General features: G+C 41.5%; 2 protein-coding genes across 2 annotated transcripts; one reads left to right on the top strand and one right to left on the bottom strand.

The window, feature by feature from the left end:
* Positions 1-67,615: 67,615 nt before the first annotated feature.
* Positions 67,616-107,033, top strand: EFR3A (EFR3 homolog A; the record flags this gene model as incomplete). Its single annotated transcript, NM_001076047.1, is given in 16 exon segments — positions 67,616-67,694; positions 69,966-70,101; positions 71,740-71,907; positions 73,876-73,990; positions 74,731-74,782; positions 76,113-76,285; positions 76,814-76,889; positions 78,110-78,271; positions 78,920-79,051; positions 80,171-80,238; positions 81,192-81,319; positions 88,208-88,299; positions 94,477-94,525; positions 100,137-100,240; positions 100,757-100,806; positions 105,102-107,033. Coding segments are annotated over 16 exon segments (1,690 nt in total), but the record flags the coding sequence as incomplete, so codon positions are not given.
* A 2,686-nt stretch (positions 107,034-109,719) lies between these two features.
* Positions 109,720-134,427, bottom strand: OC90 (otoconin 90). Its single transcript, XM_002692609.7, has 14 exons — positions 134,382-134,427; positions 132,345-132,410; positions 130,791-130,847; positions 128,226-128,400; positions 125,805-125,917; positions 123,539-123,667; positions 123,346-123,387; positions 121,948-121,998; positions 119,768-119,815; positions 118,970-119,023; positions 116,132-116,248; positions 115,117-115,288; positions 113,403-113,509; positions 109,720-110,473 (listed from the first exon to the last, which is right to left on the bottom strand). The coding sequence occupies exons 1-14, from the start codon at positions 134,425-134,427 to the stop codon at positions 110,181-110,183; spliced, it is 1,470 nt and encodes a 489-aa protein (XP_002692655.3). The 3' UTR covers positions 109,720-110,180.
* Positions 134,428-138,543: the final 4,116 nt, after the last annotated feature.

The raw sequence follows: 138,543 nt of genomic DNA, 5'->3' as shown, positions 1-138,543 counted from the left end.
CTCAGCGATCAATGCAAAGAAATAGAAGAAAACAATAGAATGGGAAAGACTAGAGATCTCTTCAAGAAAATTAGAGATACCAAGGGAACATTTCATGCAAAGATGGGCTCAATAAAGGACAGAAATGGTAGGGATCTAACAGAAGTAGAAGATATTAAGAAGAGGTGGCAAGAATACACATAAGAACTATACAAAAAAGATCTTCATGACCCAGATAATCATGATGGTGTGATCACTCACCTAGAGCCAGACATCCTAAAACGTGAAGTCAAGTGGGCCTTAGAAAGAAAACATCACCACGAACAAAGCTAGTGGAGGTGATGGAATTCCAGTTGAGCTATTTCAAATCCTAAAAGATCATGCTGCACTCAATATGCCAGCAAATTTGGAAAACTCAGCAGTGGCCACAGGACTGGAAAAGGTCAGTTTTCATTCCAGTCCCAAAGAAAGGTAATGCCAAAGAATGCTCAAACTACCACACAATTGCACTCATGTCACACGCTAACAAAATAATGCTCAAAATTCTCCAAGCCAGGCTTCAACAGTACATGAACCATGAACTTCCAGATGTTCAAACTGGATTTAGAAAAGGCAGAAAAACCAGAGATCAAATTGCCAACATCTACTGGATTATCAAAAAACCAAGAGAGTTCCAGAAAAACATCTATTTCTGCTTTATTGACTATGCCAAAGCCTTTGACTGTGTGGATCACAACAAACTGTGGAAAGTTCTTCAAGAGATGGGAATACCAGACCACCTGACCTGCCTCCTGAGAAATTTGTATGCAGGTCAAGAAGCAACAGTTAGAATTGGACATGGAAAAACAGACTGCTTCCAAATCGGGAAAGGAGTACGTCAAGGCTGTATATTGTCACGCTGCTTATTTAATTTATATGCAGAGTACATCATGTGAAATGCCAGGCTGGATGAAGCACAAGCTTGAATCAAGATTGCCAGGAGAAATATCAATAACCTCAGATATGCAGATGACACCACCCTTATGGCAGAAAGTGAAGAAGAACTAAAGAGCCTCTTGATGAAAGTGAAAGAGGAAAGTGAAAAAGTTGGCTTAAAGCTCAATATTCAGAAAACTAAGATAATGGCAACTGGTCCCATCTCTTAATGGGAAATAGATGGGGAAAGAGTGGAAACAATGTCAGACTTTATTTTTCTGGGCTCCAAAATCACTGCAGATGGTGACTGCAGCCATGAAATTAAAAGACACTTGCTCCTTGGAAGAAAAGCTATGACCAACCTAGACAGCATATTAAAAAGCAGAGACATTACCAACAAAGGTCCATCTAGTCAAAGCTATTGTTTTTCCAGTAGTCATGTATGGATGTGAGAGTTGGACTATAAAGAAAGCTGAGAACCAAAGAATTGATGCTTTTGAACTGTGGTGTTGGAGAAGACTCTTGAGAGTCCCTTGGACTGCAAGGAGATCCAACCAGGCCATTCTGAAGGAGATCAGCCCTGGGATTTCTTTGGAAGGACTGATGCTAAAGCTGAAACTCCAGTACTTTGGCCACCTCATGCGAAGAGTTGACTCATTGGAAAAGACTCTGATGCTGGGAGGGATTGGGGGCAGGAGGAGAAGGGGACAACAGAGGATGAGATGGCTGGATGGCATCACTGACTCGATGGACGTGAGTCTGAGTGAACTCCAGGAGTTGGTGATGGACAGGGAGGCCTGGCGTGCTGCGATTCATGGGATCACAAAGAGTCGGACACGACTGAGCGACTGAACTAAACTGAAGGGTTGGGGAAAAGGAGGGAACAAGACAGGGCTCCAAAGCCTAAAATGCTGTGCATGCTCAGTCCCTTCAGTCACATCCTACCTTTTGACACCCCATGGACCATAGCCCACCAAACTCCTCTGTCCATGGGATTATCCCGGCAAGAATACTGTAGTGGGTTGTCATTTCCTCCTCCAGGGGATCTTCCCAACCCAGTGATCGAACCCACGTCTCCTGAAGCTCCTCTATTGGCAGGCGGATTCTTTAGTAGTTAGCCACCTGTGAAGCCCTCTAAAATGCTGGGTTAGGTCTAATTCTTCTTTTAGACTTAATGTTGAAGAAGAAAATTCAAGACACAAAGAAATCTAACAGACCATGAAAAGTGATATCCACAATACTGCTCCTTTGCTGCTGCTACTGCTGCTAAGTCGCTTCAGTTGTGTCCGACTCTGTGCGACCTCATAGACGGCAGCCCACCAGGCTCCCCCGTCCCTGGGATTCTCCAGGCAAGAACATTGGAGTGGGTTGCCATTTCCTTCTCCAATGCATGAAAGTGAAAAGTGAAAGTGAAGTCGCTCAGTTGTGTCCGACTCTTAGCGACCCCATGGACTGCAGTCCACGAGGCTCCTCCATCCATGGGATTTTCCAGGCAAGAGTACCGGAGTGGGGTGCCATTGCCTTCTCCAAAAACAATGTCACACACATGACATTCAGAACTTCTGATGTTGAAGAGGATAAGTTAAAATTTTACGTAACTTTCTTATCTTTCTGCCTCTGTAACTCAGCTTGCTCCTTGCAAAGTCTGGATCACATAGGTCTCAGAAAGTGGGGACTCACAATACTAGGAACGTGAGCTTATCTCACTCACCCTTGTCCTGCTGTTTACAATTGCCCAACCCCTGCAAACCTGCTTAATCATGTCTGTTGGTGTATAAAAACTCTGCAACCCCTTTGTTCAGGGCTCACAGCTTGGAGTGTTAACTCCTCCGGGCCCGCCGGGATAATAAACCTGAGTTCTCCAACTCTCCGAGTGTGGTGCTTGGTTTCTCCAGTACTGGTTTCTGCAACAATCTCACTGACACTGGTTTCAGCCCCCTGCTTGTGAGATTTTTTTGTTTTTTTTTTTGTCAAGCAGATCTGCCGCTCTCTTCCCTCATTTTGGTGGATATAGTACGTTTGTTTGTAATGGGGTTTCTTCTTTAAAGGCATAAAATGTTCTGCCTTCATTTCTAATGACTAACTAACCACACCACACCCCCTCCCACATTCATGATTTAAGGTAATATTAGCAGTAATATTATTTACTTTATAGTTTTCCCAGTAGTCATGTGTGGATGTGAGAGTTGGACCATAAAGAAGGCTGAACGCCAAAGAATTGATGCTTTCGAACTGTAGTGTTGGAGAAGACTCTAGAGGGTTCCTTGGACTGCAAGGAGACCCAACCAATCCATCCTAAAGGAAATCAGCGCTGAATAATCATTGGTAGGACTGATGCTGAAACTGAAACTCCAATACTTTTGTCACCTGATGTGAAGAGTCAATTCATTAGAAAAGACCGTGATGCAGGGAAAGACTGAAGGCAGGAGGAGAAGGGGACAACAGAGGACGAGGTGGTTGGAATGCATCACCAACTCAATGAACATAAGTTTGAGCAAGCTCCCGGAGATGCTGAAGGACAGGGAAGCCTGGCATGCTGCAGTCTATGGGGTCTCAGAGGTCAGACATGACTGAGCAAGTGAATAACAACAATATTATTTAACCAATGCTATTAGCTTATTTGAAGCAAATTTAAATATTTTATGTATTTATTTGACAGTGCTGGGTCTTAGTTATGGCACGTGAACTCTTAGGTGCAGAATGTAGGATCTATCTAGTTCCCTGATCTGGGCTGAACCCTGGCTCCCTGCACTGGGAGCATGGAGTCTTAGCCACTGGACCACCAGGGACATCCTTGAGGCAAATTTAATAGGCAGCTCTCTCTCTTGCCTGCACAATCTCCCCACAGCCCCACTTAGTCACTCCCTTAAAAGACCATAATGGCACAGTCTATGGATGAAGATTTCTCATAGGAACTTTATATGCATTGCATATCCCATCAAATGCAACATTTTAAAACATTTTTCTGAGAAAGATGAACACTGATATCAGTTCAGTTCAGTCACTCAGTCGTGTCCAACTCTTTAAGACCCCATGGACTGCAGCATGCCAGGCTTCCCTGTCCATCACCAACTTCTGGAGCTTACTCAAACTCATGTCCATCGAGTCGATGGTGCCATCCAACCATCTCATCCTTTGTCGTCCCCTTCTCCTCTTGCATTCAGTCTTTCCAAGCATCAGGGTCTTTTCAAATGAGTCGGCTCTTTACATCAGGTGGCCAAAGTATTGGAGTTTCAGCTTTAGCATCATTCCTTCCAAAGAAATCCCAGGGCTGATCTCCTTCAGAATGGACTGGTTGGATCTCCTTACAGTCCAAGGGACTCTCAGGAGTCTTCTCCAACACCACAGTTCAAAAGCATCAATTCTTCAGCGCTCAGCTTTCTTTATGGTCCAACTCTCACATCCATTCACGACTCTTGGAAAAACCATAGCTCTGACTAGACAAACTTTTGTTGGCAAAGTAATGCCTCTGCTTTTTATATGCTGTCTAGGTTGTTCATAGCTTTTCTTCCAGAGAGCAAGCATCTTTTAATATCATGGCTGAAGTCACCATCTGCAGTCATTTTGGAGCCCCCCAAAATAAAGTTTCTCACTGTTTCCATTGTTTCTCCATCTATTTTCCATGAACTGATGGGACCAGATGCCATGATCTTAATTTTCTGAATGTTGACTTTTAAGCCAAATTTTTCACTCTCTTTTTTCACTTTCATCAAGAGGCTCTTTAGTCTTTCCTCGCTTTCTGCCATAAAGGTGGTGTCATCTACTTATCTGAGGTTATTGATATTTCTCCTGGCAATCTTGACTCAAGCTTGTGCTTCATCCAGCCTGGCATTTCTCATGATGTACTCTGCATATAAGTTAAATAAGCAGCATGACAATATACAGCCTTGACGTACTCCTTTCCCGATTTGGAACCAGTCTGTTGTTCCATGTCCAGTTCTAACTGTTGCTTCTTGACCTGCATACAGATTTCTCAGGAGGCAGGTCAAGTGGTCTGGTATTCCCATCTCTTGAAGAATTTTCCACAGTTTGTTGTGACCCACACAGTCAAAGGCTTTGGTATAGTCAATAAAACAAAAGTAGATGTTTTTCTGGAACACTCTTGCTTTTTCAATGATCCAGCAGATGTTGGCAATTTGATCTCTGGTTCCTCTGCCTTTTCTAAATCCAGCTTGAACACCGATATAGGTAGAACTTATTTGAAAACATCAATCATATCAGAATTGTTCATTTCTTTCTTAAGAGGAGGGCTTCCCTGGTGGCTCAGATGGTAAACAATCTAAGTAAGAGTAAACTAAACTATGACTGTAATTCATCTTCCACCCCATGGGAAAAGAATCAATACAAGATCTCTTGGCTTCCCTTAAAGTTGTTGAAATAGTTGGAAAACATGACTCCTCCCCTGGAGGGCTTGACAATTTTTTCCATAAAACAAACTCTAACTGCACAGAGTCTCCCCTTACATCTCCTATTGAGTCTCTGATCTGTTCTTCAGCTGACTCTGTACTGCCTGTAGTTAAGAGCTTGGGTTTGGTATAGACAGACCTGAGTTCAAATTCCAGTGCCATTTAAGTGCCCATATGACTTTTGAGACCCATTTAATCTCCCCAAGCTTCAGTCTTCTATTAAAATCAATGTGGGATACTCATGCTTTTCTACTCAGGGGTTTTGTGAGCATTTTGTCAGAAAATACATGTAAGGCACATGGTACAATACTGGGTACATACTAAGATCATGAAAAGTTATACCTCCTGTGATTAATTTTATGGTTTTTTCAGTAGTCATGTACAGATGTAAGAGTTGGACCATAAAGAAGGCTGAGTGCCAAAGAATTGATGCTTTTGAACTGTAGTGCTGGAGAAGACTCTTGAGAGTCCCTTGGACTGCAAAGAGATCAAACCAGTCAATCCTAAATGAAATCAACCCTAAATATTCACTGGAAGGACTGATGCTAAAGCTGAAGCTCCAATACTTTGGCCACCTGATAAGAGCCAACCCATAGGAAAAGACCCTGATGCTGGGAAAGACTGAAGGCAGGAGAAGGGGGTGAGAAAGGATGAGATGGTTGGATGGCATCACTGACACAGTAGACATGAGTCTGAGTAAACTCCAGGAGGTAATGAAGGACAGGGAAGCCTGGTGTGCTGCCGTCCACAGGGTCTCAAAGAGTCAGACATGACTTAGTGACTTTACAACAGCAAAGGATGTTAGCTATGTGCTAACTCAGTTTAGTTCAGTTCAGTTTAGTCGCTCAGTCGTGTCCGACCCTTTGCAACACCATGGACCACAGCACACCAGGCCTCCCTGTCCATCACCAACTCCTGGAGTGTCAGGAAGCATTTAACAGGAGGCTTCCTGTGTGCGATTTTGGATCTGTCAGGAATCCTCCATTCCTTATCAATTCCTGAATATTCAGGAATTAAGAGGAGAGGAAGCCTCTCCCCAGGCTGAGGGATCCAGATAATTTCCTTCTTTAGTTTTTCTATATGGTGATAAGTACCCTCTTCCTGTTTATGAACCATATGGTAATATCTCTGCTGAAAATAGCTATCTTGTAAGACAGTATAAATACCTACACAATGTTGAATAAAACAACTTTGCTCCATCAGAGCTTCGGTCCCTGTGTCCCCGTGTCCGAGAGAGCTTTCTCTCTCTCTCTTTTTCAGGCTGATTTCCTGGAGCACAGAGGCTCTCTGAGTTCACTTTCCTGCCCAGGCTTCTAAGACCTTCTCGAGAAACCTCTCTGTGCCTTCGCCCCATCAAGAGGGCTCCTGAGGCCTCCGTGAACAGAGCAAGCCCCGTGCAGGGGCTTTATTGGCTTTCTGCGTAAACCAAGGAATATCAGCCTCTTTCTCTCTCCTTTACTTTCTTATTGGTCGACTCTGGACCACCAGGTTCCAGTCCATTAAAGGACCTCAACAAGTGGCACCTGAACAGGGACTTGGTACACGTATGCAGATTCGGACGGAGTGACCCCTGGGCCTACTGAGGCCGGTAAGTATTAAGACAAGGGTAAAACAGCTGGAAAGCCCCATCACTTTTCTACTTTACTTCATGACTTATTTAAAGTTCAGGGACCTAATGAAATGTATGCTGATTTTTTAGCTAGATTACAAACTGCTGTTTCCCGTACTGTAATTGGAGAAAAAGCCAAAAGGCAACTAGAGAAATTACTTGCTTATGAAAATGCAAATCAGGAATGTCAAAAAGCTATAGCTCCAATTCGTGAGACAGGGACTATTATTGATTATTTGAAGGCTTGTCACAATCTAGGATTAGAAACTCAAAAGATGCAAATGCTAGCTGAAACAATGGTTACCTACTTAAGAAAGGGAAGTGAAGGATGCTTTACATGTGGAAATACAACCATTTAAAAAGGGACTGCCCTAAGAAAGCTAAAAAAAAAAAAAAGGAAAAAATAAAAAACCTCCAAAAATCTTCCCTCGTTACTGTAGAGGAATGCATTGGGCCAAAGATTGTAAGTCTAAATTTGACATTGAAAGAAAACCTATTCCAGGAAACTCCAAGCAGGAGACCCCCCCCCCAGGTCCCTTTCACCAGAAACCAGGGGCAAATTCCATCTTTTCCCTCAAACCCTCTACATCCGGCATAACTGCTGTCAATATACCAGCTTTGTTTTTAGATAATATGAAGTTAATGAGCTCTATCTACATTTAAATTCACATAACTAAAAAATATTTAATATTCAATATAAGGTTTATTTAAATATAAATATAATTTAAATATAATTTTTTGCTAATCTAATTAAGACATGTCTTAAGTCATGAACATTATATAATACTTTTATTATGCCTAGGTTTAAGGTAAACTGGACTTCCATGGTGGCTCAGACAGTAAAGTGTCTGCCTACAACACGGGAGACCTGGGTTCAATCCCTGGGTCGGGAAGATCTCCTGGAGAAGGGAATAGCAACCCACTCCAGTATTCTTGCTTCCCCCTCCCCCCCTCAAAACATGGGCTCAAAGAAGTATTTCGGAGAAGGCAATGGCAACCCAGTACTCTTGCCTGGAAAATCCCATGGACGGAGGAGGCTGGTAGGCTGCAGTCCATGGGGTCGCTAAGAGTCAGACACTTATTGAGCGACTTCACTTTCACTTTTCACTTTCATGCATTGGAGAAGGAAATGGCAGCCCACTCCAGTACTCTTGCCTGGAAAATCCCATGGACAGAGGAGGCTGGTAGGCTGCAGTCCATGGGGTCGCTAAGAGTCAGACACTTATTGAGCGACTTCACTTTCACTTTTCACTTTCATGCATTGGAGAAGGAAATGGCAACCCACTCCAGTGTTCTTGCCTGGAGAATCCCAGGGATGGTAGAGCCTGGTGGGCTGCCGTCTATGGGGTCGCACAGAGTTGGACATGACTGAAGTAACTTAGCAGCAGCAGCAGAAGCAAGGTAAACTAAATTTGTCAACAAAAAGATAACTCTTTACATATATATATATGTATATATATATAAATATATAAATGAGATGAAAACTTTTAGATAAACTCTATTATAAATAATTATATTTTAATAGAATAATCTATTATTATAATCTAAAATAATCTCTTAAGATTGAGATAACTTAAATTTCTAGAGTTGTACTAAACTAAATAATAAAAGTTTATTAAATAGCTAGGTCATTTCCAAATAAAATAAGATTTTAAAACATTAGTTACTAAATATTAACTTCCTCTTACAAAAAGTTTTTCTTACAGAAAACTAAAGAGATTTTTAACTATTAATAAATATATTATATAATGTATAATATATTTATATATATAATAAATATATATTATAATATGATATAATAAATATATTCACCAATCTATAAAATGCTAATATACAAGACACTTCATAGTTGCTAAAAAAGGTAAGATATATGCTTTTAATAAAAAGATATAAGATATGACAAACTTAGATATACATTCCACATTTTTCCTAGGGGCCACTGCACATTTAAAAAACAATACACTTATTAAAATAACTTGGAAGAATGACGAACCTTTTGGACAGAGCCGTGGCCCATCACATGAGAAAGAGTAATTACAGGTGGCTCAGAAATTTATTCACTGGAAAAAACTCTGATGCTGGGAGGGATTGGGGGCAGGAGGAGAAGGGGACGACAGAGGATGAGATGGCTGGATGGCATCACTGACGCGATGGACGTGAGTCTTAGTGAACTCCAGGAATTGGTGATGGACAGAGAGGCCTGGCATCCTGCGATTCATGGAGTCGCAAAGAGTCGGACACAACTGAGCGACTGAACTGAACTGAACTGAACTGAAGAAACTTATGCCAGAGAAGGCAATGGCACCCCACTCCAGTACTCTTGCCTGGAAAATCCCATGGATGGAGGAGCCTGGTAGGCTGCAGTCCATGGGGTCACTAGGAGTCAGACACGACTGAGTGACTTCACTTTCACTTTTCACTTTCATGCATTGGAGAAGGAAATGGCAACCCACTCCAGTGTTCTTGCCTGGAGAATCCCAGGGACGGGGGAGCCTGGTGGGCTGCCATCTATGGGGTCGCACAGAGTCAGACACGACTGAAGCAACTTAGCAGCAGCAGCAGCAGCAAGAAACTTATGCAGAGTACATCATGAGAAACGCTGGGCTTGAAGAAGCACAATCTGGAATCAAGATTGCCGGGAGAAATATCAATAACCTCAGATATGCAGATGACACCACCCTTATGGCAGAAAGTGAAGAGGAACTAAAAGGCCTCTTGATGAAAGTGAAAGAGGAGAGTGAAAAAGTTGGCTTGAAGCTCAACATTCAGAAAACGAAGATCATAGCATCTGGTCCCACCACTTCATGGGAAATAGATGGGGAAACAGTGGAAACAGTGTCAGACTTGATTTTTTGGGGCTCCAAAATCACTGCAGATGGTGACTGCAGCCATGAAATTAAAAGACGCTTACTCCTTGGAAGGAAAGTTATGACCAACCTAGATAGCATATTCAAAAGCAGAGACATTACTTTGCCAACAAAGGTCCATCTAGTCAAGGCTATGGTTTTTCCAGTGGTCATGTATAGATTCGAGAGTTGGACTGTGAAGAAAGCTGAGTGCCAAAGAATTGATGCGTTTGAACTGTGGTGTTGGAGAAGACTCTTGAGAGTCCCTTGGACTGCAAGGAGATCCAACCAGTCCATTCTGAAGGAGATCAGCCCTGGGTGTTCTTTGGAAGGAATGATGCTAAAGTTGAAACTCCAGTACTTTGGCCACCTCACGCAAAGAGTTGACTCATTGGAAAAGACTCTGATCCTGAGAGGGATTGGGGGCAGGAGGAGAAGGGGACGACAGAGCATGAGATGGCTTGATGGCATCACCGACTTGATGGACGTGAGTTTGAGTGAACTCCTGGAGAAGATGATGAACAGGGAGGCCTGGTGTGCTGTGATTCATGGGGTCACAAAGAGTCGGACACGACTGAGCAACTGAACTGAAGAAACTTATAGATACACAACTAGAATTAAAGCATATTGAAGAATCTTGTTCTCCTTGGAACTCTCCTATCTTTGTTATAAAAAAAGAAATCTAAAAATGGTGTCTCCTAACAGACCTTAGAAAAGTTAATTCATCTATGAAACCTATGGGTGCATTACAACCAGGAATCCCATCACCTACCACTATTACACAAAATTGGCATATCTGAAATATTTTGGAGAAATTTCATTTCATTATCCTTCTGGTATGCTGTGGAATTTCTTCAAAAATACTGAATTTATTATTTCTTGCATTATCAGCTCACAGCCTATACCACAGGCTGAGGTTTTTTATATAGATGGGACTAAAAATGCCAAAGCTTCATTCTGGTCTCTTAAGGAATATAAAGTCTTTTATACTAAATTTCATTCTGCTCAACAAAATGAATTATATGCATTTATTCAAGTTATTTGCCTACATCCTTACCCCATTAATATAGTCTCTGACTCTATATTTTCTGTTTTTGTATTTAAAAATATAGAAACCTCCACCATAAACTCTAATCAACCTATTATTCAACAACTCTTTTTTGAACTACAATCTGTTGTTAGAAACTGCTATTCTCCCATTTATATTACATATATTTGAACACATTCTTGTCTTTCGGGCCCCATGATTTATGATAGTGAACAAGCTGATAAACTGGTTTCCTTTGCTACTCCAGAGGAACAGCATGCTCTGTTGCATAACAATGCTGGCTCCCTACTCCAGCTATGGAAAACCCCATACCACCAGGCTAAAGAAATTATTAGTAATTGCTCTACTTGTAGACCCCTACATCTTCGACCCATTGCACAAGGTATTAATCCTCGTGGCTTGCAACCTAATGAACTATGGCAAATGGATGTAACTCATTGCCCTAGACTTCCTCCATTTTCTTTCCTACACGTCTGTATAGACACAAATTCCTCTTTTATCTGGGCCACATCTCTTCGTGATGAGGCTACACAACATGTTATACCCTGCCTATATTTCTAGACATTTTAAACAATTTTTACAATATTTTTCTATTAAACATATTACAAGTATTCCTTATAACCCACAGACAGAAGACATAGTCAAACAAACACATCACACACTAAAGTTACAAATAAAAAAATTTAAAAAGGGAGAATACACAAGGTTCACTACTGTCTTCCTTATCTAAAGTAGACTTTACTAGATTCCAACATAAGATATTTTCTAGACTTATAACTATTGTTAATACAGTTCTATTTGTTTAAAAAAATTTTTTTAACCTCTTTGGAAGATTCGACCCAAGGTGGCCCCTGGCATTCAAAATGGAGATGAAACAACAAAAACCCCAGGAAGAAGAAATTCCAATATAGGCTATGTCAGCTCTAAAGATCTCCAGAAAGCACCGCCCTCGGCAGCATCACCCTATGATCTCCCCACTTGGGGACAAATAAAAACCCTTACTAATCGAGCTGAAAATTTGGTCTCTCAACAGGGATTGCCTCCAAGTCCTGAATCCTGGCAATGCTCAGTCTTTTGGCCTGTACCTCCCCCTGCTGGACCTCGACTAATATCCAACCCCCATCTATTCAGATCAGATCAGTCACTCAGTCGTGTCCGACTTTTTGCAACCCCAGGAATAGCAGCACGCCAGGCCTCCCTGTCCATCACCAACTCCTGGAGTTCACTCAGACTCACGTCCATCGAGTCAGTGATGCCATCCAGCCATCTCATCCTCTGTCGTCCCTTTCTCCTCCTGTCCCCAATCCCTCCCAGCACAGAGTCTTCTCCAATGAGTCAACTCTTCACGTGAGGTGGCCAAAGTACTGGAGTTTCAGCTTTAGCATCATTCCTTCCAGAGAAATCCCAGGGCTGATCTCCTTCAGAATGGACTGGTTGGATCTCCTTGCAGTCCAAGGGACTCTCAAGAGTCTTCTCCAACACCACAGTTCAAAAGCATCAATTCTTCGGCGCTCAGCCTTCTTCACAGCCCAACTCTCACATCCATATTACAGGTGGTCGAATGGACAGAGAAAGGACCAATAGTTTCAACTAAAGACTATACATATGCCCCCTCCCTAGAACCTGAAGGAGCCATCACACCCTGGGGAGGAAGGAAAACTAATTAACATTTATTTAGGCTATGAAGTCCTTCCATTGTGCCTGGGCCCAGAGAAATTATCCATAAACATCAGCCAACAAACTTGGCTTTCATCCTGCCTCCAAAAGAAGACTTTCGGACATTGCTTGGATTATTTACTGCCCTTTTTTTGTCCGTAAACCATGTTTATACTACTGAAACTTTAGGGAAAGAGTTGGGGAAAGAACAAAAAACATTATGTAAAAGGTTACTAATGAAACATTACTATAACAAAGGACTTCTTGGCTGTCTTGACAGTGGAATGGCACCCCCTTCTCCTCCTCGAATCATCCTCGATAAACAGAGTGGGCCTAAACAATGGGACATTTGGGCGGCGAGCACTGAAAAGCTTGGAACTTGGACCGGACATTTTACAGGGAGCGGTTGTGGTCAAAGTAACTATTTCTAAAATCAGTCATATTTTATACAGGCCTATGTCCCACTTCCTTTTGTTATAGCCATAGGAAATTTACAATAAGACTTTACATTCTGTAACTTGTATTAATTGTAAACTATATACTTGTCTTAATTCCTCTATCTCTTTAAGAAATGATTCCCTTTTGAGTCTTTGATCTTGACGTAATTTGCAATTACCAACGACCCCGGGAAGAACGTCCCATGGTTGGACTTGTTTCCGGATTACCTCAATTTTGTGTTACTCTTGATTCATTTTAACAATAGTGCCTACAACTGAATACAAATCAAATTTCATTTTACAAATATAATAAAATAGGGGAATTGTCGGGAAGCATTTAAAACAGGAGGCTTCCTGTGTGCTATTTTGGATCTGTCAGGAATCCTCTGTTCCTTATTAATTCCTGAATATTCAGGAATTAAGAGGAGAGGCAAGCCTCTCCCGGGGCTGAGGGATCCAGGCATTTCCCTCGTTAGTTATTCTATATGGTGATAAGTACCCTCTTCCTTTTTATGAACCACGTGGTAATATCTCTGCTGAAAATAGCTATCTTGTAAGACAATATAAATACTATACAATATTGAATAAAACACCTTTGCTCCATCAGAGCTTTGGTCCCCGGGTCTTGCTTTCTCTCTCTCTCTTTCAGGCTGATTTCCTGGAGCACAGAAGTTCTCTGAGTTCACTTTCCAGCCCGGGCTTCTAAGACCCTCTCAAGAAGGCTCTCTGTGCCGTCACCCCATCGAGAGGGTGCCTGAGGCCTCCATGAACAGAGAAAGCCCTGTGCAGGGGCTTTATTGGCTTTCTGTGTAAACCAAGGAATATCAGCCTCTTTCTTTCTACTTTCTTATTGGTCGACTCCGGACTACCAGGTTCCGGTCCATTAAAGGACCTCAACACTGGAGTCTACTCAAAGTCATGTCCATTGAGTCGGTGATGCCATCCAACCGTCTCATCCTCTGTGGTCCTCTTCTCCTCCCGCCTTCAATCTTTCTCAGCATCAGGGTCTTCAAATGAGTCAGCTCTTCGCATCAGGTAGCCCAAAGGATTGGAGTTTCAACTTCAGCATCAGTCCTTCCAATGAATATTCGGGGCTGATTTTCTTTAGGATGGACTGGTTGGATCTCCTTGCAGTCCAAGGGACTCTCAAGAGTCTTCAACACCACAGTTCAAAAGCATCAATTCTTTGGCGCTCAGTTTTCTTTCTTTCATATGCTAACTAATGCTAGCTAAATGCTAACTAGTAATAGGGGTTATGGGGCACATAACTAACCACCCTCAAATTTGGTGGCTTAAAATAAGGAGTTATTTAGCTCATGCCTCTGTGTGCTGACAATTTGGGATGGTCTCAGCTAGGCAGTTCTTATGCTAGTCTTGGCAAGAGTCACTCTTGACTCTTTGTGGAGTTGGAGGGTCAGTTGGGGCTCGCCGATTTACAGTGGGCTCATCTGGAATGGGTGGGATCACTGGGCCCTCTCTCCTCCAATGGAGCCCAGGCTTCACCACATTTTCTAAGTCTCTGCTTGCATGGTGTTTATCTCTGTCCCATTGGCCAAAGCAAGCTGCAAAGCCAGTCCAGCGTCTCCAGGGTCAGGACTGGGGAAACAGAATACCAAAGCCAACTGCAAGAGTGTGCACAGTCAGGGGAAGGAAGAATCTGAGGACTTTTCTCCAAGACACCACAAAGAACCTCTTCTAATACTTTTATTTATCTATGTTTGCTTCTTGTCTTTATGTCCTTTGTGTTTATTATCATCCCCGCTTCTTCCTCTCTCTCTCTCTGTCTTCCTCTTTCTCCTTCTCTTCTTCAAATATTTATTAAGCATCTAGTGTGTTTCACGAAGAAGGCAATGGCACCCTACTCCAGTACTCTTGCCTGGAAAATCCCATGGATGGAGGAGCCTGGTTGGCTGCAGTCCATGGGGTCGCTGAGGGTCAGACACGACTGAGCAACTTCACTTTCACTTTTCACTTTCATGCATTGGAGAGGGAAATGGCAACCCACTCCAGTGTTCTTGCCTGGAGAATCCGAGGGAGGGGGGAGCCTGGTGGGCTGCCATCTATGGGGTCGCACAGAGTCGGACATGACTGAAGCGACTTAGCAGCAGCAGCAGCAGTGTGTTTCATGTAGAGAGAATACACCAATATATACTATCTAATTCGAGTTGTCTTGTAAAGGATCTCATTGCCTACAGTGCCTCTACGTTTAAAAGAAGTTTTTTTCTCTGTCTCCTTATAGCAGTTCCACTCTAACACCCTGTGTTAAACACTAAAGCTAGCTAGTATTTTAGTAAATAACAATGGGAGATAATGCTCTTCTCTAATTGTTTAAAATGATAGTGTTTCTAAGGAAGGGTTACCAGCTGTTTTGTCTGCTCTAATCAAGAACTCAACCTTATTATCTCAGGATTTTGCTCCCTATCCATTTGCAATTCTCTTTATAAAGCAGAGATGACGGTGACATTTGGCTCGTGGAGTGTGTGCCTGCACGCCGTCCTAGTTGGCACAGAGAGGGGTTGGGAATGACCTTCTGGATTAGAGGCTCATCCTTTTTATTTGTTCTCATGTGTTTCCAACCTCTTTGACAACGACGGAAGTGAGAAAATTACTCTGGCATTCAGTGTGCTGTGTTCTCAAATGCATGAGCTTAAATGGCAACAGAAATAGCCTGATGACATGGGTGGCATGCCTGGGTAGAGCTTCACTGTACTTCAAGTCTTTGCTTTCTCTCTCTCTCTCTTTTTTTTGATGTGGACCATTTTAAAGTCTTTATTGAATTTGTCATAATACTGCTTCTATTTTATGTTTTGGTCTTTGACCTCAAGGCATGTGGGGTCTAAGCTCCCTGACTAGGGACCGAGCCTGCACTCCCTGCACTGCAAGGTAAGGTCTTAACCGCTGGACCATCAGGGAAGTCCTTCACCTCTTTCCTAAGAGGATGGATCTCCACCTTGGTTGCGCATAAAACATCTGGGGAGCTTTTAAATTAGGTCCACACCCAGGCTACGCTGCAGACCAAACTACATCAGAATCTGGGAAGTAGGATCTGGGCATGGCTATTTTTTAAAAGCTCTCCTGGTGATTCCAAAGTTGAGTCAAGGTTGAGAACTACTGCCTTGAGGGGACTCATAAAATGTTACAACACAGAAGTCTCTCTTGATCTTGAAATTGAGGAAAATTACATCCAGAGATGTCAAAAATTCTCAAAAGGCTAGGTAAGAGGGAAGGAAAGATTCAAACCCAGGTTTTCTAAGTCCAAAGTCTGTGTTTTGATGCCTCATAAAACATAAATGACCTCGGAAAACCCTGAGTCACTATTAGGCGATGGTGGAAATAGAATGGAGTGAAACAAAACAAGAAGGGTATACTCCTGATATAAATATTTAGTGAGAAAGAAAACTAAGCAATGAGAGCATCAAATTGCATCATTATGACCTTTTGGGAATAAGCTTTTGGGAGAAGTAAATAACAGCTATTTCCTATAAACTGTAAATTTGCTGGCAAATACCTTTGAATACGCAAATGCATGCTAATTAAAAGTGAATCATCTCAGTGCCTGATTTAGAAATTGGAACAAATACTGGACTAAACCTAAAGCAGAGCTATTTTGAGCAATTCGGGCTATAAGCAAATATTCTGATAGGATGTCGACAATGGTATTTCTAATACCATTTGGACGGAAACTATTCTTTCTGGAAGAGCGATCTATGCAGAGGCTCATCTTTGTGTTGGCCCCACGCAGTGTGTAAGAATCAGAGCTGGGAGGTGCGGGGACACAGAGATCGATAAATTCCAGTTCCTACCAGTCCAAATTTGGCTTTAAGAGAGGAGCACTGGCACAGAGTGGATAGGAAGGGTATTCACGAGAGGTTCAGGACAGGCAAACACCCTTAGCTCAAGTACTAAAGAAGGTGGTGGAAGAATCAGTCCTCTAGAAATTGAGGTGAGGAAAGGGGTAATACACAGGCAGAACCTGACCCAGAAGATTTGATAGGGAAAGGAGGTCTGTTCAGTAACACTGTACTGAAAGCCCACCTGTACTAACTTGGAAAACACTTCGGCATAACACTTAGGTTATGTGATCTGTTATCTGTGCTATCATTATTCCTGACTTTCAGCTGTCCCTTCCTTAGGATCTTTGGCTGCTGACTTTATTTCTGGTAATGATACAAAACCAAAAGACCAAGAGGGAGTTTTTAAAAAAACCAAAAAACCCAAACCCATTATGGGTCAAATGATCCAGGGCCTCTGAGACTTGTATCTTTTTTGAACAATGTAAGCAGAGATGTCTGTCATTCAGCAGCGTGTCCTCCTTTGCCTTCTGGGGCACTGTGCCCTCTGGCTCTCCTCCATCTCTGTCATTCTGGCTCCACACCCTCCCTCAGCAGGCTTTCTCTGACTCCTGCCCTCAGCTTCTGTCCCTGGGCCAAAGATTTCCAAATTTCTCTGAGATCCCTCTGCCTGCCTTCCACCTGGTATGCCAGCTGCCTTCAGATCTATTTGCTCAGATGTTTCTCTTGGACGTCATCTCAGGCTTAATACGTAAAAGAGAAACTCACATCCTCTCTTCACACCCCCTCCCTAAAGCAGCTTTCCTTCCCAAGTTGTCTCCTGCTCTTCCAGCCCCATCCGTTTCCTTACTCCAAACTTTGAGTTACGTAACTAACATATGCCTCACTTTTGCTCCCAAGTCAGCAGACAGCAAATGCCAGGGAGTCTGCTTATGCAGTAAGATTCAGCCCTTTCCTTTTCCACAACCACCAATACTTCCTTCTGTATAAAAATCGAGGTCTCCCCTCCATGGTTCCTCTGCCATGCTGTCTGGTCCATAGAAAGCTGTTCCTGATCTTGTAATGATATTGTCCTTATAAAGAACCTAGATTCTTAAAGGACAAGTTCCACATTTGCATGTAAAGTTGTTCTTTAACTAGTTCTATTGTACTTGCTTTATTTTTATATCCATTGAATAAATATGTATTTTATTTACATAGTTGTTAAATTAATATGCTTTAGATACTTTCGAACTGTGGTGTTGAAGAAGACTCTTGAAAGTCCCTTGGACTGCAAGGAGATAAACCAGTCAATCCTAAAGGAAATCAATCCTGAATATTCATTGGAAGATTGATACTGAAGCTGAAGCTCCAATACTTTAGCCACCTGACGTGACAAGTGAACTTACTGGAAAAGACCCTGATGCTGGGAAAGACTGAAGGCAGGAGGAGAAGGGGATGACAGTGGATTAGATGGTTGGATGGCATCACTGACTCAATGGACATGAGTTTGAGCAAGCTCCAGGAGATAGTGAAGGACAGAGAAGCCTGGGTGCTGCAGTCCATGGGGTTGCAAAGAGTTGAACAGGACTGAACAACAACAAGCCCCCCTACTGTGCGCCAGGCTGGAATACACACATAGGAACCAAATATGGTTTTTGCCATTTTCTGAAATGTGTACAGTCCGCTGGTGGAATATAAGCACGTATAAAATTTTAATTAGGATTCAGTGAATAAACTGCTACAGTAAAGGTGTCCAGAAAGTCTGGGCAAGGTATCTGGGAGCAGGAAAGATGTTACAGATGATAAAAATATGCAGCAAGGCATTGAAAGAAAACCAAGTACTTGGTAATCTGGCCTTTACCATTAGCAAGAAACAGTCTCCTACATATGGATTGTACACTCTCCTCTCATCCACTTCCCTGACTCACTTTAAATTGCCCTCTACCCTCCCCTAGTCTCTTTAAGAGCTGTCCAGGTCTTTGCTAGTTCAATTTTTTTTTTGCTAATTCTGCTTTTTCACAAGTCCACCTCAAGACAAACTTCCTCAAGCCCTGCCCTCTCTTATCTTCACCTTCTTTCTCCTCTCCATACTGCACATCATTTCTTAACTAGAATGTTGGCACTACCCTCAAAGACAAAGAATTTCAAAGCTAAATATATACTTGAATCACTCTCATGTGTGATTCATCGGGTTTAGGTAGGAAGGCAGGAATTCGATTTTTAGTAGATTCCCAGGTGATTCAGGCACAAGAAACAATCCTGAGTCACTTTGAGAAACACCGTTTGAGACCCCTGTGGGCTTCCTATTTCTTTCTCCACATAGGCTGTCCGCATCCTATAAGGACTAGCAAAGCATATGTGGGTTGCTGAAGGCTCCGGGCTCCAAGTACCAGCTTAGGCCGTTGACTAATAGACACATCAACTACCAGTGACATTCAGAGAGTCAGGAAAAATGACTCAGTCAAGTGGACAGAACCTCTGTCTCTGGAGGAAAGTAACTCCGGAGGCATGAAATCTCTCTGAAAGTCATCCAAGGAGCAAGAGGAAATTACATTTTCTGTCCTCTCAAAACAGACGCAGCCACCGCCCCGGAGGACCTCCGGACGTCTCAAATAAATCACGCTTCCAGAGAATAAAAGACGCACTGCAAGTTCAAGGGCTTAGAAGAGAAAAACCCTACGGGTACTAGACGCATTCATTCAACGCCATCCTGCTTAGCTTACAACCTCATAAACAGGTGCAACTGCTAAGAAAATAATTGTTGCTAATGCACCTCGAATAAGGGTTCGTGAAAACGAATGTGACTCAAACCACTCCTTTTTGACAATAAAGCGAAGTCCGAGGATGCCCAAAGCGCTGCGCAGCCCTTCCGCACTTCCCCAAGTCCCCCCATGCCGCCCCTCCCACCTTCGAGTGCCACCGCCCTGCGGGGGGGCGGGGCCTGGACGTCGGCGACGTGCTGACGTCAGGGCGTGGGGACGCCCCGGCGTCGTCCAGCGCGGGGCTGCGCCGGCGGGGGCCCGCTGCTGGCCGCTCCGCCTGCGTGGTCTCGGAGGTCCGCGTCGTCTCTTTCGGCCTTTCGCCCTTAGCCTCGTCCCGGCCTCCGCGGCCCGGGCGGCTGGCCCGTCGTGATGCGGTCAGCGCGCCCGGCGCGGCCCCGCTGAGCCTCGGCGCAGCGACGAGCGCGGCTCGGGGTCATCATGCCTACCCGTGAGTGGCCGCCCTAGGGCCGGGCCGGGCGGGGAGCGTTGGGCGCGCACTCCGGGTGTCGCCGGGCCGGGGAGTGCCCGCGACCAGCCGAGTTCGTTTCGTTTGGGCTTAGGCTTTCCCGGGAGTGGGCGGGCAGAGGTGGTTGCTGCGCGGGAGCCCGTTGCACGGAGCAGGAGACCGAGGCCCGAGCGCGGAGGGCGCCCGGCTTCGGAAGCGGCAGAGCTGCCAGAAGTCAGCCCCGCAGGACTTCAGAGTCCAGCTGTTCCTCCAGCAAAGCGCAGGGACTTCCTGCAAAGGCGGGGAACTCACCACCCCCCCCCCCCCGCCCGCCCCGCCATCGCCATAGCCTCTTCACTTCCTCGAGGACGGGCGTCGCCGGTGGGGACGCCCCGGCCTCTCCCGGAGCGCTTCCCCACGACGCCCGAGCCCCGGCAAGCCTGGATTTTTCCTCTGAGACACGTCCTGCTGGTTGAAGTAGGCGCGCTCCTTGGGGAACTTTGTCAGGCTCGGGTGCCCCGTGGTGGTGGACCACAGGGCTTCCGATCCACCGGGCAGTCGGTTGGAAAAGGAGGGTTTAAGGTCTCCCTCCCTAGACACGTTGAATAAGACTCCCGGAGCTTGGGCCCCGGAATCTGTGTCCTCCGTGTTAAACGGAAGGACCCTGAAGTTTGAAAATCGCTGGACAGTTGGAGGCATTTTGGGCAAACAGGGTGTATGTAGTACAGCATTGCCAACGACCAATTTTTCAACGAGCCCAGAGCATCACCAAGTAGTGATTCTTTAAACCCACTGGCTTAGGTATGTGCCCACTAGGGTAGTTCTAGATTTTGGACGCAGAGGAAAAGCATTGATGATGATTGATTTGAGAATTTTTTTCAGGTAGGGCTCTTGTGAGCACGGTGTTTCATAATGTGGAATCCTGAAACACTTGGCAGCATGTTTCCAGTTAGCTCCTATTTCTTAGAATTCATAACGTTTCCTAATTGTCCTTATTTTTGTAGACATATGGGACAGTGGATTTCCAGGTCAGCCTCAAATGCTTCTTTTGTCCAGTGGTGGGTAAAGAGGCATTATCTCCTGATACTAGAAAGGTTTATATAATGCTGTTGCATATGTTTAAACAGTCTTGATTGTAAAGATGACTAACAACTTCTCCTGTATGTCTGGGTAAGGTGGGTTTTGTTCTCTTAACACAGATTTCCTAACCTTGATCTTCTTGGGTTTTGTATCCAGTATGCATGTCAGCAGGCTTTCCTGGTGGCTCAGTGATAAAGAATTTGCCTGCCAATGCAGGAGAGGTGGATGCCATCTCTGGACGGGGAAGATCCCCTGGAGGAGGAAATGGCAACCCACTCCGGTATTCTTGCTAGGATAATCCTGTCGACAGAGGAGCCTGGTGGGCTGCTGTCCATAGGGTCACACAGAGTCGGACACAGCTGAAGCGACTTAGCATGCATGCATGCATTGGGGAAGGAAATGGCAACCCACTCCAGTATTCTTGCTAGGATAATCCAGTGGACAGAGGAGCCTGGCAGGCTGCACTCTATGGGGGCTCGAAAAGAGTTGGACGCGGCTAAGCACACACACGTTCATATGTCAGCAGTTTATATTTTAATTTTATTCATCTGGACTGGAGGAATATCCTCATCACTGTTACTGTCAGTTTATTGTTCCTAAATTCATGTTCGTGTTATTCAGTGAATTAGCACTGTGCTAATCTACACTCCAGTATTCTTGCCTGGAAAATCCCATGGACAGAGGAGCCTGGTGGGCTATAAGTCCATGGGGTGGAAAGAGTGGGTCATGACTTAACAACTAAACCACCACCATGAATCTACTTTCTTAGAAAGCAAAGTGTGGGGAGGGGACACCTTTCTTGAAAGTTAGGACTTCAAGTGGAATTTATTGGTAAAGTGGCAATTATTATTTTTTTTTTATTATGTTTTAGGGTTATCTGGCTTCATAGACGGAGAAGGCAATGGCACCCCACTCCAGTACTCTTGCCTGGAAAATCCCATGGATGGAGGAGCCTGGTGGGCTGCAGTCCATGGGGTCGCTAAGAGTCGGACATGACTGAGCGACTTCACTTTCACTTTTCACTTTCATGCATTGGAGAAGGAAATGGCAACCCACTCCAGTGTTCTTGCCTGGAGAATCCCAGGGATGGGGGAGCCTGGTGGGTTGCCGTCTCTGGGGTCCCACAGAGTCAGACAGGACTGAATCGACTTAGCAGCAGCAGCAGCTTCATAAAATGGACATAGGAAACATTTGTTTGTTTTCTTCAGTTCAGTTCAGTCGTGTTCAACTCTTTGCGACCCCATGAATCGCAGCACACCAGGCCTCCCTGTCCATCACCAACTCCCGGAGTTCACTCAGACTCACGTCCATCAAGTCAGTGATGCCATCCAGCCATCTCATCTTCTGTCGTCCCCTTCTCTTCCTGCCCTCAATCCCTCCCAGCATCAGAGTCTTTGCCAATGAGTCAGCTCTTCGAATGAGGTGGCCAAAGTACTGGAGTTTCAGCTTTAGCATCATTCCCTCCAAAGAAATCCCAGGGCTGATCTCCTTCAGCATGGACTGGTTGGATCTCCTTGCAGTCCAAGGGACTCTCAAGAGTCTTTTCCAACACTACAGTTCAAAAGCATCAATTCTTTGGCACTCAGCCTTCTTCACAGTCCAACCCTCACATCCATACATGACCACAGGAAAAACCATAGCCTCGGCTAGACAGACCTTTGTTGGCAAAGTAATGTCTCTGCTTTTGAATATGCTATCTAGGTTGGTCATAACTTTCCTTCCAAGGAGTAAGCGTCTTTTAATTTCATGGCTGCAGTCACCATCTGCAGTGATTTTGGAGCCCAAAAAAATAAAGTCTGACACTGTTTCCACTGTTTCCCCATCTATTTCCCATGAAGTGATGGGACTGGATGCCATGATCATCGTTTTCTGAATGTTGAGCTTTAAGCCAACTTTTTCACTCTCCACTTTCACTTTCATCTAGAGGCTTTTTAGTTCCTCTTCACTTTGTACCATAAGGGTGGTGTCATCTGCATATCTGAGGTATCTGATGTTTCTCCCAGCAATCTTGATTCCAGCTTGTGCTTCCTGCAGTCCAGCGTTTCTCATGATGTACTCTGCATATAAGTTAAATAAGCAGGGTGACAATATACAACCTTGACGTACTCCTTTTCCTATTTGGAACCAGTCTGTTGTTCCATGTCCAGTTCTAACTGTTGCTTCCTGACCTGCATACAGATTTCTCAAGAGGCGGGTCAGGTGGTCTGGTATTCCCATCTCTTTCAGAATTTTCCACAGTTTATTGTGATCCACACAGTCAAAGGCTTTGGCATAGTCAATAAAGCAGAAATAGATGTTTTTCTGGAGCTCTCTTGCTTTTTCCATGATCCAGCGGATGTTGGCAATTTGATCTCTGGTTCCTCTTCCTTTTCTAAAACCAGCTTGAACATCAGGAAGTTCATGGTTCACGTATTGCTGAAGCCTGGCTTGGAGAATTTTGAGCATTACTTTACTAGCGTGTGAGGTGAGTGCAATTGTGCGGTAGTTTGAGCATTCTTTGGCATTGCCTTTCTTTGGGATTGGAATGAAAACTGACCTTTTCCAGTCCTGTTTGTTTTCTTAGTTGTGTGATTTACAAGGCAAAATGACACAAGGATGCGCCATGGTGTACTTTGCATAGTTAAGAATACAATATTCATGACCTGATTGGAAGAAAGTGAACTACTTGAGTTGTCTGTCACTGTTAATATTTATTATGGTACGGTTTCTGTGATTGCTTCAAAGTATGATACTGATTGGTGGTACCCATGTGAAGTCAGTTGTGTTTGTAATTGCCGTTTTCTCTTTTTGTGACCAGAACCACCAAAATCGCTGGGATAGTGCAATGAACATTAGTACCTCTCAGAAATTCTGCATGTAGAATAAGTAATTTTTGCAAAATCATTATTTTGTTTAGGGATTTTTTTTTTTAGGAACACCTACCCACCCCAATAAACGAATGTGTTTTTCTTTTTGGTGTCAGGCAAGTTAAGAGGCTCGTGTATATGCTTAGCTAGTTAATCCTTAAGGGTTTAGTGAAATAAATGTAATGGTTTTCTGTAAAATGAAGGTGTTGGAGATGATCACCAGGGTTTTTTCAGACTCTATAATTCCAAGTCATAGAATTTTTCTATTCCTGCTATTTTGTTGCTTACTTGGAATGTTGATTCTCTCAGTCGTTGAAACTGGAATCGGTGAGTAGAATCTAGTGGAGCATGGCACACCCATGAAGGCAGAGTGACAGCGTGTCTCATGAATGTTAGCAGTCACGTCACTGGAGTTATTTAGAAGATCCAAAAAGGTCTTTTTCAGAAAGCAGCAACCTGGAAGGGTGTCTGATAGGAAGTGACTGCAGCACAGGAACAATTCTGTGGTCATGTCACTCTATTCAGGCAGTCGTTTGCAATGGTCACTAAGCACAGATTTCAAGACTGTCTCCCTAAGCGATCTCTTCAAACCTGCAACCCTGTAATTTGTCACGTCGTTTTTCTAAAGGCCTTTATTTCATCCTCCTCCACTCTAAGGACCATTAAGAAACATTTTGATTGTGAAGATTTTCCAAATTCTGAATCAGAGTTTGAGTGGAAGACATGTTAAAGCTTCTTAATTCCAGTCGTTTTATTTATTTGTTTTGTGTATCAGGAGACTGAGACTCAGTGAGTTTCAGTCACTTGCTTAGAGTCAGGTGGAGTAGAGCCAGGGCTTGAACACAGACCTGGGGGTCGGGTTGGGGTTAGGGTTCCTATCCATAATCACAATGAGCATAGATAATGTTTATTTTTCCATAGCTAAGCTGATAATTATCTTTTCAAAAAATATTCCTTGGAGTTACACTAAGGCAAAAATGGTCTTGGCCAAAATTTACATCAGATATGTGAACTTATAAAAATACGTACAGTTTCGTCTTTGCTTCTGTCTTGTCGCCGGAATCTGAGGGAAGAATACTGGGGATCCCAGGGGTATGCTAGGTAGATTCTTGGTTATATAAGTGTAGACATAAGGTTTTTAGTAAACTACTTACGTGAAAGGGACCCCTTAGCTGACAGATAACTTGTCTTGAAACAGTTCAGTAAAATGTCCGATTGAATGTGCTCTTGTTTTGTATATGAAAACCTGTTGTATATTGGCTAAGGGAGACTGCATCTTAATCATTTTTTGCTGTGCTTTCAGTGATTATTTGTGGTTGATGTGTTCTTTTCTCGTTTAGATTGGCATTGATATTTGGCCGCATACATTAGGCTGTGGTAATGTGGTCCATCTATGTTTGGTTTTTTCCCATTGATGAGGTTAATTATATTTGACTTATTTTTCAATCCATTCTTATGAAATAACTGCAGAATATAGATGAATTGTGATGTGAGGGATGAATGCTGTTTGAAATGTTTTTGTTTAGAAACATAAGCAGACTTGACCTGCACGTGTGAGCATTCTGTCTGTTCCTTCGCTCTCCCTTGCCTGCCCCTCACCCCCTTCTCTCTCTCTCCCACCCAGCACCTATATATATTGTCAGAGTTACAGCTGAAGAGTTCTCTTTCTCACAGCGACCTTTGTCCCAACACTGTTTGGGTTACTACCAGAAGTCATCTGTCCCCACTCATGGGGACGTGGGGCTGCATTGAAGATAATATATGTGGTGGGAGATGAGACTGGAAAAGGAGGAAGGAGCCAGAATTTGCAAGATTTAATACGCTGTGCAACTAACGTGACTAAAATTGTCTTCCAGCTGTCACATTCACAGGAAGTGGCTGTTTTGTAGGCATGTTAGCAGTTTCCAACTTACTGGTTACTTTACAAAAACTTAGAATTTGCTCTTAGTAACAAATTATTTATGGAGTGTTGATTGTATACCAGGCAATATACTTTGTGCTTTATAGGAATGATCTTATTTAATTGTCTCCCACATTGAGGAAGGTCCTATGTAACCGGTTACAGAAACGAAGAGATTGGTTCAGGGAAGTCAAGTACAGCCTGATGACAGTGAGTGTGGAGCTGGGCTTGGAGCCGGATGCCTGTGACTGCAGCGCTCTGCTCCGGGTGCAGCAGGAGTGGAACCTGCTGTCAGATCCTATCAGTTTCTTTCAACACGGTCTCTTCTGCTTAGCACTCTGCCTGATCACGTCACAGGTACTTGGTCAGTATTGACTAAAAGAGGGAATTCGAACTGGAGTCAGAGCAGTGCTTCTTAGATACGATAACTTGAAATAACTTTTTCCCCCATAAAAACTGTTCTGAAAGGTTTTATAGTTTATGATTAGATTCTTAGCAGACCTGTCTGAAATATTTGCCAGGCCTGAGACAAAGAATACCAGTGCAGGCCTGCAGACATACTCTAAGTTGGGGTTTCTCAGTTTTTGCTCTGTTGATGCCTTGGGCTGCATTGTATTTTGTTGGGTGGTCTCGGTCAGTCGGGTGCATTGTGGTTTGTGTAGCAGCGTCTCTGGCCTTTCCCCACTAGAAGCTAGTTGTAGTCCTCGCTGTCCTAAAGTGTGACAGCCAGAAATGTCCTCACACATTGCCACGTGTTCCCTAGGGGGGCACTGTCCCCAGGTTGAGAACCACCAGTCTAAATACTGAATGTTACTGACCACGTTGTGCCCATAGCCTGGCCTGCTTTCCCATCCACGGCCCTGCAGTTTGCTCCCTAGAGATGACCTCAGGCTGCAGGCCCAGGCGGCCTACAGGCCCGATCCAGGCAGCTGTAACCTCTTGGGTCAGGGCAGGCTCTTTCCTGACCCTGAAGTGAGATTGGTGTGTCACACTTCTCTGGGGAGCCAGAGTGAGCAGATTCCCTCTGCCCCATCCCTCACGGTTCCATCTCAGGAGTTTGGTGCACTTCTGATCCCCTCCCAAAGCTATCCCACCAGAGTAGGGGGCAGGTAGGAGGAAGAAGCCCAGCTTCTTGGGGATACTCGATTTGCCTAGACTCCCACTTGGGGTGATTTGGAGGGGACAACTTTACAGAAAAACAGCTGCCGCCATCTCTCTGGTGTTTTAGGATGTGATTTTCAGTATAGTCTCTGTCCCCTCTCCTGCCCACACATGCTTCTCTGAAAGAAAAGAATACTCTGTCTTTTGGGAAGCAGAGGTCCTTTGTACCTGAGTCAAATGAAGGCACTGATTCTTAGGAGAAAGCACCTTTTACCTATTGTATAGCCCAATTTTGGTAAGGGATGATCTGAATACTTGGTGGGTGTTGACAACTACATAAGTTCATACTGTCTTTATGGGGCATGGAGAGGTGTAGGATAGAAGTATTATAAAAATCTGGCTAAAGATTTGAAGAAGGATTCAAAGTTAGTATCAAATATAAGAGATCAGTATTTGCAGTATTTACACAAATCAGAGAGCAAAATGCCATCAGCCTTCCATGGTTAAACCACACACCTATGCTTGTCAGCAGTGTTTGATCAGGCTTGGGGAAAGATGATTCATTTTCACTAATGAATATATGCTAATTAAAAACTGGAATCCTTTGGAGTTTGTCGCATTACCAAAGATACAATTTTAATCTCTTCTTCAGCAATAATAGGCAAAGGTGGTGGTGAGGTACAATAGAAAAGGCAAAACTTTGGTATGACTCTTGAAAAGTAATTTGTCAGTATTTTATCAAGTTCTCTGATAATGCATTTACTCATTGACCCAGTAATTTCACTGTTTGGAATCTATAAGAAATGATGAAAAACATAAACTGCGCCAGGATTTCTGCACTGAAATGTCTGTCACAGTAATATTGGTAAAATAGTAAAAACCCAGAAACTTTAATATTCAATCATGGGGAAGTGCTGCACATTGAATATAGAACATCCTTGCAAAAAAAATGCCATACAGCCATTAAAAATGATACTTGTAGAAGCACTGGGTTTATAAATTTTTATTTTGTGTAATTTATGTTTTCCAGGTTAACCACAGTTGGCATATAGTCCACAACCAGAAAAAAGAATGCTTAAGATTTTTATAACTTTAGCATAATTTTTTCATAATTTTTTACAAAACCTAAATGAAACAAAATATTGCCATGAACTGGTTCTTCCTTTATCACATAGAAAAGAATTTGGGTAACTTGATGAGATAGTGTCTATTGTATGTGTGTGTACATTTATGGCTTAGGAAAATAGTGTATTTACTGTCTGATTGCTCTTGCTGTTGCTGCTAAGTTGCTCAGTCGTGTCCGACTCTTCGCGACCCCATGGACTGCAGCCTACCAGGCTCCTCCGCCCATGGGATTTTCCAGGCAAGAGTACTGGAGAGGGGTGCCTTCGCCTTCTCCGCTCTTGCTGTTGCTGCTGCTGCTGAGTCGTGGCAGTCATGTCCGACTCTGTGCGACCCCATAGACGGCAGCCCAACAGGCCCCCCCGTCCCTGGGATTCTCCAGGCAAGAACACTGGAGTGGGTTGCCATTTCTTCTCCAATGCGTGAAAGTGAAGTCGCTCAGTCGTGTCCCGACTCTTAGCAACCCTATGGACTATAGCCTACCAGTCAGGCTCTTGCTGTTCAGTTCAGTTCAGTTCAATCGAGTCGCTCAGTCGTGCCCAACTCTGCGACCCCATGAATCGCAGCACGCCAGGCCTCCCTGTCCATCACCAACTCCCGGAGTTCACTCAGACTCACGTCCATCGAGTCAGTGATGCCATCCAGCCATCTCATCCTGTGTCGTCCTCTTCTCCTCCTGCCCCCAATCCCTCCCAGCATCAGAGTCTTTTCCAGTGAGTCAACTCTTCACGTGAGGTGGCCAAAGTACTGGAGTTTCAGCTTTAGTATCATTCCTTCCAAAGAAATCCCAGGGCTGATCTCCTTCAGAATGGCCTGGTTGGATCTCCTTGCAGTCCAAGGGACTCTCAAGATTCTTCTCCAACACCACAGTTCAAAAGCATCAATTTTTCGATGCTCAGCCTTCTCCACAGTCCAACTCTCAAATCCATACATGACCACTGGAAAAACCATAGCCATGACTAGATGGACCTTTGTTGGCAAAGTAATGTCTCTGCTTTTGAATACGCTGTCCAGGTTGGTCATAACTTTGCTTCCAGGGAGTAATCGTCTTAATTTCATGGCTGCAGCCACCATCTGCAGTGATTTTGGAGCCCAAAAAAATAAAGTCTGACACTGTTTCCACTGTTTCCCCATCTGTTTCCCATGAAGTGATGGGACTGGATGCCATGATCATCGTTTTCTGAATGTTGAGCTTTAAGCCAACTTTTTCACTCTCCACTTTCACTTTCATCTAGAGGCTTTTTAGTTCCTCTTCACTTTCTACCATAAGGGTGGTGTCATCTGCATATCTGAGGTTACTGATGTTTCTCCCAGCAATCTTGATTCCAGCTTGTGCTTCCTGCAGTCCAGCGTTTCTCATGATGTACTCTGCATATAAGTTAAATAAGCAGGGTGACAATATACAACCTTGACATACTCCTTTTCCTATTTGGAACCAGTCTGTTGTTCCATGTCCAGTTCTAACTGTTGCTTCTTGACCTGCATACAGATTTCTCAAGAGGCGGGTCAGGTGGTCTGGTATTCCCATCTCTTTCAGAATTTTCCACAGTTTATTGTGATCCACACAGTCAAAGGCTTTGGCATAGTCAATAAAGCAGAAATAGATGTTTTTCTGGAGCTCTCTTGCTTTTTCCATGATCCAGCGGATGTTGGCAATTTGATCTCTGGTTCCTCTTCCTTTTCTAAAACCAGCTTGAACATCAGGAAGTTCATGGTTCACGTATTGCTGAAGCCTGGCTTGGAGAATTTTGAGCATTACTTTACTAGCGTGTGAGGTGAGTGCAATTGTGCGGTAGTTTGAGCATTCTTTGGCATTGCCTTTCTTTGGGATTGGAATGAAAACTGATCTTTTCCAGTCCTGTGGCCATGTTTATCATGCTGTTGTATTTTGAAAGGAAGAAAAACTAATTTCTGATCTATTAGATGGTGTTTTCAGTTGTGAAAACCTGAAAGGTTGAGATGAACCACTTTGTGTGACTTCAGTTTATCAGCAATTTGTAGGGTTCCCCCCCCGCCGAATGATTGTGTGTTGTAGAATGAACACAGTTCTGCGGAAGTATCATCACAGAATGAATGTTGGCAATCCGTCCTATGATTAATATGTCAGACCTGTCAAAATTCTTTCGTCATTTCTATCTGCCAGGTTCGCTCCACTCTTGAAATGAGGCTGTTTTCACATATTCTTGAAATTCAGCAGGAGCTGCTATCAATACTGATACTCCTCTTCCCATGTAGGCTGTCATATTCTCCCTTCTGCATATTATTAGACAGCATGATCCTAATTTTTATTAAGAAGGAATCACTACTCAGGTTTTTTTCATTGTACCTCTGCATGAAGAGTTTGCTCTGTTCTAAAAATAGGCATTAAGCCTTTTGCTCTGTAGTCTTCAGGAGGACTTTCTTTCTCCCCAGTGCTATTATTTTGGGTTTTATTCTGGTGAGTTATTCAGCTATATCTTTTTGTTTTCATTACCTGAGCTCCAGGGTATTTTTGCTGCACTAGTTTGCTGGATAATTCTAAGTGTTCTTCACACCCCTGCTATTTGATTGGCTTTTTGAACAGCTGTCTTGGCTATTGGCTACAAAGTTCTCTGTGCTATGGTTGCACTGAACTTTAAATGGATCTCACTCCTGCCAGGCAGAGAAAATGAAATGTAAGATGTTCAAGTTTGCCATAGTCATTTCCTGCTGCTGCTGCTGCTAAGTCGCTTCAGTCGTGTCCGACTCTGTGCAACCCCATAGATGGCAGCCCACCAGGCTCCCCCGTCCCTGGGATTCTCCAGGCAAGAACACTGGAGTGGGTTGCCATTTCCTTCTCCAACGCATGAAGGTGAAAAGTGAAAGTGAAGTCGCTCAGTCGTGTCCGACTCTTAGCGACCCCATGGACTTCAGCCCACCAGGCTCGTCCGTGGGGCCTTATAAACTTTGCAGCAGTTGCCAACATGGAAGTCAAAAGGAGTGGTCTGTTTATGACATCTGACATACGTTGATTTATGAACTTAGTTAAAAGTATTTTTATTAACTATTTGATCCCTTAAATGGGACAGGATAATAGCTCTCAGGGAGACTTAGATGAAGTTGAATTTATGTCATTGTGCTTTAGAGGTAGAAATGACTTATGACCATGTGATTGGAATCAGAATCACTACTTGGATTGTTGCCTTTATTGCACCTGATTCCAAAAGGGTATCTGCAGTGGAGGGTGCTCCAGGCACATGTGTAATAACTGAAATTTGGGGTCTGAGTCCCTGTGGGTTTTTCCCATTCTCTTAGCTGGCTGCACTGCGTGAACTTCAGGGGCCCAGTTTCCTTTTCAGTTCACAGCCCGGAACAGGAACAGACTTAAATAATCTGTTCCCTGCTGCCTTTTCCCTTGGTTCCATCCCGCTTCTTTGTGTGGTCTTCCAAGGATGGGAGTGCCTTTAGCAAGCTGCCACAGGTTTGTCTTAGAGCACCGTCTTTTTGAAATGGAAGAGCTCAGGTCCAGGAGTCTTGGGGGAGAAACATGGACATCTGCGCCAGGTGGGTTCTGTCTGTATTACCTTTACTACAGCACCATCCCCGGCACAGGGTTCCCGTGTTAGCTCCTGAGCGTTACGTGTTGCTCTTGATCCGTGTTGCAGGCTGGCGCAGGGGAAGTTTGAGCTACCTTAAGAGCTCAAGCTTCCCCAGTGTCTTCCATGGAAGCATAAGAGGGCCTGTTGTGTGGAGACGGTGTGGAGGGGACTCAGCAGGTGGCCTCTCTACCTGACCCTGCCTCAGCTGGACCAGCTCTGTTTTTGTCTTGTTGGTGAAATTCTGCATTCTGTTTCAGGAGGTAAATAATATTGCTTACTTTTTTAAAAGTTTGGAATTTATGGTCTTAGATATTAGAATATGCCCTCTGACAAGAGCATGAGATATTTTAGAATCAAAAGCTTAGGACCCTAGAAGCAAAACCAGAGGCATTTAGTGATGATGTCTGACCTGCTTTTGCTCTCATGCACCCCAGGAGTGGAGCTGTCTCATCTTGCCTTGTAGTCACTTCAGTCGTAGGCACTGTCAGGATACTCTTAGAGTCACAAATGCTCTCTTTCAGCCTTTCCTATTTTCCTGTTGGATTTCTCTTAGGGATTGATTCATTTAGCAGATTATTGTAGTGCCTACATGTGCAAGGCCTGGGGAATATAGAGGTGAATAAAGCAGTCCCTAGCTGTAAAAAGTTGATCCAGTTTATAGAACCTTGTGTAAATGGCTCTGACACAAAGAAGGAAATGGCAAGCCCCCTGAGAACAGTGCTGTGGAGTTGAGAGCCCGCAAGAAGGTGAGTGGCAGATGGCGTCCTTGGCCTTAGTCGTTTCAGAGGAGTGTGGGTTGGGGAAGACATTTGGGTTGAGTCACACAGTTGGAAATAACCAGCAGCCAGTTGGAGTAACACTGGGGCTGGGGACGTGACAGCTTTGAGGCCATCTATATAATTGGTGATTTTCTTTTAAGTAACACCTGCTTATCAATACCTAATGTGTGTCGGTTACTGTAGGCACCAAGGGCTTAGCAGTGCCTCACACTGGACACAAGGGCGTCTTCCTGGACATCATCTCTGCCTTCATGAAGCTCAGTCTGGTGAGGAAGACAAGTGCTGAGCAGACAGAGCTTTACAGGCACTGAATCCTGGTTTTCTTTGCTACTGTACATATGGTTTTTGGTATAGTCAGTGGCTCATTGGTACACCTTCAGTGTATATTTGTAGAGTGACTCAAATTACTAAAAGAGAAACAGAGGTTGCTATGGGAACACATGAGTGAGGTAGGAGGGAGAGCAGTTAGAGGTTATTAAAGTACAGTGGACTGAGTGGTGGGTTTTGAACTTGGGTCATAGGCTTACCCAGCAGTGCAGTGGTAAAGAACCCGCCTGCCAATGCAGGAGATGCAGGAGACAAGGTTTCTGTCCCTGGGTCAGGAAGATCCCCTGGAGGAGGAAATGGCCACCCACTCCAGTGTTCTTGCCTGGAGAATCCCAGGGACAGAGGAGCTTAGCAGGCTGTAGTCCGTGGCATCGCAAAGACGAGGACTGAGCACACCCGCAGCAGGATGAATTGCAGTGTAAAATTTGAATATTATTGAGAAAGTACAATTCATAGGATTAGCTGGGTGAGGGGCGGAGGGAGGAGTCAGGATTGATACCCAGATTTCAGGCTTGGTCATTTGGGTGAAGTGCTCCGGTGTGATACGGGGACTTCCTGGAGGACGAGCGGTTTGGGAGGTGAGATGGAAGGTGAGTCCGTTTTAGGGTATGATAGGTGTGTGGTGCCGTACAGGACTTTCAGGGTACATTTGTAGCAATAACTGAATGAAATTATGAAAGGACAGGTGGTAAAGAGTAAAAACAAAATGCCATTGAACAAATGCTCGCATGCAAGAACTGGGTAAAACTCAGGAGAGTCCATCTGGTTGTAGAAGCATTGGAAACATTTCAGTGTAGCAAGAAAAAGAAGCTAGGACAGTCTCTTACTGTTTGATCTGATGCTTTGACAATGATAATTTATGGAATGTTAGGAAAAAGATCTTACTTTAAAGCTTTGGGCCTTAAAGATGATCATTCATCTTAACTGTGGTATGTACTATGTATCCTGTACTTAACGCCATTCACTTGTCTTGTCACTGCTTCGTAGCTAGGGGAAGAAATTGTCAAATTAGACTAGGCTGAGAGTATGTAAACTCTTCTGTAATTCCTGGGCAGACAAGCTAAATTGTGCAACTTAAGAGTAGAAATAGGGAAGCCCCACATGTGTAACCTAAAAATTTCATCTAGATCTCTAATATTAGTAGCTTCTCATCCCATTCTGTCTTTTTCGAGTCTTGCTATCATGTGAATTTGTGGAAGAATTGAATTTGCTTGTAGCAGATACAGTGCTCGTGTAAACTTGCTGAGGAACTGCTTTATTTCAAAGAGAAAAAAGAAGTGAGGGGGCGTTTGGAGACTGGAGCGGGGAGCCTCAGAGACCTCCTTGAGTGTGGATCACCACCTTCTCCTCCTCACAAATGGCGCTGCTCTTTGTTCCCTTCCCTACCCACTGCTCTCTGCACGTTTATTCAGCGTCCTGGAGTAAACAGGCTCTGTCCTCTTTTCAGCAACAAAGAAGTACCGCTGCTCTTTTTGTTGCCTACCCTGATAGGGAATACAGCAACATACTGGTTAAGGGCTGAACAGTTGTAAAAGCTTTGTATCCAGTGGTTTCAAGAACATGAGGGAAGGGCGACTGTAATTAAATGTGGTTTGGCTGCTGCACTTTTGCTGGAACGGTAGTTGATTCCACTAATTCTTCATGTTTTTCCATCTAAAATTGCATTGGATTCAACCTTTATAAAGAATTTGAGTATTTCCATAAAAGTGGGATGATTTTCTGTTGTTCTCCTTTTAATTTTCAAGGGCTTCCCGGGTGGCTCAGCTGGTAAAGAATCCGCCTGCAATGCGGGAGACCTGGGTTCGATCCCTGGGTTGGGAAGATCCCCTGGAGAAGGGAAAGGCTACCCACTCCAGTATTCTGGCCTGGAGAATTCCATGGACTGTAGTGGCTTTCACTTTTAATTTTAAAGAGTGAATAGTTTCTGTTTGTAGTTGCAGTAATTAATGAATACTCCAAGTATGTACAGATTTCCAGATTCTCCCTTTGTGTCTAATGCCACAAAAAGTTGCTGTGTTTTTTATTTCTTCCATGCACTCGCTATAAGTCTTACCTTTGAAGTGGAGGAAAATATGGTAATAGATTAAAATCTTGGGTAGCATCAAATTTTGGTTTATGAGTCATTAAAAAAATTATTAGAAAAGATTAGATGGCCTTCTTAGAGTTTTGATTAACATAAAACATGTAACCATTGCATGTATAATAAAGTAAAAGAATACCTAAGTTAAAGAAGTCTAAGCTTTTGATGTTGTGTTACCAAAGTCTCAGCTGGAGTAAATACAAAGTGTTTAGAGTCTCTGTGGTTTCTTTGGCAGTTTTGGGAGACTGGGTCAAGCGCTGAACTTTGAAGGTTTAACTTGGCAGCTTAGTTTCGTGAAAATAAACTTGGTGCTTGGCTTGGCCCTGTCAGCCAGTCCTGTTACATTTTGCTGTCTTCAAACTTCAGACAGATTCTGTTTAGGTATATAACTAGAGTGCTCCCCGTTTTTTCCTTTACTGTTTAATCAAAAAAATTAATCATCTCAATTGGAATGAAAATCTTCAGCATATGGCATAGACACTGTGGGTGTTGTGAACTCTGTAAGAAGAATCAAGGCTGTTGGTATATTGAATGTATTTGTTCTAAAAATAATTTTGGAAGTTACAAACAGCACCCCGCCCTCCCGCTGCACACAGCCAGATTTAACACTTCTGTTACTCTCTGACTAATGAGGAAATAAAAATATGTTAATATTTAAGCAGTTGAGGAATTTTAATGTTGTTTTGGATTTTGCCTGAAATAACTCATATCCTACTTTTGAAATATTCAGAGGATTTTTAATTAAAAAGAACTCAAATGAATGTGGTTCACTGAGAAAGATCCTAGTCATTGCCTATGGTGGATTCTTTGTATTTGTAATGGTGACAAGTGAATATCTTTTTGATTTAGGATTTAGGTTTATTTTCCAGGACTACAGTGCCTTAACTCATTTAGGCAGAAATTGGATTTGGTGGTGTGTGTTTGTTTGTGTATTAAGAACTTAGCTAAAAATCTGCAGAAAGCCCTACCTTTATCTTTTTTTTTTAATATCCAGGTTTTCGTTGTGGAGAATAGTATAACAAATACTTACTAAGGTCACAGTAAATATACTGATGGAAATAATTGACTTTTTAAAAGTCATACCATTAAATTTACCTATATTTAGTATATGGTAAGACTTGATTTTTATGTGAAACAAAAATGGTACAGATTACCCAAGCAGTGATTATAAATGTCAACTCCCGGATGCCCAAACTTGGCTTTCTCCCAGGTTTTAATTCAGTAGGACTCATAATTCGATAAATTGCACTGTGTTAGGAGACATGCTAAAATTAAAAATACCGAGTGGAAAGATTCTGAAATTCTAGTTCTTTTTAACCCCTTTATTGTAGGTCAGAAATTAAAGCTTACACATATATTTTAAGTTTGCTGCTGCTAAGGAATCCAGTGGTCATGTATGGATGTGAGAGTTGGACTGTGAAGAAGGCTGAGTGCCGAAGAATTGATGCTTTTGAACTGTGGTGTTGGAGAAGACTCTTGAGAGTCCCTTGGACTGCAAGGAGATCCAACCAGGCCATTCTGAAGGAGATCAGCCCTGGGATTTCTTTGGAGGGAATGATCCTGAAGCTGAAACTCCAGTACTTTGGCCACCTCACGTGAAGAGTTGACTCATTGGCAAAGACTCTGATGCTGGGAGGGATTGGGGGCAGGAGGAGAAGGGGACGACAGAGGATGAGATGGCTGGATGGCATCATTGACTCGATGGACATGAGTCTGAGTGAACTCCAGGAGTCGGTGATGGACAGGGAGGCCCAGCATGCTGCGATTCATGGGGTCGCAAAGACTCGGACACGACTGAGTGACTGGACTGAACTGAAGTCACTTCAGTCGTGTCAGACTCTGTGTGACACCATAGATGGCAGCCCACCAGGCTCCCCCGTCCCTGGGATTCTCCAGGCAAGAACACTGGAGTGGGTTGCCATTTCCTTCTCCAATGCATGAAAGTGAAAAGTGAAAGTAAAAGTGAAGTCGTGTATGACTCTGCGACTCCATGGACTGCAGCCAGCCAGGCTCCTCCATCCATGGGATTTTCCAGGCAAGAGTACTGGAGTGGGGTGCCATTGCCTTCTCCATATCTTAAGTTTAAAAGTCTGAAATCATCCAGTATCAGATTGCCATAATCCCAAAACGGGTGCTTTAATCTGTCAAGGGGAGAATTAACTGGACTTGCCCCTCTGTATGCCCACACTGTAATAAGGCAAAGGATTCACACCTTATTTTTATAAAATAAAAATGGGCCGTAGCTTCAAAACTGGGACTTGCTTTACATATAGATTTGCTGCTGGAATTTTGTGAAAGTTTATATATAAATGTTTTTGTTATTTTCTTTGGTAATTTTGGGAGTATTTTGTTGTCACAGTAGGTAAGAAAACTTTTAAGACAGCAGTCATCTCTTGGCTGTGATTTTGTAAAGTGATGAGGTTCTGCCTCCCTTTTTCCAGTGGCTGAGCTCCATATAGCTCTTGTTCACTCTCTGGTATACTGGAATTCACCAGTAACTTATCATGGGGGCAATCTAACAGCCTAATAAAATTTCTCATTCTTCCTTTCATGATGTTCTTGTACCCTTAGGGACATTTTAGAGCTCAGAGTAACCTATAATAGGAAAAGAAGATAATTTTTGGAAGTGGGAAAAGTGAAAGTGAAAGTCACTCAGTCATGTCCGACTCTTTGTAACCCCATGGACTAAACAGTTCATGGAATTCTCCAGGCCAGAATACTGGAGTGGGTAGCTGTTCCCTTCTCCAGGTGATCTTTCGAACCCAGGTCTCCCACATTGCAGGCACATTCTGTCCCAGCTGATGCACAAGGAAAGCCCATATGTTGGAATATGACATTTTATAATATGACAGGTTCTCAGGCAGGGTGTCACTTCTCCATTCTCTACTGTCTGACTTGAATTTTATACCGTGGAGAGCTGTGGTGGCAATAGTGTCATCTTTGGGTAGCTGCATAATATTTTGACTGTGTTTCTCTAGTCAATATTAAACAGTGCATATTATTTAAAAAATTAAAGAAAAAACCATCTCAGGAAGACAGTATCGTATAGAAACTGTTAAGAGCACAGACTCTTAAGGGGGTCCACCACTTCGAGTTGTGTGACCTTGGACAGATTACTTTCATCTTTTTGATTTTCCTATTTATAACCTATAGATGTTGATATCTACCTCATACAGTTATAAGCGTTAAGGAAAATAAAATTTAGAATGTAGTAGATAAATATTTGTTGAATGTGTTCTGAGGGAATCAGACTGACAGGGAGTAAATGAGAACAGGATGTTCCTGAGATAGATTGGGTTAGGTCTTCTGGTTTTCTGCTGTGCTTTGCACTGTATCCCTGCAAGCAGAATCTGTGCCCTAGGGACCTTGCGTTTAGTGTTTGATGTTCTATTGTTGACCAGGACTGCTGTAATAAAATACCACAAACTGAGTGACTTTGAACAGAGAATGTATTGGCGCACGGTTCTGGAGGTCAGTCTGAAATCAGGGTTGATTCCTTCCAAGGGCTGTGAGGGAAGGTGTGTTCCGGGTCTCTCTACCTGGCTTGTGTTCATAGATGGCCAATTGCATGTGCATGTGGAGCTCCCCCTGCATGCACATCTGTCTAAAATTCCCCCTTTTATAAGGATACCAGTTGTGTTGGATTAGGGCCCCCGCTAATGACTTCATCCTAACTGAATTACCTCTTATTCTAAATAAGGTTTCATTCTGAGGCCCTGAGAGGACTTCAGCATATGAGTTTTGCAGGGGATACAGTGCAATCCATAATAGCTCTATGAGACATGAAAGTGAAATGATTTCTTTTACTTAACAGTATTTCTGTGTTTTAAAGCATGCTTATTTTTTAAACTTTGATGTAAACTGATGGCATAGTCACTTTTTCTTGTACTGAAACCAAATATTCTTTTACTTAAAGAGAAGTATATCTAGCACAAGAAGAAAATTGGTAGAAATGAACAAAAATTCTTCTCATGCTTCAGTTATTTGGTATGCTACTAAATTCTCTTGGAGAAGGAAAATGGCAACCCACTCCTATACTCTTGTGTAGGAAATCCCATGGACAGAAGAACCTGGCAGGCTACAGTCCATGGAGTTGTAAGAGTTGGACACAATTTAGTGACTAAACCACCACTGCCACTAAATTCTCTGGAGCCTGACTTAAGTCATTTTAGCATTTGAACTGATTTCAGGAATGGTACATACCTAATATTTAAGCAAATACAAAATTTACTGATCTACACATTCTATGAAATCTTACTTGTTTTAGTTTCTCTAAGCTGCAATAACAAGATACCATAAGCTGAATGGCTTAAGACAGCAAAGTATTGTCACAGTTCAGGCAGCTAGAAGTCTGAAATCAAGGTGTGGCCAGGGCCATGCTCCCCACGGAGTTCTAGGGAAGGATCCTTGCTTGCCTCTTCCGGCACTAGTGGCTGCTGCAAGCCTTAGAGTGCCTTGGTTTGTAGCAGCAGAACGTGTGTGTCTTTCCTATCTTCACGCGGCCTTCTTCCTAGTGTCTGCCATATCTTTCTCTTTGTGAGGGACCAGTCTTTGGATTAAGGACCCACCCTAATCGAGGATGAGCTCCTTTTAATTTGATGCCCTGTGCAAAAACTCTGTTTCCAAGTAAGGCCCCTGTCACAGGTACTGAGGCTAGGACTCCAGCACATCTTTTTTGGGCACACAGTTCAACCTGCAGCATTTGTCCGTTACTTTAAAAAATTAGCTTCATTTAATTTCTCTAATCTTCCAAGTATTCCTGACTAGAAAATGGACACCTTTGTTATCATAAATTAATGTTCTTGAGCCTCAGTATTCTGAGCCCTCCCACTGTCTTGTCAGGCCGCTCCCTTGGTTTTCCAGGTACAGAATTCTGCTTCCCTTTCAACTCTGTCCTGCTTCAGTAGTTTGTTGCAAAGATGCCTTTCTTCCTTTCTTTTTAAGGTGCCTTTTTCTCATACTTTCTTGACCATCTCAGTGTTATGAGTTATGTTTGAAATTGTCAGACCTACTATTTTAGAATTTACAATGGATTTCAAGTCCAGGAGCGTTTTGTAATTGGAATGTCTGTTATCTTACTACTGAATGCATCTGATCTGTACTACTTTTTGTGAAGATAGGATATTCTATATAGATAGAATGGTATGAGCAAATGCGTGGAAATGAAGAAGTTTGGGGATTGATTTTAAGAACTGTGAATAGTCACAGTTTTTATTTGGGAAACAAGGCTGAAAAGGTAGAGATTATATCCAGGTTCACCTCCAAGACCAGCCTGTCAGTGAAGTATAAGTAAATTGGGGAGATCTTTATTTTGGACTTCCTGGTGGCTCGGACGGTAAAGCATCTGTCTACAATGCGGGAGACCTGGGTTCGATCCCTGGGTCGGGAAGAATCCCTGGAGAAGGAAATGGCAACCCACTCCAGTACTCTTGCCTAGAGAATCCCACGGACGGAGGAGCCTGGTGTCCATGGGGTCGCAAAGAGTCGGACACGACTGAGCAACTTCACTTGATTTTGGTAAACTGACTGACTTCACTTTTTAAATCTTTAAATAAATGTGTGTGTGTAGCTAAAATAAACTATTAAATTTATCATATATATTTTGTAAAATAAGTGATTTGGGTTTTTGTAGGTATGCTCTGAATGAACCATCTTATAATTTGCCTAATGTGGAAAAGTGTATTCCCATTATATTCTCAATGTTTCTGACATACAATGAAATGTCTTGTACTCATATTCTTTCTGTGTTTTCTTTTATATGAGTTGCACAGCCTTTCAAAGGCATCTGGAAATGTCAGTTTTTTTTTTTTTTAAACTTTCACAAATTGGAAATGTCACATTCAGACAACTTCTTAGGAGAAATAAAAGGCTTTTACTGTGAGTCAAGGTTCAACATTTGTCTGATTTTGGTTCATGGTGTTTTGTTTACCAAGAACCAACTTTCTTGTTACCTGCATGGCACGTTAATTTAGAAGGGAAGTATCAAAGCATAAGTGTCCTTGTTAAATAGTAGTTTACATCCCTGGTCTTTTCTGTACCTTCCACAATACCTTGTGTAGTACTTTCCACATAATTGGTATTCATAAATATTTGTTTTGCAGTAGAGTTGGAATGTCACATGCTTTTAGAATTAGAAGGAATCTTTGGTTACTTAACCTAACCTCTAGTTTGAATCTGGACAGCAGCTGACAGATAATCCTATCTGAAAGCACTCAGGGAGTTCTATAATATTTTGACTACTTCTGTTGAGCTTCTGTCCTCTGAGGGGATCACAGACCAGTCCTTTTTTACATGATGTCCTTTAAATATTTGGGTAATACCTGATATTTTGACATTTATTACCTGATACATTCTGTGCTAAACATTTTTTTAAACTAAAAGAATGAAGATTTTGTTAAGCATTATGAGTTGCATTTAGTAGCCTTCAAACATACTATACTACAGTCCGTCTACAGTTAAGTCAAATCCAACAGCAATTCATTTTTGCAGAATCCATGAAATAGGGCAGAATTCCTTTTGGTTAACAGTAAGATACTTACTTAGCTCTTACAGACCGATGATACACTACACTCCACTTCTGACCACTGATACGTGATGAAGAGCATCCAGAGAATTATATAGAAAGGATTTGCTTTCAGAAGATATTAAATATGAAAGCAGCAAATAAAAATGATACAGATTTATACAAATACAGTGTGACAACTAGAAATTTTGAATTGTATCTTTCTTTGGAAAACACACATCTTATATTTCTGGCACTTAACATGGAGTAGAGGCTTTATAAACCTCTTTTGATTGGTTGACTAGACATGAAACAGTTACAGTGTTTTTTGAATGTCTTCAAAGACTTCCTTAGATGTGAAACTTGTGTTAAATTGTATCTATTAGTAGAATAAAACCAGTGCTCAATTACTGATTTTTTAGAAGAAGTCTTGTTTTTATCCTATTTTCAACACCACATGCCAAACAAAGCGTGGGGTTTTCTTCAGGAGTAGTTTTTTTCCTTCCAGTCTTTAGTAGAACTTGGATTTTGCAATTATTTCACTCTAATCAATTATTTTTATCCTTCATTATTTACTAAATATTGTAGAACATAGTCTAATTATGTATTTCAGATAGAAGACTTGTATCTTACTAAAAACTAATTAAGATGGTAATGAAATGTATTACTAGGTCCTTTTAAGGGATATTTCATATTATCCATCATTTTATTTTTAATAAGAACCTATAATCATTGTAAACTATGTGATTAGTCTCTTTATTTTTTCCCACATCAAATGTAGAGTCTGTAGAATAGTATTTTTCATTCTGGATATTCTGAAACTGCCACTGTTTTATTTTTGGTTAAAATAGTTAACACATCTTGAAATTTTAATTTATATTACTGTAAAATATGAAATTTTTCACTTTCATGTGTTTTTTAAAAATGCTCTTAATTTCTTTTTCTGCTCTTTCCTTGTTCTGAGAGTATTTCTTTTTTTTCCTGTTTTTTGGAGTTCTTATTTCTTTAATCTATGTAAATTGGTACTTTTATAGAAGGCATGCAATTTGGAAGACTCTCCTTTGTTTTCTCTGTCACTATTCTTTTTATAGTTTTCTTCCTATCTCTTTAAATGTCTTCCCTTTCACTTCCTTCGCTGCTAGTCATTCCTTAAATGCTTGCTTTCCCCAGAATTCTCTTAATTCTATCCTGTGTTTCTTTGTTGACTTCAGCTAGTTAAACTAGTTGCTTTTGCTATCGTTTATATGCTTTTGGTTCTTAAATTTTTATTTCTAATCTAAATCATTTGCCTGCTACAAGATGTCCCACTTTTAGGTTTGTAACCTCAAATTTAACATGAGCAGAATAAAATTTATTCTCTTTCTGATAGCCTCCTCCCACCCCCAAACTTATCTTCCTCTGTCCCTTATTAGACACCACCATCCAGTCACTTGTTCAGACTATCCTGTCTGTTACTTTTGACTCCTCTCTCTTTGTACCTTCTACTTTGAGTTGATTTCCACGTCAGCTTCCTACAAGTTTGTCTAGCCATTTCTGTCATGCTGCAGAACTTTATGATTTGTTTGGAAATTAAAACTCTTATTCTTGACATCTGGCTCTCCACATCTGGAATGATCCTCCCTTTTTTGCTGAATTCCTGCTGCTGCTTTTTAAGACTTAGTTTAGTCATTACTTTTTGCAGGAAGGTTAGGGTCACTCTGCTGTTCTCCGATAGCAGTCTCTTCTGTCATGGCTGTTACCCCATCGAGTTACAATTCTCTTTGTATATGATTATCTTGTCCTGTCAGACTGTGAGCTACTGAAAGCCAGGGAGAGAGAATTTATCTTTGACCATTACATAATTCTTCCCTGAAAACATATTAATTGTGCAGAGTAATTGCCAACATAATTAGTCAAGAACATGGTGTGGATTCAAGAGGAAAATTCTCACATGCTTTTTTTTTTTTTTAATTACACATGGAGAAAATGTGATTCCTTTTGTAATTCTTAACAGTACTACTGACATTATCACAGAGGACATTTAGTCAGTATTTTGTCTGTTAAAAGGAAAATCACCTGCTATTTCAGTTTCAGTTCTGCCTCATCTAATTTCTTACCTCCAGAGACCAGGACACTGGAATGCTGTGTGCTCCCGTCCAGGACCACCCCGGGCACATTGAAGGAGGGTCTGTGGTGCAGAGTCCAGCCATGCAGTCTGGTCTTAGAAGTGGACGTGAACTTTTGTGTTGTGTCCCAGTGGTGGTGGAGACAGAGGTGTCAGTACTTTGCTTTCCTGTTTGCAGCTCTGGTTTCTGTGTCATTCAGTGGATCCTTTCTTATTTGCTTTGCCACCTAAGCCAATGTCAGATGAAATGAATAGAGCATTGTATTTCCGTATTTTAATTTTTGTGGAGTTTTTTTTCCCCCTGTATGATGATTCCAAAAGGTTTTCAAATGTGGTCTTAACAGAATTACATTTTCTAAAAACCATGCCTATTGTATATTTTATTGCTCAGGTTAACTCTGCTGAGTAATATTTTTTTACAGTTAAGTATGGTAGAATACAGTAAAGTCTAGGTATAAATCTATAAATTGACTATTTGTAAGTAAACAATACCTTTTGTTTTTCTTTAAAATTGTGATAGTGGGGAAAAATGTGTTAAGTATAGACTGATCAATCACAAGTTGACTCAGAAGAAGAAAAGCTGTTTTTTTTCCTACAGACACTATTTCAGAATAGTTTTGTAATGTATACAGACTTTTGTCTATGTTATACCTTTTCCAGAGGCAAGTATTGCAATGCAGTGGAAAAACCATCTTTTAAAAAAGAATTAGAGCTTTAATTTCATTTAATGCCTTTGTTGTCCTCTTTTCCATGAAGTTTATGTGCCTGGGAATAAAAAACAAGTAGTGAAATTGAGAATGAGAAGAAAGATGGTATAGAATTGCTTACGGAAAGAGTCATGTAATAAAATACTCCTCTAATGGATTAGAATCCTTTTAAAAGGAGCACTGTCCTGAAGATAAGATTATTTTGTTCCCATTTTTCTTTGAGTGCTGTCTAATTATTCAGCAGCCCTTTTCGATGCTTCCTGTGTGCCATCTCCTAGGTTCCTTCCTTTCTAAGCTCTGGGTCATTAGAGCACATTTGGGGTTTTCCGTGTGCCGTCCCCCATAGTGAAGCTTGCATAGTTCCATCTGCCTGTAATTGTCCTCCGCTGTCTCCAGTTTCCTCATAGTCCTACTCGTTCTTCAGGGGGACCCCTCAGCTCAACTCCCATGCCCTTCATAAAACCTTCTTTCATGTGAGCTAGGAGTGCTTTCTCTCTTCTCTCAACCTCTGTGGCCCTGTAGCCATGTGGTCCATTTGACATTAGATAGCTCTTGTCCTCCAGTGTTGTCCAAATCTTGTTTTCAATTGTTATTTATTTTCTAATTGGAGGAAAATTGCTTTACAATATTGTGCTGGTTTCTGCTGTACAGCAGTGTGAATCAGTCATAATTATATACGGGACCCCTCCATCTTGAGCCTCTCTCTAAATTTCAATTTTTAAACCTTTGTCTTTTCAAGTAGTTAGTTACCTTTTTGACTCTCTGTAGTTCTTAGCACAGTGCCTTGTACCCAAGTTGAAGTGCAGGAGTAACACCCATATTACAGGCTTTATAAGTAGTGTATGTGTATGTGAGTGGTACATGCAAATTTACATGTTAAGTGTTAGTTACTTGGGAGGGATGTATGAATATGACTGTAATATTACTGTCTTTTAATGGTGTGAAGTTAGTGTCTTGTTCTGACACTAACTGAATGAGTAGCTTTTAATTTCAACCTTGAAGAGAGTATATGTGATGCAGAGTCTTTTCAAGGGTTTTGGATACCACAGAGCTAGAGGTCTTGAAGTAATGAATTTTTTAAATCTTCTAATAGAAAAACATGCTCTCTCTTTTCAACTTGATTACTGATAGCTTCTGCCAGGTCTAAAAATAAAACATGAATTGTTTAAAGTGATTCAGTTGACATTGTCAGCTATTCATTGGAAAAATTATATGGTTCGGGCATTTATTTAATATTTTGTGGTGGACAGTTTTCTTATCATTTTGATTTATGTAGTACATATCAGCAGATACTAAATTTATTTTATCAGTGAACCTTGGATCCACATTCGTTAAGTGAAGGAGCATTTTTTGTGAATGTCTGTTATATTCCAGGCATGCAACAAAGAACAAAATATATGGACTTTATTGATATGACTCATTCAGGTAGGAAAGACAAATGTGTGTATAAATAAGTAAAATAATTTGTTTTAGGTGCAATAATAGAAATACCATAAGGACGAGAATCCAGTAATCATAGCTATTCCAATTTAAAAATATGAGATTTAGTAAGCCCTAAATATACCAGCAAATTCCTAATGTATTATGCATAAGAATTATAAACCAAGATAATATAATTGCTGTGTAGAAGATATAGATAGTATGATTTTTTTCCTTTAACAGATCGAGAGACAAACCTAATACAGTTGTTTTCCATCAGAGGATCTAAGCATTCTTCAACTTCAGTGACAGTGATAGTAACTTACTATTTTGTTTTAGAGGATAGCTTTTTCCCAGATATCCAGTGCTATGGTGATGTTTAATAATAAACACTAATTGTTCAATTATTAGTAATTTAGTAATAGAGACATTAATATTTCCAGTTAGATTTAAATTATCATTGGGTAATATAGTTAGTTGAAAGTATAGCTTATTTTAAAGGGGGTCTTAATTATCCAAACCCCCAGACTTACAGAGCTGCATTAGGAAAGCGAATGTCATTACAAACAGCAGTATTCAGTGGGGACAACCCACGAAGCCGAATTCTCCCAGCACCTCAGAGTGCTCATGCACCTGGCCAACGCTTATGTCAGCTCAGCTGCGAGGCTTTCTGTGCAGTTGCTGAGTGCCTGTTGGCTCGGGTTAGAAGTTATTCGTAACACCTCACCATCAGAGAAGGAGGATTCTAGAGGCCTGTATATCTCACACCTGTCTGCAGGGAGAACTAGATGACACTGGTGAAGTTGCATGTCTTGGGTGTCTCTAAAGAAGAAATGGTTAATTTAGGAGTATGCAGAATTTACTAAAATAAATGTGTGTGTGTGTGTAGTGTTTTTTAAAATGGCTTCTATATTCCAGGCAGTTTTTTTTTTTTTTTTTTTAAGTACTCCTAACCCTGAGAGATTGGCAGAAGGATTTTTCTGTTTCCTGACTAAGGCTCAGAGAGCATTATTGAACAGATTGCCCCAAGAGCCTGTCTGCACACCACTATAATACACAGCTTGGCATCCTTCTTGGTCATAATTTTTCCTTCCAGCTATGCCCCAGTTCAGTTTTTCCATAGTTCAGTTACCCACTTGAGATTTCCTATTTCTTCTACTATATCGTAAGTCGAGTTCTGAATTCCATATGCTACAGGAGGAGAATAGTGAATTACCTTCTCCTTTATGTGTTAGAAGTAAATTTAAAGGAAGTTACTGCTTAGACTTGCCAGTTGCTGGAACTTCTCTATGCTACACTTAGCCCCCTTTTTCCTTTGGAAAAGAGAAAGTTGGGAAGAGGTCTAGAAGTGAGGAGTTTGTTGGGAGGGATGGGAAGCTAGGATGAGGAAGAATTAAAAGCTTTAAGGAAAAAAATAGAAAATAGGTTTATTTTCTTATTCAAACTGTATAAAAATCTATCTTTAGTAAACTAGCAATGCAGTAGTTTAATCAAAAATCTGTTTAAGCTATTTGGCCTTGCTTGCAGAATTCGATACAGATATTATCAAGTTCTTGATAGCTTTATGTTTGATGTCAACAAGTAGATATGTTACAGTATACTAGTACCCTCTGCTAATTTAATTACAAGTAAAGTGAACTAGGCACTTCCTGAACAGGAGGTAAAAGAGCTGAAAGAGCGACTAGAAACTCGTCTCTTGCAACATGAAGGACTATGTTCAGGTACCTGCAGCTGAACTTGAAAAGCCTTATGAACTGACTTCGACAGGGGAGTCCCCCACACTTCTGTGCCTGAGTAGGTCCAGTGCTTTCATTTTACTTGTTCTTGTAATGTTGATAAACACAGTATTCTCTTATTTAAAATAGCCTATAGAGTTCTCTCTTTTGTGATTACAATTACCACTCACTTTCACCTCATATTACCTTCAGTGTTATCATTTTATAGAAACCTGAGTAAATTGAAGCTTTTAAACCTTGTTTCAGCTATCTCTCTTGATTGGTTGGTTTTCATGTATGGTAAGAGGTCAGGAAGTTGTTTTTGTTTGGACTTCCTGGAGAAACGCACTGTGACTGTGTATCTCCCTCCGTGGCAGGGCACTCCTCGTCTCTCAGACTCGTTCCTGCAGTCGTGTCTGTTGGGCATGGTTTGTGGAGAGCTAAAATGTTTAAAGGAGTTTGGAAAGTGTCCAGTCCTTGAGTTTTGTTGTTGCTTAGTCGCTCAGTCGTGTCTGACTCTTTGTGACCCCATGGGCTGCAGTTCAGTATGGCAGTTAGCCTGTAAAGTCATCGTGTCTGATTGGCATCTCTGCTCGTCTGTATGTACCAGCTGTACGATATGGGGTATGGGACAAATGGGACTCCCTTAGCTCCTTTGCTCCTTTGTCAAACAAAGCTGCTGCTAACCCTCTCAGAGTTGCTGTAGCAGTGCATGAGTAATGCTGTCAAGTCCTTAGTGTAGTGCGGCACACATCATGTTCAGAAAAAAGCAGCTATCCCCTTGGACTCGGGTCTTGTTATTGAACGCTTGTTGTGAACCACATAGAGAATTTGTTGGAGGTTTAGATGATGAATTCTCAGCAAAGGTTTTCACACTGTTGGGGATACTGTCTCAGGGCCCTCACGCACCTCGGTTACCCTGATCGTAGTTCTTTTGTTTTTGTTTAGTCACTCAGTCTTGTCCGACTCTTTTGCAACCCCGTGGGCTATAACTTGGCAAGTTCCTCTGTCCTCCACTTATATATAGCATTAGTAATAATAACTACCGATCTGTTGGATGCTTACCCAATGTTACACCCTTAATAAGAACTTTACGTATAATTTTATTTCATTTTCCCAATAAATATGAAGAAGGTGTTACTACACTGAAGAGGAAACATAGGTAAGATAAGAGAAAATAATGTGCCTGCCTAACTGGACAGTAAAAGATGTTGGGTTCACCTCAGACCTGTCTGACTCCAGAGCCTCTGCCCTTTAACCCCCTATTGAGCATTTTGTCATTTTTCTCATCTGTCTCCTCTAATAGACCCTATGCTTCTTCAAAGTGAGAATTGGATATTACGTGTATTTCGAAGTCCCCATTTTTTGTAAGCTTTTTTAAAACTAAAAACAGTGTATAATATCAGAAAGTGTCAATGTAAATGAGACTTAATACCTCATTAAGAATTCTTAGCCTATTGAAAATTACATAATTTATCATTCTAACAGGAAACTTGAAGCTTGGGTTTCAGTTCCATTGCCAGTCTCTTTGCCATAATAGCATTTGAATTTTCTATATTTGGCCTTGCATTAGTGTAGCAAAGTATTCCTGCTAATCTTCTTATCAAGTTATAAGCTTCTTTCATCATTGCAATACCCAGCTCAGTGCCTTGTGTAAGTTAATCACTTGATATATATTTGGTTTTAATTTATTTCTGTGTATTAATATTCATCTGAAGTATTTTTATATTAGGTGTAACTGACACAGGAATAGGACTTCCGCTTACTTTGCTTTTACCCTTGCTTTTCTTTATAATAATCAGGCCTGTGTTTTGCTTTTGGACTTTAAAAATAGTTCAGATATTTTGGAGTTAGTGTGAAAAAAAAAATCCCCTAATGGACTCTGGAATTTTTTTCTCCTTTTAAAGTAGAAAACATCCTGAACAGTAGACAGCATTTTATATTATCTGCATGTGGTGCCTAAATATATGCTGTTGAATTATTCACTATTTTTTATGACAGTTTATAAACTCAAGGGCAGAGATCTTGACTCTTATACTCTCCTGTGTCTGTGGCATCTGATGTGGTGTTCGGGAAGTAGTATGTGCAGATGAAACATCTGCGTGCTGATTCATTTGACCACTGGTATCAGCGGTTTCGTGGAAAGAGCATGACGTTTCAGAGTTAGGCGTTGGATTCTCGCCTAGCCATTGCTGCTGAGTAGATTACTTGGTCAGTTCTTCTCCAGTTTCTTGTAAAGTGGTAGTGATAACAATATCTCACTGATTTGCTGGAAATGTTAAGTAATGTATGTGCATTACTTTATAATCACCAAAATTGCTGTACATGTCTTAATTCTGTCTTGTTTTATCAGCATAATGACTCCACTCTACTGCAAATCTGGACTCAGTCTTACATGTTTTGTCGTGTTGGGCACTCACTTGACATGATACTGCTGCCTGCGTGAGTTATGTGTGCTTCATGAGCAAAGTGAGATCTGGAGAAGTTGTCTGTTGAATAACATTGCTCAATGAGATGGTAGACGTCTGCTTAGGTCTGAGTTCCCTTAACTTCTAGCTTGTGTTCTCTCATGCCGTGATTTGGTTTCTACATGCATACGCGTGCACACTTGGCCACAGACACACATAGCCCAGTTTCATAAATCATGGAAATGGTTGTCTAGTGGCTCCAGACCAACATTCCCGTTACGTTATTAGTTTGTAGGACAAGAAAACAGATCCCTCCTCCTCCTCACAGAGTTCTTTCCAGTGAGATGATGTGCTTTCCCTCAAGGTCACACGGCCCCTTAAATGAAAGAATTGGCGTGAACCCAGGTCTTCTCATCCAAATGCATGACTTTTTCCTAGATGCCAGCAACGGAAAATGTACAGAGCAGTCTTTGAGCAGTTTTTGAAATTCCTGGACTTTCCCTTGAGGTTGATTCTCTCTCTGTTGTGGCTTCTTTATATAATTCATCATGTAGATAGAGGTGTTAACTGTTTTCACCAGCAGCTACTAGTAGTGAACTCCCATTTTGAGACCATTGTGGCTGGAACTGAGTGGATTGGGCCTGGCAAGAAAAGTGGGGTTTGGGAGGAGGTGTAGGTAGGGAATGATGCAGAGAGTAGTAGAAGATGAGATCAGAAAGGAAGTGAGGTGGGGGTACCAATTAAGTATATACTTTATAGGGTGAATTTGGTAGTCATGTATGCATGTACACACACACACGCTCCAGAACAGTTCAGTTCAAAACTCTGGAATAATTCATTACAATGTTCATTTTGACCTGGTGTCTTTGGAAAGGGGAGGAGAAATTTGACTTTTTCATTTCTTACTTAATAATTGAATTTGCATACCCATTTCTGTTTCTGGCTGTTTGAACTTTTCCCCTTTATTTGCAATAACCCATAAATACTCAGAACTTGAACTTTTAGATCACTTTACAATATGATTAATTGCCGTACTTTGTGATTTTATTCTTTTTTGAACAGGAGTGTGTTGCTGCTGTTCTGCTCTGCGTCCTCGCTACAAACGCCTGGTGGACAACATATTCCCAGAAGATCCAAAAGTAATTTGATCTACATCTCCTGATCCTTCTCTTTGCTGACCCATCCTTCCCCCTGCTGATCTCCCTAAGGTTTCCCTGATTTCATTTCTCTACTTTTACTCCCAAGTCTCATCATGTACACTGCTATGTTTATACTTCTCTTTTTTTAACCTTTAAATGATCCGTGCTTGCTTGACTGGTTTTCAGATTCTTTTCTTAGATTAGGCATATGTTCAGAATGATGGACAGGTGATGTTCTTAGTGTGTATAGTTCCTAAATTTATGACCTAGTCTCAGATTATCTACAAAATGCCAAGAACACAGCTGTGAATACAGACATGGCCTTCTGCTCTCACCAAGTAAATTGGCAGCTGCAATATGTGAAAGAATGCTGTGATAGAGAAGTGACGTACAGTGTACTGCTGGAGTAGGTGGGAATGATACCTGATCTGGACTTGGAAGAAGGAATGCCTGAAGGAGTGAAATCCAGGCTAAGATCCAAAGAAGAAATAGGGTTGGCCACACAGTTTTCAGAAGAGAATTGAGAAGTAAAGGGAGAATATTCCAGGCAGAGTTTGTTCTCTTTTTACTTAAGTGCTTTTTAATTTTTTATAAAAATTACTTTTTTATGGAAGACTACAGGCTTCAAAGCAGCTGTGTTTGATTGATTTTATTTGACACTGTCTTAACTTTTCTAGAGAACTTCCCTGGTGGCTCAGACAGTAAAGCATCTGCCTACAGTGTGGGAGACCCGGGTTCAATCCCTGGGTTGGGAAGATCTGGAGAAGGAAATGGCAACCCACTCCAGTATTCTTGCCTGGAAAATCCCATAGACAGAGGAGCCTCGTAGGCTACAGTCCATAGGGTCACAAAGAGTCGGACATGACTGAGGGACTTCACTAACTTTTCTAAGACTCCTTTAGTCTAGTGTTAAATAGATAGGAATAAAAAAATGTTACATGGGTTTGAATTCCAGAGGTTGCTTTATTTTAAAAGGTAGCCAACTGTAGAAACTTTTTGGTTATCTTAACAATTTATGAGCTATATCTTGTTTTTAATCAAATCTGATTTAAGGAACTATATAAAGGCTAATCTGTTTTACTGAGGCTAATCAGTTAAATATATTGGCTGCCAGATATCCTGGATAATTCATAGCATATAAGTAACTCTAAGATACGGTACCTGCCTTAAGCTTTCCATCCATTCATATAAAGTGAAAGCATACTAAATATTAAATCACAGTGAATAAATTAGAAAGTAAAATGTTAAGTAAAACAGGGGTAAAGTTTCTGCCTTTAAATCAGGAAGGTACCACTCACTCTGAGTTGGCAATCTCTGCGAAGATTCACAGAAGAAATGAACTTGGAAGGATATACAGCATCTGGAGAAGCAGAGATTAGTTTCTTTGTACCTAAGAGAAAAGGTGTGATAAAGTAAGAGATAACATTTGGGACCAGGACCTTCAAGTGGAAGTTCTTGTAACCTAGTCGTAGTATAATGAGTGGTACTAGTGCACAATTCCTGAATTCCTGATTGGAAATTTCAAAAGTATCATTTAATAGACTGCATATTCAGATCATTTCTTTAAGGAATCTGAAACATGAGGCTAATGAAGATAAGGTGGAGGCAAGATTATGGAGGAATGTGAATAACAGATAAGAAATCTACTTATCTTACTGGCAGTGAGGAAGCTTTGAACACTTTTGATATGAGAGTGGTGACAGGTCAGTTGGAGAATGGTTACACAAAGAATTTTTATTTGTGCCAAATATTTAGAAAAAATCTATTTGAGCAATCTGTAAAATAAGATGTAAGAAAAAGAAAAGATCTACATGAACCTTACATACGTATGGCAACCATAAACCCAGGTGACAACATTTCTTATCTTTAACTTATTAAACAAAAAAATCTCCTGTGTCCAAAATGGACCCAGTAGCAGGTGCCCAGAGTGCACATGTCTACCTGTCATAGTCCCTGCCTTCAAAGAGTGCTCTAATGAGGAGAGCAGATAACTGAACCTTTGCTGATACTTACTACAATACATTGTATAATTGAGCTGTTTTTTTGTTTTTAATATATAAAGGAAGGTGTTAGAATAATCCAGTGCTCGTGAAGGTGTATGCTTTCCGAAATAGGGCAGTGCTTTAACTTTTTGAAAGCTCTACATATCCAGAATGGTGATTAGCACTAAAGAGACTGTATCCAGGCAGGCTGAGGGTAAATAGGGATTAATTTCCAATCCATAAAGGCGGGGTGAGAAACAAGCAGCACTTAGAAATACAAACACTAAGCATGGAAATACAGGCATAAGTAGAACCTATTTCACTCGTTGTTGTTTTTATTTTTAGGATGGGCTTGTTAAAGCCGATATGGAGAAATTGACATTTTATGCTGTATCTGCTCCCGAGAAACTGGATCGAATTGGTTCTTACCTGGCAGAAAGGTTGAGCAGGGATGTTGTCAGACATCGTACTGGGTAAGGAAACTACTGTAGTATCTTTGGAAAATTCTTCCTAGGCTAAATCATCCTAGAAGCTATTTTGCCATCTAGGCAGGCAAAGATAGTAGATGGAGAATAAAGCATTGCAATATCATACGAGGATATGTATTATACCGAATAGATGCTGTAGCTTTTATTACTTTCCTCGTAGTCAGGTTTAAGAATAAACTCATGTTAGTTAAAAGAGTTGTTTGTTTAAGCATCCTCTGATTTTTAAACTTCCCTAATGGGAATAGTAGAAATTGATTCCCTTAAAGGCCTGTCAGTGCAGTACTCTAACTTAAAAATCAGTCTCAAAATTGAAACCTATCAGAAATTCTGTTAGCAAATTAATTTTTAGCACAGCTCCAGTTTTGCCTGTCAGAGGAGCAATAAAAGAGGGCTATGTTTAGGCTTAGGTATTATAATAGGTTCAGAATGTGTAAATTCTGAGCAGGTGTGCTGATGTGAACTGTGCTAGCTATACATGGACCTATAAATAAAGGACTACCGTCTTAATCCATTCTGTGTACTTGAACAGTAATTACTTTGCAATTTGGTATATAAATATTTTTCCATATTATTTTGTGATCCTAGTTTCTTAGTGTATTCCAGTTTCCAGATGATACGCTGGCTTTCTCTGCTTTCACACTGTTACCATTTAGAGCATTTGCTACAAATGGGAGTCTTGATACAAATAGTTCTTATGGTCATTTGTTCGAGTAAAGTTATCTAAATTCTGAATTTTAACTTTTAGTACAAGCTTTAAAATCTGATGAATTGGAAGGTAAAATTTATCCCTTTCCTTACAGTATTGCTGATACTATTTTATATACTCATATTTACAAATACAAATAGATTGTGTTAGAAATTTAAGCTCATTTCTTATAATAACTGTCTTGGGTCAGATGCAGAGAAATATGGTTAAAAATCTGGAAAACGGAGAATATTTGTGTTTACAAAAACATTCACGGACGTTAACATGGAAGCAGCTCTGGGAGAGGTTTTGCTGAGGAGAAGAGTGGAGGAGTGCAGTCTAGTCTCTGCGTCCTCCCACCTGAGGTCATTTTATGACCCCAGCATCCTTAGTGTCGTGAGAGGATTAGGCAGTCACTCAGATGCTGCTAAATTTGCCTTTCTCTGTTCTGTGCATTTAAATAAATTTATTCTAAGTATTCCTGTGAGGGCACTGAGGAGAATCTGGAGAGCTGGAGGTGCTTTGATGTTATTTTTCTCTTGCGTTCAGGTACGTTTTAATTGCTATGGAGGCACTGGACCAGCTTCTTATGGCCTGCCATTCTCAAAGCATTAAGCCGTTTGTAGAAAGCTTTCTTCATATGGTAGCAAAACTGCTGGAATCAGGGGAACCAAAGCTTCAAGTTCTTGGAACAAATTCTGTAAGTAAAGGGTTCTAATTTTAAGAGTAATTACTGTAACTTGGATTAAGTCTTCTTCGAGTGTCCTTATCTGGTAAAGGCAGATGCTCTGGTCAGGGTATTTGGGCAACCAGTACAGTTGTAGATGATTAGAACAGTTTGTCTCAAGGTTTTATTGTTGCTCTGTGTGAAATCCGGGACATTAACAAATCACAAGAAGTGGTAGAAACTCAGTTGGCCATTAAGTGGAAGGGGTCCGTGTCCCCTCACAACCTCCCCCTGCCCACCCCCGGCCTTCTAACACTGCTTCTGAACTGTTTCTGCTAACAACATTCATTTTCTTTTATCCAGAACTGTAGTTTATTAAACATGTGTGGGGTGGGGAAGGCATATCTAATAAAGAAAATACAGTACAGTGATAACCTTGCTCCTCGTCTTTAGTTTCACTGTATCACCTTTGGCCTCAGTCTCTCAGTTCCAGCTTCATCTCTGAGGGAGCTTTTAGGCGTTCAACCGGTCTGCACGTTCCCATCCAGATTCTTATCAACAGCAGAGTCATCTGTTACCTGCTGTTGCTTGCAGACAGCTGTTTCATGGTTAGGGACTGTGGTTGCTGACTGGCAACGTGGCTTCTAGGGTTCGACTGCCTTACTCTGAATTATGCCTACAGCACTTTCTAGCTGTGTATCTTGGGCAAGTTATTTAACCACTCCCTGCCTTAGTTTTTCATTTGTGAAGTGAGGATAATTACAGTACCAATCTTACAGGACTGTCGTGTGATGTGAGTTAATATAAAGTTCTTACAACAGTGATGGCACTGTTGGTTATTACTGTTGGTAGTAATATAATATTTTCCCTTTTTTAACCAAGATTATGTAAATAAAATCCCTATTTGAAAACCCTTAATATGATTTTGTCCATTAGTTTCAGAGGGAAATATTGGGTATTTCCAAATACAGTTAGGTGGTGTGACAGGCTCCATTTCAGTCAGCGTGGCCACTTATGCTTCTCCTGCTTCCTTTACAGTTGGCTGAGGAAAGTCTAGGAGAAATTGTTTTTTAGTTGATGGGAGTATAATTGATTTACAACATTGTGTTAATTTCTACTGTATAGCAAAGTGACTCAGTTATATGTATATAATGTATACTTTTCTCACTTTCTTCTCCATTACAGTTTATCACAGGATACGGAATATAGTTGCCTGTACTGCTGTACAGGAGGACCTTGTCATTCATCCATCCTGTATATTTAGGGGAAATGTTTTAATGGCTGTGGAGCAAAGGACTTTTAGTGTAAATCTCCATGAAGTCAGCAATGCTGTTAGAATTCCTTTAATGAGTCATTTGAGAAAAAGACAAACATCTCCAGTTACTTACTTTTGGTTTGAGTGAATTGTATTAAGTGAAATGCTATATTATCTTGACCAACATTATTTATACAGTATTTCCTGGAAGTGTGATTTTAATTTCTTTGGGGTGCTAAGTTGTCAAACATTGAAAATTGAATGTTAAAAAAATAGTCAAACATGACCGATTCAGTACTTTTGTGTTTATTAGTAGTCTTTGTACTTTTTTTTTTTTGGCTGTGCTGGGTTTTTGTTGCTGCATGTGGGCTTTCTCTGCTTGCCTTAAGTGGGGACTTGCTGTGCGGGCTTCTCATTGCGGGGCACAGGCTCTGGAGTGCGCAGGCTCAGTAGTTGGGTGCATAGACTCAGTTGCCCTGCCACATGTGGAATCTTCCCAGACCAGGGATGGAACCCCCAGGTGTGGTATTTGTGGCCTTTTTTCTAGATCATATGAGTCATATGAAATCATTTAAAACAGATGACTTGGCTCTGGCTGAATTAATTTAAAATACTTTTAGTGTCATAATTTTATTTTTTCAAGTTTACGCTTACTTTCATTTTGTTCCCAGGACATCTTTAGGCTATTTTAGAAGCAATAAGTCACCAAATAAATGAGAAAGCAAATAAGAAAAAAAAGGATGCATATTAAGGGATCATACGGTTGGGTTTGTGACTCATGAGGATATTTAAAATTTCCTAAACATATGCATCTCTCTCTCTCTTTTTTTTTAATCTTTTAAAAAGAGGTAGAATAAATTTTACTGTCTGAGTCTTTTTTTTCCTTTACTGTGTTGGTGATGTTTTCTTCAGCTTAGGGCCCTTTTTCTTGTCCCATCTTGTTTGTATAAATATTCATTCATGTGTTATACAACAGCTGTCAAGATGTCCTACCTATGATTTAAGAAATAGAACTCCTGAAGCTTTCGGCCTGACTGTGGTTATCATGAAAACGTTGCTAGCATCTGGGAAATGCAGAAGAGCTTCAAAGCAAGCACTCACTCCCTCCAAAGAAACTGCGTCAGAAAGTTATAGTTAACACTCACAATGCTATATTCTTGATTTTGTGAAGTTTGTTATTAAAAAATTCCTTTCATATATATGTGACATTTATGATATTTCATATTTCATTTGCTTTTTATTTGGATATTTCTTGTCGATGTAACAAATAATGCATGAAAATAAATGTATTTTTTCTACACTTTGAAAAAGGTGATAATACACTTTATTGTTATTCTTTTTAGTTTGTCAAATTTGCAAATATTGAAGAGGACACACCTTCGTATCACAGACGTTATGACTTTTTTGTATCTCGCTTCAGTGCCATGTGTCACTCCTATCATAGTGATCCAGAAATACGAACAGAGTATGTATTGTTTTATAATTTATAGTCATGGAGTAGTTTATTGGTGAATATTGTGTTTATATCTTACGTAATGATTGCCAAAGAAGATGGGAAATGTACGCTTTATTCCTAAAGTGCAGCTTTTCATTGCTGTTAGAACTGACCGAAGCAGCAAAATTGAGAGTGGTTTCCTAACGGGATCAGAATAAAATGCAGTCTCCACTGTAGCCCAGAATGCCCCTGTAATGCTGCCCGCATCGAGGTTAGATCCTGGCATCCTGTCATTTCTGTCCCCTTCCACGCTGATCCGTTGCGTAGGTCTCCTCGCTTGCGTGAGCACATCAGGGACACTTCTCCCCAGGGCCTTTGGACTGAGTGGCCCCTGGCCTAGAACAACTCCCCAGATCCTTACCATATGGCTTCTTACCTCACTTTGTTCAGATTTCTGTTCAGGTGTCATCTTATCATGAGAATCCTCCCTTGGCCACCTTTTATTTATTAAATATCAACATCTCCGTTCCATTCCCAGTCAAGCTTTATTTTCTTGTTGTATCTCATTCCCTGGTGGCTCAGATGGTAAAGAAGACACCTACAGTGCAGGAGACCTGGGTTCAATCCCTGGGCCAAGAAAATCCTCTGGAAAAGGAAATGGCTACCCACTCCAGTATTCTTTCCTGGAGAATTCCATGGTCAGAGGAGCCTGGCAGGCTATAGTCCATGGGGTTGCAAAGAATTGGACACAACTGAGCAACTAACACTTTCTCTTTCACTTTTCATGGAATATGTTCATGGCTTTGTTTTATTATTAGAAATCCCTTTATTTTTAGCAATACACTATCAAATAAAATTAGAGGTCATGGCCAGTAAGAAATGGGACTGCGACTTTAAGATTTTCATAAAATATTTGACTTGGCACATACTAACTTTGTAGTAAATTTAGGCTTATCCCTTTGTGATTGCAGAAGAATCTCTCAAGACTTTAAAACAACAGCATGAACAGATCCAGCTTCGTACGAGGCACAGTTTGTCTTGTCTCCACGTTCACTTCCTCACCTGTTCAGTGTCATGTTACTGCCACATCCCATTCTCCACCCACTACTCCTGTAGGTGTGCGTTATTTCCCCGCGGGCTTGTGAAGCAATGTCACCCACTGCCCCTCATCCTCCAGTCTCTAAACCTATATTGGAAACAGTCCTGGATAAGCTGAGTAAACTTCTAATGGTGAATATTTCAGGTAGTAGCTAAGTGAAAGTGAAGTTGCTCAGTCATATCCGACTCTTTGCAACCCCATGGACTGTAGCCTACCAGGCTCATCTGTCCATGGGGTTTTCCAGGCAAGGATACTGGAGTGGGTTCCCATTTCCTTCTCCAGGGGATCTTCCCAACCCAGGGATCAAACCCGGGTCTCCTGCATTGTAGGCAGACGCTTTTACCATCTGAGCCACCAGGAAAGTCTAGTAGCTAAAAAGGAGGATAAATAAGTCACATTTGGTCAGAGTGAAGGTGTTTCAGGGAAGATGGGCTACCAGCTTAGCTCTGCTTGCGAGCTTGTTCTTTCCCCAGATTTTATATGCTGTTTTCTGGTTACTTTTCTTCCCATCCTTGAACCAATAGATTAGATTTTATTTTTAAAGAAGAATGAGGAAGAGCTGAAGGAACTTGAGGCCTTTGAATTGAGAAGGGAAGAGAGGGCAGCCTCCTCTCAAAATGTTACCTGTCTAATACTGTAATGTGTGTGTGTCAGGACACACAGGCGTGTAGTGTGTGCATGGCTTGGGTCATCCGCATTCCATTTTGTTAGTTCACATTTGTCATCCCTCTATAGGAACCAGCCTAGTCTTCCATCTAGGTGGACTTGGAGGGGAGAGGTTCTCAGAGAGAAGCCATGGAGGGACAGGCTGAGGACACATGAAGGGTGTTGAGGATGGTAAAATCCTGTTCTCACGCGGCTGCTGAGACTTCTGGGCAAGAACTGCTGAGACTTCTGGGCAAGAACTGGGAGAGAATCTGATCCTCATTAGTTTGAATTATTATCATCCTCTCAGAAAAATCTAATTCTTTTTTAAACATTATTGAAGTATGGTTGATTTACAGTGTTGTATTAATTTCTGTAATATAGCACAGTGATTCAGTTACGCATATATAATGTTTCATATTCTTTTCTGTGATGGTTTTATTGCAGGATATTGAGTATAGTTCCCTGTACTATATAGAAGGACCTTGTTTATTCACTCTGTGTATAATAGTTTGCATCTGCTAGTCCCAGATTCACAGTCCATTCTGCCCCACCCCTCTCGGCAGTCACAAGTTCTGCTCTTCATATCTGTGGGTTTGTTTCTGTGTCATAGATGAGCTCATTTATGTCATACTTTAGATTCCTCTTGTGAGTGACGTATGGCATTTGTCTTCCTGACTTACTTAGTATGATAATCTCTAGGTCCAGCCACGTTGCTGCAGATACTGTTATTTCATTCTTCTTTATGGCTGAGTAACATTCCATTGTGTGTATGTGTGTGTGTTTTATATATTTATATATGTATCTATCTCGCATCTTCTTTTGTCTGTTCATCTGTCATTGAGCACCTAAACAGCATTCAGCCTGTTTCCCTGGCTTAGCTATTGTACATACTGCTGCATTGAACATCAGGGTGCATGTATCTTTTCAAAGTATATCTTTCTATAGAAGTAGGATTGCTGGATCATATGGCAACCCTGTTTTTAGTTTTTTGAGGAGCCTCCATAGTTTCCATAGCTGCCACACCAGTTTACATTCTCACCAACAGTACTAGGAGGCTTTTCTTTCCTCCACACCCTTTCCAGCATTTGTTATTTGTGTACTTTTTAACGATGGCCATTCTGGCTGGTGTGAGGTGGTATTTCGTAGTTTTGATTTGCGTTTCTCTAGTAATTAGCAATGATGAGCATCTTGTCATGTGCTTGTCGACCATCTGTATGTCTTCTTTGGAGAAAAAGTTTAGGTCTGCTCATCTTTTGATTGAGTTGTTTGTTTTTTCATTATTGAGTTGTATAAGCAGTTAAGCCCTTGTCAGTTACATCATTTGGAAATATTTCCTCCCAGTCTGTAGGTTGTCTTTTTGTTTTATTTATGGTTTTCTTTTTTGTGCAAAAGCTTACAAGTTTGATTAGGTCCCATTTGTTTATCTTTGTTTTTATTTCTATTGCCTTGGAAGACTGACCTGAGAAAACTTTGGTATGCTTTATGTGAGAGAATATAGGAGAGTCTATTTCTTTTGATTATTTTATTGAAAACTGACACACAGACTAACCTTATATTTGACAGTCCTTTTTAACTTTAAATGCTGATTACAGAAAGATTAAAAGTCAGTTTCTTTTGGAACTACTGTATCTCTGTCCATCTTAGATTTTTGAGATTTTAATTTCTTAGACTTACTGTTATTTTTGTTTTATTGACTTGAGATAATAGTATTTATTTAACATCCATTCCCTTAACTAAGCTAACAAACTTATTTAAAAAACTTTTTTCATGACTGAATTTTTTTTTTTTCTTTTTTTATAGAATCCGAATCGCTGGAATCAGAGGTATTCAAGGTGTGGTTCGTAAAACAGTAAATGATGAACTTCGGGCTACCATTTGGGAGCCTCAGCATATGGATAAAATTGTTCCATCCCTGCTGTTCAACATGCAAAAGATAGAAGAGGCTGACAGGTATTGAATAAAGACGGAAGGGTGGGGCTGTCTTTTTCTGTATGGTGTATGTGTGCTTGCTTGTTGGATAAGAATGTTTTATCTTTAGTATTATGTATACAGTAGTCTCCTAAACTTGAGTGAATTTAAATATATATCCTTTCTGAAAAAATTACCATCTTTAGTCACCACATTAGGCTGAGTAGACCACAGATTCTTACTCAGACACTTAAGGCTTTATTTCTTTTAGAATAAATTATCACTTGCTGCTTATTAATGGGCAGTCTAGATTGCTATTTGAATTAGTACCATTTAAGCTGCAGGTGTAAGAAATAGAGATTATAAACTGAACTTCTATTATTTAGAGATCCAAGGTGCTTTTTCATAAGGAGTTAATACTGCTACTACTACTAATAATAGCAGCTACTATTCACTCTCTATGCTTTTCCAACATAAATACTAGACTATTTCTTATTTATTCTAAGATATTTTGGCATGGAATATTGTTTTGGGGCATATGCTGACCCCTCCGCTCCCCACACACCAGTAGCCTGTTGCACTTAGGATTCTGTACTTATTCTCCTTTTTCAGATGCCATAAGCATGCTTTCCTGGCAGATTTCTGTTGCCTTACACAGAGGTACTATACAACCAAGTTTTAGAAGCAGTGTTTTCCAGTTTGGCTTATTTCCTGATCTCCCTTTTCTTGTAGTTTAAAGAGGGAAAGTCTGAATCAAATTTAAAAGATACTTAATTCTGTAGTTCTAAAAGTTTAACTTTATTTGTAGTTTTGATGATTATGTGTGAAGTGCCAAAGTAAACATGGTCTAGAAGTGAAAAGATGAAATTGGTAGCTCTGTAGGCACTTAATATGTTGATTGAAATTTATAGCAATTACAGAAAATATTTACACTAGATTTCTTAAATGTGATTGTCTGCAGGTTTGAAAACATAAAGTGTGAAACTTGGTATATTTTAGCACTTTCTGTATCTTTCCTAGTTTTGACATTGTGGCTGAGGTTAGTTTTTCTGAAGGTACTAGCTGGTTGAGAACTGATTCCCCATGATTATGGCTCTTGAGGTACAGGATTAAATTAAGTTGGTTGACAAATTATAAGAAATTGTATTTTCTCATGGTTTTATCCCAGTGCCACAGATACGCTTTTCTTTGTTGTTATTGTACATGAAATAAAGTGTTAAAATATGAACAAATAGTGTCTACTGAGGAGATTTCCAGGTGTTCTAGTTAGCTTTTGTTTACACTGTGTCATAATTTTCTACTTGATTTTATTTTTGCTCTCTTACAGTTAAACTGGGTGATCTTTGGGTACCTTTTTCTTGCTGAGACTGTGCTCTAAATGTAGAGAAGTTGTAGGAACTTTACAAAGTAGCAACTGTTGAGTATTTTGCCTTTGGAAAATATATCCTATTCGTTAGGAACAAGTTAGTACAACTGAATTTAGTTCTCCCGTTTTGAAAGATTATATGATCAGCTTCAAGGTATTGACTTCATGAAGTAAAATTAAGCTCTAAAGTTATTGTGAGGTAAAAAGAAAATGTCATGCTGGAAATTCTGAGAAGTCAAATCTCTCCTGTTTAACTGTTAGAACTGGTGTCAGAAGTCTTGCATTGGTTTGTTTGTCTTCATTTCTCTTTTCTTCCCAGTCGCATAGGCCCTCCTCCTTCTCCTTCAGCAGCAGACAAAGAAGAGAATCCCGCTGTGCTGGCTGAAAACTGCTTCAGAGAACTGCTGGGCCGGGCGAGCTTTGGGAATATGAATAACGCTGTGAGACCAGTTTTTGCGTAAGTCCTTGGTGTTTTCCTGGTTGCATCTAACTGTGCTGTATGCATTCTGTTTGAGTTTATTTGAAATCCTCTTACCTGTATGAGAGAGTTACTCATGGAGCCAGTATAGTGGTGTGGGAAGAGTATGGGATTGAGTCAGACAAAGTCCCTTTGAGCACTGGTTCAAGCACTTCCCCGCTTTTCCCTCTTAAGTAGGAAATGCAGTCATGCTCTTGGTATCATGTGCATTGTTTCGCTGGGATTTCTGCTCACAACTTGGAATGCATATGCCCACTAAAATATTAAAGTAGAGTGTCCAAGTATGATGTATCTTGTTTTATTAATTTCTGATTCAGTTCAGTCGCTCAGACGTGTCTGACTGTTTGCAACGCCATGAATCGCAGCATGCAGGCCTCCCTGTCCATCACCAACTCCGGAGTTCGCTGAGACTCACGTCCATCGAGTCAGTGATGTCATCCAGCCATCTCATCCTCTGTCGTCCCCTTCTCCTCCTGCCCCCAATCCCTCCCAGCATCAGAGTCTTTTCCAATGAGTCAACTCTTTGCATGAGGTGGCCAGAGTACTGGAGTTTCAGCTTTAGCATCATTCCTTCCAAAGAAATCCCAGGGCTGATCTCCTTCAGAATGGACTGGTTGGATCTCCTTGCAGTCCAAGGGACTCTGAAGAGTCTTCTCCAACACCACAGTTCAAAAGCATCAATTCTTCGGCGCTCAGCCTTCTTCACAGTCCAACTCTCACATCCGTACATGACCACAGGAAAAACCATAGCCTTGACTAGACAGACCTTTGTTGGCAAAGTAATGTCTCTGCTTTTGAATATGCTATCTAAGTTGGACATAACTTTTTCTTCCAAGGAGTAAGCATCTTTTAATTTCATGGCTGCAGTCACCATCTGCAGTGATTTTGGAGCCCAAAAAAGTAAAGTCTGACACTGTTAACACTGTTTCCCCATCTATTTCCCATGAAGTGATGGGATTGGATGCCATGATCTTCGTTTTCTGAATGTTGAGCTTTAAGCCAACTTTTTCACTCTCCACTTTCACTTTCATCGAGAGGCTCCTCTTCACTTTCTGCCATAAGGGTGGTGTCATCTGCATATCTGAGGTTATTGGTATTTCTCCCGGCAATCTTGATTCCAGCTTGTGTTTCTTCCAGTCCAGCGTTTCTCATGATGTACTCTGCATAGAAGTTAAATAAGCAGGGTGACAATATATAGCCTTGACATACTCCTTTTCCTATTTGGAACCAGTCTGTTGTTCCATGACCAGTTCTAACTGTTGCTTCCTGACCTGCATATACATTTCTCAAGAGGCACATCAGGTGGTCTGGTATTCCCATCTCTTTCAGAATTTTCCACAGTTTATTGTGATCCACACAGTCAAAGGCTTTGGCATAGTCAATAAAGCAGAAATGTTTTTCTGGAACTCTCTTGCTTTTTCCATGATCCAGAGGGTGTTGGCAATTTGATCTCTGGTTCCTCTGCCTTTTCTAAAACCAGCTTGAACATCAGGAAGTTCACGGTTCACATATTGCTGAAGCCTGGCTTGGAGAATTTTGAGCATTACTTTACTAGCATGTGAGATTAGTGCAATTGTGTGGTAGTTTGAGCACTCTTTGGCATTGCCTTTCTTTGGGACTGGAATGAAAACTGACCTTTTCCAGTCCTGTGGGCACTGCTGAGTTTTCCAAATTTGCTGGCATATTGAGTGCAGCACTTTCACAGCATCATCTTTCAGGATTTGAAATAGCTCAACTGGAATTCCGTCACCTCCACTAGCTTTGTTCGTAGTGATGCTTTCTAAGGCCCACTTGACTTCACATTCCAGGATGTCTGGTTATAGGTCAGTGATCACACCATCGTGATTATCTGGGTCATGAAGATCTTTTTTGTACAGTTCTTCTGTGTATTCTTGCCACCTCTTCTTGATATCTTCTGCTTCTGTTAGGTCCATACCTTTTCTGTCCTTTATCGAGCCCATCTTTGCATGAAATGTTCCCTTGGTATCTCTAATTTTCTTGAAGAGATCTCTAGTCTTTCCCATTCTGTTGTTTTCCTCTATTTCTTTGCACTGATTGCTGAGGAAGGCTTTCTTATCTCTTCTTGCTATTCTTTGGAACCCTGCATTCAGATGCTTATATCTTTCCTTTTCTCCTTTGCTTTTCGCTTCTCTTCTTTTCACAGCTATTTGTAAGGCCTCCCCAGACAGCCATTTTGCTTTTTTGCATTTCTTTTCCATGGGGATGGTCTTGATCCCTGTCTCCTGTACAGTGTCACGAACCTCATTCCATAGTTCATCAGGCACTCTATCCATCAGATCTAGGCCCTTAAATCTATTTCTCACTTCCACTGTATAATCATAAGGGATTTGATTGAGGTCATACCTGAATGGTCTAGTGGTTTTCCCTACTTTCTTCAATTTAAGTCTGAATTTGGCAATAAGGTGTTCATGATCTGAGCCACAGTCAGCTCCTGGTCTTATTTTTGTTGACTGTATAGAGCTTCTCCATCTTTGGCTGCAAAGAATATAATCAATCTGATTTCAGTGTTGACCATCTGGTGATGTCCATATATAGAGTCTTCTCTTGTGTTGTTGGAAGAGGGTGTTTGTTATGACCAGTGCATTTTCTTGGCAAAACTCTGTTAGTCTTTGCCCTGCTTCATTCCGTATTCCAAGGCCAAATTTGCCTGTTACTCCAGGTGTTTCTTGACTTCCTACTTTTGCATTCCAGTCCCCTATAATGAAAAGGACATCTTTTTTGGATGTTAGTTCTAAAAGGTCTTGTAGGTCTTCATAGAACCGTTCAACTTCAGCTTCTTCCGCGTTACTGGTTGGGGCTAAAACAGAGTCCGAAATGCAGTACTTGGATGCAATCTCAAAAACGACAGAATAATCTCTGTTCGTTTCCAAGGCAAACCATTCAGTATCACAGTAATCCAAGTTTAATTTCTGGTTACTTCCTCATATTTGGCTTCTCTTTCTTTGCTTTCTTTTTTGTGTGACTGGGCTGCCTTAGATTACATTCTCTTCTCTGAGTAAATTTTATTGTATACTGAGTGACTAATCACAGGAATATTAAATATCTTGTTGGTACTTACATGCTGCCCTCCAAGCAAAATACGTTTATAAGCTTTGAGTTTCTCCACATAGACATGGAGGCTCTTGTCAAGCCTCTAACTCAGTTGGCACATATAGACCTATATAATATTCTGTGTTATTTCTGGATATTTTTGCTAGTCTTTTTTTTAATCGTTTGCCTTGTTGTTTCCCCTTCCCAGTTCCATCTTTATAGCATGTATAAAGTAGTCTAAATGTAATATCCAGAAGTCTTTTTTTTTTTTTTTTTTAGCGAAAATATTTTGGTGCAAAGTTGATCTTAAGTACAAGAATCTATAAACCACAAATTAAGAATCAGAGAATTTTTATATTTTCAAAGAGATTACCCCTTACTGCTACCACCACCAAAAAATGATGTTTACTGTTTAAAGATTCTCTGGGCTTATGAAAATGCTGCTAAACACTAATCAAATTATGTCAGATATAACTGAGGGCAGATTTATTGTTTAATGTCTAGACCTGCTGATTTAATATCAGAATTCTAGTTTTTATCTTGTGCTTGTGCTTAGTCATTCAGTTGTGTCCGACACTTTCCTACCCCATGGACTGTAGCCCACCAGGCTCCTCTGTCCATGGGGATTCTCCAGGCAAGAATCCTGAAGTGGGTTGCCATGCCCTTCTCCAGGTTTTTATCTTAATCCTGTTATTAACTAAGAGGTAGTCTATATCGCCCTAAAAATCTAGAGAGCTATTGTAGAAGACGTTACCATGTTAACTATAATGGATTGCTTGAGTAACTTGAAAATGGGCTGTATTTTTCTCTATGTATAACTTAATGGACTTACATCCTGATCATGTGTTAGTTAATTAATCTAATTAAATGTTAAATAGAGAGGGGGCGGGCGGGAAAAAAAAAGAAAAAAAAAATGTTAAATAGTTAATTACATATTGGCTAGTTAATTAGTTATTTAAATGTTAAATGCCCTCTGCAAATTAGATACTAGGCATTTAGGGAGAATATAGTCGTGAATAAAAGTCCTAAAAAACTTGTTGTAGTCCCTTAAAAACTTGAGAGATCATTGACATTCATAGTGGCTTTTTACCTTATGTGTTCTGGGAATTTGAATTTTGAGCCCATATTCATTGTCACTTTCTTGTGGATATGAGGCTTGGATTAATGATGTATATAGTCCATAAAAGGCTTTATTTTGCTTCTGCTAAAGACATGGGTGCAGTGTTATCCAGGAACCACTTTGAACTACAACCTTAGGTTCAGTTTTTTTCAACCACACAGATACTTATGAATTCTGTCAGACTACTCTCTGGGTGCTGGGAAGGACTTTCCAGAGAGACTTAGACTTTTTGTGGTTCCTCTCAGAGTCAAGGCCAACACAGACAGCTTCTACAGGAAACATTTCCACACATTCACTGAAGGTGTCTTGGATTGACTTAATGGTCTTGGATTGATGCATGTATTTCTGATCCAATAGCCATCTTTCCCAGGTGGACCCTAAGCTTTGTCTCCAGTTTTCTGTGTATCCCATTAAACCACTACCTGTCAATTACTGGAGATCTGAAGATGTACCTAAGATAGCTGCTGGCTTCAGGGTATACTGACTTCTTCAGATTCCACCTTCCTGAGGAGTCTAGACTGAGGGACTTTTCTTTCTTACCAGCTCATGTAGGTATTAAAAATCACACATATATAGTAGCTTTTATTGTTGTTTTATGAAAGGATCTGCCAGTAAAGGGAAATAAATATAGTTCTTGAAATGGAAACTTAGCTTCTCTTTTAGATAATATTCTTTTGATTGTTAAGCTTTGTATATTATTGAGGATTCTAGAGGAGAAAGTATAATAAAAATAAGGAATTCTTAAAGTAGTTTTCTTACTATTAATTACAGGCATTTGGATCATCACAAACTATGGGATCCCAATGAATTTGCAGTTCACTGCTTTAAAATTATAATGTATTCCATTCAGGTAAGGATTGAATATATTATATAAGTATATATAAGGATTATGTAAGTATATATATAAGGATTATATATTATATAAGTAATTTTGGTTCTCTGTCAGTAAGGATGTCTTCAGAGATAGAAAACACTATAGGAGATAAGACATATTCTTAATTTAGTTCTTGACATTTATTTTTATTTATACTTATATTCTTATTTGCCAAGATGAAAAGATATCTAATAAAAATAACTAAATGATTTTATGATGATAACCATATTGTGCATTTATTAAATACATTATTGTGTACTTGGTGTTTTACTGATAAACTAGTATTAGAATTGATTATTACAGCAGCATGTGACTGATATATTTATAGGGTATTTGCTGTGTGATAGTGCATGTATTAATGTATTAACTCCTCTGGTATTCATAGAACCTTGATGAGGCACTGTCATCTACTACAGAAAAACTTGGACAGACCCAGCTAGCTCTTAATTCAATTGGAATTTTAGGTCTTTTTTTAAACATCTGCATTTTTAATACCCTAAAAAGTCATCATTAATTTAAAGGAGATAAGGTTGTAAGAAGCAGCACAGCTTTTAGTACCGGTCTTAACAGGATTTGCAGCCTAGATGGGCTGTTTCCTGGTTGCATAGAACTTAGGCAGATTATTTAGCCTCTCTGAGCTTTAGTTTCCTTGTTTCTGAAAAGAAAATTTTAGCTCATGCACTGAATGCTTCATTTTTATACTAAAATAGAAGCTGACATTTATCAAGTGCTGGCTGTGCCTCTGACTGTGCTAATAACCTTACATGCTTTATTTCATTTAATCCTCCTCATTTTATGAAGTGAACGTGAAGTATGAAAGTGTTAGTCATTCAGTTGTGTCCGACTCTTTGCGACCACATGGACTGTATCCCACCAGGCTCTTCTGTCCTTGGAATTTTCCAGGCAAGAATACTGGATTGGGTTGCCATTTCCTTTTCCGTGAAGTAGATGTTGTTGTCCCCATGTTATAGATCAGAAAACTGACCTTTAGAGAGATCAGGTACCTCACTCAGGGGCACACAGGTAAGAAAGTCAGGATCTGAATTCTGTTCATCCTATTCTAAAACTTTGTGTCTGAATAAAATACTAATTATAGACTAGCATAATGTAAGTTTTCAATACTTGGTAGCTAGTATAAAGCTGGTTTATATGTGGAAGGATAATTTTTTTTTTAATTTTCCCAGTTTATTGAAAATAATTGACATATAATGTTATATAAGTTTAAGGTGTACAACATGATTGGTATATGTATATGTTGCAAAATGATTCTCATAGTAAGTTTTCTCAAGATCCATCACTTCACATAGCTACACGTTTTTTTTCTTCTGATGAGAACTTTTAAGATCTTTTAATTTTAGTTTAGTAGGTGAGCAGTTGATCTGGCAATCTGTAGACATAATTAAGGCTCTTCCCCTAGTCTTCGTAGCCTTGTATTTCTTCATTTGCCCTCCTCATTCAGATTCAGTTACTAGATGAAATTATTTTTTGCAAGGAGTAAATGCTAAAGTTGAAGAAACTGAAGGAATCAATCAATATTTGTTGATTAAGTGTTTAAGAAATTATTCTGGTCCATAGCATTGCTTTAGAAGAAGCTTTACGTTCACTATAAGAAGTCCATTCATCGAAAATTGCATGTTAGTACCCACCAGGATGGGAATTTCTATTTTTTAAGGCTATCCTGATACATTCAGGATAATATTTATTATGAGAATAAAAATTTTCTCATAAGTCTCCTTCTCAGAGATGACTGCTGTTAACATTTAGACATATATAATTCTAGTCTTATATACTTTTTTTAAAAAACAGATTGAATTCTATTTAACACAGTATTTTACAACTGGGCTTCCCTGGTGGCTCAGATGGTAAAGAATCCGCCTCCAATGTGGGAGATCTGGGTTCGATCTCTGGGTTGGGAAGATCCCCTGGAGTAGGGCATGACAACCCATTCCAGTATTCTTGCCTGGAGAATCCCCACAGACAGTCCATGGGATTGCAAAGAGACATGACTGAGCAACTTAGCACAGTACACATTTTACAACTTGCTTTTTTTCACTCAGGATATCATGAGTATTTCCCATTATCCTTATTCTTAAAAAGAATGGTTTTTAATGGCTATATATATTGTTCCATGACTTAAGTACCAGTCTCCTAAATTGGATGTTTTAATGTCACATGATTTATCATTTTTATGAATTCCAGGATGTATATAATTGTTCATATATTCTTACACTACTTTGTTTCTCTTAGGCTCAGTATTCTCACCATGTAATCCAGGAGATTCTCGGACACCTTGATGCTTGTAAAAAAGATTCTCCACGAGTTCGAGCAGGTATTATTCAGGTTCTGTTAGAGGCTGTTGCCATTGCTGCTAAAGGTTCCATAGGTAAGTGCCAGCCCCCCAAAAAAACATTAATCTTTTACAGAATGTTTTTTCCAGCAGGTATAGCACTGTGTGGGACGCTGAATATATTTCTAACATTTTTGAATGTGCTATAATTTCTCTTGAAATTTTGGTTTTCCATGACTATTGTCAGGCCTCTTTAATGTACAGTTAAACATTTTCTCCACCTCAGTCTCTCCTTCCCTTCCTCTTTTCCAGTAAAGATTTTGAAACCAGTTATATGCTAAACATTTGGGAGGGGTACAGATATAACAAGAAACTTACAGTTTACTGAGTTAGACATCTCTCCCTGATGCCATAATATAAGGCACATTTTGATCAAGTATCATAAGAAAGCCAAGGTCCAGAGAAGGGGGAAAATGGATTAGTAGGAGCAAAGCATTATGTAGCCCGTTTGACTGGGACATGTGGTGGTGTGTGGAGGAAGCCAGGGACATGGCTTCAGATTCAAATTGTGGCCAGATCATGGGTATAACTCTTCAGTTGACTAACATGCTTTAAAGATTTACTACAGTCTTCATCAGAAATAATGTTATAGGATGCTGACCTTGATGGCAGCAGCAAAAGTGGGAATGTGAAGTCAGCAGGATTTGATTAACTGACTGACTGGGGGGGTAACACGGAGAAGGGACAGGTCAGACATCATGATTTTTCACTCGTGTGATTAGAAGGATGAAAGGGTCCCTCATAAAATTTCTGAAGTTAGGAAAATCTAGTTATGTTTTCTTTGCTTCAAATCAAAGTGGAACTATGTATTACCTACTGAAATATTGTAATGCTCACTCAGTGTCAAATGAGAGTGCACATTTTGTATATGGACTCATCATTACTCATAATTTACCTCAAAGAGATGGAAACAGGTTATTTTTTGGAGAGCTACTTCATTTGACATATTAATATGAATTGAATCACAGATGATGCATTGATTGAGTCATCTCACTACTGATGTCTTTTATGTGTGAGGAACTGTGTGTTAGGTTAATACATTCAGAGAAGGAATTACACGAGGCTGCCTGTCCTGGAGAAGGTTATAATCTAGAAGGCAGAAGTAAAAAGCACTGATTAGACTGTATTGTGATGGATGCATTGACAGAAACACACAGAGTGTTCACAGAATTAAAAGCAGAGAGTAAATGTAGTTTACCCAAATTGGGTAAATTGGCTAGCTTCATTCTAATAATTGAGACAAAATTCTTTCTTCTTCAGCCTTAAAAGATGCAGAATAAATTTCTTATGCTACAGTGGGCTCTATTATCATAATTCTATGGATTCTGACCCAGCAGGTTATCACAATATGCATTCTTTTGAGTAGACAAGATTAGATAGATGCAAAGTTTTTGGTAACTTTTATAAGAATATGCATGTTTTGTGTGTTTGTATCAAAGATTCCAACAGCCAGTTGTTCCGAGATGCCCAGTAGATGTTTGCTGGAATAGCTAGGAGACTTTCTTACTTAGGGATTTCTCATTTACTTTTTAAATGAATGGTTAGTTCATAAATTACGAAGTATTGCCAGCTACTTAGAAAATATCTGGAAGTCTCTGTTGAGAAACATGAGTATTGGCTTTGAGTCTGTGACGCTGGAAGAATGTACTCGCTCACACCAGGGTTCATCTGCAGGACCCACGGTGCTGGAAGTCTTCAACACCCTGTTGAAGCATCTGCGTTTCAGTGTTGAATTGGAAGCGAATGATTTGCAGGCAGGCTCTACGGGCAATGCCAACGTAGACACAAGTTCCAAAGACAGCGATGAGAAGATGGTGCAGAACGCCGTCATCCAAACAATAGGTGAGTGCGCTTCCCTTTTCAGGGTGCTGTGGAAAACGCTGATTCAGAAAGCCCTCATTGAAAGGACGTGACTGTCACGCTGCATTAGTTAAAGGTGAATGATAGGTTAGACTTTAGAAAAACCTTTGTGTTTAGAAACTAAACAAACACGAGAATACAGCAAATTACAACCACGAACACCGTATGTACCTTCACCAGATTCATCTCTTAATATTCTATGCCTGTATTATATCATTTCATTTCTCTCCCTGCCTGTCTCCCTCTCTCCCTCCCTTTCTGCGTTTCTCTGTGTGCGTACGCATACCTGTATATATATGTGTATATCTACATATATGTGCATATATAAATCTGTACATATAGAGAGATGCATGCATGTGTCCATCTACCTTTCTTTCCTAACCACTGCATATTAAGTACATATATATCATGGCTCTTTACTACAGAGTATTTTTTCCAAAGAATAAAGATATTTTCGTACATATCCAGAATACAGTTATCAACATCAGTAAATTTAACTTCATATAGTACTTTAATCCGGAGAAGGCAATAGCACCCCACTCCAGTACTCTTCCCTGGAGAATCCCAGGGATGGCGGAACCTGGTGGGCTGCCGTCTGTGGGGTCACACAGAGTCGGACACGACTGAAGCGACTTAGCAGCAGCAGCAGCAGTACTTTAATCAAACTTGCATGTTTCAGTTTTGTCATTTGACCTGATAATGTCCTTTATAGCGTGTTTTCCCTTAGGTCCAGGATCCAGTCTAGGATCATATATTGTGTTTAGTTGTGATGTTTCTTTGGTTCCTTTAGTGTGGAACATTCTCTTACGATACGGACGTTTTGTAAGAGTATAGGTCCCCCTTGCTGCTGCTGGCAGGTCACTTCAGTCATGTCCAACTCTTTGTGATTGTAGCCTTGCCAGGCGCCTTTGTCCGTGGGATTCTCCAGGTAAGAATACTGGAGTGGGTTGCCATTCCCCCCTCCAGGATAGGTCCCCCTTACCCCTCACTTTACAGAACTCTCCTTTGTAGTCTCCTTCACATGGGCTTGTCTAATGTTTCTTCATGGTTAGATTCAGCGTGTGCATGTCTGGGAGGATGCTATTTAAGGGGTACTGTTCTTCTCAGATCCTCCCATACAGAGGCACACAGTGTGTGTCCGCTTTTTGCTGGTGGTGGTAGTTGTGGTCACTCAGCGTGTTGCTGTGCTTCTCTGCTGCACAGTTTCCATTCCCCCTCGTAAACAATAAGCAGTGTCTGAGAAGAGACTTTAGGACCACGCAGATCCTCTGCTCTCCCTACATCTAGCAAGACATTAGAGACCAGGATCTGGATACTGATACTTAGGGTTTAAAATCACATGCTTCCCCGCTACTCCACTCCACACACACAGACACACACACACAGACACACACACACACATGTGCACAACGGGTACAAGGATATAGAGCATGGTGTAATGTTGATTGTTTTCAATTAATGTCTCTATTTGGTCACTGTCAACTTCAAGTGGTCAGTCTGACCATGGAGTATCATCCAGCGAGAAATCTGCAGCATAAAACTTCACAAAACACTTTTGATGCATTCATTCAGTCACAGCACCTTCTCGATACACTGTACAAATCCTTTTTTTGCATTTCAGTTGCATTTTTACCTTTCTTGAAATAATAAAGCATGACATGCTGTAAATGTTTCTTTTTTTCCATCTTCAGTACTAAAATGGCTATACAAAAATTCAACTTTGGTAAGTGTTTTTTCTTAATGCACTGCTGATATGACAGCTGTCACAGTACAGTCTATCAAAATTGTTTCAAATGAAGGTAAAGACAGCTAAGCATTAATAGAACCATCTTATTGAAAAAAAACAAATGAAACTTTGACCAACCTAATATTATGATTTTTTTATTTTATGGAAAAATTAAGTTTTCAATTTGAAAAATACATCTTAAATTTATCTTGATATTTTTACAGGATTTTTTGGAAGTAACCTGCCAGATTATCAGAGGTCAGAAATCATGATGTTCATTATGGGGAAAGTACCTGTTTTTGGAACATCTACACATACTTTGGATATCAGTCAATTAGGGTATGTTTTTGTGGTTGTCCTGTGTTCTCAAACTGAAAATTTCTCAAACTGTAAAGTTGAATACTCCAGGCCAGAATACTGAAGTAGGTAGCCGTTCCCTTCTCCAGGGGATCTTCCCAACCCAGGGATCAAACCCAGGTCTCCCACATTGCAGGCAGATTCTTTACCAGCTGTGCCACCAGGGAAGCCCTAATTTGATTTTACAACATGCTAATGCTTTAGTTTATAAAGAATTTAATAAGGAAATGATAGTCTTATTTAAGATATTTATTTGTTTGACCATTAATAACCCTTTTTTCATTTGTTAATTCTTTTTTGAAAGAATTATTTGTATAACAATTAGGCACATTCTTGCCTTCTTATTAATATATATTACATAGATATTATGTCTGTCAATTATATTTGCATTAGATATATTCTCCAGTTTATAGTATCTTTTAATTATTCTGGATCTTTTGTTGTGATTTAATACAATTGACTTTTCATGTCATTACATGCATAGGTCTGTTTCCTTTGTGAACCAATAGCTTTTTAATGTTTTTTGTTTGAATTTGATTTTTGTGCATATAACCCTGTAATTCATATGAAGTTTACTTTAAAATATAAAATGAGCCAGACTTAGTATGAAAGCAAAGTCTGTTTCGCTAATATGAATAGAGTTTTAAAATCAAAAATAATAATTTAAGTAAATAAGGTTAATTACTTTTAATAAGATAATACTACTGTTTTGTGTATTTTAGGGATTTGGGAACCAGGCGGATTCAAATAATGTTGCTGCGATCTTTGCTTATGGTAAGGAATTTAAGACTGGTAAAGAACACCCTTAACCTTAAATTATTAAAGAGGTTAAAAGAATAGCTTCACATTATCAGCTTCTTTTTCTTATAAGATACCATTTATGGTAAGTTTTCTTTCTGTGGTTTGTATACTATACTTGAATGTACTTGAATTTTGCTTTTACTGTTTATTCCTCACTTTCCCATCATCATATTTGGTTTGCATAATGATGAAAGATACAGAAGGCAGAAGGCATTACCATTTTATAGGAGATGATGCCTGGGCCCAGCTATAGCCAGATTTCTCAGTTCTTGCCTATATGTTTTTTGCTTTTTTATTTGTATCTTGTTTAAGAGCTCTTTGCCTGCTCTGATGATATAAACACATTTGTTTATATCTTTTTACAAAAGGTTTACAGTTTGGCTTTCCACATCTAGAACTTTGAAGTTTATCTATTTCTGTATGTGATATAAAATACAGATATGTTTTTAGGTTTTTTAGGTAAGTAGTAAATGTCCCACCAATTTCTACTCACTTATAAAATCACCTTTATCCTATAATGAATGCCCAAATATAAATGGTAGATGTTCCGTATATGCTTGTAATCCTTAATATAAATAGAGATTACCCACCTGAAATTTCATTTGGCCCTAAGCTTTTTTTAATTAAATAAATTCCCTGAGCAAATAGCCTTGTCTCTAATCCTAGTTGTACTACACAGTCAACTGAATGAATGTCTGTGTGTTATGGTTAAACTGTTTAATGGCATTTAAGTATAGGCTGATTAAAAGCTCCAACTTTAGAGATAGGAATACACTCAGAAATGTCACATCAAATAATGAAAAGAGCTTTCCAAGATGAAAATGCATTCCTATTAAACTGAACTGCTTAATTTAAAATAAAATAATTATTTGCAAGTTTAAAATTTTCAAATCTTACCTGTGTTATTTGTTATCTAATTTCCTTATATCCATTTAGTACTGACTTCCTGCCCCATATATTCTTAACCTGTCTGAGCCTCGGTTTTCTTTTACAAAATGGGGAAGCAGTAATAATTCCTAGCCTCACAGGAACATGGTAATGATGAAGTTAGTACACATACAGTGCTTAGAGTCATGCCTGACATAAGGTAAATGTGTGCTGATACTGATTTTATTAACTTTATGAATGCTGTTTTTGTAAAATCCTCATCATCTCACAAATTTTCTTTTAGTTTTTCCTTTAGACTTACGTTTATACTTCCTGTTTTCCCTAAGCTAATGATTCTTAGAAAACAACTTGAGAGTTTTACCAAAGAAGGATTCATGACAAAGGTGTTTTGCTTGTTTTTCCTCCCTATAATCAGGTAACTTCTGGATACAAAGCAAAGACAATAGTTACTGCACTGCCAGGGTCTTTTCTGGACCCTTTGTTATCACCGTCCCTCATGGAAGACTATGAACTGAGACAGTTAGTCTTGGAAGTAATGCATAATCTGATGGATCGCCATGACAACAGGGCAAAGCTTCGAGGGATCAGGTATGTGTTGTTTGAAAATAGGCTTAATGATGAAATTTTCAGATTTCTACATTAATGCATTTAAGTACAGTATTGATTGTTTTGGGGTTTTTTTACCCTTTTAAAGTATTTATTAATTCAGTGGTTTTCAGTAAATTCACAGTTAGAACCATCACCATTACCATTATGCAGTGTTGTACTTTTTTTCATCTAGGATTTTTAGGTTTTATTAATCCCAGAATTTAATTTGTATAACAATTACTAATATATTTTAAGATAGTAAATGTTAAAGGTCTTTTAATGTACTTTCAGAGATCTTATCTACTAGTAATCATTAGTTCCATAAATTTTATTTTGGTTTTGCCTCAAGGATTACTTTGTGCAATTATACTTAAACTCGGTTATTCAGTAGAATCATTATATATAAGCTTATTTAAAATGCTCATTGAAATGAGTGGTAAATAGTTCAGACTTCTAAGCATAGCTATGATTTGTCATATAAGATGATATAACAGTCATTCCTTTAAATGATGCATTGGTTCTCTCTAGAATAATACCAGATGTGGCTGACCTAAAAATAAAAAGAGAAAAAATTTGTAGACAAGACACAAGTTTCATGAAAAAGGTAAGATTATCTTCTGAAAAATAATGCATGGCTTAAGTTGTAGCCATTTGAATTCTCGGGTAGGTTTGCATTGATCTGTAACCTTAAAATGAAATGAAGGGGAATCTATTAGAAGAACATACGTAGTTTGTATCTGTAGCCAGAAAACTCCCACTTACTAATACTGAACCACAGACCTAAACAGGGTTAACCAGTCAGGCATTGGCACAGCTGGAGAGGCGCCTCTTACCTATATGGGTCCATGTGCATATTAAATAGATTACAGAGCAAAATGCATAACCCTACAGACGGACTGGCTTCAGAAGACTACTGTTGTGGCCTGTGACCCTGGCCACACTTTACAATCACCGGGGGAGCTTTGTGCTTTTACAAACACTGATGCTCGCGCTTCCTCACTGATAAGTTAAGTCATATCCGGGGTGGGCAGTGGGGCCTAGTGGAGAGGAAGCGTGGCAGTCGTTCAGTTTCCCTATTGTAACTTACAGTTTGTGTTGCAGACCAGTGTAACATGTTGAGTTAATTACCACATGGTACTTTGAAATGGGAAAAACGCTTTTATTTCTGTTTGTTGTCACTTGACAATTGGACCTGTACTCTGGAATGCTTTAGACCACAGGCTTTTCTGTTTTTGACTAACAGAACTTCCCTCTGGTTTAGAGGGAAACCTCTTACAGTCCTGGGGGTGTGTCTGTGACCTCTCCTCGTGGGTGGACTTTAGACGTGCCTGTGTCACTTCAGACCAAAGTGTGGCAGAGCCTGGAGGTGCTCTTCCCTGCACAGCTCCTAACCCACCTCCCAGGAGGTTGTTCCCTCAGGCAAGAAAACCTGAGTTCATTTCTGCTCAGCCAGGTGTTTCTTATTATTGCCAAGGCTCCCATAATTCTGCCATTTGTTTCAGTTTTTCTCAAATCTATCTATAATTTGCTTGTCTTTTCAAATTATTACTAAAGACATTTTCATTGTTTGCACTGGAACTGTTTCTGACTTGCTGTTTTTGTTTAATTTTGTCTTCAACTCCAGCGTTAGTGTGTAGTTATATATCGATACATTTATTGATGTTAATAATTGGAATACAATTTGACCCTCCGATTATCAGTTTAAATCTCTCCCATGTTATGTGATAAGATAGGTACTTTATAAGAGGTTATATACACCTCTGAAATCTGCCCTGCTACATTTTAAGCAAGACTGTCTTTTTTCTGTATCGTTTCCCTTTTCAGAATGGGCAGCAGCTGTATCGGCACATATATTTGGGCTGTAAAGAAGAAGACAATGTTCACAAGAACTATGAGCTACTTTATACTTCTCTTGCTCTTATAACTATTGAATTGGCCAATGAAGAAGTAGTTATTGATCTCATTCGATTAGCCATTGCTTTACAGGTATGCTTTCATAGCCTTTCATTGACAAAAGCATTTTTTTACAAATTAGACACCATCTTTAAAGTATTATCATCTTCACTCAGGGACATAAATTTTTTAAGTGAGTTCTCTAGTTTTAAATCTAAAAAACTATGATCACATTCATTTATTCTTTTTACAAATGTTGAGTAAGTATTGACCATGTGCTAAATATTGTTCAAAGGCATAGGATTACCATGATGAAAAAGACAGCATGGTCCCTGTGCCCATCCTTTCAGTGGAGAAGATAGTCATTAAATAATAAAAATTACATAGATGGAGTTGTTTAATTAGAGTTTAAATATTACATAATAATAGAACTGTGTGCAACGAGAATACATGCATTTATTTTTATATATCTAATATACATTTCACCAGCCCCCGAATCCCCCCATCTTTAGGAAAGGCTTTCCTGAAGAAGACCTGTTTGAATTGAGAGTTTTAAGTCTTTTATAAAGGGGTATTTATTCTCCTTTTAGAACTTTTTTTTTTGAAAGAAAGCTGCTTCTAAGGTGACATTTTTGTTAGCATTCCAACTTACCTGCAGTTTTTTTAGTATAATCATAAAGAAAATGCTAATGGAGCATGAGACCTTGATCTGTCCATGTGTGTTTGTTTGTTTAATTAAAGGATAGTGCAATTATCAATGAAGATAATTTGCCAATGTTCCATCGTTGTGGAATCATGGCGCTGGTTGCTGCATACCTCAACTTTGTGAGTCAGATGATAGCTGTTCCTGCGTTTTGCCAGCATGTTAGCAAGGTAATATATTTAGATAAGTCCTTGCATTTGAACTGCACGAGAATGGCAGATTTTCTACCAGTGATAATTATTTTTAATGTTGATGATTATCAAATTATTAAGATAATGCTATGTTTATATTTTCTTTGATGCCTGTTGTTGTATTAGAATTTTTCTGTATAATGGTTGAGCAGGAAATACGGTTTTCTTCTATAGTACTTCATACAATTTCTTATACAGTTATTTTCCTTTTAAAACATTATGGATCTTAGTATCTCATATTTCTTTAATTATACTGTTTTTATTGTCATTATGTTTTAAACCAGTCTCCTTGAGTTAGATCTCAAAAGTTAAGTAAATAATACACCTCTCAGATTTGTCCTGTGTCATTTAACTGTATTTATCTTTTTCAGCAGTAACTCATTAAATAGTTACTGCATGGTTTAGCATACATTTCAGAGCCGCTGACTTACCTTCAGAAAAAGTCCACTGTAATTTTTATTCTTTAAAGACATCTTTCAGGGAGAACCTCGTTTTTATGAAATTGGAAGCATCTCTCTCAGTCCTTCCTAAAATGTAGGGGGTTTTAGTGCATTCTAAGAAATAAAACTCATTCATTCATTAAACAAATGTTTGAGTGACTATTTGACATCTGCCATTAAAGATCCAAATTCTGTGAAAGCAGAGTTCCCCTTTAGGTGGCTCCCAAGTGAGTTGGGGAGCTAGACCTCAGAAGAGCGCTGAGACCACGGGCATACGCGGCAGCAGGTCCCGTGGAGGAGGGGCACAGCGAGGGCCTGTGGCTTGTGGAAGCGTCTCCCACACAGGGTGCTTGAGAAGGCACAGGTTCTAATTGCCTCTGTGGGAGGTTTGATCAGATGTGATGTATCATCTTTTTTCACAGCTTGTATTATTTTATCACTTTGGTTTTGTTACCTGCTGAGTTCATAAACGTGAAAACAAAACGAACTCTTTATTTGGGTTCTCAACTGTAGCTTAAATTCCAAAATAAAGTGATGGTATTTCTTATAAATGTTGAGTTTTTGTTTCTGTGTTTTTAGTTTTCCAAATTTTTGTGGCACCGTCCTGAAGAGTGAGGCTTTTGGTTTTTACTTTATTTTGTTTTTGGATATTTTTCAGGTTATTGAAATTCGAACTATGGAAGCCCCTTATTTTCTACCAGAGCATATTTTCAGAGATAAGTGCATGTATGTTAATGCTTTACATTTCAAGAAAGGGACATTGACTTGAGAAACCAGTAAATGATGATTGAAAGGAGTGAACTATTGTTAGAATAATTTTCTGATTTTTATAATCCTCATTGTTTTATGTTTCTGTCACTTAACTCATCTAACTTGTTTCTCTTGTTACAAAAGTTCTTGTACATTATAAATATAGACTCATACACATGGACTCAGTCTTTGAGGAAAAAAATTTTAGCTTACCTTTTTTTAAACATGAGGATGCAACTCTTAAATAGAGCATGTTCTGATATATAGGTGAACATTCCTTTAAGAGACTATAATATCTTGTTCAAAACTTTGAATAATCGATAACAATATTAATAAAACTATGGGAGAAAGAATGTTTTCCGAAAAGTGATGGTTATACTCTGAACTTTTTTTCTTGCTATCCAAACAAAAAAATACATATATGAAAAATACTTTATTCAGCTTTTGGACTCTTAAAAGCAGTTTAATATTGAAAGCATCAGCATAATATAATACCAAGCAGTTTGAAAGGAAAGTGAAGCTGTATGTCTTGGACGAGAGTTTCCTGTCACTTAGTTGGCTAGTGTATTCTTGATTAGTAGTCAGTGAGCTTCATTTTTATTTTCTTCCTGTAGTAGACTTTTAATTAGCATGATAGTTAAAGCTGAATTTCGTCTTCATCATTTAATGTGTGACTACCAGCAGGATAAAATAAGGCTGACCTCACCCTTGGGATGTTACTGGGGAAGAAGAACAGCAGAACGCTTCCTAGCTGGGTCCACACTCCATATGTTTTTAAAGAGCTCAAATTAGTCACCTAAAATATACTGATTTTCCTATGACTAATTACAGTTTAAGTTGCATTTATATTTAGACCTTGATCTAGAATGTTTATATGTTAACTTATTTTAAATAATACTAAATGGCTTTTGTTTTGATCAACTTGACAGGCTTCCAAAATCTTTAGAGAAGCATGACAAAAATTTGTACTTTTTGACCAACAAGATTGCAGAGTCCCTAGGTGGAAGTGGCTATAGTGTTGAGAGGTTGTCAGTCCCGTACGTACCACAAGTGACAGGTAAGGGGGGGTGATTAAAACTCTATCGAATACGTATCAGCAATTTTTTTGCGAGTTCAGTTAGCAATGAAAACTAATTCTGTTTGTGTACTTACTATACCAACTGTTTCAGATGCTTAAGAAAGTTTACTTCTATTTTAAAGTTTTGTTCTTGAAAACCTTTAGTAAAAGACACATACATGATTTTATCATGAGCAAATTGAATCCTCAAGTGTTAATTATTATAGTTCATGTATTATTATACTGAATAATATTATTCTTTAAACAGAGAAGCAAAGTAAGATCTTTGCTCTTTAAGCAATATTGTGTTTAACTTCAGGAAATTGGTAAAAATCATTTAGTTAGTTATTTGTGACTATTGAGCTTAATGAATTAGGTAATTTTTGTCATTTGAAAGAGTACAGACTACTTTCTTTGTAAAGAAACCTGCAAACTTTTTAAGTTAAGAATATGTTTTCCTCTGTGTATAATGTATCTCCTTCTGTTCTTTTCATTGCTTGAGATAATTGTTTTGTTTCAAAGCAAAACTGCATCATATCTTGCATTCACTTTTTACTTTGAAAGCTAAAATCAAAGATTTTTATCTTAGGACACCTTCATTTTCTTTTGATGGGGCTGTATCTGTTCTACAAGAGAGCTGTTTGATTTCATTTAGGTAGTTTTCCGAATTAATCGCTAGAAATAGCATGATATTTGGAAATAACTTTTTTATAATTTGGATCCAAAATATGTATATTTATTACAGATAGTTGTTCATAATAGTCTGAGATGTTAATGAAAGCTTTTGCATTTTCTTTTAAATTCCATAGTATAGAAAATTCTGTTCCTCAGAAATTCCTTGGGAAAGTAAAAAGTGCTAAGAATAAACTTAGTAGAGCTTTATAATTTTAAAGAATTTTTTAAATAGGTTTTTAAAAATGCATTCTTATAATTTGGATTTAGCTCTCTTTCCTTCAGGCAAAAAACCTCATAAACCCAGGCACAAGTGCAAAGGTAAATCCAGTGTCGGTTGGCCTGCCCTTTCCCTCCCCCATCTTTTAGGAAAATAGCTTAGTACAACTGCCTTCTAGAAAATGAAGACAGTGGCCTGTGTATTCTATGTAGTTGTAAACTCAGTTACTGTTTTGCTCTACCTTCCCCATAGCTATAGTTTACTTTCCATCCTTTGTTACTTCCTTCTACCCTGTTCCTTTAACTCCGAACAATTCTGAATGAAAATTACGGTACATTTTTTTTATTTTAACAAATGGTTTGTATTTCCCATTTCTTCCCACCCCTGAAAAGGATGTATTTTCTTTTTTAATGCCTGTCTATCACTGACTAGAAGAATTCTGAGCATTTCAGCATATTCTTAGTTATGTAACTGCATAGAAATCCCTCAGTGTGAATAAGAGTCTTCTGATTTATAAAGATTTTGGCAATTTAGAACCAGTCTGTGGCATGTGTGTCCTGCCTTAATGCAGAGAGAGTCAGAAGACATAGTAAGACTTTGTGGCCTAATCAATTATTAAATTTTCCTTTTGCTATATAACCATCAGATACTCATTTAAAAAAAAATAAGGGATTTAAGATTTAAGGTATCTTTCTTGTTAAAAGAAAACAGTTTAAATATTTAGGTTGTTGTGTATCATGCATGTATACCCTTCATCATCAAAAGAGTAGCTGCTGTTTATTATGTACCAAGTGTTTGCCAGTCAAAGTGGTACTCTGTATTCGTGTTCTCAGGGAATCTGAGAATGTAGTTTGGTGAGGAAAGTAGCATTAGTTTTGTTTACAAATGATGATAGTGAGGCTGAAATTAAATAATTTGATTAGGTAAGACCACTAGAATTAACTGCCTTGCCTGTTCAGTTAGGTGCTTAATAAATTGATTTTACCGGCTGTGTGCTCAAAGATTGTTCCTTATTGATCCAGATTTATTTTTTCTTGTATTACAAACTTTTACTGAGGGTCTACTATATCAAGCACTCTTCTGACTTTTGGGGTAGAAAGATGTTAAGATTCACTCCCTGTCCTCAAGGATTAAAGTTTGGTGGAGAAGACAGACAGACAGTTGAAATATAATGGTAACTGGTTCTAAAGAAAGAAGAATGGTATGCCTAAAGCTTACTGAACAGTTAGTGACTGGCATAAAGTAAGTGATCAATAAATGTTAGCTAATTATTGCAAATCAGCCTAGAATTTGAGTTAATAGTGTATGTCTAGGTGTGTGTTACATGCTCCTCTATGAAGGGGTACAGTATTTAATGAGTATTTACGATGCGGCAGCTGCTGTGCAAACAGAAGCAAGACAGGTAAAGGTTCTCGGTTTAACAAAGCATACAGTCTTTCCTAACAGGATTCCTCATCTGGACCAAGAAACACAGAAGATGATTTTGAATGACGTTTTTCTCAGTTCTCCCAAGATGGCACATCAGCACTTGTATTCTAGATGCATAGGAAAGAAGTTAATTCATTATACAGTTTGTCTAACAAGACAATTAACTAGACGATTGCAGTATGCCTTAAAAGCTGTCATCAGAGAGGTTTGGGGTCCTCAGGCAGCACCTAGGAGAGTCTTCTGTCCAGGTTTTGTGAAACAGGGGTGTTTTCCAGAAGGAAAAAAAACCCCTAAGCTGAGCCTGAAGCAAGGGTTAGGCAAGTGAACTGTTTCATGCCAACATAACAGCATGTGTGGAAGAATGGAGGCAAGCAAGAAGATGATTTTTCAAGGAATTACTGTAAAGTTAGTCTACTTCGGAGTGACTTGGAAGAGTAGGATTGGTTAAATAGTTTGTTCTGAAAGCACTGGGGAGTCAGTAAATGATTTTAAACAGGGAATGGCTTGATAAGAATTGCATAGAACCTAAAAAACCAGTTTCACTATAAATAAATACGCGTTAGCTCTAGATGGAATTTTGTGTTTTTCTATAGAACCAAAAAAGTCTTATCTGTATAAGTAGTATCAGTGTTAAAATGAAATTTTGTATAGATAAGTTACCTCTGAAATTTCGTTTTGCCGGTTAGCTTTTTAATTGAATCGGAGCAGCATTGTAGCCCTAATTACATTTCATGATTTATTAATATACAGTTAAGTAAATTCTTCTACCTTTTCTTATACAACCATAGACAATTATATTGAGTAATTTGATGTAGTTCTGTATTATTCTTGTGTTCAGACTGTTGTATCTACTTGTGTTTCTCTCTTCTTTAGCCATCTGAATGCAGTTCCATACATTATACACAGACACTCCAGGTGGCAGCAGAATATCACTGTATCACTGAAGGAAGTTAGGCCTCACTGTCTCCAAGTATTGCTCTAAAACCCAGGTTGCAATTAAAAACAGAAAGAAGTAACAATGATTACCATACCGAACAGCAGATTATAGGAAGTGGAGAGGGAGGTGGGATGGGAAAACCGAAGGGGCATAGAAAGTAGCGTCTGAGATTGCCCCAGGCCAGCCTGAGGAAGAGAAGCAAGGCTCTACCCGGGGAGTGCACATGCAACGCACTGAGACGCCGAGAGGCAGTTCTCGAGCTGGCAGGACAGGGCCGTCCACAGCGGCTGCAGTGGTGTTGCGTCTCAGCCGCCCTTGAAGGACAGGTCAGGAGCAGACGTGGACGGCCCATGAAAACGGGCGTTATCTTCTGTAAGCTGTGTTGTGGAGAGCTTACTCATGTGTAGATGTGCACGATACTTAGTTGTGGCTGGGCTTTTTCTGTCACCTTCAAGCAGGTTGCTCTATTGATGAAAAGAAAGAACTTTCTGAGAATAGAGTGTTAGAGTTTCCCATTGAGTTTCGTTTTCTTCCTTTGAAAAATTCCTTGTCTTTCTCAAATCTCTGCCCATACCTCCCTCCCGTTCTAACTCACTTTTGCCTCTCAGTGATCCCTCTCCTGCTTCTGTACTTCTCCTTTCCTTTTTTTTTATCTTAAGCTTCAATTTCTCTCTTCTCTGCAACCCATCAGGTTTCATATGTTAACCTAGAAATTCTTGTATGGGTTTTTTTGGAGAAGCAGGCTATTATTTATTCCTCATTTTGAGTTCTAGTAAAGCCTTGAAAGTTGAAAAGCAAGTCAGCAGTGATGACCATACTGTTTTGTAGCAGTTCGATTGATGTTGATTTTTATGTTTGGTGATTTATATTAGCACATATGATCATGAGGAAAAATTAGAAAAAGTACAGTGTCTCGGTTACCTCAGTAATAGTCATATGCAGGAGATAAGATACTTTCAATCTGAAAACTGTAGTGAAACAATATGTAGTAATTTGTCACAGATGGGTGTGTATTCATTCTGTACCTCCAGCCTTTATACAGCAGAACCATAGTAACTGCTAGATGATAGATGCAAAACACAGTCTGCCACTGAATTCTTGTACAGCTGGGGAGACAAGACATCGATTTACGCGTTGGTAGTTCAAGGCCCAGTCAGTGACTTCCGGGTGATAATGATTGAATAGTGATAAGGAAAGATCAATCGTAACCGATAGGAAATTTCTGGAGCTAGAAGAAAGACAAGTAAAAACAATTAAGTAATATTTAAGATTTAAAGCATGCGATGTAGTGTGTAAGTAGAGCTTGAAAGATAAGAGTCTTTATGGTGGGGGGACATAAGGAAGGGCAGGCAACAGGTGTTTCCAGTAGGAGTTTCTGTTTGTAGAAAAGCATGTGAGGCAGATGCTCAGAGACTGGAGAATAGGCACATTTGCCTTAATACATCAGGGAACAGCCGATGTTCCTGTTTGTAGGCTCTGACTGGAGAATGCAGATTGCCTTTTTACTTCCTCAGGCAATGGGTAGAATTGCTTGGAGGAGTGATGTGGTTAGTGTTTAAGAAACTTAAAATAAGATGGTGGCATACAGGGAACATTCTTGAAAGGTCTGTTATCAGGATGGGATGGGTCAGTGGTTCTCAACTGTGAGTGATTTTTCCCACTCTAGGAACCATTTGTCAACCCTAGAAACATTCTCAGTTATTGCCAGTGGGGCAGGCCTACTGGTATCTAGCAGGTAGAAATTAGAGATGCTGCTAAATATTCTGCAATACACAGAATAGCTCCCACAGCAAGAATTACCTGGCCCAAAACGCCAGTAGTGCCAAGGTGAAGAACCCTGGCTAAGCTGTGCTGTGAGAATAAACAGACACACGTTCTTAGTGATTTAAAACTGTAAAGACTTACTCGTTGCTCCAACTAACCGTGCATAACCTCATATCCTCCTTGTTCTGGAGTCCAAGCTGATGGAATAGCCACAGTCTAAAACGTTGCTCACTCTTCATTGGCCAGAACTAGTTACAGAGTCCCTCCTAACCACAGAGAAGCCAGGAACTGCAATCCTTCTATGTCCCAGAAAGAGAGTAAATTGCCATATTTGATTAACAGCATTAATTTACTGCCATGGAAGGCTGCCTTGGAGTAGAGGAGTAGTCAGTAAGAAAGAAACCAATGGTTTTCTTAGGCCATGCCACACAGCTTTTGGGATCTTAGTTCCCCAACCAGGGAGCAAGCCCACACTCAGAGCACAGAGTCTTAACCACTGGACCACCAGGAAAGTCCCAAGAAACCAATTTCCTTATGTTTGCCCTCTTTTAGTTCATTCTTGACCCCTTGAGAAGAATAAAATCACAGTAGAGTTGACCCTTGAACAACACTGGTTTGAACTACATAGTTCCACTTAAATGCAGATATTTTTCAATAAATATGTACCACGGTATTACGTGGTCTCCAGTTGAAGCAGAACCATGGATCTGGAGGGCCAATTAAAGTTGTAATGCAGACCTTTGACTGCAGAAGAGTCTGCCCCAAACTCCTAGGTTGTTCATGAAGTGAAGTTGCTCAGTCATGTCTGATTCTTTGCAACCCCATGGACTGTAGCCTACCAGGCTCCTCCATCCATGGCATTTTCTAGGTAGGAATACTGGAGTGAATTGCCATTTCCTTTGGTCAACTGCAAATACAAAATGAAATTAGAAAGTGTGTTGCCAGATTATGGTGTGACTGACTGTGCTATTAGGCTAATTTTAGGCCTGAGCTCCCTGTTATTGGGAACCTTACAGGTGTGTCTGAATACTGATCTCCTTAGCTCTTCAGGTAGCTGGGTCTGGTCTTGGGCAGTCAGCTTACAGTGCAGGCAGCTGTAAGCTGACTGCTTACAGGGAGCTTCCATTAAGCTCCCTGTGCTTTACATGTACTATAAGTTTGTGTATGCTTCGATGTGCAAAATCTTGGGAAGCTCAGCATTAGTCAGTAGGCTGGATTTGTTTTAAAATTACCAGTTAGTCTGAAAAAAGATTCATTTTAGAAGCAGCTCTACCGGCAGTATAAGAGGGAGTGCTCTACTGGACCACTTCAGAAGCCATCCTCAAATCTACATAAGAAAAGATAAAAAATTCTGAAGGATGGCTCTCTTGAAAAATAAATATGACAGTGTGGAGATAAAGAAGGTTTTCGTAAAGACGTTAAAATTGAGTTTAGAACTTTTTTTTATTATTAATATTTTATTGAAGGATAATTGCTTTACAGAATTTTGTTGTTTTCTGTCAAACCTCAACATGATAAAACATGTTGAATAGAATTGATTAATACAAAATTGGAAATTTGGACTGGAAACGGAACTGGGGGTATGGAGGGCCAGCTTTGAAGTTCTGTACTGATCTTTGGCTCCTCAGGTGTCAGCGCCCCTACCTCCATATCATTCAGGGGTCAACTGTATGACCCCTATCAATTTTATTTTTTAAATCTGTTAAAGTCTGAGAGCACACTGCTTTGTATATTTAGTAAAAGCAAAAAAAGACAAACTGTCTTAATTTCCTGAAATTTTTTGAAATCTGAAATAACTGGAATTTATACGTGATATACCATTTCTAACTAGCAAATAATGGGGGAATTTTTTTTTTTTTAACTATAGATGAAGATCGACTTTCTAGAAGGAAGAGTATTGTGGACACCGTATCCATTCAGGTGGATATTTTACCCAACAGCATTCCTTCTGATGATGTGGTAAGTTGCTGAAAGTTTATGACCAAGTACTACTGTCTTGAGATAGACATCAGTCAATTTGAAAGAGCTTTTTGCCCCTCTGCACTTTTAGAAGCAAATACAACTCTAAATTATTCCTAAATAAAATTGTTAGTAGATGTTAATTTGATTTAGCCTTGAACTTGTAATTTACAATTTATTTTACTGAATTCATTTCAGATACTTACAAAGATAAATAAATTTAATATTAAGTGTTATGGTATCACTGCTTTTCACATTGTAGTAAAAGAAACCATAGAACTAAGCTTTTTTAATAAGTAAGAATTTATATAAGGCCTGTTATTAAATAAATAGGCCCTCTAATCCTATTTATTTTAAAAGATTTATGAAACATAAGTTGTGAGAATAAATGGGATTATACACTCTCAAGTGAAGCCAAATACCCACTACTTTTAGAAAGTTTCAAAATTTCACCTATGAGAGAATTTTTTAAATCATTTTGGAAAGTAAATATAACATTTAATATAGGCTAAGCTTTATCAGTGACCTGTGTACTCTTGAAGGACTTATTTGAAATATCATAGATTTAATGTTCTCCTCCTGTTTCAATAGAGCACAAGAGTGTACCCTCCTGAGTTATAGGAAGAAAAAGCAGCCAGTATTCTCTAGGACTTATCCACACAAATCAGCAGAGAATTTTTTGATAGTCAAGTAAAAGTGCCGATGTGCCAGCATGTCAAGTCAGCCTCCTCCTTGTGGTTTATCCATTGTTTGCTTCCTAGGTATTTCATTATTTCTCTTGGTACAGTATAAATGATTAAAAGAATATCCATATAAGAAAAGGGGAAGGAAATTGTCTGAATTTATGCTTTCTCAGCCTCCTCTCTCCCTCCTGCTTCCAAACCCTGTCAGTTAATTTGTGTGCAGGATTTAAAAGTATTTGGTGGCCACGGTACAGCCAATTAATTTATATCTTTCAAGGTTTTTGACTCCCTCTTACATAGAATAACCAGTTTCATAAAGAAATTACCTTCAGAGCATTGGAGTAGTTTGAATAAGCTGTTAGTGTTCATTTTGGAACTTGGGGCCTTGAGGTTGGTTTAAAGTTTTCTTACCAATTTAAGACTCAAGAAAAATCATCTTCCCTAAATTTCACCTCTTCAAAGCCATTTTAATTTTTATACTCATTATTAGCAAGGAGGATGCCTTGCTAACTCTATCTTTAATGATTATGAACTTGCTGATAATACCTTTGGAGGGAAGAAATTCATCCAAAGCCTTAGTTTATATGTGTCAAGAGTGCAGTCTGTTTTACTGACTGGAATTTTTCCCTTTGCCTTTTGTTGACCATTTTTATTTCTCCTAAAAATACATATATAGCACTTCAAACTGTTGCAGAGGGTCAGTTTATTTTAATAAAATGAACCGAAACGACATTTGCATGAAGACTTAGTATAGGAGGAAGATTCTTGAGCATGAATTTTACATTAAAAGTTCACTAATACATTTGTTAAATTATTAAAGATCGCTTTTGTTTTATCTTTGCTATAACTGTAAATCCTAAGTCAAATACACCTCACTCTGAGTATTTGAAAAATTAAGTACAGTTTTTAGTTGAGTGCATTGGAGTTTCAAACTCATTTACCATTGTGGTACCTAATTTTGTGTATTAGGAATGGTTGTTCAGATACCAGAAGACAGAATGATGGTACCTTCTAGGCTAAAACCAGGTAATTTCATTGTGTGGACAGGAGAGATTTTCATCAGTTAGGTATTCACCAGTTAATGATGTAACAAAATATCAAACTGAGAATATGTATATTTGTTAACAGTGAATCAAATTAAAAACTGCTCATTTGAAAAATCATTATTTCATCAAAATTATGTGAAATTATATATACAGAATCCCATATAGTCCTCAGATATATGGCACCCCACTCCAGTACTCCTGCCTGGAAAATCCCATGGACGGAAGAACCTGGTAGGCTGCAGTCTGCTGGGGACCAGCCCCAGCTGATCCAGGGTATTCGAAGGAGAGACGGCCTAGGCGACTATTTATATGCTAATTAGAGATATAGAGAACAATAGAATGAGGATAGCTCAGTAGGAAAATTCAGTGGAGAAGAGAAGCTGAGTAGCTTGGTTTACGCGGGAGACCAATAAAACTTCAAGACAAGAAGTTTGCACCACTTACGTAGGCCGCAGGCGCCCTCTCGAATAGGGGAAGGTGCCTCACCCTAGACACCTTCTCGAGTGGGTCTTAGAAGCCCAGGCATAATTAGTAAGCGTGGTGGGTTCCGCGCTCCAGATGGAGACTCAGCTGGAAGTTAAAGGGAAGAATGACATGGGGAGACCAAGCGCTGGTGAACAAGGCCCATAGCTTTATTTTTAACAGGGGCTTTTATACCCTAAGTTACACATAGAGAATAATAGGGGATGCAAAGTCAGCAGTCTTTGGTTCTTATCAAAAACCAAGGTTTCTTTCCTGCAAATGTATCGTATACAAATGGTTTAGGTGATTTACATCATCTTCTGGCCAGAAGGCCTACTAACATTTTATGACTCTTGACAAGGACTTATCAACAAAGACTTATTTTCTCTAAGAGTAATTATTTTAAGGTTTGGCACCATCTTCCAAAGATAAAATTGCATTCCTATAGGGCGGATGTGTAATGGGTTTACAACAAAGAAAGAATTTATTACCTTAAGGGTCTAAAGTTACTAACACCAAGGCCACTACTTATTTTTTACTATATACCAACTATTAATTAATACACATTCAAGGATACAATTCAGGGGATGTGAAAACTTGGCAACAAGCATTGACTCATCAATGAAATCCTTTACTAGTTTATTCTGACAGTTTTTAACTCTCTGAGAGGCTCTAAGCTATTTGAATATCTTAAGCTTCCCGTGCCTCTGGAGGCTAGGAGACTGTAAACAATTGTATGCATAGCTGCAGGAGTCCGAGTAAACTTGTCAGGCGAGTTAGAGAGCCATCTGAGGGGTTTGGATTTAAACACTCCTAATTGCCCAGGAACTTTATTAATTGGAGCTGTAAGTTAACTCTTTGACAGGGAGAGAGTGAGATGGTGGTAGGGGACAGCCCCTAGTAAAGTCAGAGGTGAGAGCACAAAGCAATAAAGTAGGCAGACTCTGGTTTTTTGGGGGAAAATGCTCGAGAATATCCGGGGGGACTCCTGAGGCTCGATCCCGCCTTTGCATATGCCGAGCCTCCTTCCTCATGACCTTTGTCATGAGCAGAATGCCTCACCGGCTCCCCGCATCAGTGCATGGGATTGCTGAGGGTCGGACATGACTGAGCGACTTCACTTTCACTTTAGAGCTTGTAACTTTTTTTTTAATGTTGGTTAGATGGAGATCATAGCAAAACTTTGGTTTTCCCCTAGATACAGCTCAGCTTTTTACTAATCTATTAAAATACCTGGTCCATTTGTAGTATGTCAGTTCTAACATTTGCAATTCAAGTTTTAGCCCACTGTGAATCCTTAGTGAACTTCTCCTAAAAATTGCCCTGTATGTGTATAAAGATACTTAAAGTATTCAGGAAGATAAATGACTAAAATAGAATAGAGATATATCTGCTTCCTGAAATTAAACAATCAGCTTGACTAATAGAATAAAGCACCACAGGCATGACTCTCTGATCTCTGGTGCTTACTGAGCCCCATCAGCATGACTGATACGCATAATGAATATAAGTAAAACCTGAAATCGTGACTTAGTTCTTCTCTCAAAAAGATAATAGTCAGTGCTTAATTATTTGGGGGAATGGATGGGGAGTTATACGTGTTAAATTTGGAGTACAAATTAAATTTTTTATACAAAATTAAGTCACTGGTCGGCTGAGAAGAATTGTCACTTTTTCTAGGACAAATCGCAGAGATCTTTTTATACATACATACATACTCCTGCCTTTTCCCCAAGTACAACTGAAGGAACCTATATATGTGCTAACAAAACAAGAAGGCACTCATCAGTGAAAGTGATGTGACAGCTAGTCTGGTTGGAAAAAGGTGAATAGCAGATTTTACACAGGCTCAAGGGCATTGTACAGTGTAAGCGAGAGTTACGGGTCATATGTAAGGCCAAAGTCATAAAGAGTAAAGGAATATTGAAACTCCTCCAAAAGCCTGCCTTTGCACCATTTCCCAATAACTGCAACACAACCATTGTTTTCTGTAGACTTGGAACAGACTGTGGTTTGCTTAAACACCAAATGAAGTAGGTGGCTTGTATTTAGCAGCTGCTACTGCTGAGTCGCTTCAGTTATGTCCAACTCTGTGCGACCCCAAAGACTGCAGCCCACCAGGCTCCCCTGTCCCTGGGATTCTCCAAGCAAGAACACTGGCGTGGGTTGCCATTTCCTTCTCCAATGCGTGAAAGTGAAAAGTGAAAGTGAAGTCTCTCAGTCGTGTCCGACTCTTCACGACCCCATGGACTGCAGCCCACCAGGCTCCTCCGTCCATGGGATTTTCTAGGCAAGAGTACTGGAGTGGGGTGCCCTTGCCTTCTCCATACTTTGTATGAAAAATATGAATCATTAAACATTAGTAGAAAGAAATTCCTCTTTTTTTTAAAAAAAGAAAATTCACAAAAGGCAGGAATGGGAGACAAGATTGAAGCCAAGTTATAGAACATTTCATCCCCAGGCCGAGGGCTTCATGTGTACTCCGATAGGAAATGGCAACACTTTGAAAGTTTGGTAGTGTCATTGTCAAAGCTGGGCTTTCGTAAAAAGATTCTCAGAAGTGTGACTAAGCTACATTGGAAAGAAGAGACCGGCTGTAGAGAGGCCAAATAGAGACCCCTGTGGTAGTTTGCACTGAGGGTGAAGCGGGTTTTGGGTAGCCAGGCTGGAGACGGGGGAGAGGACCGGCAAGGCCCACAGAGGAACTCGGAGGAAGGAGGCAAAAACAGGAGGGAGACTGAGTGACTTGAGAGGTTTCCATGCTGAGGAACGCATCATCATTCTCTGAGGAAAACAAACGAGTTATTAGATAAAGTCCTTTAGCTTTTCATCCACCCAAAATTGAACAGGTAACAGGTAAAAGTTCTGTGTAACAAGGATCCTGGCCTTCTGGCTTCTCCTGTGTTCTTTCTCCTGTGGTCTAATCGTTTATCAAAAGTCTAAAAGTCTTAACCAGTTCTAAGAACAACTTTGAAGTGCTAGATTGCTTCTAGGTACAAATAATTGACCAGCCAGAGCCTAATCTTGTATATCTGCTCCAAATATCTAGACCAAAGCAACTGAAGATCTCCGAGTTTAATCTGACTTCAACTAGAAATATGAACCTTCAGTAGAAAAACTGAGGTAGTGAAACTCTTGCTGCTTGATTTCCAGCTAAAGCCTTTGTATTACAGAGAAGCTAAGGTGCAAAGCATGAAGCCCTTTGCTTTCATTAGTCTTTCTGCCTTAGACTTAGCAAAAGGAAGCTCATGAGCTAAAATTAGGGATGCCCAGAGTCCAAGGCAAGTATTCATGTATCATTTCTTAACTTTTATTGAGATACTATAATAAGTGGATATATTATTCCTCCTGAAAATGTGTTAGTGCCACAAAAAGTATTCCTGACTTTATATAGTATTCCTGACTTTGTTTATGTAGCACAAACGTCTCAAAACAGGAGAGATTTGAAAACTTCAAGTTAAAGGGTGTTTTCTGGATAATCAGACTTGGTGGTTGACCTTAAAAGATCCAGAATATGATTATTTTAAGATGTTGGTTAACTGTACTCATTGAACACTTCCCAAAGTAGTGATTCTTGCTTTTAAACTATTCAGAGTTTCTGATTATTTCATTTTTGATTTGTAAACATATGTGGTACCAAAATTATAGAGAGTATAGAATACTTAGTTCTCATTTATTACACAGCTGAAGCTGCATTTATACATAATCTCTGCCTTGACTGTTAGTTGGGTTGCCTTAAAGGGTGCTAGTTCTGCCAGCCCAGCATCAATCTGTAACCTGTTTGGGGAACCACTGTGCTAGGCTATTGTTAAAACAAATGAAAACGTGATGATTATTTGATACTGTGGAGTATAATCATGAATCCAGCCAACACAAAGAAGAGAAAATATTTGTAAAAGGTCTTAGATGACTTGTAACTAGGTGAGGGTGTCATTTATATTGACCTTTCTAAACCCTCTATTTTACTTAAAATCACTTTTCTCTAGGTTAGTAACACGGAAGAAATCACCTTTGAAGCACTGAAGAAAGCAATTGGTAAGATTTTTGCTTGTTAGCTTCCCTAGTATTTTACTAGCTTCTTCTTCTTCTTTTTTTTTTTTTTTTTTTTTACTGGCTTCTCTTTATCTCAGTACTTGTTTAGATGCTGGAATTACCAGAGGCAACATGGCAAATGTATACACTGTTGATTTCTCTATAGATACAGTATCCGTTTATTAGCTTGCACTCTTCAGGTCTTTGTGGCTGTGCTGTCTTGTCCTGGATGAGTATCCTCCTCTGTCCAGACTGCATTTCCTGGAGCTGTGACAGCATCACTGTGTATCTGAGTGTCACCCTTATATGGTGGCAGCATGCAGGCTGCACGAATTTGTGAGAGGCAGTCAATGTATTTCCTTTTTTTTTTTTTTTTTTCTAATTTTATTTTATTTTTAAATTTTACATAATTGTATTAGTTTTGCCAAATATCAAAATGAATCCGCCACAGGTATACACGTGTTCCCCATCCTGAACCCTCCTCCCTCCTCCCTCCCCATACCATCCCTCTGGGTCGTCCCAGTGCACTAGCCCCAAGCATCCAGTATCGTGCATCGAACCTAGACTGGCAACTCGTTTCTTACATGATATTTTACATGTTTCAATGCCATTCTCCCAAATCTTCCCACCCTCTCCCTCTCCCACAGAGTCCATAAGACTGTTCTATACATCAGTGTCTCTTTTGCTGTCTCGTACACAGGGTTATTGTTACCATCTTTCTAAAGTCCATATATATGCGTTAGTATACTGTATTGGTGTTTTTCTTTCTGGCTTACTTCACTGTGTATAATAGGCTCCAGTTTCATCCACCTCATTAGAACTGATTCAAATGTATTCTTTTTAATGGCTGAGTAATACTCCATTGTGTATATGTACCACAGCTTTCTTATCCATTCATCTGCTGATGGACATCTAGGTTGCTTCCATGTGCTGGCTATTATAAACAGTGCTGCGATGAACATTGGGGTACACGTGTCTCTTTCCCTTCTGGTTTCCTCAGTGTGTATGCCCAGCAGTGGGATTGCTGGATCATAAGGCAGTTCTATTTCCAGTTTTTTAAGGAATCTCCACACTGTTCTCCATAGTGGCTGTACTAGTTTGCATTCCCACCAACAGTGTAAGAGGGTTCCCTTTTCTCCACACCCTCTCCAGCATTTATTATTTGTAGACTTTTGGATCGCAGCCATTCTGACTGGTGTGAAATGGTACCTCATAGTGGTTTTGATTTGCATTTCTCTGATAATGAGTGATGTTGAACATCTTTTCATGTGTTATCAAGACAGTATGGTACTGGCACAAAGACAGAAATATTGATCAATGGAATAAAATATAAAGCCCAGAGATAAATCCACACACATATGGACACCTTATCTTTGACAAAGGAGGCAAGAATATACAATGGATTAAAGACAATCTCTTTAACAAGTGGTGCTGGGAAATCTGGTCAACCACTTGTAAAAGAATGAAACTAGACCACTTTCTAACACCATTCACAAAAATGAACTCAAAATGGATTAAAGATCTAAACGTAAGACCAGAAATTATAAAACTCCTAGAGGAGAACATAGGCAAAACACTCTCCGACATACATCACAGCAGGATCCTCTATGACCCACCTCCCAGAATATTGGAAATAAAAGCAAAAATAAACAAATGGGACCTAATTAACCTTAAAAGCTTCTGCACATCAAAGGAAACTATTAGCAAGGTGAAAAGACAGCCTTCAGAATGGGAGAAAATAATAGCAAATGAAGCAACCGACAAACAACTAATCTCAAAAATATACAAGCAACTCCTACAGCTCAACTCCAGAAAAATAAACGACCCACTCAAAAAATGGGCCAAAGAACTAAATAGACATTTCTCCAAAGAAGACATACAGATGGCTAACAAGCAAATGTATTTCCTTTTATTGGAGATGGGCAGATGAAAATTCTGAAAATTATGTAGAGTCATTTTTAGTGGGCATACAGCAGCGTAATTAGAGGTGTGTTTCTAATGGGGTAGGAGAAAGGAGCTGGCAGAAATTGTCAGTAGGCATTATCACATTAATTCTTGCTATATAATCAGTGAGAACGCTGAAACAGAGAAATTAACAAATTTCCTGAGAGCACATAGCTAGTAATACCAGAGCCAAATCTCATACCCATGTCTGACTGACTCTAATCTTTCCACTTATCTTTGCATAAAATAATACTCTTGATTTTTCTCCTTTGGCCTTTCTGGAAATAAATTTTACCTCATATAATTTGCCTCTTTTAAAATTTTTTGAATGATTCCTTCAATTAAGTATTAATATAAATTCCTGGTGGCTAATGATGCTCTGAATTTATTTCTAACTGGTAAAGCAATGGAGCATGGAAATTGACTTTCACTATAGAGAGTGGAAATTGGCTCTTGATTTTAAGAAATATTAGAATAAGAGCATCATTATCAAGGGACATGAAACACTCTGGTGCCCATCATACATGAAATAAAATCTGACCTTTTTCAGCTTAATCTTATAGAGGATTTTTTTTCTTACTGTAATATGACATCAGATTTGTCAAAATAAAATTGAATTTCAGTTCAGTTCAGTCACTCAGTCATGTCCAACTCATTGCAACCCCATGAATCGCAGCACGCCCGGCCTCCCTGTCCATCACCAACTCCCGGAGTTCACTCAGACTCACATCCATCAAGTCAGTGATGCCATCCAGCCATCTCATCCTCTGTCATCCTCCTGCCTTCTCCTCCTGCCCCCAATCCCTCCCAGCATCAGAGTCTTTTCCAGTGGGTCAACTCTTCGCATGAAGTGGCCAAAGTACTGGAGTTTCACCTTGAGCATCATTCCTTCCAAAGAAATCCCAGGGCTGATCTCCTTCAGAATGGACTGGTTGGATCTCCTTGCAGTCCAACAGACTCTCAAGAGTCTTCTCCAACACCACAGTTCAAAAGCATCAATTCTTCAGCGCTCAGCCTTCTTCACAGTCCAACTCTCACATCCATACATGACCACAGGAAAAACCATAGCCTTGACTAGACGAACCTTTGTTGGCAAAGTAATGTCTCTGCTTTTGAATATGCTATCTAGGTTGGTCATAACTTTCCTTCCAAGGAGTAAGCGTCTTTTAATTTCATGGCTGCAGTCACCATCTGCAGTGATTTTGGAGCCCAGAAAAATAAAGTCTGACACTGTTTCCACTGTTTCCCCATCTATTTCCCATGAAGTGATGGGACCGAATGCCATGATCTTCGTTTTCTGAATGTTGAGCTTTAAGCCAACTTTTTCACTCTCCTCTTTCACCTTCATCAAGAGGCTTTTTAGTTCCTCTTCACTTTCTGCCATAAGGGTGGTGTCATCTGCAAATCTGAGGTTATTGATATTTCTCCCGGCAATCTTGATTCCAGCTTGTGCTTCCTCCAGCCCAGCATTTCTCATGATGTACTCTGCATATAATTTAAATAAGCAGGGTGACAATATACAGCCTTGACATACTCCTTTTCCTATTTGGAACCAGTTTGTTGTTCCATGTCCAGTTCTAACTGTTGCTTCCTGACTTGCATATAGGTTTCTCAAGAGGCAGGTCAGGTGGTCTGGTATTACCATCTCTTTCAGAATTTTCCAGTTTATTGTGATCCACACAGTCAAAGGCTTTGAATTTACTAAGCAATTTTTAAACACCTATTATATATAAGATACTTTGAGACATTTAAACATTAATAAGGCATGTTGAGGAATTTACAGTTTGACAGTGTTGTCAGAGTATCTTTGGTCCCCTGGAGTCCCAGGGGAAACTCTTTCAAGAGATCCTCAAGTCCAGAAGTATTTTCTGCATAACACTAGGACATAGTTTGCTTCTCTGCTGCATGTGCTAACATGAATGAAGGCAGTGGCCTCAAACTCATCTGATGGTCATCGCATTCTTTGATGCCACATACTCCCAGTTATTTAGAGGATCTGCAGAAGTCAGTGGAGCAGTATTCCAGATGACCACTGCACGATGTTACAGAACCATGCATGAGTAGAACTCTATTCAAAGTGTAAAACAGACCAGCAGATGTTACTATAACCAATTGTAAAAAGTTCATTAATAAAGTTTCAGATTCCATATTGCAACTAACTTTACCACTTGTCAAATTTTATTGTAGAAGAAATAGCTACAATTCTGTGAAAAGGCTATTGAATTACTCTTTCCCAACATATCAGTACATGCTTGTGTGAGTTTAGTTTTTCTTTATTTTCAACCAAAATAACATATTGCAACGCATTGAATGTTTGCAGATAGAATCCAGCTGCCTTCTATTAAGTCAGACATTAAAGGGATTTGCAAAAATATAAAACAGCGCCATTCTCTTCACTAAATTTTCACTTTAGAAAATATGGTTATTTTTTCATTAAACAAATCTTTATGTTAACGTACAGTGGTTTGAGTTTTTGATGAATTTAATGAATATTTTTAAAGTCTCATTTTTATATTATAATACAGAAATTATCAAGTGATATAACACATAAAGGAGTCTTGAAACCAGAAAGTTTGAGAACTGCTGGACAGATTTGCCGCCTGCAGGCCAAATTTGGGTGGAAGCGTTATTTTCAGAAATTGAATTTGAATAAAGCCCTGAGATAGATGTTCAGCTTGCCCAAGTCTGTTTTTCTTACCTCTTTTACTGACCTAATTTAAAACATTTGTTTCGTGCCTGGCCTCTGGCACATTTAAGCTTGTGACCCTGGGCCAGTGAACACTAGAGATGTGATTGTGATTCTGTATTACATTCATTCAGAAGAAGTACATAAAGTCTACAACTTTGTTAGCCTGACACAATTTCAGAGGGAAAAAAAAAAAGACCTATTTCCTTTTTACATGCTACTTCCCCTTTTTTAAACTAGCTAATTTTGTACCTGAAGAGCAGCTTTGTTTTAAGAACCTTGAACAGAGTGTGTTTTGCCTTATGAAATTGTTGACTCACTGGGTTGTTAAAGAAGACCATCAATAACTAAACCATTAATTAGCCTTCTTTCAAATTGTTAAGCAAATAGACACAGTTAGTATATCAGTAGTATCAAAAAGACAGACCTCTTATTGTTTTATAATCTTTGACCAGACCACACATCATTTTAAGATAAAAACAATCCCTTTTCAAATTATGGAAGATTAAAAAAAAAAAAAATTATGGAAGATAAATGGAAAAGATTAAACCAATATGGTTCCACTTGACCATATCTAGATTTCAGTCATGCCATTCATTATCAGATTTAGCAGACTTTTTATTTAGTACCTCATATGTGCAAAGGCATGATTATAAATAAAATAATCATTCTTCAGGAAGGGCCTTGAGGTTGCTTGACTTGTAGGAAGTTGTGCTTCTGCTTATTTTGGTAAGAGGGACAAAGATAGTCTATGAAAAAGGGTTTTGTGCAGTGTAATTTTGAAGTTTTTTGTGTCCGCTTTCTGGCCTCAACTAAGACATTTCAGGGATGTTACACGTTTTGCTTTTTTCCCTAAACAAGTAGTCCTGTAAATTACCCTTATTTTTTATGCATAGATCATTTGTTCTTAGGATCATTGGCAATGTTCTATAAAATTCTGTATTCCTTTTAATGGTTTTTTTTTTTTTTTTAACATTTATATAGATACCAGTGGAATGGAAGAACAGGAAAAGGAAAAGAGGCGTCTAGTGATAGAGAAATTCCAGAAAGCACCTTTTGAAGAAATAGCAGCACAGTGTGAATCCAAAGTAAGTGAGCACATAGTGGAGGCGGTGGGGTGGAGTTTGATTTTTGTTGGAGCTTTTCATGGTAACTGATGGGTAAATTCTAAGATTTAGGCAGGTCAATAGAATCCACAAGGGAGTAGATGGAATAGGGACAGAAAACTGAAGATGTAGCTATGAAGCCTTAAATAATGGCTTTGTGCAGTATGAGCTGATTGAAATAGCAGATCCCAAATTAAATGTCAATGATTTTTGTCGCTTTGAAATGTTTTTTGCAGTGGTTTTCAGTGGTTTTGCTGTAGGTGTTTTGTTCTGTGTGTATATCGATTTGTTTTTACTAGTGAGACTAGGAAAGGAATGAAGAGAAACTTCACATTAAATTTCAGTGTATGAGACAGATAAAATCAAAACAGTAAACATTCTGTACCGTCAGCTTAACAGTTACAGTTATGCTTTGTCCTTTAAATCACTTGTGTTCTTACATACGGACGTTGCGAAAGTAATAGATCCATTGTTAACATTTGTTTTTTCTCCTTGTAGGCAAATTTGCTTCACGATAGACTTGCTCAAATATTGGAACTCACCATACGGTAAGGGTTTTGGTACTACAAGATGAATAAAACAACAAATAAAAACTATTAGACCCCTGTAAATTTCTAGCTTTTAAGTAATTCTGCTTTTCATTTAGAGTAAACCCAAGATCATACAGATATCTTTGTCTTAGTAGTTTTTCTGTTTACTGGATAGTCTGATACCGTTTCTTAAAGTTTTTCTAGCTTTCCTTTTTAGATTACTTAATTCCTTTAAAATGGTTCTATAAAGACAGGCTTCCCTGATGGTTCAGTCAGTAAAGACTCTGCCTGCAATGCAGGAGAGCTCAGTTCAATCCCTTGGTCGGAAAGATCCCCTGGAGAAGGAAATGGCAACCCACTCCAGTATTCTTGCCTGGAAAATCACATGGACAGAGGAGCTTGGCAGGCCACAGTCCATGGGTCACAAAGAGTCGAACACGACTTAGCAATTAACCACCTTATGGACATTTGAGTAATTGGAAGACTCTTATTCTAGTGATATGTTTAACAAGGTAGTTTCTCAGATTTAATCATTTTGACGTACAGAAACTACTGTTTTGTATAGTTCAACCTCATCATTCTTCTAGGGCCATAACAATTCTGCCTCTGCAGCTGGCTCACTTGAATTATCAAACATAAATTGAATTTTCCTAGGTTATGTCTATTTGAGTCCTGTTATTAGTTATAGTTGGTCCTCCATATCCACGGGTTCTGCATATTCAAATTCAACCAACAGTGGTCAGAAATATTTAGGGGGAAAAAAAATCCCAGAAAGTTCCAAAAAACCAAAGCTTGAATTTGCTGCATGCTGACAACTACTCCGTAACATTTACATTGTATTAGATGTTATAAATAACCTAGACCATGATGTAAACTGCCAGGGAAGATATGTTGTATAGGTCCCATGCCAGTACTGCTCCACTTTATATAAGGGACTTGAGCACCCAAGGATTTTGCTGTCTGTGGGTGGTCCTGAAACCAAACCCCTGTGTACACCGTTGAGCAATTGTATTTTATGCTCTGCAAACATAAGGTATCCAACATGGGTTATTCTGTGTCTGTTGTGAAGTGATGAAGCACATCAGAGAGGGAGGGAAAACTCCAGGTTCCATCTGAAGAATGAATTTGTGCATATTATTAGGTTGACTCCAGTGTGGAGACTGCTCTGTGTGCTTCTGAGATTTTTTTTTCCTACATCTTTTATATTTTCAGCTTGATTGAATCAGTTTTGCATCAAACCTTGTATCCTATAAATAGAATAAACAGGTAGATGCTCAGTTGACTTGCTTTTTTTCCCCCCAGCCTTTTTACTGCCTTCCTATGCAAGGCACCTTTTCGTCAGTGTAACATCTCATTCCAGGCATTAACCACCATGCCACCCCCTACTAAGCTGCGAATCACTCATTTATAAAAGTTCAGAACAGAGAATCAGACTAAACTGTGCAGTATGCTGTATTCCTTAGATTCAGTGAAAATTGCTAGGTGTGGGCACTTACACACAGCCTATAAGTTTAGTGCTTCTCTGTGTATAGGAAGGTGCAAGGATCTGGGCTCATTGAAATTGTTCCTGGAATATGCACCTTGGCTGTGGGGCCAGTGTCTAATTAATAGAATGCTTCCCATTTCTCCCCATCCTGAATCCCCCTTAGGGCGTACCATTGTGGGAAACGGCAGTGGCTGATGGCTTGACCTTGTAGGATGCGAATGGCAGGCAACATTCCCTGTGTACAGAATCTTTGTTGCCTGTCAGTTCTAATAATAAATACCTACCTGCTTTGTATCTATTGTTTTTGCTAATCCTCACCACAGTCCTGAAAAGTTAGGTAGATGCTGTGTTTTTTTATTTTCCAGGTAAAGACACTGAGGCTTAGAGAAGTAAAGTAACTTGCAGAAGTTTATCCAGCTAGTGAGTGGAAATAATCGAAATTCAAATTTATAACGCATGTTCTTGACAAGAAATATTGCTAGCGACCTCTATGTTACATTTAATCCCACTATCATAACTATGTGGGTGTAGTATTTTAGAATAAGTATTATGACTAACTTTTTCATTGGTACTGCAACTACTGCTAATAATTTGCATTTATTAAACCTTATTGCTACTAGTTATTTATTGAAAACTTGTGGTATTCTGGGCACTCTGCTGAGTGCATTCTTTTATTTAGTATTTACATCACATTTTAAAAATATGTAGTGATTATTTTTACTTTACAAATGTAGAAACAGATTCATGTAGATGTTCGGTAATTATCCAAGGTCACCTGGTTAGGAAGTAGTAGTTCTGGGTAGTTTACATGATACAGAGAAATGAAACAGACTTCTTAGTGTATCTTCAGGGTTTTCAGTTTCTATCTGATATATTTCCTCTTGTTAATTTTCCACACTGTAACTGCCAGATAGGCTTCCCTGGTGGCTCAGTGGTAAAGAATCCACCTGCTGATGCAGGAGACACGCGATCGATCCCTGGGTCGGGAAGATCTCTTGGAGAAGGAAATGACAACCCACTCCAATATTCTTGCCTGGGAAATCCCAGAGGAGCCTGGCGGGCTACAGGCCATGGGCTCCCAAAGAGTCAGACATGACTTGGCAACTAAACAAAGCAGTCAACTACCAGACAGAGAAGAGAGTTTGTATTCTTGAGAAAAGAAACAAAATAAGCAATGTTATACCTCAGTTTCCACTGTTCCTTCATTCATTTTGACCTTATGGAAAAAAAATTACAAGAAATGCAAAGGAGCAAGAAAATACAGTAAGAATAAGTAGCCCCACAGATCAGTTATTGGAATTAGTAGATAATGATCTTAAAAGAACACACACATATCAAAGAATTTAAAGGAAAAACATAATGTATATTTTAGAAGAGAACTGGAAACTCTGAAAAAGAACCAAATTGTAGTTCAAGAACTGGGTGATACAGTATCTGAAAAAAGAAAAAATGTCATTGGATGAACTTAATAGTATATTGAACATTATAGAAGAGTCTGCATGTATTGCTCATAGTATAAAATGGTACAAATACTCTGCAAAACTTTTGAAGAAGTTTCAGTGTCTTATGAAGTTAAATATATACCTGCTTAATCCTATAATCCCATTTCTCAGTATTTACCCAGAGAAATTAGAATGTTTTAGCAGCTTTTTTCATAGTTACGAGACATCCATGAGCAGGAGAATGGAGAGACAGTAGACAAATAGTGGTGCTCTTGATGCAGTGAAATATTATTCAGCAGTGAAAAGGAACACATTTGGGGGGTAAACTTAAAAACTGCATCAAGCAAAACAAATCAGACATAAGAGTGTGTCTTGTATTGACCCTTTTTGTGGCTATATGGACCCTTCATATGAAATTCAAGAATAAGGGACACCAATCTTCAGTGACAGAGATCAGAACACAGTCAGTGTTGGAGGTGTGTGAGCATGTGGAGTAAGGAGAAATTGATTGAAGACACCAAGGAACTTTTTTGAATGATGAAAAGTGTCATCTTTATGATAGAGATAAGAATTAAGTAACTAATTGAGGAAAAGCATTTGTATCATATGACAAAAGATCATTTCCCAAATTGATAAGAGAAAACTATGTGAGTAGAAATACAGGCAGTAGACTCAAATAGGGAATTCATTTTAAAAGAAACACAAAATGAATACTAAGTATGTACCATTAGTAGTAACCCAAAATGTGAAAATAAGAATGAATTCCCTTTTGGCTACCAGAGTGCCAAAGATGAGAACAAGAGAGAACGATTATACCCAGTATTTATAGTGGTGAAAGAGGATGGTGCAGCCAGATGTTGAAAGAATGAATTGTGGGGATCCTGACAGTGTGTACCCATCTCAAAATTGTGAATCTACTTTGGTCCAAAAACTCTATGTGTAAGACTATAAACCAAGAAGACAGGATAAAATTATGTATATGTAAGAATAGACCTGTCAGCCTTATTTATAATAATGAAGAATGGAAATGAATGTACAGTCTTCCCATGGAAATAAGTTAATCATAATATATCTATATATTGAAATACCATGCTGTCGTCATCAAAAAACAAAGCAAGCTTATATGAAAGGATATGATGTAATCCCATTGTTAAAATTATATATACCGTATTCAGAGGAGAATGTCTAGTTTAGAACTTAAAAACAGCTTAGTTCCACTGTGATCTATACCTCATGCCACCTTGCAGCTGGCCTGCAGCTCCGTCACACTGACCCCTGTGACGGCAGAGCCTTACCCTGCTGTTGGCAGGTAGTGATGGGGATGCTGTGTGAAGTGAACAGCTTTTCCACACACCTGCTGACAGTGCCTGGTTCTTCTCTTACAGCCCTCCTCCCAGCCCATCGGGAACACTGACCATTACTTCTGGGCACGCCCAATACCAGTCTGTCCCAGTCTACGAGATGAAGTTTCCAGATCTGTGTGTGTACTGAGTGGCTCATGATGACCTCAGCAGAAAGCGTAAAAACTAGGGCCAAGCTGACTTCAGGGTTTACTTTACTGAAAATTATGATGGAATTTATCTTTAACCAAATGTTTGGCATACCAGGTTAGAAATTTTGTAGCTATATGATTTATAGAGTACTTCTGAAGATGGGTTTATGCCATGTTAATTTTTTATTTTTAGGTTCCTATTGGCTTTTAAAATTGAACATATATTGGTGTCACATTAATTCATTGTTAAATAGTATATTTAAAGCCTTTCACAAACATATAATTAAAAAGTTAAGCCTTCCAGAGTTGAAGATGTATGAAGTGTCTAGTGTATTTCTTAGACATCTACGCAACTGCTTAAAATTAGAACTGCTTTTGTTTTTCTTTGTCTGCAAAAGCAAAAACATACAAATACATTAATCGTGGGGCTGCAGAACTGTCCTGTGGCTTTTTGTCCCCATGTTTTGGATGTTGTGATTGGCATCCTTTTGTTCATTCACTTCAACAATATGTGACTGTCATTCCTCAACTTGTCTATGGTCATGACATCTACTGAGTAATAGTCCTAGAACATGACCCCAAAATCCCCATGTGTCTAAGTGTCTAGTTCTTGTAATACTGTGTTTTCTGCCAAAAGTTGACCATTCTACTTGAGAGTCTTAGAACTTACCCTTGGAGTACCAAACTGTGCAATATTTTTTACATCATAAGATGTATTTAGTTTACAGACTATACTTTGAAATTACAGTAGTATTTTTGCTGTGGCTCCATTAATTAAATGAGCTATATATTTAGTATAGGAAAAAAAGACATTTAAAACAGCTACTAGTTCACCTGTGAAGAGTGTGTACATTTTAATTTCTCTTGAGAGCACATTAATTTACATTTTTATATGGTGCATTGTTTTAAATCCTCATAGTCAAAAAAATGCCCCAAATGGAGTTTTAGTTTGTAAGATTTGAACTGTAGCTTGTATGCATCTCTGTTTAGGATTCATGATATTACATTTGAAAAGAGTGCCTATGGGTTTAGCCGTTAAGTGTGCTAAAAGATCGCCGGTTTAAGCTTGTGTTGATTTAATAAGCTACCAGGATTACATGTGCTGACAAACACATAGTGTTTTCTTAAAATTATGTACATTTTAGTGAATTCCATCACACGGCAAAAATGAGCAACTTTCTTTGCAGCTTTTATAAAGTTATTTTAGGACATTTTTATAAAATAGTCTGTTTATAATTCTACCTTTTCAGGTTTTTGATTCCTTTTTGCATCAAACAGTATACATATCACAGATTATGACCCAAAAAACAATTGAGTTTTAGCTTTAGCATTTGTTTAAAAAACTGTAGTGAAGAATGACATGTGTTTAGGATTATTTGGGTGCTTTCAGTAGAAACAAGATGGAACAAGTATACTCTAAATTTTTTTGAATATTTAAACAAAAGTATAGCATCTTGAAACATCTTGCAAAAGATTCTAGTCTTGGAAACCTGTCAAGCATCCATGGTGGTTTATTAAATGTAGAGAAACAAGACTTTGTTTTCCAAATAATAATGCAGTCACCACTGGGCTTAAATGGCTCCATTGCAGCTGTCACTATAACTTTAGATCTTGACCAGGCAAAAACGTTTCAGCATTTAATAGGCCAGTGTTTATGTTTTCCTTTATTTTTCCTTTTTTCTTCTGTATTTTTAAAGAAAGATATTAACTTTCGATTGTGCAAAAATCTAAGCAGGGGGACATGCAAAAACAATCATCATCCACTTGGATGTCATTTTATAGATTAACACTGTGTGCTTTTGTATGAAAAGTATATATAATTTAATAGTATAAGAAAAGGAGATATATATTCATTTGCACTCATGCAAAACAAACTTTGCTGGACACAATTTCACGTTTCTCTGTGATTTAAAAATGCATGTATAGCATGTGAAGGAAAACCGTCTCAGTTAATGTTTATCACACTTTTCTTGTGGTCTGTTTGTAAACAGTTGATTTGGGTTTGGGGGGGATTTTCTTATTGTAGTTGTTTTTAAATCACAGTAGACCTCTGTATATGCTAGATTACTGAACTGGTCTCATTAACAATTCGTAAGAAATATGGATTCGTGTCCTTGGCTTGCTATCCCTTCCAGGAGATGGCAGGAGATGGTGCAGGTCATAGGTATGCGTGCTATTTTAGTATAGCTGGTTTGGGTACTAAATGTTAGGATGTATTGAAGTTCACTGTACTGCTATATTTTTGTAGATATTTAAAACTCAATAAAAACTGTTCATCGTTCTCTCTCTGCTGTACACTGTTGCTTATATCATTCATTTTTTTCCTTGACATTGAATAGTTAACATCTAAATGTTCCTTCTGTACTTGTATTGTCTGCTTATATAGAGTCATTGGAATTAACCTGAATACACACACACACACACACACACACACACTCTTCCTTAATACTTCTGAATACATTTTCTTTAAGAATCTTAATTCTGTACTTTACCAGCAGTTGACTTCCTCACAATATTTTTCTTCTGCCTGTCTGAAAAGGGGGGGACTAATTTGTTTTATTTGTGCCAATATATGTACTAAATGTAATGAATTGAGTTTTTTGTAATGTAAAAATTCACTGCAATTCATATGTAAGCAATAAAAAAAAATCTAATAACTTCTGTATAATAGCCATTCTTATAATAGCTATCACATTTATTAAACTAATCCACTGTTTGGATTCTATTAAGAATGAAGTGCGTTAGTGAAAATCAAGTTGCCAGATGGAGTCATCCTCACGTATGCGGGAAGAATCAGCTCCGTAGCTGCGGATGTGATCAGATATGGCTGAGATGAAGCTCTCAGCATGTGCCCGGAGAGCACTGTCGCCGTGTCTGCATCAGTCTTCGTGTTTGTATTTCCAGCCCCACCCCTCTGCTGTATAACCCCACAAAGCCTTCCTCTCAAAAAGCATAGGTCTAGTACCGTCCGCCACCTGGCCCGCTCTCCTGCCACCCGTGGAGCTGTGCGCCACAGCCCGTGGGCTTCAGGGTCTTCCTGAGGGGTGCGGTGCAGCAGCAGGGAGCCCAGGCTCTGGGTTCAGATCCCACACTGCCACTTCCTAGCCGAGTGGCCTTCAGGAAGTGGCTCAGCTTTGAGCTCTGAAGTCTGTAAAATGCAGCTCTTAGGTTCTGCCCCTCAGAGGTTATCTGTTGAAGGGTAAGTGAATCACTTAGAAGAGGTTCGTCGTGTCATGCCTGCGTGGCACAGAGTAGGCACTCAGTCTGTTTATCATGAATGATCCTTGCATTCGCTATGCAGAGGGTCTTATTTGCTATTCAGGGATAAACTGATCTGAAATAAAAAGGAACTATTTGTAGGAATCAAGCCCCGGAAAAGGCAATAGGGTAACTGAACCCAGAGCAGAGGAGACATGGAGGGGTTGACTTTTGATATGGATAAGGAACCCTGTTTTTCATCATAACAAGAAGGAAGACAAAGACGACCAATAATTCTGTAGCTTTGGTGGCAGGAAGATCAGGGCATTCCCACTGGAAAACTTCAATTTTCTCAACAGTATTAGGTGAGGCCCTTGTTAAGACAACTGGCCATATGCCTTGAGTTCCTGCATGTCTTGTGAACCAAGACACTAACCACCTTTATTCTGGACTACCTGTCTAAGGTTGCATACAGCATACAGACTTGGAACACAGAGATGGCAGGCATCCATCCGGCGATCTCCCTGGAAGGCAGGAAAGGATATCAACCGTCGGCTTGGCACCGCGACCTTTTGATTTCCTAAGGTTTTCAACCCTGTTGACTCCAGGATAGTCCACACCTTGAGAAGCTCACGAGCATGAACTAACTCCAAAGGCCCTGCTTTCCCACCTGAGGAGCAGGCAGGGACCCTGCACCATGTCACCACAGGCCACATGATTTACAGGAATCAAGAACCAAGGATGCAGTGTGAACTTAGAGTCTGTGTCCTTATCAAATACTGAGGGGGATTCTGGAGGCATTGCCTATTGCTTGATACACAGTAAGATCTCAGTAACTATGGGGCGGGTGGGAGAATAGATGATACAGTTTCAATTTTTTGTAATTCCTATTACATTCATCTGTGTCCAAAAGGGCATTTGTATCCCCCAAACTTAGAGCCACTGGGATTATCCCCTATTTTTTTTAAATCAATATTGCTAGACCCAAGACAGGGTTATCTGTTTTTTCATGGTGGCAGCTGTGGCCACTCAACATACCAGAAAGGCTGTCATATCAGCGTGGCATACATCTTTGGTGGGCTACTGGTGACCCATGTCATCTCATAAGATTGATTACACTCCTTCATATATATATATATATATATACATATATATATATATATATATATATTTCTTTTTTTAATAGAAGGAAAAGTACCTTTCAGTGATTAGGGAGTGGAGATACTCTTTCACCCTCCATTCTTCTTTCATCTCACTCTTGCAATCTATTTGTCAGTATCCACAACATTGCTTCAAAACAAAAAACGGAACTTCCCTGGCAGTCCAGTGGTTAAGAATAAGCACTTCCATTGCAGGGGCTGCAGGTTCAATCCCCGATCGGGAAACTAAGACCCTGCATGACACATGCATGGCACAGCCAAAAAGATTATAACAAAGAAACGGTTGGAATATTTATTGAGCGTCCACAGTGCACTCCAGGAAGCATCGAACCACCCCTTGTCTGCCTTTTCCAAAGGCACACTCGCACGTGAACTGACAAACAGGTCCCAGTGTGTGTGTGCAAGGGTCTCCCTGCACTGTGAGCAGTGGGGTGAGGGCCCGCTGAGGACGGGTAAGATGAGACGGGCCCAGAGATCACGGGAGCAGGAGGGACTGGTCTACAGAGTGCACTGTGAGCCTCCGCTGAGGACGTGGAGGATGAGACAGGCCCAGAGGGGTTACGGGAGCAGGAGGGGCTGATCCACAGGGTGTGCTGCTCAGGTCCTCTGGGCGTCTATCTCGGGCCGTACGGTGGCCTGGTCCCCACGAGACCCAGCGGCTTCCCCAGGAACCTTGTGGTTCTTCTCAGGCCCTCCGTGAGGGGCGAGGACTCCTCGCTGTCCTCCTCGGAGCTGGAGGCCGGGGCGGAAGCCGCAAGCCCGCCGCCCTCGCAGGTCGGCCGGTCGCCCCGGCACTCGCGTCTGCCTGCCGACTGGAGGCTTTGGTTGTAGAAGGTAGAGGCCATGCACTCGGCCGCTGACAGGTCACAGGCGCAGAGCAGCTTCGCACACAGGTTCCCCCCCACACCTGAGGGGCGAGGACAGAGGAGCAGCCTGAGCCGCCGCGGGACGCTCGCCCCCTCTGGCCTGGCCTCCTCCCTCCGTCTTGAACCTCTTGGCCCTGCATGCACTGCTTCCTCTACTGGCTACTGCTGCTGCTGCTAAGTCGCTTCAGTCGTGTCTGACTCTGTGCAACCCCATAGACGGCAGCCCACCAGGCTCCCCCATCCCTGGGATTCTCCAGGCAAGAACACTGGAGTGGGTTGCCTTTTCCTTCTCCAATGCGTGAAAGTGAAGTCGCTCAGTCGTATCCGACTCTTCATGACCCCATGGTCTGCAGCCTACCAGGCTCCTCTGTCCATGGGATTTTCCAGGCAAGAGTACTGGAGTGGGGTGCCATTGCCTTCTTCCTCTACTGGGAATACTCTTAACTTTCTCCTGGTTGATTCATACTTGTCCATCACAAAATGACTTGGCAACCCCTCCGCTCCTTGCCGGCTTAAAGGGGGTGTCTTTCCTGTGGGCTCCCATCAAATCCCACCCTATGCTTCTTTCTATCACAGCAGAAATATATATATATATATATTTTACAATTTGTATTTTTATTTGCTGAGTCTGATGACCCCACTTTATTTCTTGACTGTTTCAGTTGCCTGCAGTCGGGGTGGAGCACAGAGATCTGTGTGATCCAAAAGAATGAATGTGTTTGAAGTTGCTCAGACATAGACAAGCATTCTACAAATGGTACCTTTGTCTGTGGTTTTCAAAGACGTATTAGTGTTAGACACTTGGTCTTGTCCTACTCTGCGACCCTAGGGACTGTAGCCCACCAGGCTCCTCTGTGCATGGGATTCTCCAGGCAAGAATACTGGAGTGGGTTGCCATTCACTTAAGGGGATCTTCCCAACCCAAGGGTGGAACCCAGATCTCCTGCACTGTAGGTGGGTTCTTTACCGTCCGAGCCACCAGGGACGCCCAAAGACTTCCTGGGTCTGTTGGGTCTGTATTGGGTCTGTTTAATTTTCTTTTTTGTCTGATACTACCATGAAGTACCATCAACCAGATCAACCAGACTTTTTTCATCACACCGACCCTCCAAATCTCTGACACGGGCCTTCCGGTCAGCCCAGACACAGCTGTGGCATCTCCACAGCAGGGAGCAGAAAGACGAGAAACAGATGGGCAGAGCGGACAGAGGCGGCGGCCGTTCCCCAGAGCCGCTCCACGCTTCAGCCCGTGCCCCTCGCGGAGGACGGCCCGGAACCGCTCCAAGGTGTTCAGCTCTTACACCCCGGCCCTTGCGTCCGCTCCAGGACACCATGCTCACCCCTCACAGAGGGTTGGAACCGGCTCTGAAGCCCCCAAGGAGTTCAAGTGACACCACAGCGTTCCCGGGTTCACTGAGACCAGAGCGATGCAGGCACCTTAAGCTGAGCAGATGGGACCCAGAGGCATGCCGGCATCCCCGAGAACAGCGATCATCTCATCCCGTCACTCAGGGCTCTAACCCCACCCCTGCCCCTCACCGCCTACAGGACGAAGCATACAGCTTTCAGCCTTGGGTGTCTGATCTGCTACCTGTCTTCTCTACCTCACGTTGCACCACCACAGTCCCACCGCCTCCACTTTCTGTTCCCGTAATACAGAACCACGTGTCATTCCCAGACTCAGGAGTTCCCCGAATGCCACAACTTGTCTCTCCCCTCCCCTCCCCACTTCTTTTTTAAAAACACACATGGTCATGGGCATCAGGGAACCCGTTAACCTCTGGAAAACCTCACCTCACTGCCCCTTCTTACTTCTGCCAAGTTCTCCCATCCTGGCTGCCGCACTCCGCGGGTTCAAAGCCCCTTTCCAGTGCTCCTGGGCCCTTGTACTACCTATGAGTGGTACCAGTAAGACTCGAGTCCTTTGCTTATCTCTCTTCCCGCCTGTGAGTGATTCAAGGCAGGGACCCTGTCTGTTCACGGTGTTCCTCATTCCTGGTGGCGGTTTTATGGAGAAGCACATGGTTAGGGGAGTGAATGAATGGATGACTGAATGCATGACGTGTAAAGCCCAGAGCTCCCGGGAGGCAAGAGGCGCACCTGGTCCTCCAAGGCTGGGTGCCCGGGGGGGAGGGGGGGCACTCAGCCCGGGGCTTCCCCAGATAAAAAGTGAGAGCGACACCCCCCGACGCAGCTCTCGAGAGAAACGGGGACCGTTTCCTTTTAAGCTGTGAAGCCTAAGGGAGCTGTACCCACTGATGCAGCAGTCAGATGTAGACGAAGTCAGTCCTATAGCAAGCCCGGCACAGTGAGGCTCCCGGCAGCTGGGCTCTTTCCAGACGGCTCCACCGCCACCCCCCAGACCCTGAGTGGCCACAAAGGCGCCTCCGGCTTCCACCACTGGGAGGAGTGGAGACGCAGGCCCACCCCTCCCTGCAGCCGGAGTCACTTCCCCTTTTCTGTGGGGTTCTTCAGGAGACCGCGTGGGGAAAGGGTTCTGTTTTTAGGAAGAGAGACCCACTCGCACAGTGGAGACTCGGTTCTAGGTCTGAGGAATTATGATTTCACAGTCCCAACCCCAGTTCTATCACCTCTTCCTACCTGTGTGACCCTGGACCTCACTTGCCTCATCTGTAAAATGGGCAGGCTCGTGGGGCTACCTCACAGAACTGGAGTGAGGATGAACTCCAGAACTCAGAAGAGCACGTGGGAAGCACTGGGTAAGTGTGGGTTGTGACGTTAGTCCCCACCTGCTCTCACAGGCTCGGTGACTTTGGTCAGCTGACTTGGCCTCTCTTGAACTTGAGTCTCCTCCTCAGTGGAATAAGGGTACTAATGTGTGCCTCAGAGTACATAATAAGTCACATTAGAGGTGAACAAGTGATTGTGGAAGCATCTGTCAGATGAGCTGTGGTCCCCATGCTGAGCTGAATGAAAGAACAGCCCACTTTGCTGGCCCGCAGCACTTACACTCGGGTGTACCGTCCACGCACAGCACCGGCGACTGAGGAAGCCTCTCGAGCAGACAGCCCAGTCTTCTCACCTGCTCCAGGCAGCAGTGATGGGACAGACAGCACCTAACAGCAAGGAAATCATTTACTGCCAGGCCCCCGCTGCCCCCAGAACTCCCTCCAGGCTTAGTTCTCCCACACTCCCTGTAGTAGCGACAGTAGTCAGCGCCTCCTTTCCAGGGCACACAGGGCTGACTGATACACACACCAAGGGCCACTGTGTACGGTTGCTCAGGTTGCAGACTGTACCAGGATGCCACATCGAAGGCAGGGTCCATCACACTGGAAGCATCTTGTAATTGTAAAAAAAGTTTTTTGTATTTTTATCATGACTCTGTTGACTGAAAAGATAGGTGATTGCATATTTGTTACAATAATCTTGTAACAGAAAGAGTCTTGAGGAAAAGGTCCCACTTTAAGTATATACAAAAGTACCACATGGGCTAGCAGTGACACACTCCCTCCAAACTTTTATACAACAGAACAGTTAATCCTACATCCATAGGGTATCCCCTATGTCCCCAGCCTTAAAAGAGAACAGAGTAACTATCCTGGGCGTAGAGAACTGCCTCTAAGGAAGTGGCTAGCAAAGAGCAAGATCTCAGGAAACAGATGGGGATGAATCGTGATCTTGCTTTTTAGACTCACCCATCTGGCCCCATAAAGCCTCACAATCTCCCTCAGTGTCCCCCCAAGTCCAAGGAAACTTGTGATATAGTTTCCAATCCTCCCTAGGCAACTTCACCATTGGAGGGTGTGGGCAGTGTACACCATTCCACTAGAGCTCTAACTGGCCATGAACTAGGTGGGTCTTCAGGTGCAATCAACCTTTAAACTCGACCAGTTCCGCTCTCAGAATCTTTCTCTAATTCATCTCCAGGTTGAGTCCCCCATTGTTTCCCCCGTGTCCTAACCGCATATGTTATAGTGTGTGGTGTTTTGTTGAATTGTCCGTATCTCTCACTGCAAGCTCCAGAGGCAATTTGTTGTGATCTGCTTTGTTTAAGTTTAGTCCTTTATATGTCTCTACCACCTAGCACAGTGCCAGACACAGAGCAGAAGCACAACAAACGCAGGCCGAATGCCTATATTAATGAATGAATAAATTAATCAATGCATGAGGTCAGTGGAAGTTCTTCCAAGAGCAGTAGGTACAAAATTTGACAATTAAACTTAAAAGTTGTCGAGAAGCTCACTTCAACGTGTCCTGTTGCAGAGCAAATCAACTGAAGACCCCAATTCTACATGTTGCTGTTGTTGCTGTTTAGTGCCTAAGTGGTGTCTCATTCTGTGACCCCACGGACTGTGTAGCCCACCAGGCTCCTCTGTCCATGGAATTTTCCAGGCATAAATACTGGAGTGGGTTGCCATCTCCTTCTCCAGGGGATCTTCCTGACCTAGGAATCAAACCCACATCTCCTGCATTGGTAAGTGGATTCTTTACCACTGAGCCACCTAGGAAACCCAATTTAGAGCAGCTGGGTAGTACTTGTGTCTAGACTCCCATATCAAAAGATCTGAATCTGTCTGGCTCTGTCCCTTCATGGCTGAATGACCTCAAACAAGTCAGTCTTGGAGCCTCTGCTGCTCATCAGGACAAAGGGGTTGTCATGGCAACAAGCCCCTGAGCGCGGTAATGCAACACTGTGAGCCTGAAGCGATGACCCGCGTACCTGTCCAGGGCATCCCTCGGCTCGCCTTGTCCTTCCTGCCCACAGTAACAGCCGTAGGCTTCAAAGTCCTCGGGGCACCGGGATGTCAGACAGAAGAGCATCTCTCCAAGCTGCGACCTCACCCGTGTGTGGTCCCCGCTTCCCGGATGCAGGACGGTGAGCCTGTCACAGGCTGAGAAACAGGACTCTCATTTCTGTCTCTCTCTGCCCTGCTTCTCCCCTCCCCTCTTCCTCACCCTGCAACTTGGGCTAAGCCAAGCAAAACCCATCGTCCCTGCACACCCCATCGTCACAAGTTCAGACGGGGAAGGACCACAAAGCCCAGAGGCCTGAGCAGCGCCTTGCCAGTGTCTTGCCCAGGAATGAGCCCAGTCCCCCGTGTGTGTCCCACCAGCTGTGGCTCCTTGCAGGTGCGGGGCCTTTGCTAAGGCGCCTGAGAAAGGAGAGCCAAGGAGGAGGACCATCAAAACCCAAGTGTTTCATTCTTTCCAGCAAACCACGGTGCAGACGATGCCGAGCTCTTTCTTTCTGAGCCGGTAAGAGCGACAAGAGCCCTCCGTCAGCGGTTCCTTTCCCGATTCAGCCTCCAGCAGCTGATGACTAAAGGTGCTCATGCAGGAGAGATGGCGCCCTCTAGTGGCACCAAGTGGGATGGTCACAGTGCCTTACGGTGACCTTAAGGGCCTTGAATTCTTGCCTGGAAAATCCCATGGATGGAGGAGCCTGGTGGGCTACAGTCCATGGGGTCGCTAAGAGTCGGACACGACTGAGCGACTTCACTTTCACTTTTCACTTTCACGCATTGGAGAAGGAAATGGCAACCCACTCCAGTGTTCCTGCCTGGAGAATCCCAGGGACGGCGGAGCCTGGTGGGCCGCCGTCAATGGGGTCGCACAGAGTCGGACACGACTGAAGCGACTTAGCAGCAGCAGCAGCAAGGGCCTTGAAGAACCACCCCACTCATAAGAGGATCTTAAGACCGGGAGAGGACAGACACCGCTCTGCTTCTGCTCACCTTTTCTAGATGTCTCCTCGGGACCGCTTTTGATGGACGATACAGCCAACCCCAAAGATTTAATGCCAGCGGGGACGACGGTTACACCTTTCTCTGTGGCAACAATTTCTGCAGACCCTGAAAACACACGTCTTTATGGTCCATATTCAACAAGTGATTCGAGGGAAGTTAAGGACTTTGGGAAGGTCATGTGCACATATTTAAAATGAATAACCAACAAAAACCTACTACATAGCACCTGGAACTCTGCTCAATGTTATGTGACAGCCTGGATGGGAGGAGGGCTGGGTGGAGAATGAACACGTGTATATGTATGTCCCTTCCCTGTTCACCTGAAACTATTACAACATTGTTAATGGGCTACACCCCAGTACAAAATGTTTTTTGATGTTAAAAAGAATAAAAAATTAAATTAAATAAAAAGTGGTTCGAGAAGAGATTTGCAGATGGACACATGCTCAAGGCCAAATTCAGACAAAGCATCAGGAGAAAGAGTCTTCTCAGACTGGGTCTGCAGACAGCCAGGGCAGAGCCTCAGGGATCCTCGGCTGCTATGTGAGAATTTCCAAATTTTCCATGATGATGTTAAAACGGTTGGGGCCCAAGCTAGAACATGTGGATACTTCTTGGGGGCAAGAAGCGTCACAACCTCTCAAGCCTATATGCGTGTTATATTTACTATCGTGCGCCTGCCAAGTAAAGGCCACCAAGATGCTCACAAGTGAAGAGAAAACAGAATGATGGAGACATTAAGCCAGTTCTCAGTATAAAATCACGCAGGCAAGCGAAACTCTCCCTCAAACTCTTCAAAACCGCGTTAGCCTCTCTTCATGCTCAGAATTAAGTGCGAAGTCCCTTCCACCGCGGGCAAGGCTGCCAGCGATATGGTCCTGCTTCCTGGACCTCCCTTCACTGTCATATATCAGTCCCACCTGCCCCCTTGGCTGCAGGCAGGAAGGTCTCCAGCCCCAGGCCAGATCTCCAGCCCAGTCTGGTCCAGACCAAGGGAGCGTCAGGAGGCTCTGCCCCACTTGTCCACTGACCCAGGCTCAGTCCCCAGAGCTCAGGCTAAGGCCTGGACCTCTAACTTGCAGTCCTTCTCCAGACGCGCCATACTGGTTTTCTTCATACATCCAGGCTCCTGTCTCTGCTTGCTCCACACTCTGATCCTGATGGGTTAGAAGCAGCCCTTCAGGAACCTTGTCATAACCTCAGCCTCCTAAAGTTAGCATCCTGTTCAGTTCTCCAGCCCCACAAGTGGAAACCCATTAAATGGTGACTTTCTACCACACTCCAGAGAGCTGGAAACAGATGAAGACTCTCCCTGACCAAACTTCAGTCAGACCCCTCTGAGCCCTCCCTCGACCTTAGCCCGTGAGCACTGCAAGCTCTCCGCACTCCCCACCCTAAGAGACTTAACCAAATTCTAGTGTTAGTCACTCAGTTATGTCTGACTCTTTGTGACCCCATGGACTGTAGCCCACCAGGCTCCTCTGTCCATGGAGACTCTCCAGACAAGAATACTGGAGTGGGTAGCCATTCCCTTCTCTGGGGGATCTTCCCGACCCAGGGACTGAACCCCACTCTCCTGCATTGCAGGCAGATTCTTTACCATCTGAGCCACCAGGGAAGCCCAAACAAACCCTAGCCTGGTTTCTAACACTCAAGGAAAGCCTTGTCCCTGGGATGACCCAGCTCTGGTCTTCCTTAAGGTCCTTAAGGTCCAAGAAAGCGCAAGGCAGTCAAGAGAATTCACTGCTTTCCATCCACACCCACCTTGCCGAACAGGTCTCAGCAAACAGCCCCTACCCTCTCTTTGGAATTTTCCACTTTTCTGGCTCTGCGGGAGCTCCTAATAGTTTCCCCTTCCTCCTCCCTCATCGGCCTTTAAAATGCCCCATTGCTTCTGCACAAATCGAAGTGGAGCTCAGTTTATCCTGAAGTCCACGCCTGGACAAGCGGTCGTAGGGTGAGAGAGGCCAGCCCAGTTCAGGTATAAAAAAAAAAAAAACACACCACGTTTAATTTTAATCAGAGGAAACAATGGAAAATAATGAGCTACCATTTTTTTCTATTAAAAACTAGAGGTTTTTCATTCTCTTGTTTTTAAATAGTACCCACTATTGGCCACTGGAATGCACCTGTGAGTGTAAATTGATTCAGTTTTTCTCCAGGGCAATATGGTGACATGTTGAAAGCCCTGAAATGATTACATCTTTTATACAGCAATTCAACTTCTAGGTATTTATCCTGACAAATTAATCAGAAGTGCATAGGCATAAAGAAAGTATGTATCTATTATTTATAATAACACATGTTAGAAATAATTGGTTAAATAAATGATAGGATTCCACATAAGGAATTGTTGCATAGCCTGTAAAAACCATGTTACAGAAAAATACTTCATGTCAGGTGAATATCACCTCGTTGTATGAAGTGATACAACTCAGACTGTGAAACCGTAGCTGCCAAGTGATCTCAAATTCATTTTGTTTATGTTACGGATGTGCTTACTCTGGGTTGGGTAGAGACTGGAAGAAAACATCTTCAAATATTAAAAGTAGCTATTTGTATTCTGTGAATTTAAATAGACAACCAAGTATAGTTTTCTGTATTTTTTCCTAAATGCATCTCTTTAGCAGGTAGGTTTCTGTATCTTCCTATTAACGGATCTTTTGATTTCATTTTGTCTGTTTTTTGGTAAAGGGAGTAATTTTTGTAGAGGAGGGGAGTTGAAAGTAAATTGGCTTCAGTGAGTTCTCTCATTTTGGGGAGCACACGATAAATGTACAGGGGACAACAACATACGCCAAGGGGGGAGAAGCTGAGCATGCCTACCTGGAGAAGGCGTGGTCCCAGAGTCCTCCATGCCTTCCTGGTCTCCACCTGGTTCTGTCCCCAAGGGAGAGATAGGGAGTGAGCATTAACTCCAGTCTGTCCCATCTTAGTGTCCAGAGGCGGCTCCCATCCCCTGGGCGCAGGAGGCCACGTGCTCTTTGCTCTGCCCCCAGTCACTTCCCAAGGGACAAATAAATAGATAAGTAAATATTTTAAAAAATAGAGCCATGGTTGTTAATCACCACGAACAAAGTAAATAGGTTAATTCTCTTGATGACGTCTTGCCCATCTACTTTTAGATAAGACTTTGTTCTCTGTGAAATCACAACTGTATAACAGGAAGAAGACAAATCTTACGTTGTGAAGTCTGGGGTTAGAAAGCAGTCCAGAAATCAAGGCTAGAATGACTTAGAGTTTTTAATATCCCAGAGTCTTGGTTTCCTATATAATCTGCAGAATGGGCATAATAATACTCACTCCAGACCCTGTCAAATAGTGGTCACCGGTGTGAGTGTGTGTGTGTGCACGCTCGGTTGTGTCTGACTCTTTGTGACCCCATGGACTGTCGCCCACCCGTCTCTCCTCTGTCCATGGGATTTTCCAGGCAAGAATACTAGAGTGGGTTGCCAGTTCCTACTCCAGGGGATCTTCCTGATGCAGGGATCAAACCCATGTCTCCTGCACTGGCAGGGATTCTTTACCACTGAGCCACCTGGGAAGTCGGTCACCAGAACTCAGCACAAATACCGAGATGGCATTTTCTATTAGGTGCCCTCCTCTGAAGTCCCTTCTGCTTACTTGTCCTGGAGAGCGTGATCAGTTGGTCAGCTCCGGTCTCAGATGCCACTGTGAAAAGAAATCATCAAATCTCAATTACCAACCCAGCTCAGCACCTTAGCCGGGCAGAGGAGAGAAGACCCATGGCAATCTGATCAGGGACTCTGTCTGGGTATTGTGGCCCCATTACTTCTCAACTCAGTGGACAAAAGGCCAGATAAGGGCCCGTCTTGTGGTTTAGACAGAAAGACCAGCAAATGACCACTCTGGGAGAAACAGCCATTATTTTCCCTGGTTGGAATGGCTTCATCTGGGAAGGCAGCTTAAGAGGAAACGTAGGTCTAAAAGCAAGGATGGAGGAAGCGGCATCTTCAAATCTCAACCCTCCCACCAACTCTGGGTTTCGACAGCTTCTCTCCATCTCAATATGCCATCTGAATATGGAGATTCTAGTAATTATTTCATAGAATTGTATGAGCATTAAATGAGGCTACATAGTTTCAGTCTCCCAGTATCCTGCTTGTGGTTTGACATTGTGTGTGCTTTTTTTGTAGCCACATTAGAATTTTTGGAAGAAGATGCTGGCCCAGAATCTTCCCGTGCTCTGTCTCATTGAATTCTTCTGTCTCCCCAAAGAATAGGAACAGTCAACCTTTTCCAGGGATTGGTAAACTATGACCCGGCCCTCGGCTCATTTTTGTCAATAAAGTTTTATTGGCACCACAACCACACCCATCCAGTTACAGACTGTCTGTGGCTGCTTTCCTGCGGCAATGGTAGAGTTGAGTAGTTGTGAAAAAGATCTTCTTGCCCCCAAGTCTAAAATATTTACTATCTAGCTCTTAACCTGAAAAAAAAAAAAAAAGCTGATTTCTATGCAAAGTGAAATTTAGAGAGGTTAAACCATGCTCCCCAAGTCACATAGCTGAAAAATAGGAGAGTCAGGAATCCACCCCAAATCTGCCTAACTCTAAAACATAATTTCACCCCATAATGGTGAGAACAGCTGCAAACCCTTACAAACTGTCCCATCAGCACTCATGTGATTGATTTTTGAGCCCACATTAAGGCTTCCTCCTCGGAGGGCATTTGTGAACACTGCTGAGGTCGTGGGTGTGAAGATGTTGAGTGTGTGTTGGGGGCAAAGATGTGAGTGCATCCACCCTCTTCCTCTACTTAGACTCCAGACTCCTTGAGGAACCTTATTTACTTTGAGTCTTTCCCAGGGTCATGCCACAAGGGGAGTAAGGATTCTGGTTGAAGAAAGTGGAAAATGTATGAATTGGGGGTGATTCTGTGATTGTCTGGTGGGGCCAGGAAACCCGTAGCTTATGCTCAATTTTTTTATTTATTCTTTTTTTGTTTGCTCTTGGCCATGCTGTGCAGTAATGGAAGACCTTAGTTCCTCAACTGAGGATTGAACAAGTGCATTGGGACCTTGGAGTCTTAAACACTGGGCAGCCAAGAAAGTCCCATTATCCTCAGTTTCGAAGGGACGTGGCCACTGCCAGTCACACTGGGTGTGGCGGCTGCTTAGGGGCAGGGCGTATGGTGGAGCTTTGGTTTGGTGTTGGTGCCCTCTCCTCTTTTCTCAGGACCAGGAATCCAAGGCACGGGCTTTCTGGGAGCTGTTGGGGATGACATGGCCTTGGACGTGGAGGATAGCCACGGGATGAGCCCATGAGCCTCTGCTTCTAACCTTGCAGAAGCAGCAGCAGCAGCAGCAAAAGAGAACTAGATGCAAATCTGTAGGCAGCGGGTATGCAGTGGGCTCTCCCCGCGGTGATGAGTTGCCAGATTTAGCAAATAAAAAACCAGGAAGCCCAGTTACATTTGGATTTCCCATGAACAATAAATATCTTTTTAGTAGAAGTAGGGCTCATGCAAATTCTGGGACACACTTATATGAACACAGCATTCATTGTTCATCTGAAGTTCAAGGTCAGATGGTCAAGGGTGTGGGTCCTGTGTTTTAATTGGTAATTCTCCTGAGATGGGACTAGGAGTTGTGGGAGAAAGCTGAGCAAGTAGAAAAGAGATCTGTGGGTCAAAAGGAAGTAGGGGGGACTCTGGAATGTTCCTGAGGTGGTTCCACTGCAAGCCCAGGCAGGGGGAATTTTAGGTAGCCAATCTCAGCAAGTAGGCAGATGGCACCATCAAAACACAGGTATTTGGGGTCCCCACCGGTCCCCTGTGCTCACCTTCTCCTGAGATGGCCATCAGGCTGGAGTCCGTGGGCTCCACAGGAACCACTGGAGAAAGAGAGACCCTGGGAGCAATGGGTGATGAAAGCAAGTGCCAAGGGTCTCCAAGGACAGGCTGGGCAAGGGAGGAGGGAGGGGGCTGGCAAAGATGTTCCCAGAGGGGCTGCTTATCCTGCCTCTCGCACCCCACCTCAGGACATAGGGGTGCCCAGCAGGGACCCTGCTCAGGAGGGGCTCCAGTCAGTGCTGGTTCTTGTGGGGAAAGTGACACCATCAGTCACAGGCTGTTGCAACCAAAGGGCTGCAAACCCTGAAGGCTTGTGGCTGTGGACCGTGGTCCCCACCTGAGAAGAGTGCTGTTCACACGGGATGGCAGAGAGAGAGGGTGCTGGACTCAGAAGGTCCACAGAGATACCACATGCATACACAACCCACACACACGTCCACACACGCATGCCTACACATGCTCATACACAAATCCACACACATATAGGCACAGACACACCCACATCCATGGCACACACAGTCACACCAACTTCCTCTTTAGCAAACACGGCAGGACTAGTTCTGAGAAAGAGACTGCAGCCCCAGGAAAGGAAGGATGCTCGGCCAGGGTGCACCTTGAGCTTCCCATCCTTGGGTACCCACGAGGTTGGGACTGAGAGATCGTGGGGAATTTGGCAGACAAGGAATGATGTGCATAAACTTAACTCTCACTTTTTTTCATAAGACTCATGTTTTAGACTTAGAACCATCCCTTGCTTTGTTCAGTAGACAGTTATGAAGAGCCCACCTGGTCCTGAAAAATGACATAAAGAAAACAACCTCCTCTTTAGGGAGTCCCCACCTGAGCCCAGGTGGCTCCTTGGGCCGCATGCTCTGGGGGACAGACGAGGGAGGCAGCCAGTCTATCCCCAGGAGGCCTCAACCACCAGGAGGTCACCCGGCCGGAAGGGCCTTGCCCTATCTGAGCACTGAACTATGTCCTGCTCACAGCTATAGACAGAGAGGAAGAACCTGGGGTCTTCATCCTAACCAGATCAAATTCACACCTGTCTACCTAGCAAGGGCCATTTGATGTTGGCTATGGACTGAATTTATCAGAAGTAACGGTGTTTCTTAGAGAAGGAAACGGCAACCCACTTCAGTACTCTTGCCTGGAAAATCCCATGGATGGAGGAGCCTGGTAGGCTACAGTCCATGGAGTTGCAAAGAGTCAGACCCAACTGAACAACTTCACTTTACACTTCAATGGTGTCTCTAGCTGGGGGAGGTGGACACGCCTTCAGTGCCACCGGTCACTCCAGCTCCCCAACCTAACCCTGATCCATCCAGTCCCATCTGCAACCAAGGCCCTGTGGTCCAAGCAAGAGTGGCTTCCCGAAGAGGCCTTACCTCTTGGCAGGACGGTCAGCAGCTCTTCCTTGCTGGCTGTCTCTGAAAAGAAAGCACATTGGAGAAGTGGGTTTGGGGATGTTAGAAGGCGCTGGACTTGGGCATCTGAAGAAACGCAGCGATGATGGTCTCTGACCAGCTCCCACCCCAGATCACCAGCCCCAGCAATGACGCCAGGCCTGGGTCTTCCTACCTGGAGGCTGAACCAGACAGAAAGATGTGTCCAGAAGGTTCAGGGAAGAGTTGATACTGGACCGAGCCAAGCACTCTATGGCAGCCTTATCGCAGGTACACAGCAGGTGCTCACAGGTGTCCCTGGATTCTGTATGCAGAGCAAGGACAGAACAGATGGGAAGAGCTCACTGGGAATCCCAAGAGGTGATGCAAATGCTCAAACTGACTGCTGACTTGCCCTCCACCGCCCTGCTTCTCTTGCGGTTTTCTTCAGCTCATCCACGACAGCTCCGTCCCTTCCGCTGTGTGATCCAGCCTGGGAGCCAAAGGCACTTTTCTCCCACACTCACACCCCATCCACCAGGCCACCCTACCGGCTCTGCTTTCAACCTATATGAATCTGATCATGTAGCCCTGGGCTTTCCTGGCAGCTCAGTGGTAAAGAATCCGCCTGCCAACGCAGGGGATGCAGGTTCGATTCCTAGGTTGGGACGATCCCCTGGAGAAGGGAATGGCAATCCACTCCACTATTCTTGCCTGAGGAATCCCATGGACAGAGGAGCCTGGTGGGCTACAGCCCACAGGTGGTAAAGAGTCAGATACAACTGAGCAACTAAACAATAGCAACAATGCACCCCCACCTGCTCTCCACCCCCGCCCCCCATCCTGCCTGGCTTACAGCAGAGGCCTCACTAGGCCCCCCACCTCCTCCCCTGTTGCCCAGCCTCTTCTCACCACTGAGGGGCCAGAACAGTCTTTAGGGCTCAGGTCAAACCATGCCTTTCTGTGTGTGTGTTCAGAATCCTCCATCAACGTCTTCACTCAAAGTAAACACCACTACCTCCTGTTCCTTCTCAGACCTCACCTCCTTTCACTCCTCCCTTGTCACCCCACTTCTGACCTGCTGTCCCCCTCGTTCCTGACACACCAGGCCCCTGGAGCCCGGGTCCGCCGCGGGCCACTTCCTCCATCTGCTGTTCTCCTGAGAAGCCACAGGCGGCTTCCCCCTCCTCTTGGTCTTCACGCAACTGCCGTCTTCACAGGGAGGGTTCAGCCGACTTTCTTATTTAAACAGGACCCCCCTCCCCAGGCCTCTCTGTGCTTTTCCTCTGATGTATTTTCCTCCCCAGATCTTAGCCCTTCTTAACGTATCGTACGGTTCCTTTCTGACGTTTCCAGTGTCTGACAGTGAGAGGAAACCCCAGGTCAGGGCACCGCCGACATGTAGGTGATTACCTTGCACGTGGTGGGGTGCTCAGTGTGTAAGTGTTGGGTGAATGAGCAAATGAGCCATGGTTCCCTGGTTCACTGTGCTCCTCACCTAGTGATTTACACCCTTCCTGATGCTCCAGACTCCTGCCAGTTGACATTACTTGGGCTGAGGGGCCAGTCAAACCTGGGTTCAAACTCTGGCTTTGCCACTTGGCAGCTATGTGACTTTGGGAGAGTTATTATTAAATTTCTCTGAGCCTTTCTGTCCTTATCTGAACACTGGGGATGACGACCCCTGTCTAACAGAGTTGTTAGGACGACCAGAGTTGCTGTGTATACTATCCACGACTTGTAACAGTCACTCAAAAAGGCTGGCTCTAATACAGTACCCCATCTTGCCATGGTCCTCTTCCCTCTCTGCTTTGGCCTACTCTACTTCTTCTGCCAGGATTGTTCAGAGACATGAAGTAAAATTCCTAGAGTCACACAGCAGGTAAGGTGGAGAGCTGAGACTGGAACATACAAGTGTCTGATTCTTATAAACAAGCACCCCAGCCTTATTCATCCATCATGGCATCTGCCTCCACTTCCACCATCATTGCGTTCTCAACAGATGCCAGTCTCCATATTGTTTGACATTTAACACTGTTTAAAAATTGTAAATGTAACATTTTAAGCATTACTTAATTTTTATAACAAATCTCTGAAGCAGGTTCTGTCCTCCCCCTTTTGAGGATCAAAGTTGTTAAGTAGAAGGTCAGGGTACTCCCTCCCCGAAATCCACAATGCCTAAGTAGCAAACTATTTGCCCTCCCCAAGCTTCCAGGGTTGGTACAAGCATAGCATTGTAAATCAAATAATCGGCTGAGCAACTGTTGTTTCAATTCAGAAAGCATGTAGTGGGCCTCTACTGCCTGCAAGGTGCAGCTGCCACAGATCTGGCGGGGCTGTAAGTACCCACAGCGATGCAGGCAATGGTGACGATGACGAGGGTGGACCCTGGGAGCCTGGGCCTGGAGTCTCTGAACTGTCGTTTCTCAGCCCAGTCTCCTGAGACACCTGGAGACGCTCACCACACGAGATACTCTTGCTGATGCAGTTGACATCTGTGCTAAGCTTGGCAGGGTCTTGCAGACAGTCCATCTCAGCGGCCTCCTCGTAGCACCTGCGATGCTGGAAGCAGCAGCTGCGGCAGGAAGGGTCGGAATGAGAGCGTGGGTTAGAGCACGGGCAGGCAGCACACCATCATTCAGTGTCCCCGGATGGTTCCTGGCAGTGACCTGTTTCAGTCCTTAGTGTGCGCACACACACACATGCTTGAATTTGAATTGTGTTGCCTATGCAGCAGGTGCTATCATAGCTATCAGCATTTACATATGTGAAAACTGAGACACATGGAGCTCTGTAACTTGCCAAGGTCAAGGTTGATCACAGAGAGAGGCTGACACCAAACAGCTAAGTCAGGTGGCTCTTGCAGTGCAAGCAGGAGGACAGTGGAGCCAGACGCAAAGAAGAAAAAACACACAGGCAGCTGATGGCCTTGGGCAGGCTGCTGTTTCTGACACTACCTAACTTATAGAAATCTGTTCAGGTCAATAGAATGTCAATACAGACCCTACCACATGGTAAACACTCAATAAAACTACAGCAATTATTTTTGGGGTCTGGCAAGCAAGTTCAAGGTGGAAATAATCTGTATCCCAGAAGTCTGGAAACTCCCACCTCCATCAATTGCACCGTGTAAAGTCACTGAAATTGGGTGTGACGCAGCATGCTGCCAGTTTCGGCCATCAACGATTTGATCATTAACACAGTGATGAATTGCTGCTTTATTTTTTTGACTTCTAGGTCTGCTCAGTATTTTAATAACTAAAAGAAGTGGCAAGAGAGGACCTGAAAGAAAAACACGTTCCCAGAAATGGTCCTGGCACCATGCCCCGAATGGAATCAGTTTCTCCCTTTCTGAATGTCAATGAGCTGGCTTGTGGTCCCAGGGATGGAAGACTGCCCTCTGTTCCAGAAACAACTTACACCCATGGGAATCCTTCCCTACCTTCTGGGAGTCTGTGTGGATGAAGGCGCACACTCCATCACACTGGATTTGGGCACAAATATAGTACCAGTGGGAATTCCCAGGTGGCACCAGTGGAAAGGAACCCACCTGCTAGTGCAGGAGACATAAGAGACGCAGGTTCAAATCCTGGGTTGGGAAGATCGCTTAGAAGAGGATGTGGCAACCCACTCCAGTATTCTTGCCTGGAGAATCCCATAGACAGAGGCGCCTGGAAGGGTCCAAAGGGCCCAAAGGGTCACAAAGACTCGGACACGACTGAAGTGACTTAGCATGCATGCATAATACCAGTGAGGTGTGGACATGGTCCCAGAGTAAAGGCGAGACTTCCACACTGCTGCAGTTACTATGGCTCCAATTACTGCTATAACTACTACTACTGGTAGTAGTACTTCTACTACTTCTACTTCTCTTACTACTTTAAATACTACTATTACTACCTCTAGTACTACTAATGTTACTACTACTATTACTAGCCCAACCCCTAAACCCTGATAGCAGTTTTATTAGTACTGCAGCTATTGCTACTACTGTTACTATTACTACAGCTACTACAGCAACTGTTCTACTACTATTGTTACTACTACTACTAACACCAACACCATCACCGGTTCACTAGCACTGCTTCTGTTGCTGTCACTGCTATTACTATTAATACTACTGTAGCTACTATAACAGCTGTTACTACTAATGTTGTTATATCACTACTACTATCATCACTACTAACACAGCACTACTAATCTTGTTGCTGTTGTTATCAATCACTAATAACCCTTGAAAACAACAAGTCAGGCAGAATTCCATCACATTAGCTTGTATTTGGTCGTGTAATCCTAAATAATAACTATGAGGTAGGTGTTTTTATTACCTCCATTTAATAGGTAAATAAACTGGAACACAAGGAAGTAAAATAATTTGCCCAAGGTCAGGTCCCTAAGGAACAGAACATGGGAATTACTGGCTTATAGGTGATCTGCTTAAAACTCTAACATGTGTGCAGCCTCAGTCGCTCAGTCGTGTCTGACTCTTTGTGACTCCATGGACTTTGTGACCCCATCAGGCTCCTCTGTCCTTGGGGTACTGGAATGAGCTGCCATTTCCTGCTCTAGGGCATCTTCCCAACCCAGGGATCCAACTCAAGCTTCCTGAGTCTCCTGCATTGCAGGCAGATTCTTCACCGCTGAGCCATCAGGGAAGCCCCCAAACTCTAACAGATACCAACACATTGTCCTAACTGACCCTCCTGCTACCCGTAGCTATTTGCCGTATCCTTGCTGACGCCGAATGCTTCTAAGATTTTAAATTGTGTTGCACATGCCCACATACACCTGCACACAGAAGCAGGGACCAGGGAGCCTTCTGCACCTGTGCTCTGCCGAAAGCTCAGCCGGGCCTCCACGAGCTCACCTTTGGTCTTGCTCACCTGTCAGACTGGTCCACAGGCAGCCCTTCCATCTCAAACCTGCAGGCACAGCCGTAGTCTTCGAAGTCCCGGGGGCAGAGCCCAGCCACGCACCTCATACCATTCACGAACTGGAGCAGCGCGGGGAAGTTGGTGAAGACGGCCTGCAGCCAGGTGAAGTGGGAGCCCAGGCAGTCTGGGGGAGGGGAGCAGGGCTCACCGGGAGCCAGAGTTGAGGAGGGAGCCCCCTTTTCAGGGGGATAGAACCTCCTCACCTACTAAGCACCCACTGCATACTCAGGACTTCTTGACCATTGAAGGGAGGCAGGTTTACAAGCTGCGGTCCCCGTTGGTTGCCCCCCAATGGCCTTTCATCCTTCTGCCTTACCAACAAACCTGAAAAGTACTCAAGGAAGGTGAGCCTCCTTCCGAAGTCCCTAGGGATGTTTAATAATCATTCTCAGCTCATCATGGTAATCTCACGCTTCTGTGATAAGGTTAGTCTAGGGCTGGCCATGAAAACCATGTATGACCCAAAAAACTTCAGGGGTAGTCTGTTAGAAGCTTTGGAGACATATTCCTGTCCTAATAAAGCATAAAGACATAGAAGAGGGCCTTTCTGACCTACAATTTTCTCCTTCCTTGAAGGTGGTGAGGATATACTGGGCTAGAACTGCAGCAACCACTTTGCAACCATGAGGCCCCATATCTAAAGCTGAAAAACTATTATGTCCAAGGGAGCAGTGGGGCAAGATAAAATGAGCCTGCTGGGTCTCAGATGCCAGTGCTGCGCTACTGCATCAGTCCTTGTGCCTTCAGAAGGCTTATGTGAGATCATTAAATGTCTTTATTATTTAAGTTCCTATTAGTTTCCTGAATGGATCCCAAATGATACAGTCTTGGCAATAAAGAACTATAAATCAGCCTGAGGAAAAAAAAGGAGTATAGACACTAATAATCTGGGGTTACCTGTTGTGTGCCAAAAACAGTTAGATGCTTTAAATAGCACAATAGTTAAAATTGATAGAGTGAGTAATGCTATGAAAGGCTTTCATGGTCAACGATCCCATAAATGTCTTGTTCATTCTGAAAGACAGATCCTATTCTGTCACCTCCCTTTCACAGGTAAAAAAACCAAAGGTCAGAGACATGCCTGAGGTATCCACCAGCAATGATGACTTGCCCTAAACAAAATGCTCTTGCAAACGTAACTGGCAAGCAAACAGCATCCAACTTTATGACTCTATATCTCATGCTCACTCTCTCTGCCTGGAGGATTGATACATACTTAATGAGATGATCCCACAGCACCAATTTAAATGCACAGGGTGATCAAAAAGAGGTTCAATTCAGTTCAGTCACTCAGTCGTGTCCGACTCTTTATGACCCCATGGACTGCAGCACACCAGGCTTCCCTGTCCATCACTAACTCCCGGAGCCTATTCAAACTCATGCCCATCAAGTCAGTGATGCCATCCAACCATCTCATACTCTGTCGTCCCCTTTTTCTCCCACCTTCAATCTTTCCCAGCATCAGGGTCTTTTCCAATGAGTCAGTTCTTCCTATCAGGTGGCCAAAGTATTGGAGTTTCAGCTCCAGCATCAGTCCTTCCACTGAATATTCAGTACTGATTTCCTTTAGGATGGACTGGCTGGATGTCCTTGCAGTCCAAGGGACTCTCAAGAGTCTTCTCCAACACCACAGTTCAAAAGCGTAAATTCTTCGGTGTTCAGCTGTCTTTTGGGGGAGATCCAAAGTTGTGAGGATCACATCCACCTTGACTGTTCACTGCTCTGCTAGTTTCTTCCTACCTCGTTCAAACTTCCCTACCCGTGTTTTGTTTCCACACAGTCTAATCAGAAACATGATAAAAGGTTTTATGTTGATGGGAAAAGTCCATCTGGGGTTTATGTGTGTGAGTGTGTGTGTGTGTGTTTATGGAAACATGCATTTTCATTCAAGACCTGCACTCAGTCATTTATACATTTTAAGTGCACTTTTAAACCTAGCATAGTCTAATCTAATAGGCAATGCAGAGCCACCTTGCTTGTGTCCATCATATTATAATCTTGTTTTGGGTACTTTTAGTTATCGAGGCTAGGAATCATCACAGCATCCACAGCATCGTGCAATTTGTAGTCACGTAATGAATACAGAACTGATCCACGGAATGTTTCTCAAGCTTTATGTAGCTTTATGTACTAGTTGATAAGGAAACATAAAACTACTTCGGTGTAAGACCAAGCTCTGAACTCAGAAAAGACCTTGTCCCTTCTGGTTGTGTGGCTGGGCAATTCCCTTAACTCCTTTGCCTGGAAAAGAGGGATGCCATTCCCCTCCTGACCAGGCTGTGGTCAGTAAGAATGAAGAAAGGATAACAAAACCACCTAGTCCCTCAGTGACTCACCCTACGATAAAAGGCACTACCATTCACATCAGAATTTGATCACGTTGTTCGGAGCTTGCAGGGGAGGCCATGCTCAGAGGGCAGACCCCCAAGTTCTGTTAATTTCCTTAGATTTCCCCCCACACACACCCCATGCCCTAACACCCAGGGGATAAAAGCAAGTTCAGATTTAACTCACCAAAAATTTCGGCCACACCTTCTACATTTTTAAACATCCCATTGAAGAAAGTCATACCTAAGTGGAAGGAAAAGATAATACATTAGAGTTGGGTTCTCCCCTTTCCTTTCCCTGTCCACCCCCTTCAGGAAGAGTGAGTAAAACTCCTTCTCTAAGAATAGATTTGACCTTAGGCTACATTTCTAGTAACGCAGGTTGCCATGGAAAACTAATAAGATAAAAATTGAGCTGTGTTGTTGTTGTTCAGTCACTCAGTAGTGTCTGACTCTTTGTGACCCCTTGGACTGCAGCATGCCAGGCTTCCCTGTCCTTCACCATCTCCTGGAGTTTTCTCAAATTCATGTCTATTGAGTCGGTGATGCCATCCAACCACCTCATCCTCGGTTGTCCCCTTCTCCTCCTGCCTCCAATCTTTCCCAGCATCAGGGTCCTTTCCAATGATGGAAAAGACTTCCAATTCCAAGTCGGCCCTTCACAACAATGCTCAGTGGTGAAAAAGACCCCTGGATGGTGAGGTCTGTCTGGACTGGTAGAAACTATGGCTAAACTACAAACACCTGGCAGGAAGTCATCATTTTGGGTCTCCATCAACGTGATGACTTTTGGAACTGGGCATCGTCCCTTCTGGGCATTTTAGAAATTATACCTATGAGCTGGTTACTAGGTATACTGACTTCTATGGAGAATGCAGCTTCGAGGTTAAGGCAGGTCTGGGGCTGCTCTGGGTGAGCCCTTGTATCTGAGCTGTTACTTAGGAGCTCCTGGACTGCCGTGTAGATCGATGCCAGGGCTTCTCCTGGTAAAGAAGAGCGGCTGGCATGGCCTGTTGGCACACTGTGCTTCCTGGCCTCAATCCTTCTAAAAGCCAAGTGTGGCTTGTGAGTCTAAACATCTACCTGAAGAACACCTCCTCCTGGGCATTGCACTTCCCATGGGGGTTGTGCCATTTGGATAGAGGCCATGAATGTGTCTGGACGGGACTGGTCACTTAGCTTGCATGGGCTAGTGCACAAATAATTTGGTTGACTCCAGTTACCTCTCTGAAAGGTCAGAAACGAACCCTTAGTTCAGGGTAAACCTCACCAGCTATGTACTCTATTCGATGCCTGTATAAGAACCCACCTGAGAACTCTTTACAATCCAGCGCCAGGAAAACCTTCCCTTCTCCAAGGGACAACTACAGATCCCCTTTTCTGATAACCTGAGCCCTGCAATGCGTCACCTTTTTATTTTTGTCCTTTCAATACAATTACCGTGTAACCCTGATTGATTAGCCCATTTCCTTCCTTCACCTGGTTTCCCCTTCCAGCTGACCCGTGTCTCTCGATAAAAATTTTTAGTGCTTTGTCTCAAAGGAGAGCCTGATGGTGGGTCAGACACCAGAATTAACTGTGAGGGAGACGCATTGGAGTCTTACTCAGATCACTGTACCGTCAAATGCCATAGCAGTAAGCAACTCTAGGGTATATTCAGAAGGGATCAGTCTCTCTGCCAATATCCTAGACAGCTTGCTACCAAGCTAGGTCTCCTAAGAAAAGAGCAAAGGATCCTTACTGATATTTTCTGAGAGTCCCAGAGGCAGCTCATGTGGAAGGTGTGGGGTGTCAAGAGGGTGGCCCCCTATAAACGAGAAGAACAAGGTTAGTGCAAAGACAGGCACTGCCCACGTGCCGGGGAGGGCGGGGAGGCGGCAGCCGGGAGAGTGATGAGGATGCAGGTCAGCTGGATTCTACACCTGTTTTTCTAGTGCCTGGAGTGACCAGGGTGGCCCAGTGTTTTATATTGGTTGGTCTTAAGGGAGTAGTCTTCTGGTTTGGGATGGAGATTTTGAGACTTATCTTTAAGCTGTTGTTGCATAGGAAGCATATAATTTTAACTTACATGGCATGTTTGTTTGGAGTTTCTTGAGATGAAGGATTGGTGGAAATAAAAACAGATACAGAAAAGACCCCAAACCCTGAGTAGTTTATAGTTGAGGACAGGAGTTTTCCCCAGACTGTCAGCATCAATCTCACCTGGGATGCAAGCTCAGTAAAAGTTATGGTCCTTGTGCCCTCGCTCAGGTCTGATCCCACAGACTTACTCCAGAGTAAGTATCAGAAATAAACATTTTTAATAAGCTCCCCAGCTGGTTTGAAAGTTGCTGGTCTAGAAACTGCACCTTGATAAATGTTGCTTGGGAAGACGACAACAGGGTGGAAGACCTCTGTTGTTCAGTCACTAAGTTGTGTCCAATTCCTTGTGACCTCAGGACTGCAGGCTCCTCTGTCCTTCACTATCTCCCGAGTTTGCTCAGATTTATGTCTATTGAGTTGATGATGCTCTCCAGCCATCTAATCCTCTGTCGTTCCCTTCTCCTCCTGCCCTCAGTCTTTCCCAGCATCAGGGTCTTTTCTAATGAGTCCACTCTTCACATCAGGTGGCCAAAGTACTGGAGCTTCAGCATCAGCATCAGTCCTTCCAATGAATATTCAGGGTTGATTTCCTTTAGAATTGACAGGTTTGATCTGCTTGCTGTCCAAGGGACTCTCAAGAGTTTTCTCTAGCACCACAATTCAAAAGCACCAATTATTCGGTGCTCAACTTTCTTTATGGCCCAACTCTCACATCTGTACTTGACTACTGGAAAAACCATAGTTTTGACTATATGGACCTTTGTTGGCAAAGTGATATTTCTGCTTTTTAATACGCTGTCTAGGTTCTTCATAGCAAGGAGCTTACTTGATGGCTTTAGGGTTTGAATGTACTCTTGAGAGTCCCTTGGGCTGCTAGGAGATCAAACCAGTCAATCTAGTTTGAAGGGGCAAGGGAGCAACCGCGGGTCAAAGAGGCCATCACACTCCAAGGGAGTCAGCAAAGCAAAGGACAGCGGCTGTGAACCGCGGGGGAGGAGATGCACTGTTGGGTGGAGAGGCCTTTGCTCACTGGCCCCTTGCCCTTTGCTCTCCTTGGTGCCCACCTCAACCCCCATCCCCCACATCCATGCTCAAAATGTGGATTAACCCTCAAGCTTATCACTAATGTTTGCTTTCCATCACTCACTTGGCAAGAGGATAAAAATAATAAGTAAATCAAATGGAATTTGGCAAGACGGCCCAGGGTTCATGCGTGTCTGCGTGTGTGCGCGTTCAGTCGTGTCCCACTCTTTGTGACCCCATGGACTGTAGCCCGACTGGCTCCTCTGCCCATGGGATTTTCCAGACCAGAATACCGGAATGAATTGCCATTTCCTTCTCCAGGGAATATTTCCAACCCAAGGATGGAACACGAGTCTTTTGCGTCTCTTGCATGACAGGTGGATTCTTTTTTTTTTAATTAATTAATTTATTTTAATTGGAGGCTAATTACTTTACAATATTGTAGTGGTTTTTGCCAAACATCGACATGAATCAGACACGGGCACACATGTGTTCCCCATCCAGAATCCCCCTCCCACCTTCCTCCCCATCCCATCCCCCAGGGTCATCCCGGTGCACCAGCCCCCCTGAGCGCCGACAGGTGGATTCTTTACCACCAGCGCCACCTGGGAAACCCCAGTGTTCATAGTAAATATATACAAAGCCAGAAATACAGTCAAATACCATTACTTACCGCCGTGTGGAGCCATCAGCATTCCCAGGAGGAGAAGCACAATCATGGCAGCAGAGCAAAGGGAGGGACCTTGGCATCAACTGGCACAGCGTCCTGGGAGAGAAGTCAGCGGAGCATGGTGAGTATGCTTTCAGAAACCAGGACACGAGACCCCAGAGGACCTGTTTGTCCTAAAATGCAGTGCAGGAAAAGGAGAAAGGCCCCAAAGTGATCCTGTCCCAGCCTTGCAAGCGGCTTAACTAAGAGTAATGAGACAGGTTGGGACCATGGACTCTTTCCTGCAACCCTGCAGTGCTCGCACCTGGACACAGCTCTCCTCGAACAACAAAATATTAATACAAAGAAACCGTAAGAAACTAAAAATAACTGTGTGCACGCTCAGTTGGAGCAAACGCTGGACCCAAAAGACAGAAAGAGACCAAAAACCCCAGCTGCCAGTTTTGAAGAGCCTGGAGTATAAAAACAGTGTGTCAGGAGCAAAAACAGGATACTGGGCATGCCCCCTACACACACACACACACACACACACACAAGCCACCCCTTTGGCCTGACCCCTGGACAGACCTCTACCCTCACCCCACATAAGGAACACTCACTCACCCCTCCGGAGCCAGCAAGCAAGGGAAACTGTTGTTTGTTTTTGCTCTCGCCTGCTACCACAGAGCCCCCAACAAAGCCTTGCCTGAATTTCTTGTTTAGCCTCTATTCAATTTCTATTGATTGGGGAAGGCGAAGAACCCTAGTCTGTAACAATATGACAGTAAAGAGATCACATTCCCTCTTTGAAACTCAGTTTATCCATCTGTAAAATGGAAATGTCACCGTACACTCCTTGAGGACATAGTTCTGCTCTCATTTATTTATTCACTAAATCGATGGTCATTTGTTATGTGCCAGGCACGTAGCAAGGATGCAGGAAAGCAAAGTGAAGAAAACACACCTTACCTGTGAGTGGCTCATGGACTTTGGGGAAAGGCAGCAATTTAACAAGCACTATAGTTTGACTTTTGTAAACTGAGTTTTGAGGAACCCATGTGTGTGTCCAGCAGCATTCTCAGCAGTATTTTTTTTTTAATTTCTTAATCCATTTTTAAGTTGAAGTATAGGTAGTTTACAATATTATTTTACTTTTGGGTGTACAGCAAAATGACTCAGTGATTTATAATATACATATATTTTCAGATTCTTTTCCATTTATAGGCTATTATAAGATATTGCATATGGTTCCCTGTGCTATACAGTAGGTTTTTGTTTATCTATTTTATATATAGTAGTGTGTATCTGTTAATCCCAAATTCCTAATTTATCTCCTCCCACCAATCTCCTTTGGTAACCACAAGTTTGTTCTCTATGTCTGTGGGTCTGTTTTGGCTTTGTAAATAAGGTCATTTATATAATCTTTTAAGATTCCACATATAAGTGATATCATGGGATATTTTTCAGCAGGATGACTCTGAACCTTCGTACCAACATCACGGGATAAATCTGGCCACAGTGGCACTGCCCTTTAGCAAACAGTGCTTTTCCTGCAGCGGCTCCATCTTTCCTCCCTTTGGCTTCTGAGTCATTTGAACACTTGGAAAAAAGTACGGGTGGGTTCAGGAAGCTGCCATATTTCAGCTCTAGCTGCCCTGTGATCTGAGCAGTAAATGTACTTCAGTAGTCACTCACTGCCTATTGACTCACCTGGGTCAACTATTGTTTAATAGGGAAGGAACAATTTAAAGGCCAGGGGAATTTAGGATGATTTTAGCTCCCTGGGAATCTAACTCCCAAAGGATTGTGACTTATACATATTCTGCTTTAGAACATGTTTTTTATTTATTTATTTTAATTGGAGGCTAATCACTTTACAATATCGTGGTGGATTTTGCCATACATTGACATGAATCAGCCACGGGTGAACATATGTCCCCCATCCTGAATCCCCTCCCACCTCCCTCCCCATCCCACCCCTCTGGGTTGTCCCCGTGCTCCAGCTTTGAGTGCCCTGTTTCATGCATCAAACTTGGACTGGTCATCTCTTTCACATATGGTAATATACATGTTTCAACGCTATCCTCTCACATCATCCCACCCTTGCCTTCTCCCACAGAGTCCAAAAGTCTGTAGAACATGTTTTTAGGACAAAGTTTGAACGGTAATACAGAGTGATCACGCTACCCCAGGGGCACACAAGGGGCTGCTAAATATGATTGTGCGTGTTGCACACTGTGCCAAGGAGTTGTGTGTGCCGACGGGATAAGGAGGGGTTGAAATGCAGCCAGGGCTCAACTCCCAAGCTTGCCTTCTGCCGAGCTGCGTCAGCCTGGAGGAAGGGACACTTTCTGCAATTTATTCTCCCAGAGGCAAAGGCTGCCCCGTGTCCTGGTGGCCTGGCATAGGTACCTAGGGCCGTGGTGAACCACCCTACTTGTGGGCAGGCCTTGGTATTGGGGAAGGTGTCCTAGAGGAGAAGACATTTGTAGGCCAGAGGATCTCTACTCTGTGAACTTGCTCCAGGACCCCCAGCACAGCCTCTGCTGGCTGTAAGATAAATGTTTGCTGAATAAATGTAGAAGGAGAGGGTGAGAGTTCTTTGAGATTCACACTCAACTGAAGCATTCTCTAATATTCTGCTTCTTATCTGTCAGACACAATTCTCTGCTTATAATCTTTTTTAACCAGTTAAGTTCTTACAGCAGGTTAACTTTCAAGGTTGGACAGACCCTCAGATTGCACTGGCTCTTCTGCTAGAAAGTGGTATGCCCTGGAAACTCTGTGGGTGGCAGCTAAAAGCATTTCTGGGACCCATAAAGTCATACCCACATGACCGAGGCTGATGGTGTTGATGTCACACTACCAGGCACTTACTGAGTCTGATTTGTAATTGTTACCATCACCCAGCAAGAGGATGCCAAAGATTTGAGCTCAGAAGAGGAGGTGGAATCATCTAGTCCGAACTTTCTTTTTATAGATGAGATCAGTGAGACTTCAAGACTGGCCGTTTATGGTAAAAAACGTTCCACTTCCCAGATCCAGGGCTCATTATATTAACAATATCACTCAGGAGGTGTTGTAAGGAGTGAATAAGTTAATCCATGACCATGCACGACACTTATAAGTGCCTGATGGAGAGAAATGGCCCCAAATCATCAGTAATCACAACGATGGCGTCCAGCACCAGAAAGGCTCAAGAAATAGCTATTGCAATGAAGGTTCCAATTCCCCGTTGGAGTAGAAACCCCTGTTTGGTGAAATGCAGGAGGGGGTCCGCTTAGCACCGCGGATGTTGTTTTCTTCTCTTGTGACACTCATTTCAGGGACATAGCCTCCTGAGTAGTCCTGACACTCAGAGAACAGGCCGAGGGTGATTTTTATTGGAACTGCAGCTATATTTATTGGATTTTCAAGCATGTATTTTATTAGACTACAAATGAGCAGAAATGACCTTATTACAGACATAACCATGACTCAGCTCTAAGATTTTTTAAAGTAGGTTATGGTTGGGGCGACAGGGTGTTGGTGTTTAATGGGACAGAGTTTCCGTTGGGGAAGCTGGAAATTCTGGAGATGATGGAGTTAATGTTCACACAACAATGTGAATGCACTTAAAAATGGTTAAAATGGTAAATTATATGTTACGTATATTTAACTACAATTAAAAACAAAGTTATAGACCCCAGCACCTCATTCCTTTAAACGCCACGTTTCGTCGACTGGGTCATTCTTTGTGCTGGGTCTCCATCAACACTAAGCTTGGCGTTGAGCCCTGGCTGCGTGTCAGCCTCTACTTGTCCCATCGGCACACACACCACCCTTGCACAGTGCACAATGCGTACAGCAGTACCTGGCCACCCTGTGTGTGCCACTGGGGTAGCATGACCACTCTGTATTATCATTCAAACTTAGTCCTAAGAACATGACATGCGGAATATGCGTAAGTCAACCATCCATCTCACATTCCTTTGGAAGTCAGAGCATCTCCTTCCTCCCTCTCTTCCTCCATCCTCACCCTCTCCTCCTTCCTACATCCTTCCCTCTCTTCTTCCATCCCTAACCCTCTTCCCCCCTCCCTCCCTTCTTCCCTCTCTCCCTCCACTGCACCATCAGGAGAAGGGGCTGCCTACCGTGAAGGTCCCACTGGAAAGCTGCTGAACGAATGACGCCTGGCTTTGAACAG

Source organism: Bos taurus, chromosome 14, assembly GCF_002263795.3.
Source record: "Bos taurus isolate L1 Dominette 01449 registration number 42190680 breed Hereford chromosome 14, ARS-UCD2.0, whole genome shotgun sequence".
Classification (NCBI taxonomy): domain Eukaryota; kingdom Metazoa; phylum Chordata; class Mammalia; order Artiodactyla; family Bovidae; genus Bos; species Bos taurus.
The sequence above is the reverse complement of the archived record's forward strand: the minus strand, read 5'-3'. Positions and strand labels throughout refer to the sequence as shown.

Excerpts from the sequence above, each read along its gene's own strand:
- OC90 (XM_002692609.7), bottom strand. The coding sequence starts at position 134,427 with ATGATTGTGCTTCTCCTCCTGGGAATGCTGATGGCTCCACACGGCG. Across the intron at positions 128,401-130,790 it reads AGGTGTGGCCGAAATTTTTG|ACTGCCTGGGCTCCCACTTC; the intron begins GTGAGTTAAATC and ends CCCCTCCCCCAG. Across the intron at positions 119,024-119,767 it reads GATCACGCTCTCCAGGACAA|AACCAGGTGGAGACCAGGAA; the intron begins GTAAGCAGAAGG and ends CCTTGGGGACAG.